The sequence below is a fragment of the Watersipora subatra genome, chromosome 11 (genome assembly GCF_963576615.1).
Source record: "Watersipora subatra chromosome 11, tzWatSuba1.1, whole genome shotgun sequence".
Lineage (NCBI taxonomy): Eukaryota > Metazoa > Bryozoa > Gymnolaemata > Cheilostomatida > Watersiporidae > Watersipora > Watersipora subatra.
The window spans coordinates 584872-729050 of NC_088718.1; the positions used below are offsets into that span (position 1 = coordinate 584872).

A 144179-nucleotide genomic window follows, 5' to 3' on the forward strand; every position below is an offset into this window, starting at 1 on the left:
GATACCAAATTTCTATGTGAATCTGTTAATTATATAGTGAGAGTGGAACTGACTCTAGCAGCTACTGCCAATATTACTCTAGCACGAAGACATAAGCAAACAATCTAGTAAAAGCTAACGGCCAGAAAAAGCTGAAATTAGCTAAGTACGTTACAATAATAGCTGAAAACAAAATAAAAGCTGTAGAGTCAATGTGAGAAGCATAGAGTTATCTCATATGGAAAGCATAGGGAAAGATAACTCTATTGTGACAAGAATCTATACACAATTCTTCAGCGCTCTCTGTCTTTTACTTTTCTGAACTATAGGCTATGTGTAAAAAGGTTGAGCTGTACTTTTATGTGTTTAGAAAGAAGGTGCTCCACTATCGTTCTTATGTGGCTTCAGGTAAAAAACAATTTAATTTTTTTTTGTTGGGTCATATTGTGTCACACCTTTTATTAGCCTGCTGTACAAGTTTGGCTCATCACTTGTGATATTCCACTCAAACAGAGAAGTACACTGTATATAAAAGGTAGACACCTTTTAGATTTGATTTGATCTCAACTTTATATTACCAGACAATGCCAATAAAAGCAAATGAAGTATTTTTTTATTTTTTTGCTAAATAAGGTTTTTCTCCAAATTATTTAGAAAAATAAAATAATAGCATAGAAATTCGATTTGAAGAGGAAATTCTTATGATATATGGCTACTCTAGATATAGATTATGCTTTACTGCTGTATTTTGACAGTATTTAAAAATATAGCACGGGCAAAGTGTTTGTCTGGTGTATCAGTGGTTTTTGTATTTAGATTGTAGCTATGAAGTGGGTGGCTGGGTATACAGGACAGTACGTTTGAATACTTTAGACAGTAGAGATTTAAAAATACCCAAAGTTCATCGAGCCCAAATACATCCAAATGTTGGTCATAATTCTCCTTATGAGGCATCAGCACTAGCGTTTAGGATCAATGATTTTTTTTATAACTTTATTTGGTATAATATGATCTCCACAACAAAATTCTGTTCATAATGTGCCATTAAAAGCGTAATTTAAACAAAAGAAACGTGACAATAAGTTTGACATCAGCGATGTATGAGCTACACTCTTTTACTCAGTAGGATGTCCTCATTATGCTGACAAAATCAAAATGAATGCTTTATGAGGCTATCTCTGACAGTGCCTGCTAATCTAATAGCGGGTTATCTCTATTAGCAGCAGTAGGGAGTTGTCTCACCGATCTTTGACTCAGTAAGTTATTCCATTGATGAGTTGCAGTTTACTTGTTGGCTTTTTGAGTCTCAGGTTACAGTTCACAGCTGGTATATCCTGCCTATTTACAAGCGTATAATGACTGTCAAATTGTAACATATTTATTTATGTTAAAATGTTATTTAGGTTTATTTATTAATAAACATGAATCTCTCTCTAAATACCATGTCTTGTGAAGATGGGCGATCATGGTTTTTCACCACTTCCTAGCCCTGGTTCTTATCAACAATGCTTGCTTTAACACCTCGGCTCTCTTTTTATATCTAGTAGCTGATCTGTCATCTATTTGCTTAGGCTCCCCAAGTGGATCAGCTGTCGTCTGCCCCTGCTCGGTTTCTTCCTGTTACCATCAAGTTCTCCAGGCCCTCGTTCTACATTCTGCACCCTAAAAACTTCAGCTGTCTTCTCCTGTTTGTTCTTATTGAATTCCTTTCCTTCTCTGCTCTTCTTAATGCTTCCATGTTTTTGATGTGATTATTAATAATGTGTTCACATCAGTGTCACATCAGTGTCACATCTGTGTCACATCTGTGTCACATGTGTCACATCACAAATGACAAGTATAGACTAACCTAACTAAACATACACCTGCATGGACTAGAATAAAATTGAGCCATGAACAAACGATTATGAATATTCATTTACCAGAAAGATATCAAAGTAGCGGCTAAAGAATAAGCAAAAAGAATAAGACAAATGCTTGGTTGGTATCTGGCGCTTTTTTACTTTTCAGGCTTTCTAATTGGTTGTTGGCTACAGTTGCTAAAACACGTTTTACTCAAAGTTCCATCCTAGTTTTTTATAGTGACAAAACCTGACAGCTATTTAAGTTATCTGATGCCATACACATTGTACTGGTAAAAAGTGAAATGATTTTCACTAGAAAATAACAAGCTTTTTGTCATGATGTCTCACTTAATAAAATGTTGCTAAAGCTTTGGAACATATCTTGAAAAGAAACTACTAATGTAAACGGAGAAATTTATAAACAGGTTTCCCTTTGGCTATAAGATTTTAAAATGGTGTTCATTAGACACATGTAAAATTTTGTTTTCTATTGATTGAAATCATATATAATCTCATGTTGTCTTTTCTTTATAAACATGACATCCTAAGAGAAACCTAGCATAGTAGCCTAACATATTTTTTTGTTAATTTTCAAAATAACAAAAGAGTTTTGTCAATAAAACAGTTTATAGCCTACATTTTATGTGAACTTCCAAACATCCAGATCAGCTGCTGTGTCAGTAAATTCAAACCTGGAATTGCCAACTAGAATATTATAACTCTCCTGATATTTATTTAACAGAATGAAGTTTTATACATCAGAGACTGTATGGGTGAGTAAAATTAATCAATTTTTTATCAAGTTAGACTTAAGCACTACCTTTGATAAAAATAAAAACAAGACCAAAATACATTGCATCATATTTGTTACGAAGCTAATGGGCAACAATTACTAAATCAATGTCTCATTTCCTGTTTAAGAATTTCAGCTAATTAGCTTTTAATATTAGCATTCTTTGAAACGTCGCACTAATATGAGGGTGTGGAACTCTACTACAAAATTGATAAAAGGAGCATTCTTCCTTCATCTTATTTGTACTCACAGGATTTTGAACTTGCTGCTTTACCGTCTATGAGCTGCTGCCGCAACAAAAGTCAGCAAAATATTTTAGACTGAGTAGTCAGCAACAGCCATGATTTTTTGAACAATGTTTAAATATTTACATAAGGCTGAAAAAAATATATCAAATTTATTAAGTCAAAGGAACACAACAATTGGAAATAAAAGGTAAAATGCTTAAATCTCTTAGACAGGTTTTATATAGCAGTCCAGTGAGCCTCTTTCAAGAGGAATTGCTTGTCTGCATTCAGATGTAGAGTGTGTGTAGGTGAAGGCAAGGCACTCATCATCCAGTCTACACTGCATTGCACACTCTATTTGCTCTCTTGAGTCGCTTAGATGTACTCCAAGATGGCAGCCCTTTTTCACATGAGCAAAATATGCAATACTGTCATCTGCAAAACAGAATGAAACTGGTGATGGCATTGATAAGCCTCCAAATTTTTAGAGTGGTAAACAAAGCTGTTGGTTTTCTCGTTTTGTGAATGTTTTGAAACAGATAAAGGCAGAAGTAAGACTACAAAGTGTAATAGTCTCTTTCTCTTGTTCTGGCAGCAACTGAGCTTATTCTAACAAACTATCATCTAAATGTCATCTAATGCTATTTTGGCTTGCTAAATTACAGCATGCCAAATTACAGCATGCCAAATTACCGCATGCCAAATTACAGCATGCCAAATTACAGCATGCCAAATTACCGCATGCCAAATTACAGCATGCCAAATTACAGCATGCCAAATTACAGCATGCTAAACTACAGCATGCCAAATTACAGCATGCCAAATTACAGCATGTCAAACTGCAGCATGCCAAACTACAGTATGCCAAATTACCGCATGCCAAATTACAGCATGCCAAAATGCAGCATACCAAAATGCAGCATGCCAAATTACAGCAAGCCAAATTACAGCATGTCAAAATGCAGCATGCCAAATTACAGCATGCCAAATTACAGCATGCCAAATTACAGCATGCTAAAATACAGCATGCCAAAATGCAGAATGCCAAAATGCAGCATGCCAAAATGCAGCATGCCGAATTACAGCATGCCAAAATGCAGCATGCCAAATTACAGCATGCCAAAATGCAGCATGCCAAATTACAGCATGTCAAAATGCAGCATGCCAAATTATAGCATGCCAAAATGCAGCATGCCAAAATACAGCATGTCAAAATACAGCATGTCAAAATGCCATGCCGCAGCAACTTCTCAATAATCTTGTTCTTTTCATCCTGAAAATGCTTAATCTTGAAAATTCCTTTTGTCTAAGACTTGTACAAAATACTAAAATGTTGAAAGCATTTGAATGGATAGCAGAATTATGCTGATTAATTGTTGCCTTTGAGACTTATCAAAATAGGTATCAGCTACAATACTTCAATTTGTAAACATTATTTATTATTTATCTAAAGAAATAAATTTTGTAACTAACATGCAGAAAGTGTCAGTTCAAATATTGAGTCACCATGACAATGAGTTCATTGGGACACACTTCATTGGGACACACTTCATTGGGACACACTTCATTGGGACACACTTCATTGGGACACACTTCATTGGGACACACTTCATTGGGACACACTTCATTGGGACACACTTCATTGGGACACACTTCATTGGGACACACTTCATTGGGACACACTTCATTGGGACACACTTCATTGGGACACACTTCATTGGGACACACTTCATTGGGACACACTTCATAGGGACACACTCACTGTATAGCTGCGTTAATTACAGCTTATGCAATTGGCAAACTGCCCTGGCCGAAAAAGTTTGAAATGGAACTATTACAATTGTAATATTAACAATATTGTAATAATAATATTAATCAAATACACAGTCAGCAAACTTTTGGACTTATTAAACTCATCATATGGGGTTGACTGACTGGCGAGCGAAGAGTTATTGCTGAATCTGACAGTGTCTTTTCTATATAAAGAAAGCAGCCCTCTATGACGAGCGCAGGAGCATCCACTTTGGGAAAGATTATTTGGAAAGCAAATTCACCGAGATGTCTGCTAGCAAATTTGCTATTGTGAGTGGTAATACAGGTTCAAAAGTATACAGGTTTTTATGTGATGAAACTGATACTCTATGACAGCAATGGCCAAATGGCGGACCTAGATCCGGATTCGGATCTTTGTAGTATTTTTGTGGATCTTTCAAGTTAGCTGTCAGAAAATTTTTTTAAAGTATTTCTTCTAATTTGTTTTAAAAAGACTTTTGTAAACTTTTCTCAGAATTTTTGGAAATTCATTGTTTTCAGCAATGAATTTTGTAAAAAGTAATCATAGAACACAACTCACAAATACTCATCTTCGTGAACTTTAAGAGTCGCTGTAAATAGCAGAAAACTGTGTTTTGATAGTATTGTGAAGTCAAAGCCCACTCCTCATTTTTCTCACTGATATCAGACATATTTATTGCAGCACATTCATTCACTGATTTTTATTCAAATTATGTATACAAGCAAAATTTTGTAAAATCATGTTTGACGCCTTGTTTAAGATGTACATAGCTAATTGCATGTTTATGTATGATAAAAAAGAAAAATACACATCTTCAGCTTGTTGTGGATCTTTCATTCATCAGATTTGTCTGTAACGGATCATGGCCAAAATCATTTGGCCATCCCTGCTCTATGACAAAGAGTCTATGTCATCCGGGTGTTTGTGTGTAAGGAATGCACTCATTGCTCTAGAGCAGTGGTTCTTAAAGGTTGACTTGCAACAAAATTCACATTACAGTTATTTGATATGAAAAGATTCACCATGTCTTACTCTGTTGTGTTGTAGGTGCCAAATATGTGGAAATGTGATTACAAGCTCTTAAAAGCTCAAAAACGAACAGTTAATCGCAGCCACACGAGACCGCCATAGTTTGGATTCCCTTTCCAAAACGGCTCAAATGTGATGTAGTTGTGAGAGATGGTTTCTGTTTACACTTTCATGCAATCTTATTCGTCGAAATATTTTCACAAATATACTTCACACATTCAATAAAACTATGCCTATTGTTCTTACGCGTCAGTTTTATCATCATCGTAATGCTGTCACTTTTAGTAGTGATATCTTATAACTTACCGTAAAAATTTATTAAACATTTTAACCTTACCTCAAAGGAGTACACATCATTGTCTGATAATCATGATGAGCCTGTTGGTCACCTGTGATAATCGAAAAGTGTTGCAAAAATTATTTGCGAAGTATTGGGTCACATGATCAGATTACGACTTGCCAATTAGACCAGGCCGAAACAAAACTGTAAAGTAGCGAGCATCTATATTTGATACGGGGTTTTCGGTAAAACCTGAAGTGTTTGTCATAAACTAGTACTACGATAAGTTTTATATTGAGCTTTGTATTGGCCTTTCAATTCACGTGAGAACATACCTGACAAGACGATAACCAAATATTGTGGTTACGTCATTGAAATAAAGAGATTCTAATCTACGGCGGCTTTTCGTTTTTGAGCTTTTAAGAGCTTGTAATCACATTTCCACATATTTGGCACTTACAACACAACAGAGTAAGACATGGTAAATCTTTTGATATCAAATAACTGTAATGTGAATTTTGTTGCAAGTCAACCTTTAACCTTTTTTCATGTATTTCTTACATTGACAAACCAAACTTCGAGATTCCCCTCTCTAGCAGCCGAAAATTGTGGTATTTTTGCCACTCTCCGATTACAGGAAGCTTTTCAGATAGCATTTTGCCATACAGTCAAAATGAATCAATTATTAATTGAACTGTGATAGAAATCATATTTTATGGATAGTTTGTCATGATATACTTTTTATTTATGGAAAAATAAAGTTCGAGATAAACACAACAATAGAGTAATTTAATTATAATAAATACAGCACAGTACAAAGTTAGCAGTCCACTGATTTGGTGTATGCTTGTGTGATGCCTCAGTAGTATGGTAGTGATGCATAGCTGATGCAATGCAGACTAATTATCCAATAAGCTGCTTGATACATCAAGGCTTGGTTTCCGTATTAATACAGTTCTACCCACAATAAAAGCATGTATCTGCACCATGTATGTGGTCAAAATACAGTACAACAGCAATATCCTTGAAATGCGCGTAATCATTATCTGAAGCTTGAGAATTTCCCACCTCAAATCCTCAAATTTCCCACTGGTGGGAAATTTCCCACTGGTTAAGAACCTCTGTTCTAGCGAAATATTGTTTAGGAAGTATACGCATCAAGCCTAACAATTCATTAGCAGGCTTGTGCAATTTGTACAAATGTTTTTTACAGATTACGAGGGATGAACTCCAAATCTAAAGAGTCAACCATAAGAGATGGAGTTAGATTCAATATGTACAATCTAAAAAGCATTCAAGCATTTCAACTCTGCCTTTTTGTACCGTTCGGTCAGTTGGTCAGGAAATTTTCATATCTTGTGAATCGTGTATGGTATAATTAAAATTATTTCATTTACAGTATTTGATCTCTCTCTTTAGCCTTTTCAAGTTTACAATGGTAAACCTCTTTGGTACTATAGGGTCGGCATAATTCACTGCACTAAAGCTTTATATCAGTGAATGTAGAATTATGGAGCAGCTACGACTGCAAGCCATAAACAAATATAAATAATTTATATATGAAGATATATGAAGATATATATATATATATATATATATAAAGTATGTATCCTGAAAAACCCTCCCTTTTTCCAAATTTGTATTCGGTTAAAAAGTTAAAGCAAAATTTTGTTATCTCCTGATCACCAACTTGCTTATATTTGCTTGAAACTTGCTTGCTTTGCCATTGCAAAAATTTTTATAGAATGATTTTTAGAACTTGAACACATTAGCATGCTAACATGTTAACGTATTAATATGTTAACATGTTGGCATGGCAACATGTGACTATGTTAATACATCAACATGTTAACACATTGGCATAGTTACATGCCAATGTGCTAACGCATTAATATGTCATTATGTTATAAATTGCGTAACACTCTAACCCGATCGTTTTCTCTTTAAACATGAAAAAAGAGCATTCATGTTTAAAGCACATCCATGTAGTGATCCACTATACTACAGTCTTGTATCTATGCTAACCTATGTTTAAATTGTCTATCACTTTACTAGACAATTTAAACATAAGTTGGCACTGAAATCCTTTACCTGTACGACTCTTACTCCCAGACTGACTTGTCCAACAAGGTCTATAATGTCCAGTGTAGCTACATGTCTCAAATGCATGGCTTGCAATTCTTGTTTGAGTGCCAATTGATTGTGAGGTGTTACACGTGTTCCAACTGTCCCACTCTAATGCTGAACACTCGACTACAATAGCATGATAGTTTATATAGACAATAGTAAGATAACAAAGTGATTTTTACACACTATAATGTGATTACAATCGACCATTTCACCATTCATAGAGTATGTAGAAGAAATATTCTCTAATGCCAGGTTTAGATAGACATGTTGAATCCAAGCTGAACAAATTGTTCCAGGCGCTACCAGTTGGAGGGGAGACAATCAGCTGTTTGAAACCGTCTAATTAACAAATAAATATATTTTGATAAATAATCTGCTATATAATTTGCTATATTTGTTATAGCTAGAGAAATCTACAGAAAATGTTTTTGGTGGTTTTAGTATTATGCGGTTCAAAGTCAATCCAATTTTAAGTTTAAATTCTTACATAATTTTACAGAAATTTGCTTTTTTAATGATTATTGATAAAAACTCATGAGTATTAGGTTTTTAAAGATAGTTTTCTCTTAAATTTCATTTATGAAAGATAAAAAGCGTTGCTGCGCAGTAGCTAATGATGTCTTGGTAAAATACTACATAGTCATGACATAACACACTCATGCTGAAAGACAGGCGCAATATTGCATTGCCACACCATATCGGTATATAAACTAACCCAAACTAACAGCGTGATGTAGCTATGGTGATTCACTCTTGTTGAAAGTATATAGTATTGTTTTTTTAACAATTGACATGCCCACACCTAGTCAGCTTCCAATACACTGACTTAAAATGCTCTCATTTCTACAATAAAGCATTGAATGTGCTGACTCACACTGCAATTTCATCTTTCCAGTGTCATGTTTGGGTTAACCAATAAGTAAAAGATTAGCTGAGCTACTTTTTGCATACCTTTGAGAGTTTTCACTACAATTTGATTCTCCTTGACAACAGGAATATAAATACTGCCGTTAGACATCATGATACTAAACGGAGTTGATATCAAAGAGCAGTTTGCTATGTGTCTGCCTCTCGAATAAAACATGTTCTGCTCACAAAGAGAAACCGTCAATCCGCTACGGCTGTCTAGCAGCTGCACACCACTCAAAGAACTATTTGTCATCAGATGTATACTTGGGGACATGCTGACTATTCGTCTTAATTTCGTCTCACCAGATGCATTTCCTGAAATATTTCTAATGCCTCTTTCAGTGTTCTCATATATGACGCTGTCTAGCAAAATAAGGACATGTTCTGGTCCAGCAGGTGGAAAACTGATCCCCGTAGCCCTAGTACCGCTGGGCAATGACAACCAGGTCGAAACTTCTTCAGTTCTTAGAGAAAGAGTTTTGATTTTCAAAAGATATTTCTCCAGGATATAAAGTACCTGTTCAGCATTGTCGACAAGAATGGCAATTGGTTCAGAAAACTGAGCCGATAGCCGATAGTCATCAATATCCCCTTTTGTTTGACATTGACCAGCATAACTAGATACAACCATCTCCTGGTGATGAAGCTGTCGGAGACATTCGTTTCCTGTGTCGGCAATTATGATGGAGCCAAAATATCTAACGTATGTTATATCACCCAGATAAGAAAACTTTGCTGATGATCCTGGTCCATCTATGTAGCTGGAACATTGAAAACCAAAAACTAAATCATCCGCTCTAGGTTTCCAATAGACACAAAAACCATCTACAAGTAGTTAGGTGTCACGCTATCAGATAGACGTGACACCTATCTACAGGTAGTTGGGCGTTACGCTATCAGATAGACGTGACACCTATCTACAAGTAGTTGGGTGTCACGCTATCAGATAGACGTAACACCTATCTACAAGTAGTTGGGTGTCACGCTATCAGATAGACGTGACACCTATCTACAAGTAGCTGGGTGTCACGCTATCAGATGGACGTTTAGAGAATATGAACAGGCCATATAACTGAGTAGGGATCCAATAAGCTGACATATATAGAACTGTTTAAGGTTAGCGAACTTTTGTTAACATTAAAGAAATGTGAATAATGGATTGGCTATGAAAAGCTTATTAAAACCTTTAAAGGTTGTTAGAATAGAAAAAAGGTGTATAATTATTTCTATTTTAATTGTTTTAGTATTAAATTTTAGATACTCTCGTATGTTAGTCTATTGAAGAAGAGCTTGTCGTAACTAACACATTTTGTTAGTAACTATTGGTGAACCTTACTCTCTACCATAAATCTGTTTTTTTTTCATTAGTTATTAGTTAGGTAATAAAACATTAGGTAATATCTTAGCCAGTTTGCAGTTTGCTTCTAAAAGATTAGCATGATTTGCTTTGGGTGCGGAGCAAGTATCATCATGTCATTTTTAGAGGTGCACATAATTAAATCTTAATCAGGATGTTCTGGGGAAACTTGTCAATTACATTGTATATATTAACTATTAATAGTAATTTTACTGCATTTACTGACACATTTGTTGTAAGATTTTGCAGAATAGTTTTAATACTATTTTTATGCATTAGTTTGAGAGTGCACGGTTTTGCATCAAATGATGATTATTTTATTAAAAAGCTAACTTGAAACATAAATCTATTTCAGATTCAAGATGAGGTAGACATTTTTCTAATGCAAATATTCTGACAGTATAAAGAGCTTGTGACATAGAATTCAATTGCTGCCTTATACATCAATATTATTATATATTTTATTACTAAAAGTCTTTCAAAATGCTATAAAAAAACTTCAAAATTTTAAAACCTGCAGTTGTTGACATCTCATCATTTGCACTGGGTTTCTGTTTTCTTTTTTCGTTAATTTTTCCCTGACGTTTTTCTCCCTTATTTTGCAACAATAAACATATTGTTGATTACCAATTGCCAATTAAAAGTTATACATGCATCAGCTGTGCAACAGCACTAAGACTCTGACAAGCGTATAGAATTATAAGTAAACACACCCAGTCTGGCCGAAGGTGCCTGCTACAATCCTTGCTGTTAAATTTGCTGTAATAAGATGAACTATTACTTGGTCTCTTGTAGCAATTATGAAATTTACTGGGTCTTCTGGATCTTCTATAATAGCATTGATTTCAGAGAAGTCTCGATCTACTGTCCATGTGATCTCACTCACTCCTTCCTCTGGAAACAAACTACAAACACAAGCAGAAAATGAGAGTTAACAAAATAAGTTGACAAAAACCCATGAAACACCATAAATAGTAATTGAGAGAGTCTGCTGCAAGGCAAGTTCGCCTGTCTAGCTCTGTCATAATGATAATGTTATCCAATGCTCTGCTGAAGCTTCTGTTTGCTTAGTAAAATTACAAATTCACTTTTATGTTCTAGACCGGTGCAAGTGCCAAATCTTGTGATGTCAGCATTCTTACTTTCTATCTGAGGGATGTACAGCAAATGCTGTTAAACAAAACTATAAAAATTGACTCAATCTGGAAGAATATTTTTGCTCATATAAAGTTTCTTTAGAAAGTAAATCATAAACACATAACAATACGACTGCATCCTTTTCTAAACTCACACTGATGATTATTTGTCTTGCAGTAATTTAATGAGAGTTGAATTTTTTAATGCTATTATTACTTCTGTTATAACCTTTGTTAACCTTATTATAACCTTTATTAGTAAGCTGATAGCTTTTTAACAAAGGTTATAATCCTTAGAATATTAAGACAGTCAAAGGATTTGCATGACACACACTGTTACTTGATTGATTTACTAGTTGAATGCTTTGCGTTGCTTGGTTAATAAAAGAGTTTATATATTGAAAATTTATTTAAAATCAACATATACAAAATTTAATATTTCAACTTTTAAATGAAAGTGTTCTTTGTTTTTGTTTATGCCTGACCAATATATATTTCAAATATTCAAGCGCTCAACAAATTGCTAAAAAAAAACATTTCTTACTTTTCATATTACACATTTGCTCAAGATTTAAAACAGCTTATAAACAGGGGCAGATAATCTAGTTGCTATTGTTTAAGTCTCTTTACCCCATGAGTTTAAGTCTCTTTACCCCATGAGTTTAAGTCTCTTTACTCCATGAGTTTAAGTCTCTTCACCCCATGAGTTTAAGTCTCTTTACCCCATGAGTTTAAGTCTCTTTACCCCATGAGTTTAAGTCTCTTTACCCCATGAGTTTAAGTAACTTTAGCTAGTAACTTTAGCTAGTATTTTAATATTTACCATAGGTTAGGTAAGAGCGATAGGAAAAATATTTCACATCACAAGAATCAAACATGTACATGCACAAATGTAAAGCTAAGCTCACTACCACTTAACCATGCAGCCACCTTGCCACCTTTCGAAATAATTCTGCGTATAATCATTATAAATCATAAACCATGAAGTACATGCTATTATTACTATGTGTAAGTTGATAGCTTTCTAGCAAAGGTTATAATCATCAGAATAGTAAGACAAATAAAACATTTGTATAGTACAAACTGTTACTTTATAGATATACTACTGAATATCCTGCTTTGCTCCAGTAATAAAAAAAGTTTTGCACAGAAAATTAAGTTAGTCAAAACCTTTAACATAGTAAGTGCCAAATCCATCCATACATCTGGGTATTAAGAAAAAAGATTGCACTTCACGGAAGTCGAACTCATACATTCCACTGGGCAGATATTTTAGAATCAGCCATCTTGCCACACTTCGAAATAATTGCTCATATAGTCATTACAGATCATGGTATTTCATGGAGCGCTGGACTGCAAGCGTGCACATTTTAATCAATCTCTGTTAACTGGACATACCAGCGACGACAGACAAACGCCTGATTTTGTATGTATAGATATTGTATGTACATTGTACATACAATACATACAATACATAGTACATTGTACATGTACATTTTGATATTGTATGTATAGATTAGGAAGCATATGATTAACTATGGTAGTTCCAATACTATATTAAATATACTTGCTGCCACAGCTGATGTATCAAGCAATAAATAACAATAAATTATGTTTATAATAAAATAATATAGTATTTTAGATACTTTTTGTAGTGCTCAGAAGGTGCTGTCAGTGCAGACTCCTCAATCCAGACAGCCAACATAAAGAGAAAGCTTACAGTTTGTCTATACATGGTCAAACACAATCCGTAGGTCAACTGTGTGGCTGGATGCAGGTGAGTAGATGTGACTGTTTCACGCAGGCGATCAATATATTGATCAAAATATTGATTTGAATGTATTTCTAGAGGAAATGGCCTTCCTCCTTATTATTTGTACATAAGTTTGTTATGAGAAGGAAGTAGTTCATTAAACTGTTTTCCGAAATGCAGATGCCGTCAAAAGAAGCATGTGATTCATTCTTCGTTTGAGTAGGTGGTACTTTGTTGGCTAAGCAGATGCTTGACCTTTGCATATGGCACATTGTCAATATCCTAAGCACACTTTAGACAGCATGGCGCCTGCTTTACCATAGAAACAACTTGGTTCGGTGATCTTGGCCGACCATGTCTGAGCCCTGTGACAGCTGACAACTGAAGACAATCCAGTAGCGAAAAACTGTTTTAGCTTGAATGCCATTCCTTTCACTACCAGTGGCCTTATTGACAATTGAACTCCCATCTCTAAGGCAGAAGGCAAGAGTTTTAGCCTACTAGGCCATAACAAATCTGCTATAGATTTATATGAAAAAAAAGAAGTTTAACAAACAAAATATATGTCTCCATGCTGGTTTATGCGTCTTGCGTTGAGCATGGAAGAGCCTCTCTTTGATGCCACAACAAGTGCATCAAAGAGAGGCAGAAGGTTGAATGAGGTTGAATGCAAATGATTAATTGTTCATTGTAATGATTAGTTGCTACCCTTGGGTACGCTAGATGCTAGATATTACATTATATTATTTCTCCATCATAGTATTTACAGAAAAATAGAAATACACATTTTTAGACAGGTTTTATATAGCAGTCCAGTGAGCCTCCTTCAAGAGGAATTGCTTGTCTGCATTCAGATGTAGAGTGTGTGTAGGTGAAGGCAAGGCACTCATCATCCAGTCTACACTGCATTGCACACTCTATATGTACTCTTGAGTCGCTTAGATGTCCTCCAGGATGGCAGCCCTTTTTCACATGAGCAAAATATGCAATGCTGTCATCTGCAAGGAAAAAAATTATGTGGGGCATTTTGCTAACAAACAAAAAACTCACTTTAACGATTATGAACAAAATTAATAATTGTCCAAGCGTAAAGGTACGGCCACACATGCCAATTTTTTCGTTGGCTCTGACCGAAATTACGAAATGCACGAAAAACACAAAATTATTCAGCTGAAATTTACAGAATTGTCATAGCTGTGTATGCATATCGAAATTGTCAACAAAACGCTTTTAATTGGCTAAACCAATTATTAGCGGAGCATGATTTGAGAAGCTTTCGCAATTGGTATAGTCCAAGACACGTATTACGACACACAATAAAAGTATCAATGCAATTCAACATAGTACATACAATGCAACTGCCTAGATTACGCTATTGTTGGTTCTTTATCGTTTGGACATTATGGCTACGAATCGTTTATTTTTTAATAATGAAAGTTTATTTTTTAGCAGCAAAAGTTCCGTTGTAAAAAGGGTTGCAATCTTTAGCAAAACCAAGGCAGTTGCATCGTATTTACTTTGCCAAATTGCATTGGTATTTTTCTTGCGTGTCGTGTTATTTCCATCGGACTATATAAAACTCGAAAGCTGCTAAAATCATGCTCGCTAATAATTTGTTTAGCCAATTAAAAGCGTTTCGGTGATGATTTCAGTATACATGCACAGCTCTGTCAAGTCTGTGAATTTTGGTCGAATAATTCAGTGTTTTTTGTTCATTTCGTGATTTCAGTCAGATCCAAAGAAACAATCGGCAAGTGTGGCCGTACCTTAAGGCTTACAATCACTGAGTACTGTGCAACCCATTTACCAGTTTTTGTTGAAATGTCTGGACAACGAAGTATTATCAGGCTAATTGGAGAAGAGAAGCGGAGAAAGGAGATAACAGAGAGGGGAAAAACAGAGTAGGGTACCAGATAGTAGGGTACCAGAGAGTAGGGTACCAGAGAGTTGGGTACAAGAGAGTAGGGTAACAGAGAGTAAGGTACCAGAGAGTAGGGTACCAGAAAGTAGGGTACCAGAGAGTAGGGTACCAGAGAGTAGGGTACAAGAGAGTAGGGTAACAGAGAGTAGGGTACCAGAGAGTAGGGTACCAGAGAGTAGGGTACCAGAGAGTAGGGTACCAGAGAGTCGGGTACAAGAGAGTAGGGTACAAGAGAGTAGGGTAACAGAGAGTAGGGTACAAGAGAGTAGGGTACCAGAGAGTAGGGTAACAGAGAGTAGGGTACCAGAGAGTAGGGTAACAAAGAGTAGGGTACCAGAGAGTAGGGTACAAGAGAGTAGGGTAACATAGAGTAGGTTACCAGAGAGTAGGGTACCAGAGAGTAGGGTACAAGAGAGTAGGGTAACAGAGAGTAGGGTACCAGAGAGTAGGGTACCAGAGAGTAGGGTACCAGAGAGTAGGGTAACAGAGAGTAGGGTACCAGAGAGTAGGGTAACATAGAGTAGGGTACCAGAGAGTAGGGTACCAGAGAGTAGGGTAACAGAAAATACCTTGGCCTCTGAGCAGGCAGCTGTGGCCTAGTGGTCGAGCACACCTGCCCTGCAAACAGGCTGTGGTTCCAACCCCAACAAAGGCTGGTGGTAAAGGAATGGCATCCAACCTCATATTGCTATCAGTACATAGGCACTTCTCCAGTTGTTGAAGTTTGTGTACGGCAGAAAGTAGAGGATTCATGAAGACTAAGAGTCCGAAAGCAGGGTCAGACAATGTAGGCTAACGTAGATCAAAAGACTCGGGTCACTGGAACTAGCTGAGAGATAGGCAGAGGATGATACGAGTGTAGAGAGTAGGGTAAAGGAGAAAAGGGTAACGATGACAAGGGTAGCCAAAAATATGTTAATGAAAAAGATAGCGAAGAGAAGGGTAGCGGGCATAGAGTAGCCCAGCAAATGCTGTGATTAGGGTAGGACAGGATATGGAAAATAGAGAGTAGGATAGCTGAAGACAGAGAAAATAGAGATAAGGTAGTTTAGCCTAATGTGGCAGGCACAAATTGTATACAGTGGTCTAACCTGAAAACTGTCTTGTCCAACAAGGCCTATAACGTTCAGTGAAGCTGCAGTTCTTGAATGCATGGCTTGTTATTCTTTCTTGAGTACCAATTGATTGTGAAGTGTTACACTTGTTCCAGCTGTCCCACTCTAATGCTAAACACTCGACTACAATTATTATAGTAAGGTAACAAAGTGATTTGTACAGACTAAATCGCAATTTGGTCGATTATTTTACTGTGAAACCGTATGTAGGAGAAGTATTTCCACTATTACCTTTAAGAATTGTTACCATTAGTAGGTTGTCCTTGACACTCGGGATGTAAATGTTTCCTTTAGACATCATGAGAGAGGTCGGAGCTGATATCAAAGAGCAGTTTGCAATGTGACTGTCTTTCGAATAAGACATGTTGCGCTCACAAAGAGAAACTGTCAATCCGCTACGGCTGTCAAACAGCTGCACACCACTCAAAGAACTGTTTGTCATCAGATGTATACTTGGGGACATGCTGACTATTCTTCTTAATTTCACCGCAGCAGATGCATGTCCTGAGATATTTCTGATACCACTTGGAGTATTCTCATATACAACACCATCTTGAAGTATAAGTACATTCTCTCTGTCTGGCGGGAAGGTGAACCCCAAAGTCTTGTCACCATTAGGTAACTCTAACCAAGTAGTAACTTCGTCCGTCATAAGGGAAAGCGATTTTATTTTGAAAGTGCTTCTATCTAATATATAGAGTACCTGTTTATCGTTGTCTACGAGTAGAGCATTTGGAAAAGAAAACTGAGCAGTTAGTCGATTACCATTCACATCACCTGTTGTTTCACACTGACCAGCGTAATGAGAAATATTAAGGTTCTCGGGATGAAATTTTCTTAGACAAGCATTTCCTGCGTCGGCAACTATGATGGCATCCATTGTATTTATATACAATAAGTCTGACGTGTAGCTAAACTCAGCTGATAATGCAGGTCCATCCTTATATCTGTAACAAAACAAAAACGGCTCTTATTACATGTCACTTCTTGTCATTACCTGTCACGGCCTGTCATACTATTGTCTTTAAATGTTTGTCGTTTCCTAAAATAGTGTTCGCAATGTGAACTTCACATCGAATTCTAGTAGATTTTATCAGCAAGTATAGACATTATTTTATTATTTGAAATTTGGTTTGTTGTTTTAGGTGATCTGACTGCCAAGATGTTTTAAAATTAAAATTGACAAAACCTGAGACATTAAAAACACTCAAAAGAAAATGATGCCAACAGTCATACGTCCTGTTTTTCTCTCTGATTATTGACTCGGATTTTACATTCTAGTTTTAGGTGTTACACATCTTTATTGACATGTTTTATATTGTATTTGCTCATGATTGTTCAAATAAAACTTCAAGTGTAACCACAAGTACACTGCTATAGATATTTCAACTGAGTTAATGACAGGCTGGTTAGCACTTTTCCCATTGTTTCTTCTAAATGCTTTCTCAACATATCATGACCCGATTAAGACTCTGGCTGCCTAATCTAATTAAGTCGCCCACGTGCCGATTATTTATGTCATAGTTTGTAATTTTGCTTGAGTCTGAAAAGTTCCAAAAAAAATCTCATTCAAAATTTTATATATATGGGCTGGGTAGGTTTAGAAAAGCAAAATCTTCTTGTACAAATTTGTAAAAAATTACAGCTTTGTGAATACAAAGCTTCATGTCTTGGTTTTATGTAGATGTTATTATCATTTGCATCACTTCAATGCTGTAACTTTACTTTTATTTGGTCCTTCATGAAGTGAACATATTAAAACAGCTGATAACACAAATCAGCAGCAGTAGTAGCCTAACCGTGCAGTTGCCATAGCTAGTTGATCGACTGCTTCTAAAGATGAATATATTAAGAGTCGTGTCCTTCCACAACAAGTGAAGACAACTTCTTGCTGAAGTCTTTTACATACGTTTACAGAAAACCTGCATAAAATTTTAGTAGATTTTATCAGGAAGTATCAGTATTTTTTATCATGTGCGATTGTTTTTGATGTTTGAGATGAGCCAAGATGTATTTACCGGTAGATTGAAAATGACACAACTTGATCAAAATGACACAACATGCCCAGAAGAAAAGTATGCATCGAGATGACATCCCTAAATGGTATCGTTACTATAGTTGATATCGGCTATCATGTTCAAGTTAGAACGGTATGCATTAATCAGATATTTAGGTCATCAGATCAATTTAATGGCTTGGTGCATACAAGCCACAGTGGCTGTAATCATGTGATGGTTTGGTGACTTTGAATATCCACACTATAATAGTCAGTCACATGACTATTTAACAATATTATCAGTCACTATACGTTGTATTATCTTGCCTCTTCTTCTCAATTAGCAAGTTGAAATATTTCAGAATAATCTGCTCCCAGACCAGTTGTAAATATTAAAGATGCAGCCAAATCTCATTTACTTTTCATCCCTTTAAAAATAAAATTTTCAGTATTTCAAAAATGCATACAAAGCAGTAATATTTGTGCTTTTGCTTCTGTCAGAAAAATAAATCAATAATAATAAATTCCACTATATCAATGTGTGTAAAATGTATGTAGTGTGTGTGTGGTGTGCGTGTGGTGTGTGTGTGGTGTGTGTGTGTGGTGTGTGTTTGGTGTGTGTGTGTGGTGTGTGTGTGTGGTGTGTGTGTTTGGTGTGTGTGTTTGGTGTGTGTGTTTGGTGTGTGTGTGTGTGGTGTGCGTGTAGTGCGTGCGTGCGTGCGTGCGTGCGTGTGTGTGTGTGTGTGTGTGTGTGTGCGTCTGTGTGGTGCATGTGGTGTGTGTGATGTGCCCCTGTGTGTGTGGTGTGTGTGTGGTGTGCATGTGTAGTGTGTGGTGTGTGTGCAAATATGTGTGTTCGTTTTGGTTGTGTGAACGCTATGCGTTTCTACTTTTTTGCCCGATTTTGTCCAAACTCCGAGCACATGTGCTTTGTGGCTTTTGTCAGTTCACCAAAAATATTTCCGTCAATGAATGTCATGAATCATAAATCATTGTCGTTAAAGCAGTGTAACAACTTGCGTTGGAAATTTTTACGCATGCTGCGGCCTATCTGATTGAAAATAAAAGACAACCCTACACTTACTACTAATAAAACAATGAAAGACAAACATACCCACGCACATCCATCTTGCCAGCTAGAATCGTTACTGTAAGCGTTGTTGTACATAGACGAGCGACTACATAGTTAGATGTGGTGATTAAGAAGTTTGCTGGGTTTCTTGGATCTTCTATTATAGCATTTATAAATGAGAATACTTGGTCTGTTGTCCACCTAATTTCTTCAACTCCTTCCTCGGCAAACAGCCTAAAAATAAAATTAGGGTACCAAAGCTTAAAAAATTCTTACATAAGATAATTATTCAGAAACCTATATAATTTATCAATCTGGAGCTGATACCCCAGAACTGATGCATTAAAGTTGGTAAAATAAAACAGAGGTCATTTTCTCCAAGTACATGATTCTTAGTTACACCCAACCTTCTTTTTTTGTAGTTGGTATTTTATTATGTGATCTCTATGTGACCTCTGCAGTTGCAGCAGCAATCATTCAAATCATGGTCAGCTTATAACATACACGATGTCAATATATATACACAAATGTCTTTTAAGCAAAAGACAAGACTAGAGATTTGTGACAAGAGATTTATGACAAAACAAGAGATTTTGTGACAAGACTAGAGAACTTGTACAGCTGACGGTCACTATTCTAAGATGCCTCCTTTACGCTAGTAAAGTAATTGTTATCTAAAGTCCATAAAAAACTGTTATAACTTATCAACTGCGACTGCTCGGCTCTAAGTCTGTCATTAAATGTTGAGATGAAAGAATTTAGGCTTTAAAATGTCGCTTACTTAGCCATTTGTTATGGAAGGGCTATTTCAGCTGATTCTACGATACATGCTTGGGCAGCTCTATTTGCATAGATTGAACTAGTTATAAAATTGAGTCAATTGACTAATCTGCACCAGTGTTGCTAAGCAACCAGTTTCAAAATAATGTGCATCAGTAGATGTGTGATAGATATGTAGATATATGTGTCATATGACACACAACAAGGGGCATGTAATATGACACACAACAAAGGACATGTAATAGGACACACGACAAGGGACATGTAATATGACACACAACAAGGGACATGTAATATGACACACAACAAAGGACATGTAATATGACACACAACAAAGGACATGTAATAGGACACACAACAAGGGGCATGTAATATGACACACAACAAAGGACATGTAATAGGACACACGACAAGGGACATGTAATATGACACACAACAAGGGACATGTAATATGACACACAACAAAGGACATGTAATAGGACACACAACAAGGACATGTAATATTTGACTCTTATTTGATTTATAGCTCACGGATTGTTACATGTTGTGCGGTCAACTTTTAATTCGTTGAATTAGATTTTAATTGGTAAATTCGATGACTAACCTTGAAAGGTATGAGTTGGATTTATTGATGCTTGTTTGAAAGAGATATTTAAGTCAATTGAAATACTAATAAAAGATTACACAGAAAATAATATTTAATTTTTACTAGTTTTATTAAAGTTTGGGAAATGTCAAGTTATATTTAAAATTTATAGCATATATTATACAATGAAAATGTATGTTGTTTTTAATAAAATTTTAAGTTATTTTTTTTAGCAAAGGTAAGCGCTGGGATTTATAAGTAACATAAATGATAAAACAGTTTTATTCACCGTTTAACATATTCTGGTAACAATTGAAGTTTTGATAGCATAAGTTTGCTATCTCAGATAGACTATCGGTTGACTATAAGCTTCAAAGAGTAGGGAAGTTTTGGCTCCTATAACCTAGTCATCATGGTAGGTACAGCTACTTATTCACGTATTAAATTCAGATGGATCAATCAAAAGAGATAATTAAACTTCCTTAAAGAGGAATTTATCTTGTGAAAAGTATAAACATTTAACAGCACTGCGTGTTTGACTGTTACGGTGAACATATTGTAGTATATAGTGACACGTAGTGGCAAGTAGTGGCATGTATTGACACGTGATGGCATGTAGCCAAATTTAGTAAACTGTGGTGGCGAGTAGTCACAGATGGTGACATATAGTGACATGTATTCACACACATAATCTACTAGTTATCAGCAATTATATAAAAGAACTAAAAATTGGCATATAGAATGTGAATATGTATACATGCATATAATACAATGCAGAGTGTGTGATCTTGTGACAATTACAGAGCGCAAGAATAAATATGAAATCTTGTACATTCCTTCGAAGATAAATAATTATAAGAAATTTCTTCTCTATTGACAGCCCAATTTTATAGAACTGAAGCTAAGTTTGCATCTTTGTGGCCAATTTGAGAATGCAAGCAACTGAGCAGATGTGATGATTAGATTGCAATCTTACCTTTGATATCTCTCAATAGAGGCAGCAGAAGTTGTCTTCCTAACCAAAACACTAACAAAGAAAGCTAATGCGATGAATTTGAAGGCAAAGTAAAACTTCATCATAAGCGCTGTGTCAGCGAATATCACCTCTCTTGGTAATCTCCCTACAAGTTAGTGTTACCTCTCTCGGTATCTCCCTACACTTTAGTGTTACCTCTTAAGTATCTCCCTACAAGTTAATGTTACCTCTCTCGGTATCTCCCTACACGTAAAACTGCTAGAGGTGTATTCATGTAGACTGCTAAGTGTTCAGATCTTAAGTGAGAAATCAATAAATTGATTGGAATGTAAAATTTTGTCCTTGACTGCTGCAAATTGTTCATTGGCAGCATTAGCAACACCTGACTGACCCCAACGAAAATGGCTGCCAACCAGAATTTCATTTGAAGCTTGTCCATTTACTACAGAAACCAGGCCAATCAAATCACTGAACTCAATAAAAAGTAAATAAGTATTTTCCGATTGTAAAACAAAACAGGAATTGCCTATTTTACATGTCTGCTGTTAGCTAACCAAATAAATACGCAAAAGGAGAGCTTTTTTTATTTGAATAGATAATGGATTAGGAAAAAAACGTTTACTTTGTTTTCTAAAGATATTTAAAATGGAAATGGGATATTTGCAAGTAAACTTTCACCTATGTATATTTGCATTGCAAAATTGTAAAAGATTGACAAGTGTCTTGGAGTATGGATTTTCGTTTGTCAGCTAATAAAAGGCTAGCCAATTACCATGCACAGTTGACTCTGAAAAAGTCTTTAATATTTGTATACAGAAATTTTGAAGATAGAAATACAAACATACTAATATAAGTTTCTAGTTAAAAATATACATATTTGATGCGCGCATCAAATAGGGAAGACGAAAACTCCCTCTCACTTAAACTTTCAAGTTTTCTGCAGTTTTGGCAGTTAGCATATATTTCACTCTGACCCAGGTTTGATATCTTGTCAACAATGCAATAAAACATTTTAGCTGCACTTTTACGGATTGCAGATAATTTTTTACATCTGCATCATTTAAAATAAGCAAAATGCAATCCCAATGACTGGTATGTTTAGTGAATTAATTTTTATTTATTTTCAATTCTGTATCTACAGATAGTTCAATGATTGTGCCCCTTCATGCTAGCCATTTTAGCATACCCATTTTTTAGTCTGTGTCAGCGCAGTCGGGCAACTATTCTGCCTGATCTTTGTCTCTGCAGAAGTGTAGTTCCCTTTGTTGCAGCTGCATTTGACACGCTGCCTACAGTTACATTTCTAACCACAAGTCTTCAACAGGATGCTGATGATGAATGTATTAATTTGGTCTCAAAATTTCCTGATAAGTTATTCTAGCTCCTATAAAACATTTTTAGCCATTTGTTATTTCCTTAAAGTTGAATTCCGCAATCTAATGCCAGCACGCTGACTCCCGATGTGATTTGCCTAATCAAAATCAGAGCATGCCCTGAGTTGCACTACTCACCATTCCGGATCACAGCCACAAACTTGCATTTTCATAAAAAATGCTTTTCTCTTAGCCTTGTGTCTTCCTAGATATAGTAAGCATTCACTGTTAATTAAACCCAAATGCCTAAGCTATATAAAAGAGTGGCTAGATGCCCAGTACTGCACGGGTAATGATGGGTAGATGCCCAGTACTGCACGGGTAATGATGGGTAGATGCTCAGTACTGCACGGGTAATGATGGGTAGATGCCCAGTACTGCACGGGTAATGATGGGTAGATGCTCAGTACTGCACGGGTAATGATGGGTAGATGCTCAGTACTGCACGGGTAATGATGGGTAGATGCTCAGTACTGCACGGGTAATGATGGGTAGATGCTCAGTACTGCACGGGTAATGATGGGTAGATGCTCAGTACTGCACGGGTAATGAAAACAATTTTTTCACAAAAAATTTATTTTAAATAAACATATATATCGTTTACCAGTCAAACTTTTAAATGGAAGCGTTTGTTTATTTCTGCATGTGCTATAAACTTCCTTAAGTTTATGCTACACATACATGTAGATATATTTACAGCATTTTTGGAAAATCTGGGTGCGTTCTTTTCTTCTAATGGCGCCCAGGGCTGTCAGTCCTGTGCCAGTGTAATAAGTATGTCCACAAAATTTTCGTAATATGGCGCTAGTCTGCAAAACTGGTGTAGTCGAGTTCAATTACAGCGCGAAGCAGATTTTTGTGCGCATTTTGTCACTATAACTTGACATATGACGGACCAAAAAACCAACAAACGATCAGACTTAGACTTATAGATCAGACTTAGACTTATAGATCAGCTTACATATGAATGGGTATGTAGGTGTTAAGAGAAGCTACTTAGGAATTACAAAGTAAATTTGGGTCTGTAAAGCGAAACAGCCCGGTATATTGTTACAATGCTGTTGATATACTGCCATTCAAGGACCTCTTGATACAATTTCCAAAATATTCAATAATGTTGCTTCTATGCAAGAAGTCGCAATATCTAAGTCGGTTTATCTAAAGCGTGCAACAATCTTTTGATGGCTCAAAAATACTTTTGGAAATTAGAAGGAAAGACAGATCGTTTAAATACCATAAAACATACCCATTCAGTCCCAATCTAAAATAGATTACACCAAAGCAAGGAATAAAACATCTATATTGAGAAAACAAGCTGAAGGTAATTATTATTAAAAAAATTTTAAAGATTCTAGAAAGATATGGCTAGTTATCGTTAGTGTTTGTGGGTGAACCCAAAATAACGAACAAACTTTTTACATAATTTCAAGTCAAACATCGGAGGAAATTTAAAATGAAGCTATCATGATAAAATTAAACGATAGCCTCCGAATTGAATACATACTTTACTGATATAGTGACAAAGCTTGCTCAAGCTATTTTACATCTAGTTAATCCTGTAATCCGTGAGATTGGTTAATCCTGTAGTTGATGCTGTAATCCGTGAGATTGGTACAGCTATACTTTATAAATTTATATTTTAGAATTTAGACTGTTAGTGAGTCAGCTATTCATGATATAGTTACTAAATGATGCAAAAGCTGAAAGATCAGACAAGATATCTGCAAAATGTGCAAAAACTAGTTGAAATGACTTAATAAAGCCATAAACATATGTTTAACCTATAAATAACACAATGTGTCTTTTCTGCCTAATTGAAATTTTCGAAAGTATTACCAATTTACAAAAACAAAGGTAGCAAGCATCTATGTAATCATGGATCGACCAAGCTCTGCTTTGTCAGTTTTTAAGATGTTCAAGCGGGTTCTAAACAATCAAAGTCAACACCGCATAATGACTGAGCAAATTATTCACATCAACCACATGAGTTTTAAATAAATAAAGGAGCTTGAGAAGCCCTTATTGATTGCCCAAACATTTGCTGCTTTGAACAATCATGATTGTATGCATGGATTTTTTATCAAATTCTCTAAATCATTTGATACTATAGATCATGACATATTAATTACCAAACTCACTCAATTAAACTTTCTACTATTTTAATGAATTTAATCTGCAGTTATATAACTAACAGATCACAATGTGTCATAATAAATCAAACATCATCGGCACCTTTGAAAATTGAGTGATGAGTTTTCAAGGTCTCCGTTTCAGAATCTCTTCCTCTTATATATTAATGGTCTTGATAAAAGCACAAGTACCTTCCGGACTATATTCTTTGCGGGTGACACTAATATTTATTAAAAATAACAGAGAATCAATAAAAATGAAAAACAAAAATATGTAAATCTCTCTCCTACTCTGGAAGTAAGAACAGTCATTGTGTTAGTAATCAGAGCAAATCGCTGTTTTCCTGTTACATTTTCCGGTGTTATGGTGTTGCACTTGCAACACCTCAGAGTGTTGCAAGTGCTTTACACTTGCAACACCTCAGAGTGTTGCAAGTGCAAAGCACTTGCAACACCCTTCATCATGCCTCTTAAATGCCCTCGAGCCTCAAAATCCTCTAATGAACCCAAGAAAAGGGGGAAATTAATGAATAGGCATCTTTATTAGTTATGACTTTTTAGTTTCTATTTTTAGACTTCCATTTTCCAATTGCAATTAACCACGAAAACCGAGGGATTTCTATAATATGAATTGTAACGGCTGTAGCTCTATAATAGTCATATTTAACAGTTGGGAATTTTCTTCTCAACACTAACATTCAGGGCGTGCTGCAGCAGGTAACTGGGTGACAGCGGATGTCTAACCTGAAGTTTGTTAAATGTGCCCGTAAGTGATTTTCAGAAGATGAATTTCTAGAAAGGAAAGACACAAGTAGACTAGTCCAACTTTATAGTCATGCTACAAAAGCTGATAATACAAGTCAAATGGTTTAAGGCTGAAAATGTCGCAAATAGGGTAGCTAGCAGGAATTAATTGTATAGTAATGACTGATAATTAGTAGTAACTACGTGTACTGCAGCTTATTATTGACTCGCGGCTGCTGTAACCAGTGCTATAAGTTCTCGCTGGCTGATAGCTGCCTCTGTTCTAAACTCCCATTAGCTCATCAATATTAACTTAACCTCTTGCGTTGTGTTGTAACACTGATGAGTGGTTTAGTGCCAAATCAGAAATGCTAACATAACACAGAGAATGTTGCTAGACCAAGTTTCCAGAAAGAGGACTTCACTGGAATTGCGCAAATTGAAAGAGAATGAAATTTTGGTCTTTTAGTAAGTCCTGGTTTCAAATCTTTTGCATGGTTTAAATAAAAACATGCAAGTCTTTATTAGCAGCTGAGCAGTCGTGGTGCAGTGGTCTAGAAATTCTGACCACTGCGCCATGACAAGTTGGGGTTCAATTCCTAATAATGGTCACTTGTGGTGAAAGGAGTAATGTCGAACCTTAAATTGCTCTCTGCAACTGGGCGTGTCTCAAGTCTTCAGGTCCCTTTGCCACTGGACTCAGACATGTTCAGACAAGATCATAGAGCCATTAGTTTGTGAAACGATGCACTTAAAAACAGCACAGCCTCTGCATGCAGTAAACTAATCAGACACCATAACTGATCATTGAGGGATTGCTAGAGAAACTCCCTTACAAAGGGGACTTCCCTTACAAAGGGAACTTCCTGTACAAAATACCCAGTATATCCAGGGGTGAGGAATAAAGAAATGCTATTGGCCAATTTCTCAATCAGCTGAGAATCTAGTAACCAAAGCTCTTCATGGGAGCTGTTGCCTCCCACCTAGGATACAATTATGAATACCTCTATAAAGACAGTGAGTTAAGATCTGGCTGGGTGATTACAATGCCCTCCCATATGTGCTGTAAGCAGTGTCAGATTCAGGGCAAGGAAAAGGTTGACCGTCTCATCAACACTGTACTGAGTAAACTAGCACACGTATAAGCTGTCAGGTCAGCGCTGATGTTGCTACCAGCTGCCAGACACACAATCGGATGCTGGTGTACTGGATTGTTTAGTCAAAAGAGCATCAAACAAAAACAATAGATGGAGCATTTGCTTTTGTAATGACATGGGAAACTTTCTTACAAAGGGGACTTCCCGAACAAAATACCCTCCAACATATCCAGGGATGAGGAATAAAGAAATGCTATTGGCCAATTTATCGATCAGCTGGGAACCTAGTAACCAAGCACTTTGCCGTTGGCTCTGTAGCTAGCGCACTTTTATTTTTCATGCCACTAGCCTACCTTTGATAACCGGAGAGTGATCCATACCATCACCAGTGTCTGGTTGACTCTGCGGAGACAGTTAGCCACTGGATAGCACATAAAGCGGCATGGCACAAGCGCCAGATCTAGAACCAGGTTAGTTAAAATATTTGTAGGACAGTAACTGGTTTGCTCATTCATCTGTCAGCATCTGTCAGATCTGGATATGTTGTTACAGATACTGCATGCAGGTTCAAGCCAAAGAGCCTGATGTATGCTAGGTACCTTTTTCATGGCTGGCTAAAGTAACACTAAAAGCCTAGTGACAAACACGCTGCGAATGCGAACAAGCGTATGTGAGATCTGATATTTGATGTTAGCCTTTTGCAAAAGTTCTAAGAGTTTGGTAAGACATAGAGAATCCTCAAAGAAAGGCTTAGCACAGCAATGATATAAAGTAAGAAAGCATCCTTCACGGTGTCACATTGCTGTTTGCATACGGAGTAACTGGTTTTTTAATTTACATGTGTATAATCTGTAACTTAGATTAGCCTTTAAACCTTCAATACAACACCCGACCTGCAATACATACTGGTGCAAGAATTTGAACGATGAATCTAACGCTATCAGCAAATTTATTGTAGGTTTGCAGCATTTTTATTTTTTGTCGATGATTTTTAATGGTGATGGTATAACCATGCACAGAGTACTGTCTCTTGTTCTCTGTATACATAGAATTGACGAGAATCGAGTATCATTAATTTTATTGATTCTAGTTGCTAACTGTTGGCTTTTTTTTATTTTTTTTTAGGATTCTTGTATGGCATAATTTGGGAGACATTTCTGTTTGATAGGAAACTATTGCCAATCAAGTAATATAAATAAATAGTAAATAATATATACATGTATAAATAAATAGTAAATAATATATATTAATAGATAATATATATATATATAAATAGTAAATAACATATATATGAATAGTAAACAATATATGTAAATAAATAGTAAATAATATATATAAATAGTAAATAATATATATAAATAAATAGCAAATAATATATATTAATAAATTATATATATAACTAAATAGTAAATAATACATGTAAGTAAATAATAAATAATTTATATAAATAGTAAATAATATATATAAATAAATAGTAAATGATATATAAATAGTAAATATATATATATATGCCTATATATATCCTACATAAATAGACTTTACAGCCTATTGGCATATATACGCTGCCTATATTTATATATTACACATATATATAGGCTAACTAGCGGAATGTCTGTCGTTGCAAGGGTATTAAAATCAGCTTATAAACCATAGACCTATTAACAGGTGTATTTAATAGGATTAGTTAATAGGTCTATTATTTAATAGGTATAGTTAATTAAGTATAGTTAATAGGTTATGTTATAAACAATGTGAAGTAATGTAGTTACCTGCCACTTGCCATGAGTCTGGCACATTGCCAATGGCTAATTTGAGTAAGCTTACTAATAAGAGCTAACTGCTTGCTTTGGTGGTTGAACACGCATAAAATTATGCTACAGTTCTTTGTGATGGTGCATTGTAGCTGAGAGCAAGTAGCGGTAGCGTATTTACACCCACATAACGACATATATTGCCTAATGAATCCAAAAAGCTTGTGTGGCTTAATTGGTAAGGGATTGGACTGGTAAATGGGAGGGTCTGAGATCAACTCTTCTATGATACGGATTCTTTATTCCAAGATTTTAATATCTATAGCTAGACATATGCAGACACAAACTGTAGAAATATGTAGGCTAATAATATATATATAGGCTAATTACATATAATAATATATACACGTAATAGTATGTATGACATATATATGCTGCCTATATATTACATATCTATAGGCAGCGTATACATTATTAAAGTGTATTACATATATATAATGTATATATGTAATATATATGTATATTATTAAGAGTTGATGAGCAGATGAAAAGGGGCTGGTGCTGGCAACGTTCTTGAAAAAAAAAACATTAAAGTTACCTTCTCATAATATTTCGCAGTTGGTATCTTTCGCAAAGTTTAAATACTAATGAAAAGGAGAAATTGTGCCAATTTTGTACATAAAAAAATTAGATAAAGCAGCAATATGCAACTTTTGTGCATGTTTGAATACTTTGAACAAAAATGTTGATTCTCTAACAAAACCTGGCAAAATGTGCTAACAACAAAAGGAGATGGTGATTTCAGATAAAAAGAGTAGAACTCACAAACAGTTGCAAATTATCAATATACCAATGTCTATTATACTTCCAGCTGCTTGGTGCTGAATAATTGTATCACATCCATTTATCTGAATTGAAGGTTTGTCACCAGACATACCGGCCTACAGAGAAATACCAACACTTCAAATTGCAGAGGGAAATGCACGACAGCTGAGAGCCGAAATTGAGAATGCTGATTCAATGAGATTGGCCAGGGACGAAAACGGACATACTACACTGCATCTTGCTGCCGCGCGTATGCTTGATTCTGTTACAGATATCGTGGAGAGGTATACGGCATCGGAGGCAGTTGTTCTACTGAGTGAAAAGACACGCGTTGAAGGATGGACGTCGTTACACATCAGCACAATTAAAAATAATTCTGCCATCGTTGAGTACATTTTGAGTAAAGTGCATGATGGAGAGCAGAGGCAAGCATTCATTGACGAAGTCGATCAACAGTTAGAATGGACTTCTTTGCAATGGGGTGCAGCTCTCGATAATGTAGAAGCAGTAGAAACTATGATGAGCCACATGTCTGTCAGCCATCAACAAAAGGTCATGACCTCTGGCTGGACTCTAATCCATGCTACAGCTCAAACGGATGCAGTAAGTACGATGAAGCGCCTGATGAATCGAGTTGAAATGAACGACAATGAAAAGTGGAAAATACTAACATGTCCAACACCCAGTGGTAAAACAGCTTTGCACATAGCGGTTGCAGAAGGAAATGCTCGAGCAGCCATCATGCTTCTAGACCTAGCCGGCCCAAATAAGATTAAACTCGATGCCCGGGAAGATCTCTCCGGAAGACGTGCAGCCGACTACACCGATAAATTTTCAATGCTTGGGAAATACATGTCTTTAGCTGTAGAGTTTGAGGAGCCAGTTATTCACATGGCAGCCAAGAGAAATGACCAGTTTTTGGTGTCGTGGATACTCGACCAGTATTCTTGCCCAAAACAACAAGTCATAAACCTGAAAAATGCCGACGAGTCCACAGTGCTACACGCCGCTGTTGAAGGAAATAGCCCAGAAGTTATTAAGGAGATCGCTCGGGTACTTGACCAAGACGAGTTCTTGAACAGCCTCGGCGAGCTAAATAAAGATGATGAATCAGTGTTTCATTATTCTGTTATAAAAAACCACCCATCAACTACTCACGCCATTCTGGCTTCAGTCTCTAACAAACAGAAACGGAGGCAACTGCTGGCACTTGAAAATAATGCTGGGGAAGATGCAGCTGACTTGGCAAGGAAACTGAAGCTCAAGAGAATGAAAGAGATCATCAAGTGTAAGTATTTTTTTTTTAGTTAATTGAACCGAGTTAAAGTAAAACCTCTAATTGAACGCCACGACGCTCTATTTTTCAACCGTTCCTGTATGGAAAGGTATTGTTATTGTTAGCAAAGTGAACCGTGCTATATCTGAGGCAGCATTTTAGTGAGCGAATATGATTGATGCTCAAATCATCTCATGGTTATCCATGTTCTTCAGAATGTTATAGATGTATAGAAAGATCGCATAGCAAGACATGCAACTTTAATTTGCAAAAGGGACTGTTTAGTCTAGGCTGATAGCGATAGCTTCTCATTCTGCATAATAATAGTTTCTAACCAAAGAGGGTCAGCCTCTTTCAACAATCTGTTCATATTTAGCTTGAAGGTTACAGTAGCATATTATAATCAAATTGAAGAGCCTATTCATGCCAACAAGTGACCCATGCAAATATAGATGAGTGATAACCTAGCTATAAGCTGTACCCCCTCTGCGTAATGCATTATTACTGCGTTGATTTCTGTTGCTGGATGTTTTTGATGAACAACTAAGATAACCTAACATTTGCAACATAAAATTTTTTATCACTAGTATAATAACGAGTGAGTTTTCATCACACCTAATTCTATGGATAATCATTACTAAGGAGTTTGAGTTTAAATGTGGCTGCCATGATACATCCATTATCCAAAATCATGACATCATGAATGGTGTCACAAGATACTGAAGGGTGCCTCGAAAGACTGAAGGGATGCCTTGAGAGGCTTGTCTACAAAATCTTTATTTAGATGTTTTGCTATTTGAATAGCTTAAAATTCACCAACGTTTAGTCTGCTTTTAACAGCGTCTTTTTTAGGGCTGATCTCTTGTAACCTAAAAAGCTGACCAGACTAGTTTCGAACTTTCTTTTGTAGATCACCTACTGATTTTGAACAGTGGACTAGAAGCATTCTTTTATCGTTTCGAATACAGTCTGTTCTCCATCGACATCCCTGCTGACTGTCTGAAGGCAAGATACAAACGCCTTGAACCGCGAGAAGCTGTTGGCGATATAGGTATTGTTAGAAACGCAAACTTTGATGCGACAACTTGCATTCTCTATGGGGATACCAACAATGTGGACAAACTCATTGCTGCTGCAGTACATGTTGATGACCTCAACATCCACACCTGGTGCAACAGAGGAGTTCTTTATCTCAAACAAGACAGAATAGAAGAAGCAGAGTTGGCAGCATTCCGAGTGCTAGAACTGATGTCATCAGACTCAGTTTTCAACCAGCTGCTGCCCAGGATTAACTTTGCATATTATTCAGCCGAGGTGATCCGTACAGAGCAGGCTTGGGATGATTGCTGTGAGATCATGGAAGGATGTGAAGAGCACGCGGGTAGAGACCCTGTGTTGCAGCAGTTCCTTAGCTACTGCTTTCTCAAGATCCTTGTTCGCCATCTTAAGGAATTTCGTAATATAGATAATATCGATTCCACCTGGTATCATGAGAAGCTAGATAAAGCTGTCGAACAAATGATTGTACTTTACAAATCTGGCAATGATGAATATCTTGCAGACATGTGGGTTTGGCTTCTGGAGTTGCAATGCGTAAAAAATAGCCAACCTTTTCTGTATAATCATTTGGAAAGTTTTAGACGCGAGACAGGCATTATCGAAGTTGATATCAAATATTGTCACCAAAAAGCAAAAGAACATGATGAAAAGCAGAAAAAAGACAAGAAGAGACAAGCTAGAATGGCCAAAAACTGCTTGAGCATAGCACAGGATTGCACAGAGAAAGCAGAAGCACGCAAATGGTATGAAGAGGCTGTCAACCTGAGTGAGAAGTGGATCACAGAAAACTACTGGACCCTCTTGTGCGCCAGCACCAGTTCTCAAGGACGTCTCGCTATTTGGGCTATGGAGTTTTATGACAAACAGAGTGCCCTAGTGAAAGGACAACATAAGCAAACTTTTGGGAGAGAGTTAAGTAAGTTGTCTTCCAGCATTTTATCTCATGGACAATAGCTGACTAACATGGGCTGACGTTCTCCATTTTGCATATAGAACAAGCTGTGAGTCAATGTGCTGATTTGATCATGATGATGGCAGCTAACTTAACATACCATAGTATTATTGTGCCTTACTGCTGTTCTAGGCATACTTTAACATGTGGCTAAGCAGCATGCTGACTAGCATTTTAAAATTAGAAAAACGCTGCCTATTGCATTTTAGTAACACAAATGTATGTTGGGGTGTAGGAAGTTTCCTCACCCATGGACCAGTGATTGATATAAAACTAAAAGCCTTAAGGTGCTATATAGGAATCTTAGCCACCAAAAATATATTCATAATATAGCGATGATGGAAATGTTTGACTTACTTGGAGTAACAGTGACTCCACTCTAAACTATTGCAAGTCAGTCAGTTTTGATCACTAAGCTGCTGAAAATCAGAAAGTGCTGTAAAAGAAAAAATGTCAATTTCAGTCAAATATAGATTATTTGTTTCGGTTTGCTAGTTTCTGTTTGCTTGTTTCGGTTTGCTAGTTTCTGTTTGCTTGTTTCGGTTTGCTTGTTTCGGTTTGCTTGTTCCGGATTGCTTGTTTCAGTTTTCTTGTTCCGGATTGCTTGTTCCGGATTGCTTGTTTCAGTTTGCTAGTTTCTGTTTGCTTGTTTCGGTTTGCTAGTTTCTGTTTGCTTGTTTCGGTTTGCTTGTTTCGGTTTGCTTGTTTCGGTTTGCTTGTTTCGGTTTGCTTGTTCCGGATTGCTTGTTTCGGTTTGCTTGTTCAGGATTGCTTGTTTCGGATTGCTTGTGTCGGTTTGCTAGTTTCTGTCTGCTTGTTTCGGTTTGCTTGTTTTGGTTTGCTTGTTCCGGATTGCTTGTTCCAGTTCGCTATTTTTTAATAGTTCATTTCAAATCTGCTCATTTGATTAGTTTGTTTTAAATGTGCTTTAAATAAAAGTAGCAACAATGAATATAAGCCTATTCTATATTATTTGCTTTAGATAAAACCCATGTTGACTTTCATGTCTGGCTATCATTGAAATACTTGTTGAGAGTATCCATGACACCTTGTTGCAGTGTCAGAAAAAGATGGGTGGTACTTTCTTACCGAAAACTTCCATGGTACAAATGTCCCAAATTCTGATAACCTTCAAAAAGTAAAGGCGCATTTAGAACGCATCACAGACCGTGAGGATGGATGGATAACACACGGTGTCAAATATGCCAGAGTGAAGTGCCTCTTGGGAGAGAGCCAAGCTTCTATCGAGGATACATTTAAAAAAGCCATAGACGCGTGCGAAGTTGAAATTAGAAAGGCAAGAGCTCTCGAGCATTTTGGCTGCTACTATATGATGATAGGAGACACGCTGCAAGCGCGGTATTACTTACAACTATCACAAGTTGTTGCAGGAAGTAGCCCAAAAAAGTATACTGCTTGGAAAGCGAAAAATCTTCTCAGAATAATTGACGGAGGAAACGTGAGAAGAAGGCAAAGGTTTTAACACTGCCAATTGTAATTGCACAATTCCCTTTGTTGTTTGACCAGTTGCATAATTATGACAGAAATTAGTTTCTGCTAACACCTTTGCATGGGTACAGTGCACCTAAACATTGCAGCATGCCAACCTTTACATTTTTTACACTCATTATAAGGTGTTGACTGGAGCGTTAAAAAAGCGGTGGCTAGCAGATAGAATGGTACATGTTAGATTAGATGAAAAGTAAGACCCAAAAAAGCTTTTTTTATTTATTGTAATTATAGTAAATATATTTATTGGTTGTGAACCGCATTTAATCATGTTTTTCACATAAGTGATCGATGCCTGGTATTGATTTTATATTAAGAAATATACTAAAGGGTAACACCAACATTCAGCTGGTTCTAGCAACCTGCTAAAGACTGTCAAATATGATGTTCAGATGGTTCTAGCAACCTGCCAAAGATTGTCAAACATGCTGTTCAGTTGGTTCTAGCAACCTGCTAAACATTGTCAAACATGGTAATGCGTATTGTCATGCAGTGAATTTGTACGTCAAACTAAATAGTCTGAAGAAACTATCATATTATTTGCTTGTTCGATAAAACAGGCAAATGATAAGGTAAGTCTCATAAATAAAACAAGTAATTTGAAGTAGGGAACCACAACTCCTACTAAAGGGATAATTAGATGACAGGCGCACTAATTACTACTAAACTATTACTTGTCAAAACATGCATCCATCTAGAAAGATTCAATTACTAAGTAAAGAGAAGTGTACTTCAACTACATGTACTTCTATCTGGCAATGAATGCCTTCACGTTCTATGCTGCCTTAGGTTTTAACAAAAACAGTAATATTCTGGAATTTTCAAAAGCTATACAGGGTAGACAAGCCATACATACTGTACAGGGTACACAAGATATACATACTAGACTGACTACACAAGCTATACATACTGAACAGGGTACACAAGCTATACATACTGGACAGGGTACACAAGCTATACATACTGGACAGGGTACACAAGCTATACATACTGGACAGGGTACACAAGCTATACATACTGGACAGGGTACACAAGCTTCACATACATGTACTATACAATACTGTAGAGAGTACTCAAGCTATGCATATTGTAGAAGGTACACAAACTATGAGCTTCATACTGTACATGATACACAAGTTATTAATACTGCACAGGGTACACATGCTATGCATACTGTACAGAGTGCACAAACTATACATACTGTGCAAGGTACATAAGCTACATGTATACATACTGATTAGGGTGCACGAGTTATACATACTGTACAGGCTATACAAGCCTAAAAAGGGGTCTCTGAACATGGCTAAATAGTCAACAGACCAGAGTGGCCATGCGGGTGAAGTCTCACCACCCTCACATTGAGGACGAGGCAAGAGTCAATTCGCTTTATACAAAAGTTGAAAGGACAGGCTTCAGTAGTATGTGATATACATGTATATTGCTTCGTATCGGACTAATTTCTCTTTTATTTTGTGCTGAAGTGAGGTTGAGTGTTAGTACTCAAATAAACATTACATGTATATTGAAGCCTGAGATAAGCCAATCTGTTGTTGATTACATAGTTTCTGTGCATTCGCGAAATATGACATGATTTCATAAAGATTTATAATTGATTTCCATCAGAGGATGCACAATTGTAATTGAAAAGAAATTTGTATTTAAAATACTGACACATAAGAGAGGCTGTTTGAATAACCGAATCATCGAGGAGCTGATGAGTGCTTGATAGAGACAAGACAACTATTCAATTTAGAGCTGTGTATGCATTCAGAAGAGGACAAATCAAATATTGCAGATTATACGCAAGTTTGCTGGATTAATATAGTCAGTCGATGATGGTACAAAAATGGTTCTAATTGGCAAAGAAATTCACTTTTTTCATTGAAAACCTTTTTACTTGTCACATGAAGACCTCAGCCAGGAATGCTGCTATTACACAGAACTATAGAGAACCTCAGTCAGGAATGCTACTATTATACAGAACTATAGAGAACCTCAGTCAGGAGGACTACTATTACACAGAACTATAGAGGACCTCAGTCAGGAGTGCTGCTATTATACAGAACTATAGAGAACCTCAGTCAGGAGGACTACTATTACACAGAACTATAGAGGACCTCAGTCAGGAGTGCTGCTATTACACAGAACTATAGAGGACCTCAGCCAGGAATGCTGCTATTATTCAGAACTATAGAGAACCTCAGTCAGGAGGACTACTATTACACAGAACTATAGAGGACCTCAGTCAGGAGTGCTGCTATTATACAGAACTATAGAGAACCTCAGTCAGGAGGACTACTATTACACAGAACTATAGAGGACCTCAGTCAGGAGTGCTGCTATTACACAGAACTATAGAGGACCTCAGTCAGGAATGCTGCTATTACACAGAATTATAGAGAACCTCAGTCAGGAGTGCTACTATTACACAGAAGTATAGAGAACCTCAGTCAGGAATGCTGCTATTACACAGAACTATAGAGGACCTCAGTCAGGAGGACTACTATTACACAGAACTATAGAGGACCTCAGTCAGGAGGACTACTATTACACAGAACTATAGAGGACCTCAGTCAGGAGTGCTGCTATTACACAGAACTATAGAGGACCTAAGTCAGGAATGCTGCTATTACACAGAAATATAGAGAACCTCAGTCGGGAGTGCTACTATTACACAGAAGTATAGATAACCTCAGTCAGAAATGCTGCTATTACACAGAACTATAGAGGACCTCAGTCAGGAGGACTACTATTACACAGAACTATAGAGGACCTCAGTCAGGAGTGCTGCTATTACACAGAATTATAGAGAACCTCAGTCAGGAGTGCTACTATTACACAGAAGTATAAAGAACCGCAGTCAGGAATGCTGCTATTACACAGAACTATAGAGGACCTCAGTCAGGAGGACTACTATTACACAGAACTATAGGGGGCCTCATTCAGGAGGACTACTATTACACAGAACTATAGAGGACCTCAGTCAGGAATGCTGCTATTACACAGAATTATAGAGAACCTCAGTCAGGAGTGCTACTATTACACAGAAGTATAGAGAACCTCAGTCAGGAATGCTGCTATTACACAGAACTATAGAGGACCTCAGTCAGGAGGACTACTATTACACTGAACTATAGAGGACCTCAGTCAGGAGGACTACTATTACACAGAACTATAGAGGACCTCAGTCAGGAGTGCTGCTATTACACAGAACTACAGAGGACCTCAGTCAGGAATGCTGCTATTACACAGAATTATAGAGAACCTCAGTCAGGAGTGCTACTATTACACAGAAGTATAGAGAACCTCAGTCAGGAATGCTGTTATTACACAGAACTATAGAGGACCTCAGTCAGGAGGACTACTATTACACAGAACTATAGAGGACCTCAGTCAGGAATGCTGCTATTACACAGAATTATAGAGAACCTCAGTCAGGAGTGCTACTATTACACAGAAGTATAGAGAACCTCAGTCAGGAATGCTACTATTACACAGAACTATAGAGGACCTCAGTTAGGAGGACTACTATTACACAGAACTATAGAGGACCTCAGTCAGGAGTGCTACTATTACACAGGACTATGAAAACAAAAGTAGTGGTAATTTATTTAGGTAAAGAATTTAGGAGAGGATTTTACAATTTGACAAAAGCTACTCTGTAATAATTTTAGCAGAAAACTTTACTTGTATATTGTTTAGTTTAACTTGTATTATTAGTTTTATACTTATTATCATGAAACTGACTTTTAAACTTTGGATCTACCATGACTTTCGAAATTGTTAGGAATATAGATACATAAGAATTTGCGCATGATATTATACAGACTCAAGAGGTCAATGCTCCATCAGAACTTTGCTTTCACCCAAACTTGAAGTTTCTAGAAGGAATGATGAATTTTGCTAATCTTTTGCATCACTTGATAAAATTCATTATTTTTATTTTCTCTATTGTTGCTGCATACTGGCTAATTAAACATTTTTTCACGGTTCTTTTCAACACCTTACTTTTTTGTAGTGTCTAAAATAGTTGTCTCTCATAACTAAAACACAGAAAGTGCAAATGCTGCAAGCCTAGTAGGCCAATAAAACTCGACTAGTACAAAATTTCGCAAAATTTGCATTAAAATGGATGACGTTAAATCAATACATGCATCAGCATCAGCGTTGTTATGGGACATTAGCCTACATATCTGTTCTTGGTTTGCGCTAGTGTGCTGTTTTAATAACATAACAAGTAACGCAATACATCTGATGCGAGGGCAACAACCTTATTCTCATTAATATAGCAGTAATCACATTGACTCTGATATCTAATTATCTCTGCATGAAGGTTATCATGCTCAAATGAGTAAGTTATGATTACCGTTACAGTGTCTAGTGCATAGTCTGCAACCCTGTGTCCATTGCATCACCTGCTGTACGGTGACTAGTGCATAGCCTGTTCCACTGCGTTTAATGCCTAACCTGTGACATGGAGTCTATTTAATAACCAGTTATACAATATCTAGTTCATCACCTGCCACACATTGTCATCAGCATCACCTGCCACACAGTATCCAATGCAACCACCCATTACTCTTTTGTAAGTATTGCTTGGTTATCTGTAACTATCTTAGATTAATGGCCAGTAGATTAGTTCTTCATTTTTATTTTTGTTAGATAATATGAAATCATGTTAAAACAGAATGGGAATAAAAAGAATGTTAATTTATTTAAACATCATCGCTTTACGATGAGGTTGATGGTTATGTTATCGCAAAAGATTTTCATTCAATTACTAGGCATGCGCTATTTATTCAAACTCTTGTAAGCCCGTATTATAAACTTCAATTTCTCAGATTGAAATGTGTGTTCTTCATTTCTGTTTAGTTGTGGTATGACCACACACAGGGGGTTCGATCAATTGAGTGCTGACTTCTATCACTTCAGTTGTTCACAAGTGTTGAAAAACTCTGACCTTTTGCCACACTGATTGAAATGTAATTGTAGCAATAAACTTTCTTCTACTTGCTATGTATGTTTACTAGCAATAGTTTTGCAATTCACAAGTGCCCAAAAAAATGGATAACTGGGACAAAAATCCCTATATCTTTACAATTGATTATATCTCAGTTGAAAAGAAGGCACAAACAGTTTCCTGGTTTGATAGTACTTTTCATAGTTTCATAGTTTGACCACTGACTCGCGTAAAACTCACAAGTAAAAAGACAATAGCAACAGTATTAGCCACAAACTGGCTGCAGATTATTAAACTATGACTTTATAATAGCAAAGGAAACAGTAGAGGAAATTTCACTCAGTTTTAGCTAAACTGATGAGCTGGACTGGTAATGCAGTAGGTCAACTAGGTACTGTATAGCAACTAGGTACTGTATAACATGTCAGCAAAGCACTTTTAGTGTTGAGTCTTAGCTTACTTCTGCTATAGAAATAGTTAGAAATCTGTCAAAGTTACATGATTCTGCAACTTGAAACTCAGAATTCTGTCCTTAACTGTTTGCTAAACTCTTTAAACATGTCCTAACAAAATATTATATATGAATTGGCAAAAGCTATTGTGCAAGATAATACTTTTGGCTTACAAACAAAAATGCTCTTCTGGAAGCGCTAGTGTAAAAGCGCTAATCTAACCTACTAACACGTTTAGTCCAACTAACACATCTAGCTCTACTAACACATCTAGCCTAAGCAATACGTATAGCCCAACTAGCATGACTAGAACAGCTATCATGAATAGCACAACTAACATGACTAACGTGACTAATTTGACTAGAATGACAAATAGGCCACTAAACGAATAACATGATTAGCGCAGTTAACATGACTAGCACGCCTAACATCGCCAACATGACTAACATATCTAGCATGACTAACACGACTAACATGACTAACACGACTAACATGACTAACACAATTATTATGACTCATAGACTCTGATTAGAATGACTAACATAGTTAGCATGACTAACACAAGTATCATGACTAAAACATTCCTAACTTCCGAACAAGCAGTTTTATGTTAGACATCTTAAACGTGTTAGTTGACCTTTTTTAAATTACTTCTTTAGACATTTCTCAGTCAAATCATGAGTAGCAGATTACAAGGCGATTTGACAACTCCATGTAGCAAAATAATTAGCCATTGCAAAGATCACCTAAGAATAATCTCATCAATTTTCATAGAAATGTTTTAGTTTAGGATTTAAGAGCTTAAGTTTCGTATCAGAGAGTTGAATTTGTATGATGATTTAAAAGCTATTTGCCTTCACATTAGGCAGCTATGAGATACAAGTTTTTATCCAAGCTACTATGTACCATGCTGGTTTGAGGTCAGAAAAAACTTTTGAACAGCAGTGAAAAGTTGTATCTCTTCATTTTCAACATTGGTAACAAATGTACATGTATGAGTGATTTTTTTAAGGCCAAACTGATTTGACACACTGTTGAAATAAACAGTGCCAAGTTTGGGAGTCAATTAGGAATTTATACATGGATATCAGGCTTAAATGATTTTCATTGATTTCTATTACCTTTAGCAATAATACAGAAGCTGCAGAGCGACTCAAATGTAACTCTAGTTTAATGGCAGTAAAAACCCTATAGAAATTGTGTTACTAAAAATAGCATCATTATCTTTACAGTTTTCCATGTTGCAGGTACCTAGAGGTAGGTAGGTAAGTACTAGGAGGTAGGTACCTTCTCAGCGTCATACATACACTTGTTGTCATGGAAGGGCAAAGTTATTTAGACTGTACATCTGCAACTGAATGTGTTAGAAAAACTTGTGACTCGCTCAGCAAACAAGGTTTTGACCTCATTTGACCTCATCAAATGCTTTGACCTCATTTGACCTCATCAAACTTGTGACTCGCTCACCAAACACTCGTCAAATGCTTTTTATACAGTTTTAGTACCCTGGCAGTTTAGGGCGCAGTGAGATATTGCCAGATGTGATAACAAAGCACAAAGAATATTATACGATTGTTTACAAACCCTATTTACCTAATTATTCTGAAATGTCAGATGGTATTTGGTTGACGAAGGTGTTACAATGTCTGTCTATTAAGCTAAATATCATAGTTGAATTCTCATAGCGATATTTGATCTCAGCCTCTAGCAGCGGTCTCAAATGCATAAACAGACAAATAGACACAGCTCCTGTTATAGTTAAGCTTTGACAAAAAAATTAAAAAACAAATGAAACTATATGTATATCACATTCATTCGTTGCTAGCAGAGAATCATAAATTTGTGATTTGTTTGTCTATTTCAACAAACATTTGGGTAGTAGTAGACAACTCTGCAAGGCATATTTTATCATTGTTGGCTGAACTTGAATGAATTAATTAATATTTTAAAACTTCCTTGGAGCTAAAAAATAAAGGCAGACAAGAAGGTGATATTTTTAAAAACGATAACAGTAAGGCTCAAAGCAAATATAGACATACATGTAGTTGAAATGTTAGCTAAACTAGCCAACTAACTCTGCCATATTCAAATAGTCTGACTGTATCCGAGACCTGCAGCTGCTAGATAAGACTATTTTAAGCTGCCTTTAATAACACAAAGTAACCTTATATAGTAAATCATAGCCTTTAATAATGACCAGATGTGTCACTTGAGTTTGAGTAATTTTCTTCTAAATGAGAAAATTGCTCTTTCGGTTATAAAGTTGGTAGCTGGTTAGATTGATATTTTACCATGTTAGAATGGACCACTCCCTGAGACATTTGCACACTGCACATTTTAATGTTAATTTTAATATCCATTGAAAGACAAATCAATATTATACAGGGACTGCATAGACTGGCAGCATTGTGAAATGAAAGAAGCAACGAGTGATTATCAACCAGCCTTGAGTTATCTCTTTTCTACTAAAACAAGATGGACAGCTTTGGTAGGTTTTCATCGAGTAAAATCCCAGTCACAATATCCTGGGCATCTTTTATTATAGTTGAAGCTGTAAACAGTCAGTACAATGATTCATATACATATACATGTATACTGATTGTTCACTGTTTCATATAGTCAACTTGTGAAGTTTTCTTTTGGAACTTAATTATTTATTTTGATACATACATACTTACATACATACATATGCAAGTACATACATATGTACGTACATATGTACGTACATATGTATGTACATATGTATGTATATACATATGCACATACATATGCACATATGTACATATATACGTATGTACATATGTACATACATAGTACATACATACGTACATACATACGTACATACATACACACAAACATACATACATATATATATATATATATATATATATATATATATATATACAGTCAAACATGGATAACTCGTCCACGGATAGCTCGAACACATGGTTAATTCGAACATTTCCTTTGGTCCGTTCCCACGTAATGATAAATTGCTATAGATAACTCGAACTCAACACTGTTAATTCGAACTGTTTTTTTGCCCAACAGCTACCGAAACGGTTGTTTTCGCTTTAGAAAATCACTTTATTCAAAGCCATAGAGGTAAACTTCATCTTTTCGTAATTCATAAGCGTCGTTATTACCACCATCGGCAAAATATTTTTGTCAACGACTTTTCTAAAAGTTTGGTGTTATTTGATTTATACTGCGATACGATGAATAGCACGGGCTAGCCGGGTCACGCGCGCAAGAATTTTCGCCACGCACATACAAAACAAAAATCGCATGTTGTTTTGTATGTGCGTGGCGAAAATCCTTGAGTGCGTGACTCGGCTAGCCCGTGATGAATAGTTTTCCGACGTTGATTCCGTGTTGAATCAACGTCGGAATGTTGAATGTTTAAAACGTCTTAAAAAATGTTGTAATTAAAAGTATACGTTGTCTGAGCTACAAAAAACTATTCATCGTTTGACCTAAACACAGAATACGTGTGTACATTCAATAAGTATCTATTAAAAAAGCGTGAGTGATATAGAATGTACCGTGAAACCTCGTAAGACTTCTAATTGAACTGCCTCGGAGTGTTGCTCTTAACGAATCCCAGGTAAAGTAAGGTAATCTGCATAAACTTCAAGAAAAACGGCAAAATTGATCGTGGGTAAAACCCCAAAAGAAAAAAATGTCTTTTCTTTTGAGCATTTCAACAACGATCAAGTTTTGCCAATGTCAATCTGAAAAACGTCCTGGCAATAACATCACCTCAAACAACAAACCAATCTCAAGTGATAGAAATATCTCTATACTTTTTCATGAAAACGTTTTAAACTTTACATTAGAAGCATTTAATTTGAAACAAGCCATTTGTGCTTTTGATTTATATTATAGTTTGTATATGTACATGTATCTACTAATAAATAAGTAAATATATGGACTTGTGACAGTGCTCTGATAACTTGAATGCTCTGATAATTCGAACAGTTTTGCTCGGTCCCTTGAAGTTCGAGTTATCCATGTTTGACTGTATATATATATATATATATATATATATACGTGCATACGTGTATGAACATATGTATATACATACATACGTGCATACATATATGTACATACGTATGTACATATGTACGTACATATATGTATATATGTACATATACATATGTACCTATGGACATACATCTATTTACATATATACGTACATACGTACATACATACGTACATACGCATGTACATACATACATATGCACATACATATGTACGTACATGCGTACATATGTACGTACATTCATACATACGTGCGTACATACGTACATATGTATGTACGTACATACATATGCAATACCTGAAAGTAGAGTGCGTCTTTTTAGTAGAGATTAGTCACTTGCCCAAACATAGCCTCAGATCTTGACTCACACATTAAAAAGTTAAAACTTAATTATTTGAGGCTTGCCTCTTTATCAAAGATTAAAATGTAACTCTTAATTGCAAATGTATGATATCTGCGACAACAAAATTTCTAAAAACATTCAAAGTTGCCTACACTTGACAAATTATTGGAATAATCTTTTCAAGTGTAGACAACTTTGAGGGTCTTTGAAAAGCTTTGTTGTAGAAGAGATGATAATTTGATAAAAAAAATTGTGCATTGTTTGCTGAGATACGAACTCTTAAGCTTTATAATTGAATATCTATTTTCTCTAGTGTTTCTCACTCAATCTTATCGATTAATCAACTGTATCACAAACAACAAACTTCATTTTTAAAGCCAATTATGTGTTTTAGTTATAAAATGAACCCAATCTGTAACATATATAAAGTAAAACATTATAGATTGTATATTTGTAGATTACAGCCACAATTGTATTTGGGTTTGCAAAATATTGGCGAACATCAACAAAGTATAGAAATGACAACTTTTCTTTTTCTCAGAGATTGATTGAATGGCTGAAAAAGACATCAGGTAGGAGAAGGAAAAGTTGCAGCACTGTTCAGGTCAAAGAGCTAAATTTTTTAAAGGTTTCTGGCATTCCAAAAGTTAAAAACATGACTATAAACAAGGTTTCTTTATCTTCTACTGCACTGTTCCATAGCATGCATATCTAGTTTATATTTTTCAGCTTTTTTGTAAAAGTACTCGATTACACCAAAATAATTGACCCTATTGCCTCACAGACAGTAACGCTGATCTAGTAGTGTAACTACACTACTATTGCAACACTGCTACAATAAGTATAAGACTACTATGACAGCAACACTAGTCTACTAGTCTGGTGCCTGAGAGTTTTTATGTAAGCCCACAGGCTACGATTATCAGCATGTAGGTTGTGGCGTAGGACTATGCTGAGGGAAGTTGAACAGTGAAAGAAAAAATAAATAGCTCACTAAATGGAACTACAAGCGAAAGGTTGACTTTTTTGTGAGAGCAGCAAGAACAGACGACAATATTGTCATCCGTTTTTACAATAATATTTTATAGTGTATATTATTATAATTTTATCATATTATTTTATATTGGCTGTGTGCCATCAAATTTTATTTTATTTTCACTTTTAAAAATGGTGATCATCTTCAAGCACCATTGAGACAAAGAAAATACTGTAAGACATAGTTAATAGTATTAATAGTATCAAAGGCTCATTTCTAGAGCAAATCAAATTGCCCTGGTACTCCCTATACCAAATAGCCTCACCTCTTTACAAGCGTTGTATTTCAGTGAAGTGCTTTTACTCGTGTGCGCAGAATTAGTAGCCCACACTGGTTCGACCGCTGAGAAAGTAGGCTGTGTACATATAACCTAGTCAAAATCTGTGAGCCAACTAGATCAGAATTATAAGGAAAATGTTTAGTCACCTACAAGAAGATAAACAAATAGATGAGCTCATAGGAAACTAAGGGTGTATATTCCTCGGCCTTGGCTAGTTTATGGATTCTCCATTCTCGTGTTGCGTATAGAATAAAGAATTTGGGCTATTTAAATGTTCACTATTATAAGAGCCATATCAGCTTATCTGTCTAAAGCCATTGTGAGAGTTTGGAAAAAATATTGCTTAGTACGGGATTAAAACCAACCATTATAGATTTGGCTATGACACAAATGTGTAGATAACTCCTACTTGCAAGTCTTGTTCAGCTTTTGGTTCGAAGGCCACGCTAGACATAGTTTTTAGTAAGTCATAATCAGTAAATTCTTGTTTAGCCTACTAACAGTACTTGCAGCTGCTATTAAATCTTTCAGTAACCCTACTAGTTAGACAAAACCAATACAGTGATGCTGACTTTAAAATTCTTGGCCTTGAACTAACCGCCGATGGTTCTGACTTTCTTTTGTGCAATATCTGTTAGATGTTTGTGAGATTAATTTGTTCGCCGCTGGTTAGCTATATTGCTTTAGTGTACGCTTTGCAAGGCTACATTAATGAGCTATGCAGTTTATTAAAAGCTTGGAGAACAAACAGCAGATAGCGATTGTTTGTTGCAGAAAATGATTAGTGGCTTAGAGCTTTCTATTGATTGAGAAGTCAGAAATAGATTTGAGGTATTAACATGTGACGACTTTCATTTTTGATGGCAGCTATGCTATTGAACTCTGGAATAAAAACTTCGCATTGAATCTCAAAGGTCATATAAATTTCACTAACTATAAAACTGCGCGATATGCACAGGCAACTCATATATGCTAAGTTACAAACACTTTGGGTAGAAACAGAACTCTCTCTCCCGCCATAAGTACCATGTCCTGTGAGGACGTAGGTGATCTTGGTTCTCTTCTACTTCCTATAACCATGAATGTTCTTGGCAAATTTCAACAACAGTTTGATATTGGTTTTTGTTGGGTGTTTTATTGAGGCATCATCTCTAGCGAGCTGGTCATTGGCTCACAGAGGAGCTCCTCCGCCCTTTATTAGGCTTTGTATTTAGTTCTGCAGAGGTGCTAGCAACCCTCCTCATCCAAGCTAGAGCGCAGATGGGTAGACTGTTTAGTCGCCGGCAACTTGATTAAGAAACAGAACACTGATCAATATTCCTATTTGAACGAAGATATTGATTATAATTAGCTAATATATAATTTATCAATTATAACTTCATACTGCTGACTAATATAAACACTCAACTGTTTCAATTCAGTTTAAATTTATTGTTTAAATTCATCTATTAAAGATGAACTTGAACAAATTTTTAGCCAATCCTATCAGAGAGAATCGATATTTTTTACTGTTTTCGATCGTTTTGGTGTTTGAGGTGATCTGACCGTCAGGATGTTCCACAACTAAAATCGACAAAACTTGATTGCAGTTAAAATGCTCAGATCAAACAAAAGTGTGATTATGATACTTAGAGTTGCAAAAAGACCGACATAATTGAGATGTGTACCACTGCAACTTGAACGCAATAATAGCCGATATCAACTATAGTAACCATAGCAACTGATGACATCATTTTTCTTCTGGGTGTTTCAACCGCGATTAAGTTTTGTTGATTTTAATCTTGAAACATCCTGACAGCCAGATCTCTTCAAACATCAAAAACAGTCGTAAATGTTAGAAAAATACCGATACTTTCTGAAAAACTTACTCAACCTTTGTGCAAGTTTATCTTTAAGGCCTCTCTTAAAAAAGAGGTAAAGATTTGAATACTTTTTAACCATTATCACCATTTGTTAATATCAGTTTAATTTGGTGCATAGTGGCTTCCGATAGGTCATTTCTTGCTACCAACAAATGTGGGATACCAAGTATATTGGTCTTTCACAGCGTTTACACTTAGACTACAGCTAATAAGTCATTTACTACAGACACTTGTCTAGTAGTTTAGCAGTCAACTTTGACCTTTATTGCCGTCTGGGTGATTAGATGTGAATACATGTGTTTCAGTACTAGTACTTCTAGTACTATCTAATGCTACTACTGTGATTGTCTAGTGGACCAGTGCAATTTCTCCAGACAACCCTTATAGCCAGGCCTTTCAAGCTAGGGCAACCTTCTGGTCTCAACCTAATAAATTCTCACCAACATCATTATTACTGGCAATGTTGGGTTATGAAGAAATTCAGGGAAATAATTCTACTAGTTCAGTTATCTTAAAATGGCATAAATAAGTTTAGTGTGGTGTGAATTGTGAATAACTTTTATAGATAGGACACAAAACTATTATAGAGACATCATAGATCGGTTATAAGTCCAGCATAGAAGTTTCCCAGGCAACATCAACTACAATGGACCGAAGATAAAGTGGGGATAATTCTACTCGATCTGTTACAGTATCTTAAAATGGCATAAATAAATTGTTTAGCGTAGTTGGCATGTGTCATGGCTGGTAGGACAGCAGCTATGACTCATACCTCTTCTTTATAATTACACCGAGTGCAGTCAGCTGACTCGCTGCTGGTAGCGATCCACTTTTAAGCATTTACAGAAATCTGTTTTATGATAGCAAACCAGAGCATGAACTGAAAATATGTGACAGGACTAGCTGCAATGCTATAAGCTTTTTTAAAATTACTAGAACCAAATTATTTATATTTAGTTTTAAAAACATATTTAATTATGAACCAATGAGACCCGCCAATGGCAGAGACCAATAAAAAGCTTGTTTGCCTTTTTCTTATTGTTATTTATTGTTTATGTATTTATCACTTATTTATTCTCTCTGCTAACCGAAGTGTTAGTAAGATTGTCACAACATCTAAAAAACTTACTCCTAGGATGTACTTACTTCTTGCCTCACTTGATGATAGATTAACTGAGGAGCCAACAAGTAAATATTACTCAGACTGTTTGAATTTATTATCAAAACTTCAAATAAGAAATAAAATTAGCAAACTTTTCCAATTGCCAAGAATTGAAATTGCAAATTCAACATCTCATGTTGAAATAAAAGTTATTTTTAGGAGCTTCTGATATTTACTAATTTGTTCGGCTACATTTCACTCACTCCAAATAAGTGACCATAAAATTTATTATTTATTTATAAATGAACCGCTCAGAACCGCTTTTAATATGGGAACACTTTGAGAAAATCTTACGAATTGGTGAAAAGCAGTCATACATAATCGCTATATTATATTTATGTTAAACCTGTAGTAACTCTGGTAAAAAAATACATTATCTCTTTTACTGCTATTTGCTGCTGCGTGTCCTACAGACATCTCAAATCAATATTCAATCATTCTATCTCAACTACATAATGCGCTGAAAGCATCAGCTAAGCACGCCTTCTGTTAGTATATAATACTGACGCCTGCTGTAATTGGCTGATATGCTGAAAAGCATTGGAGTTAACATAATATTCTATTTTACACGCGGATCACTAATACCAAAACTAGATTGTAGAGAACCGACATCGCGTTCAATTTTGTCTTACGGTTTGCTAAGCTAGCAGCAGAAACAAGAAGTAGCGTGCTGATCATGCAGGCCGCGCTACAGGAAATGGAAAGGAGAGTTCAGAAGGCCATGCGCACTATTGCTGCTAATATAGTTCAAGGTACTTAAAGAGGCTTTTCATTGTATGATATAAGTTAGGTGTTCAAGCACCAAATATACAGCTCTAGTTCATGACTGACAATGTACCAAAATATGCAGAGAAGTGCAGGGTTTAAACTAAACATACCACTGCATTTAGTAACTAGGCAACACAAACTACCGCAAAGTCTAAGATTGCTTGGCTCAATGCTGAATCATTTTACTAAATTGCACTATTTTCAGTGAGAGCAGATTTTTCGGTTTCAAATTAAAATGCTTTTGAAACTTGGCATATAATGAGTGCGAAAGGATGTTTAGAAGAATGTCAATACTAAAAACTCTTCTATAGATATTCGTCAGGAAACTTTTAGTTGAACTTGCATGATGAAAGACAGAAACGAGGTTAAGCTCTTATTACTAAATGGGCATAAGATTTAAACAAAGTTCATCCATAATTGGTCGACTATGGTGCATTTTAATAATAAAAGTCAGGTGATTTCTTTACCATGAAGTGTAAGGTATTTACAAATGTAACAAAAAACGTAATACAAAAATAGTGTTGATCTTTAAGACGAGCCATTTAATTGGTAACAATGGTGACGAGAGGAATCATATACAATCATGAAGAAAAACAGAAGAAGATCTAGCGTTGGAAACACCAGCTGGAAATAACAAAAACCTAGTATTTACTAGTTTCATCTATATATTTATATTTCTCAAAGTATGTCCGTGTGTATGTCGTATGTCTGTCTGCATTCCGGCTATAGCTATTATTAGAATAACTTCAGCTGGAGAACAATGCTGACGTAATGTCATGGAGTACCTTCATTAGAAGCCTAGCAGCTTACTGCAAATTTCCATTGGCGATGTGCCAGGCTAATAGCTTGAAAGTTACAGTTGTTTGACAAAGTTTTAAAACCTTTACAGTTGTTTTCATCTTTCTCATAACTTATTTAAACTAGACAAAACACTTCTTTCATCATATGTAGTTTGAAAGTTAGAATGGTAAATGTTGTTATATGTTAAATACAAATCAATTTTCTGTCCAGACTTTTTTATTACCCGAGACACGCCGGTAGCGCAGCTAGTATTATTATATAAACTGAGTGCCAAAACAGACATATTAAATCTTTAGAAGTTCATTATACACCTCATGATACTACTAGTTAGTATTCTATATCACACCTTATGGTACTACTAGTTAGTATTCTATAGTACACCTCATGACTCTACTAGTTAGTATTCTATATTACACCTCATGGTACTACTAGTTAGTATTCTATAGTACACCTCATGGTACTACTAGTTAGTATTCTATATTACACCTCATGATACTACTAGTTAGTATTCTATATTACACCTCATGATACTACTAGTTAATATTCTATATTACACCTCATGGTACTACTAGTTAGTATTCTATATTACACCTCATGGTACTACTAGTTAGTATTCTATATTACTCCTCATGGGACTACTAGTTAGTATTCTATATCACACCTCATGGTACTACTAGTTAGTATTCTATATTACACCTCATGATGCTACTAGTTAGTATTCTATATCACACCTCATGATACTATTAGTTAGTATTCCATATTACACCTCATGCTACTACTAGTTAGTATTCTATATTACACCTCATGGTACTACTAGTTAGTATTCTATATTACACCTCATGGTACTACTAGTTAGTATTCTATATTACACCTCATGATACTACTAGTTAGTATTCTATAGTACACCTCATGACTCTACTAGTTAGTATTCTATATTACACCTCATGGTACTACTAGTTAGTATTCTATAGTACACCTCATGGTACTACTAGTTAGTATTCTATATTACACCTCATGATACTACTAGTTAGTATTCTATATTACACCTCATGATACTACTAGTTAGTATTCTATATTACACCTCATGGTACTACTAGTTAGTATTCTATATTACACCTCATGGTACTACTAGTTAGTATTCTATATTACTCCTCATGGTACTACTAGTTAGTATTCTATATCACACCTCATGGTACTACTAGTTAGTATTCTATATTACACCTCATGATACTACTAGTTAGTATTCTATATCACACCTTATGGTACTACTAGTTAGTATTCTATAGTACACCTCATGACTCTACTAGTTAGTATTCTATATTACACCTCATGGTACTACTAGTTAGTATTCTATAGTACACCTCATGGTACTACTAGTTAGTATTCTATATTACACCTCATGATACTACTAGTTAGTATTCTATATTACACCTCATGATACTACTAGTTAGTATTCTATATTACACCTCATGGTACTACTAGTTAGTATTCTATATTACACCTCATGGTACTACTAGTTAGTATTCTATATTACTCCTCATGGGACTACTAGTTAGTATTCTATATCACACCTCATGGTACTACTAGTTAGTATTCTATATTACACCTCATGATGCTACTAGTTAGTATTCTATATCACACCTCATGATACTATTAGTTAGTATTCCATATTACACCTCATGCTACTACTAGTTAGTATTCTATATTACACCTCATGGTACTACTAGTTAGTATTCTATATAACACCTCATGGTACTACTAGTTAGTATTCTATATTACACCTCATGATACTACTAGTTAGTATTCTATAGTACACCTCATGACTCTACTAGTTAGTATTCTATATTACACCTCATGGTACTACTAGTTAGTATTCTATATTACACCTCATGGTACTACTAGTTAGTATTCTATATTACACCTCATGATACTACTAGTTAGTATTCTATATTACACCTCATGATACTACTAGTTAGTATTCTATATTACACCTCATGGTACTACTAGTTAGTATTCTATATTACACCTCATGGTACTACTAGTTAGTATTCTATATTACTCCTCATGGTACTACTAGTTAGTATTCTATATCACACCTCATGGTACTACTAGTTAGTATTCTATATTACACCTCATGATGCTACTAGTTAGTATTCTATATCACACCTCATGATACTATTAGTTAGTATTCCATATTACACCTCATGCTACTACTAGTTAGTATTCTATATTACACCTCATGGTACTACTAGTTAGTATTCTATATTACACCTCATGGTACTACTAGTTAGTATTCTATATTACACCTCATGGTACTACTAGTTAGTAATCTATAGTACACCTCATGATACTACTAGTTAGTATTCTATATTACACCTCATGGTACTACTAATTAGTATTCTATATTACACCTCATGGTACTACTAGTTAGTATTCTATATTACACCTCATGATGCTACTAGTTAGTATTCTATATCAAACCTCATGATACTACTAGTTAGTATTCTATATTACACCTCATGATGCTACTAGTTAATATTCTATATCAAACCTCATGATACTACTAGTTAGTATTCTATATTACACCTCATGGTACTACTAGTTAGTAATCTATATTACACCTCATGATACTACTAGTCAGTATTCTATATCACACCTCATGGTACTACTAGTTAGTATTCTATATTACACCTCATGGTACTATTAGTTAGTATTCTATATTACACCTCATGATACTACTAGTTAGTATTCTATATTACACCTTATGGTACTACTAGTTAATATTCTATATTACACCTCATGGTACTACTAGTTAGTATTATATATTACACTTTATGATACTACTAGTTAGTATTCTATATTACACCTCATGGTACTACTAATTAGTATTCTACATTACACCTCATGGTACTACTAGTTAGTATTCTATACTACACCTCATGATGCTACTAGTTAGTATTCTATATCAAACCTCATGATACTACCAGTTAGTATTCTATATTACACCTCATGGTACTACTAGTTAGTATTCTATATTACACCTCATGGTACTACTAGTTAGTAATCTATTTTACACCTCATGATACTACTAGTTAGTATTCTATATTACACCTTATGGTACTACTAGTTAGTAATCTATAGTACACCTCATGATACTACTAGTTAGTATTTTATATTACACCCCATGGTGCTACTAGTTAGTATTCTATATTACACCTCATGGTACTACTAGTTAGTATTCTATATTACACCTCATGGTACTACTAATTAGTATTCTATATTACACCTCATGACACTACTGGTTAGTAATCTATAGTACACCTCATGATACTACTATTTAGTATTTTATATTACACCTCATGGTACTACTAGTTAGTATTGTATATTACACCTCATAGCGCTACTTGTTAGTATTCTATATTACACCTCATGGTACTACTAGTTAGTATTCTATATTACACCTCATGATGCTACTAGTTAGTATTCTATATCACACCTCATGATACTATTAGTTAGTATTCCATATTACACCTCATGCTACTACTAGTTAGTATTCTATATTACACCTCATGGTACTACCAGTTAGTAATCTATATTACATCTCATGATACTACTAGTTAGTATTCTATATTACACCTCATGATGCTACTAGTTAGTATTCTATATCACACCTCATGATACTACCAGTTAGTATTCTATATTACACCTCATGGTACTACTAGTTAGTATTCTATATTACACCTCATGGTACTACTAGTTAGTATTCTATATTACACCTCATGGTACTACTAGTTAGTATTCTATATTACACCTCATGGTACTACTAATTAGTATTCTATATTACACCTCATGACACTACTGGTTAGTAATCTATAGTACACCTCATGATACTACTATTTAGTATTTTATATTACACCTCATGGTACTACTAGTTAGTATGGTATATTACACCTCATAGCGCTACTAGTTAGTATTCTATATTACACCTCATGGTACTACTAGTTAGTATTCTATATTACACCTCATGATGCTACTAGTTAGTATTCTATATCACACCTCATGATACTATTAGTTAGTATTCCATATTACACCTCATGCTACTACTAGTTAGTATTCTATATTACACCTCATGGTACTACCAGTTAGTAATCTATATTACATCTCATGATACTACTAGTTAGTATTCTATATTACACTTTATGATACTACTAGTTAGTATTCTATATCACACCTCATGATGCTACTAGTTAGTATTTTATATTACACCCCATGGTGCTACTAGCTAGTATTCTACATTACTCCTATGGTACTACTAGTTAGTATTCTATATTACACCTCATGGTACTACTAGTTAGTATTCTATATTACACCTCATGGCTGTACTAGTTAGTATTCTATATTACATCTCATGATACTACTAGTTAGTATTCTATATTACACCTTATGGTACTACTAGTTAGTATTTTATATCACACCTCATGATACTACTAGTTAGTATTTTATATTACACCCCATGGTGCTACTAGCTAGTATTCTACATTACTCCTCATGGTACTACTAGTTAGTATTCTATATTACACCTCATGGTACTGCTAGTTAGTATTCTATATTACATCTCATGATACTACTAGTTAGTATTCTATATTACACCTTATGGTACTACTAGTTAGTATTCTATATTACACCTCATAGTGCTACTAGTTAGTATTCTATATTACACCTCATGATACTACTAGTTAGTATTCTATATTACACCTTATGGTACTACTAGTTAGTATTCTATATTACACCTCATGATGCTACTAGTTAGTATTCTATATCAAACCTCATGATACTACTAGTTAGTTTTCTATATTACACCTCATGATGCTACTATTTAGTATTCTATATCAAACCTCATGATACTACTAGTTAGTATTCTATATTACACCTCATGGTACTACTAGTTAGTGTTCTATATTACACCTCATGGTACTACTAATTAGTATTCTATATTACACCTCATGGTACTACTAATTAGTATTCTATATTACACCTCATGATGCTACTAGTTAGTATTCTATATCAAACCTCATGGTACTACTAGTTAGTATTCTATATTACACCTCATGATGCTACTAGTTAGTATTCTATATCAAACCTCATGATACTACTAGTTAGTAATCTATATTACACCTCATGATACTACTAGTTAGTATTCTATATTACACCTCATGACACTACTAGTTAGTATTCTATATCACACCTCATGATACTACTAGTTAGTATTTTATATTACACCCCATGGTGCTACTAGCTAGTATTCTACATTACTCCTCATGGTACTACAAGTTAGTATTCCATATCACACCTTATGATACTACTAGTTAGTATTCTATATTACACCTTACGATACTACTAGTTAGTAATCTATATTACACCTCATGATACTACTAGTTAGTATTTTATATTACACCCCATGGTGCTACTAGCTAGTATTCTACATTACTCGTCATGGTACTACTAGTTAGTATTCTATATTACACCTCATGGTACTACTAGTTAGTATTCTATATTACACCTCATGGTTCTACTAGTTAGTATTCTATATTACATCTCATGATACTACTAGTTAGTATTCTATATTACACCTTATGGTACTACTAGTTAGTATTCTATATCACACCTCATGATACTACTAGTTAGTATTTTATATTACACCCCATGGTGCTACTAGTTAGTATTCTATATTACACCTCATGGTACTACTAGTTAGTATTCTATATTACACCTCATGGTACTACTAGTTAGTATTCTATAGTACACCTCATGGTTCTACTAGTTAGTATTCTATATTACATCTCATGATACTACTAGTTAGTATTCTATATTACACCTTATGGTACTACTAGTTAGTATTCTATATCACACCTCATGATACTACTAGTTAGTATTTTATATTACACCCCATGGTGCTACTAGTTAGTATTCTATATTACACCTCATGGTACTACTAGTTAGTATTCTATATTACACCTCATGGTACTACTAGTTAGTATTCTATATCACACCTCATGGTACTACTAGTTAGTATTCTATATTACACCTTATGATACTACTAGTTAGTATTCTATATTACACCTCATGGTACTACTAGTTAGTATTCTATATTACACCTCATGGTACTACTAGTTAGTATTCTATATTACACCTCATGGTACTACTAGTTAGTATTCTATATTACATCTCATGATACTACTAGTTAGTATTCTATATTACACCTTATGGTACTACTAGTTAGTATTCTATATTACACCTCATAGTGCTACTAGTTAGTATTCTATATTACACCTTATGATACTACTAGTTAGTATTCTATATTACACCTCATGGTACTACTAGTTAGTATTCTATATTACACCTCATGATGCTACTAGTTAGTATTCTATATCAAACCTCATGATACTACTAGTTAGTATTCTATATTACACCTCATGGTACTACTAGTTAGTATTCTATATTACACCTCATGGTACTACTAATTAGTATTCTATATTACACCTCATGGTACTACTAGTTAGTATTCTATATTACACCTCATGATGCTACTAGTTGGTATTTTATATCAAACCTCATGATACTACTAGTTAGTATTCTATATTACACCTCATGATGCTACTAGTTAGTATTCTATATCACACCTCATCATACTACTAGTTAGTATTTTATATTACACCCCATGGTGCTACTAGCTAGTATTCTACATTACTCCTCGTGGTACTACTAGTTAGTATTCCATATCACACCTTATGATACTACTAGTTAGTATTCTATAGTGACAATTACATCTAGAAAGCAATTGCTAATGTCTTTCGTAAACTATCTCTATCAATACATTACAATTACAAACTAGAAGAGTTCGGCAATTGTACAAGACTGTCACGCATTTAAAACAACAGGCCAGACTTCAGAACTAATCTGTAGCACAAGTATTTGCCTTAATCAGATTTATGACGGCTTGGCTAAATCGCATTGTACTAAAGTATTGATGATGGAGTTCACTGGGGTTCTGATAGCTGTTAGTTATTGTATTCATAGGTACATTACAGGTTGAAGAGCAAACCCTTTTTACCACATCATTCAACATGGAAGTTAGTCTAAAATTATATGTAAACTGGTTAAAACAGTTTTTCTTATGAACACGAAATATCAGCTGTCCAATCAAGCATGTGCATAGCTTGATACCTATTGCTACTAGTAGGCATCTATAGCTTGAGAAAATTTAGGGCTGCCATAGCCACAGCGTGGAATTTTTACAGATACAGCATAGAACTCCCGTAAACATGGTGTAGAGCTCCCGTAGGCATGATGTAGAACTCCCATAGACATGGAGTAGAACTGTCATAGATGCAGCATAGAACTGCCATAGATACAACATTGAACTACCATAGATACGACATAGAACTATCATAGAAACAGCATAGAACTGCCATAGATACAGCATAGATTTACTATAGATACAACATAGAACTACCATAGATACAGCATAGAACTACCATAGATACAACATAGAACTACCATAGATACAACATAGAACTACCATAGAAACAACATAGAGCTACCATAGATACAGCATAGAACTACCATAGACACAGCACAGAACTACCATAGACACAGCATAGAACTGTCCCCATTACAGTAGGCCTATAGAACTGTCACAGATACAACATAGAAACACCATAAACACAGCATAGAACTGTTACAGATGCATTTCTGAATTATTATAGACACAGCAAAGTAGAAGGGTTAATTTATTTTCTGAATGCTGACTCCCTTGAGAGCGCATCAAGTCTGAACATGACACAAACCAGATAAATTATTCATCTCATTACCAATCCTCACTTGCAATTATTCTGTCAAATGCTATAGTTGTCATCTACAGGTTGCTCCTGCCTTATAGTGACCTATATACATTGTACATTCATCTGTATTATAGTGCAGCACCCATTCACTGACTCGCTTCTTCATATTGATGCCAAATTTTTACTCACTACCCACAGTCGCAAGAGGTCATGGTGCAAGATTAAGGTTCAAAAATCACCAAGGCCATGTATGGTAGACTTTTCTAACTATCCCCCTCCCTTTTTCCTTCTCTTGGTTTCTCCAACCCTTTTTTGTTTCTCTTGCCCCTTTTCCGCTGTCATTCTCATTTAGATGCAAGTACAGGGAATTAGTAACAGACAGAAAAGACATAGTGTAGTACCATTTTTAAGTGAATTTGTAAAAGATAACGTACATAAAAAAACTCCAATGATCTTTAAAACATGTTTTCCAGCTGGTATAGAAATTCAGTTTTGATATAGCTTGTTATATGTAGCCTGAGTTTTACTTTCTTCGCATTTCTGAGGTTAGGGATTTGTAAGCCCTGCAACGGTTTAAATGATTTCTAAAGTTACTCTAATTTTTATATAAATGTAAAGCACTAGTAACAGTATTTAAAAATGGCCATGCTTTTCTGCATTAAAAAATGTTTTTTTATAACAAGCAAAACAAGTAGATAACTCTTCCACTATGATGTTAAGTTTGAGAAGTATAAAATTAGAGACTGCTTTGGTGGCCAGCAAGTCAACAATAAAAACACATAAAAGTTGCTGTGGCATAAATTGATAGCGTGGAAGGCAGCCATTTGCAGAACCATGTAGACCCAAAATTTTGATTTTAATAGAGAGTATTATCAGCATTGTTAAGTAGATCAGCAACCTAAAGCCAGCAAACAAATGGATCATCAACCTTTGACAGTTTTAATATGACTTGTCTACAGAAAAAGACAATACGACCCTTTTGATTCGGTGTGAGCAAACTCTTCTTACTGTAAGATAGAAAGGGAACTTTCTGAATGTGTTAGATGTAGATGTAGCTCCTTGTTAAGCTGTTATACCTGACTTAGTAAATTACTCAAAAGTGTCTCCTAACTCATATGTGTTCTAAAGAACTGCTCTCAAGTAAACGTCACAAGTGTTAAAAAGCTCACTGAGGTCAGATATTAATAAAAGTATACATTTACATCATGCAGCTCACGGTGAGTTGCTACAAGAAAGTTGAGATTAGTAGATTTCAACACAATTTTTATCATTTGCCATCGTTTTTGATGTTTGAGGATATCTTAATGTCAGGATGTTTCAAGATTAAAATTGACAAAACTTGATTGCAGTTAAAACGCTCACAAGAGATGTACGTGCGAATTGACATTCACTAGTTGTTATCATTAGTATAGTTGATATCAGCTATTGTGTTCAAGCTACAGCGTTGCATGTCTCTATTCTGTCAGTCTCTTTGCAACTATAGGCGTCATAATCGCATCTTCACTTGATCCGAGGGTTTCAACCGCGTTCAAGTTTTGTTGATGTCAATCTTGAAACACCCTGGCAGTCAGATCATTTCAAACATCAAAATCAATCTCAAATGATAAAAATACCGATAATTTCTGACAAAATCTACTAAAATTGGTGCAAGTTTATTCTTAATGCTCATACACTATGACTAGCCAAAGAGGAGTTAGACAATGCGAGAGTTTTTCGTGTTAAGCCTTGATATCGCGTCATTAAAAGAACCTGTTGAATCTTCCATGGGCATTCGCAAAACATCAATCCATATTGCAAAAACATTACTCTAGGGTACGCGTCACGCCTTCAACAAAATTTATCTGAATGTGTTGATTAAATAGACACGCATTTAACGCATGCAACTATTGTGTAGGCTGCTGGGACCGGCGTTAAAGGACTAATCAGGCCCAAGGGAGAAAAGATTATGAACACAAGTACACCGAATGTGAAGTTTTATTAGTTTACATTGTGATAGAGATGCAAGATCAATAGAGAGAGCACCGAAGGGAGATATGGGGGCAGAGTGTCACATGAGCCCTTCTTATCTGGTCTATTGTGTATCTGCTTGTTAATATCTCACTTCATACAAGCTGTTAAAGATATATCATACCTTACTGAAAGAAAATTAATGAACTAATGTGTCATTTGAAAAATATCTTTGTTAATACATGAATGTTTATTTTGAAGTATATAGGTGCAAGAAGGGCTGAGCAGTTGTAATTTTGTAAAATAGCAAAACATTAGGAACGCTAGTGAAAATGATAGCAAATTTAGGAAAAGTATTTTTGTTACTCTCAAATGTTTGGGAATATTTTAGCACATTCCCCAACGTGCGTGCAAGTTAGAAAGTAGGGATATTACCAATATACTGAGATCTGACCAAGTACAACACAAGTGGGAAAAGCTCATGCAACTCTGAGGTCTGTGAATGACAAAACCTAGCCTTAGGCCTTTATAGATTAACGATATTCGTGTCAGAGTTCAGATTCAAAAGCATTCCAGCCATTTTGCTAATGGAGGGACCATGAATAATGAATGATGCATATGAATAAGGCGTCATTACATGGTTGCTATGGAAGCATGTACATTAAATACAATCTGAACATATAACTTGTGTTTTTAGGCCTTGCACTTTAAGTCTGGTAAGCCATAACGCCCGCAAATACAATGCTTTACGAAGGAACACAGACAATGTTTGACAAAAAGAAAAATAGTTGATAACCATTCTGTGAGATATCTACAAGGATGAAATTAAGTGTTTTCAACCTGAAACTGCTTTGTAAAAAGACCAATTAGAGAAGAGAATCAAACAGTTTAATGTTTTAGCTGATATCATTTGACGAGTAAATAATGCTTAATCAAACCAACTAATATTAAGCCAGGGGATATTAATTGTTTAAGAATCAACTAATAATAACATAAAGGTACTGACTAATCATGATATTTACAGCTAACCAGACTGCAGCATAACAAGTGTGGCTCAAGGTTTTACCTAAAAGGAACATTTCAAGTCAGAGTATATACTTTCTCAAGCTCTCTCTACTTTCATTGACCTCTTTTGAACTAACGTTATTTTGTTACCATTTTTTCCGAATAAAAATTGACGAAAAAGCTAGCTATGAACCGGATTCTGCCTTCAATTTTTTCTGTAGTTAAACCGTGTAGATAATCGGGTTGTACATCAAAAAGAGCCATCGACCTAGTTGAGTTTGAATAGGATCATTTCATGAAAAACAAACAGCATTAATATTCTATCTCCATATATATGTAAATACACTAAGCATGCATCTGGGTTCAAAACCTTTCAGATGCATACTCGGAGGGCACAGCATAGGTATTACTCGCAGTAGTAAAAAGCTCACAAGTTTTCCTCTAGTAGGACAGTTAATAAATTTATGACATGAAAATGCAACATTGACTTTAGGATTGTAAGTATGTGATAGTATTTATGTGTGATGTAATGAAGAGGGTTGAATCAGGTTTGACTTTCATGTCTTTAAAGTATATTTAAGTATACGCATCCATAGACATGGAAGACTTAGAAGATGAGGTGCAGACAGAAACAGGTAGGAACACTTCCTGTTATATACATGGCAAACTGTATAAATGTGAGATTGGTTTGCGATTGCTCAGCATTCTATAATGGCTTTTAATAAACATAGTTTCAGTCACCATAGCAACAAGCAGGTGCATTACTGCAATTACCTATTACTATTAAATACATTTGTAGCCTTTGTACCAGCCACAGTGACATCTATGGTTTATTATTGTTTTGTTTCTTCGTGTCTGTTGTACAGTTCCACAAAACGAGTAGCTTCTTGAAATACCAAGTGTATATATTTTTCACACGTTGAACTGCTTCAGAACTATGTAACTGGAGAATTCCTTAAGGCGACTTTTTACGGTTAGTCTCTATTTTTATTATTTAAAAAGTTGAATAATCTTAACCATTTTCATCATGATTCTGAAATGGAAAATTTGTTGACGGTTAGTGGGACATGTGATCTAGCCCTGTTGTCATCATAAGTGAATCAGTGGTGTTTGCAGTGGGACAAGTCATTCGTCTGTTTAGTGATTGCATGGCATTGGTTTCACCTTGTAAAACTTTTTATTACACTATTGTTGTCAGTGGAGTATTAGTAGTAGTGTTAGTAGTAGTTTTAGCAGTAGAAAACACTGTAATCCCTGTCGGTCCTCAATTGTTCGGACTAATTCTGACTCGGCCATGCTCGGACATTGAAAATTGAGTACTTTACTGTATCCCAAACTTACTATACTGCAGTAGCGTAAACCTTAAGTCGAATCTTCCACACCATAGCCTATAATCCTATCTCATGCATTTGTCCATAAAAACATACTTTCTCTTATTGTGGATGTCCATATATTTGGCATATCTTCCGCTCACATATTTCACACGGTAAAGAAGGCCAGTGAGTTCAAATTGTTCTCCGGATAGTTTGGTGTCATAACTAAGTTTATAAAAGCCTTACTCAAAAGCCTGCCTTTTTATGATGCAATCTGCAGACGATGTTCTAGAAATTTGTGCAGACACGACTTAAGTTGTTTTTCTTAAATCAAAAATGGCTAACATTCGTCAAGTAATACAAAAACTGGAAATATAAACAATAGCTTACATGGAAATATAAACAATAGCTTACATGGAAATATAAACAATAGCTTACATGGAAAAAGTTCCAAAGAAAGCTTCCTAAAGCTCATTCAATATCTCAGCAGTATTTTGTTCTTTAAGGGTCAGGGTTAAAGGTCATTGAATGCTGAGGGTTTGTAGGGCTTATTTTGTGAACAACTACAAAACAATGACTCTCGCACCTTCCATAAAAGAATGTTAGGTCTACGAGTACTTCATTATGAAGCAGCTGGCGGAATGCCTTTCAAACAGCATTTATTGTATCTATCAGGACTACTGCAATTAAGGAAGGGTTCTTGAGGAAGATATTTTGTTTGGTGATGCGATTTGCTTCACGTCTTCTGCGTGAAATGCATCTCAAAATACCAGATAGTTGTTTCCTGGTGTGACGTGGGAACAATCATATTGATTGATGAAAGATGACATTATAGAAAATTTTTGTAGATTTTACCAGAAAGTGTCGGTATTTTTCTATTATTTACGATTGTTTTTAATGTTTGTTTTTATTGTTTTAATGTTTGTCATATTATATATTCACTAAAAACATAAAGTAACAGAATAATATAGAAAAATAAGGAAATGTTTTAGATAAGATGTTTTTAATGTTAGAGGTTATCTGACTGCCAGGATGTTTCAAGTTTAAATTCAACAAAACTTGATCACAGTTAAATGCTTAGAAAAAAATATGTACCCAGACTTTACCAAAAATGACGTCAACAGTCTGTGCTCCATGGTTTCAGTGACGGCACTGCTATTCTATGCCCGCATACCGCTTGTCATTTATGCGGTATTCGCGATGTCTAGCGCTGCTGCTGCTGGGAATGCATAAGGAAATACCAGCCAGTTGATTCCTAGTATACCAAGTGAGCAACCGTACTGACTAATTGCAGCAAACCACAACAAAATAACTTTCAGTACGACTAGTAACATAGCAGAGCCAAATCTGTAAAAAGGAAAGAAAAGGGCAGGTTTAAAGATGCAAAATGAAACCATTTTGTTTCATAGGAGTAAAGAGAGCCAAGCACGAAACGACTGATCCAGATCCAGAGATAAGCTGCCTCCGCCCCTGTCTCCTGCAAATCATTAAGGAACTGGACGATGAGGAAATTTTGATAAGAAATGCAAGAAACATTGTAATTACAGCTCTTCAGCAAGGGTATATATGATATACATAGTTACCACTAGTTACATAGTAAGGGTATATATTATATATATAGTTAATACTAGTTACATAGTAAGAGTATATATGTATATATATAAATATATATATATAATTATTATATATTATATTATATATATATATATATATATATATATATATATATATTCCAATGTAGTGTGTTAAAGCTGCCAGATAGTGCTCAATGAGTGGTCAGAGCTTAAATATAAAATTTATTCATGTAAAACCTTAGATAAAAAACAACTTCATGAAGTTGTTTTTTATCTAAGGTTTTACATGAATAAATTATATATATATATATATATATAGTTACTACTAGTTACATAGTAAGGGTATATATTATCCCACGACCAAACACGAGCGAAGCGAATGTTAGGGAGCTTTATGATAAATGCATATGTGCACACAACTCACGAAAATTATTCATCAACGGCCGTCGCAAACCCTTGTACCGAAGTCTCATCAACAAATTTAACCATTTTTCAATGGATAATAATTTTTCAAGTATAATAATGATACAAAACACATATGAACATATTTAAATACTTTACCAAGCCTTTGAAAAGTTTCCGCAATATCCTAAAACTAACCCATCTGATTGGATTATACATAAATAGACAGATTAATTTGGCCAAAAATCGCGATAAAATCTTGACAAGCTTTTTCTAATCAAAATTAAGACTGGCCAACGAAACGCCAATAAAGCCGTGCGACAGAGAGTAGAACTATTAAGTCGTGCTTATTTCACGAGAAAAAACATGCACATTTCACCAGCCTATGGCATTGTTTAATTGCCTAAGGTTTCTGTAACTAACGTAGAAGTACTGAAAAGTAATCGTTTCTTTTTTGCCGATTTCAAAGTAACTGAAATTTTAGACACCTATAATGAGTACTTTGGTATTCCAACTGATGTCCAAAGCAGTGAAAGTAAAGGAAATGACGATGATATTTTTCTAACGATTCTTATAAGATTATTACGATGTTTATTTATAAGAATAATTATTCGATTTTATAAGATTTAATTATAAGAATAGTCATTCGAATTTACAGGATAAAAGTATATAGTGACCGATGTTGGGCAATATGGTACTGTTATTATTTTTTCTAAATAATTTTGTTAAATAGATTTTATAAAAATCTAGATAAATATCCCAACTTCTTGATATTGGTTGCTATGACCAATGATATACAGCCCCCAGGGGGCTGTCCCAGGGGGCACCCTGAGGCAGCCCCAGAGGGCTGTATATCATTGCAATGACGTTTTGAAATGTAAACAACATTGTCCATTGGTTTTCTATTATTACTGTATTACTATATTAACAATATCGGTTATTCTAATAATATCAGTGCATTTTACTTCTAATATTGCATTTCTCCTATTGCAGGGGGAAGATATAAACATATAATTTTTTCCTTTCATTATTGCTGTTTGTTGTACATAATAACACCCAGTACATTACAGCTACCATTGCAGTTATCCTATTGCACTGCAGTGCCATTTGACTGCTAATATTGCATTTCTCAACCATCAGTACCCTTTCTTTTTTCCAATATCACTTTGGTCGTGGGCTGTATGACAGGGGAATTTCTAGTATATATAGTTACTACTACATGTAGTATCCTCCATACCTATGTCATATGTAGAGAGGAAACTAGTAGTTTGTACTAGTAAATACTAAGAAACTAGTGTAGATAAGGAGGAAGCTGAGCCAATGAGGAAGTGGAGCCAGCCGATAAAGTGTATTGTTCTTGGTTGAACGGAGCTTTCTGTATTGGAACTACAACTTTCTGCAACTGACACCTTATATTATAAAAGTCAGCAGCTGAAAGAAAGCAGTCCTGTTAGCTTTGCTATCACAATATAAGGATGACCAATGATTGTAGAAATGAATGAATAAAATTGTTTATTTCGGGAAAAAAATAGTTGAACACCTTTGATTCTTTTTGACCAATTAGCATTAATTATCCGTTTTCAAATGATGTGATAGAAACATCTTTACTTTCGAGCCCCTCTTAAACAATAGCTTTCATTTTCATGCAATACTTCAAGGTGTCATACACTTCTGCTGCTTTTAACAAAGGAAGCTTTTGGCAAAGTTTTTTTTAGAGAAGTGTTTAAAAAAAATTGCCATAAACCTGAAGTAGTATATCATTGAAGCCCGTATATCATAATTTGAAACGCTGTTATGCTTATTGTTATCTATATGTAGTAATTGAGGTTTTTTTTAAAGTAATAATGAAACGCTTGCAAACAGAAATGATTATACTGAACTAATAATGAAGAAGATGCAATTGCTCAATCCACACGCTAACAGACTCTAACTGTTCTTTGCTGTTTGTGTTAGAGAAATCATTTCAACCCTACCAGGAAGCTCTGTAGGCAATTATTGCAAAAGCCGTTAGCATGACTTATGATTTGCTACTGCGTATTGGAGTCGGGTGAAATACGATTAAGATAGAATATTGCTCACACAATTTTGTCTTTTTTTATTTAAATCATTGGCAATTGCATTTACTGTGAGAAATTGTCTGCTCATGCATTTGAAAATTTGACGACATTCACCTCATATGTAATGGAAATACGTTCAAGTATAAAGTTCTAAATAGATTATTTCTGTTAATCAGGCGCTGGGAATACCCCAGTATTTAAGGGTCGCCATCCCACACTATCCGGAGGTTAGCTACTATTAGCTGTGAATACATAACTAGTTCCATATATAAATGGCTGCCAAGGAAATGCGCGCTTAATATTGCAAAACAAAAAATTGACTTCCGTGCTAGATTTTCTAATTATATTGAATGCTTATCTGAGACAGGTAGTTCTACATGAAGTTCTTGGAGTTGTGCTTTGTTTTCACAGTAGCCTTTTCTTAGGTCTGCAAAACTTCTCTATTGTCTAAACTTCTAAGTTCAATAAATCCATAATAATATCGCAATTTTAGAGCGATTGTGCCATATTGTAAGGAGTTGTCCTTTCACATGCTGCTTAATGTAAGAAAGAACAACTCTTTATCTTATGATCCTTTGGTCACTTCTATAAATTGTGGTATATAATTGTAAGAAAAATTTGATAGGTTGATAAAAAAAAATTGCAAGCAATAATTTATTGCATGAAATCTTATGCCAGTTGCACCGCTGTTATTTTCGCTGTAACATATAATCTACAGTCTCACAGCAACTTAAATAAACTTTGCACTTCAACTCTGCATTTATTAGGTCGCAAGACCCCTTTGAGATGCCTGGACACATCTCTGCAATGTCTACCTAGTGAGACAACCAGACATACGCTCTTTTTCCTTTCATGTTTTTTTCTAGAATGTTATGAATGAGGGCCATTCAAATTCTTATCAGACACAAAATGCGAAAGGTGTTGGTTTATGGTTTGAAGCCATGCTCTGATCTGTATTTGCAGAATGGCAGAAAATAAAGGAGAGCAAGAAAATGACTCGCTGCAAATATTATTAAAAAGGACACTATATCAAACAGAGTCAAGGCCGTCAGTCGATTTTCAAGCAACTATGATTTTAAAAGATGCTCTAAGCGCTCTAGTTGCTGAGCCACCAACACCTGCTGGAAACCATTTCTCATCTGCCACTCTTACAAAATGTGCGAAATTTAAATGTGCCTTTGGATTTATCTAAGGAAAGTTTCTTTGTATATGTGTGTGTTTGTTTGTTTCATTTTCATTTCTTATGTGATCTAATAATCTCAAATATACTTGAGTATGTAAAATGAGTAAAAAGAATTAATTTAATGAGAATCACCAAACTGTAATAGAACATAACTTTCAAGTTATTGTGTGTTGGAAGTAATAAAGCATCTGGAAGCATTGCTTCTGAAGAATGTTCATTATGTACATGCTGGGTAATCACAAGGTCAAATCATCAATTTGGATTGCTATTGAAAGCCATGTCCACCATTTGATTGGCTTAAAACGTTGTTGAAAGTCACTACCACCACATGATTGGTTTAATATATTGTTGATTGCCTGTACCACCACATGGTTGGCTTAGAACATTATTGATAGCCAAAAGTGGGCCAGTCGGTAACTCCCTATGTATGCCATCCAAAGACAAGAAAACACTACATACATGTACATACCGGTATATATACATACACGTAGCTCCAATCAACAAGGTTCTAAGAATGATACGACTTCTATTAATGTATTACCTTGTTGAGTTGAATAGCAGCCCTTTGAGAGCGGATGGCTGTCTCTGCACCCTCATTGGAGAGTGATGTAGGGAGATGAAGAAAACTAGAAGACATATGAAGTGACTACTGAATTCTCGACATTGCAGGGTAACAAAATAATTTTTATTTTTCCCATTGAATTTGAGTAACTTACCTGTTAAGATTGTAGTCTAAATCTTTACTATAACAATAGTCATGTTTGAAGCCAGTTAATAATCGTTGCGCGTAATGATCCACCGTGCTAGTAATAACCAATAGAAATTTTTCAAGCGTTTTAACCACGAGTATTTTAGCCTATTATGACCACGATTAATCAGCTGGACCAGAAGTAGCTCGTGTGGCTTAATGGGTAAGTTCATCACCTCCAGAACTGGAGGTGGTGAGTTGAAATATAGTATGAAGTGCATTTTTCATTCCTGAAACTTTATCGCTATAACTGGATAAAAGGATGACAGAGACTGAGATTTATAAATACATGTATATAGACTAGGCCAGTTGAGGTGGTGTAAATTCTAGACACCGAATACATTATGGAGACAGAATAGCAAATGTTTATCTTGCTGGCACTGAGCAAATTAGTTGGGGTAAAGACTGACTTCGGTGAACTCATTGCTTACAGTCCAAAAGCCTGGTTTCGTGTGCTGAACCTAGTGCTATTATAAAACGAGGAGATAAATCCAAATCATGCACTTATCAAACCATTGAAAATTACATTGTCTGTAACTGTAATGTAGACACACCTACAACGTAAATATTCTATTTGGAGAAGGTTCAAGTGATAGGGATTTGAGTTATGTAAACCATAAATTACACGACAATTGCTTAATCAAAGATGTTCAATTACTGTATAACTATACGAATTTGTGTTACTATACATATATTGTAATATGATTATTGGAATGTTCTAGAGAAGAATTTTGTTTTGGTCTAATGGTGATACTGTATACCATGAAGTTTTGACTCATCAATCGATTACATTCATCTGCTGCCTGATTGTTTGCTTGCCACACATACATGCAGCACAACACATACATGTACATACCAATCATAGATCTCTACATTTAGGTATAAATTTCAATATAAGAGGGTTTTATTGAAATTCTAGAAAATTTTTCTTTTGACCACGGCTATATTTTAACAGGTTATTCGTAAGCCATTGTTTATTTTGCCTCAAATACAGGCAAAGTCTTTTAGTTATGGAAAGAACCCCGTGCCACCGGTTTGCTTCTATAAGACGTGTTTCACCACTCTCTGTTACTTCTCTACACCATTCATTGGAGACCCTTGCATTCAGATCCTTGAAATGTTCGACCTACAATAGGTGCCACAAATGAGAGATAGCATGAGATGATGATGCACAAATAACCACTTACTGACCTAATGCTATCATAAATCATAGTGCATAAAGCTTTATTTAATGTGTAATATTTGAGGGGTGCATCTTTACATGTAATATTTGAGGGGTGCATCTTTACATGTAATATTTGAGGGGTGCATCTTTACATGTAATATTTGAGATGTGCATCTTTACATGTAATATTTGAGGGGTGCATCTTTACATGTAATATTTGAGGGGTGCATCTTTACATGTAATATTTGAGATGTGCATCTTTACATGTAATATTTGAGATGTGCATCTTTACATGTAATATTTGAGGGGTGCATCTTTACATGTAATATTTGAGGGGTGCATCTTTACATGTAATATTTGAGATGTGCATCTTTACATGTAATATTTGAGGGGTGCATCTTTACATGTAATATTTGAGGGGTGCATCTTTACATGTAATATTTGAGAGGTGCATCTTTACATGTAATATTTGAGATGTGCATCTTTACATGTAATATTTGAGGAGTGCATCTTTACATGTAATATTTGAGATGTGCATATTTACATGTAATATTTGAGGGGTGCATCTTCACATGTAATATTTGAGATGTGCATCTTCACATGTAATATTTGAGGGGTGCATCTTTACATGTAATATTTGAGGGGTGCATCTTTACATGTAATATTTGAGGAGTGCATCTTTACATGTAATATTTGAGATGTGCATCTTCACGTGTAATATTTGAGGGGTGAATCTTTACATGTAATATTTGAGGGGTTCATCTTTACATGTAATATTTGAGATGTGCATCTTTACATGTAATATTTGAGGAGTGCATCTTTACATGTAATATTTGAGGGGTGCACCTTTACATGTAATATTTGAGGGGTGCATCTTTACATGTAATATTTGAGAGGTGCATCTTTACATGTAATATTTGAGGGGTGCATCTTTACATGTAATATTTGAGATGTGCATATTTACATGTAATATTTGAGGGGTGCATCTTCACATGTAATATTTGAGATGTGCATCTTCACACGTAATATTTGAGGGGTGCATCTTTACATGTAATATTTTAGGGGTGCATCTTTACATGTAATATTTGAGGGGTGCATCTTTACATGTAAAGATTCATGTTTCTTTACATGTTTTCTTTCCACATTCTTTACATGTTTCTGGTTTAGAACCTAATAACCAGCTTAATAGAATCAAAAGTTGAAGGAGCGGTGTATCTTTTCAAACTGTGATAACTAAGGGTAATTAACTAATAAATGGAGTATGCAAAAGCAGAGTTAACGATGGTGAATAGAGACACATAGAGATATGTTTGAAATAGCTAACAGTGCTCATGTGTTGAAGCAATAATAAACCATCCTTGCTACAACACACTCTCTGGTGGTGTATTTGCTAGCGTATTAATAAGGCATAATTATGGCGACTTTGATCTTTTCAGCATATAATCAAGCTATTATGGAGAGGCATATTTTACTACTGAACCCCTAATGAAGCATTAGTAGACCTCCAATCTGATGCTAAAAGGAACAGTAACTTTTAGATTTGCGTCAAAATAATAAAATTCTAAAACCGCTGTAATGCTTTTAAAACTGCCAAAATTATTCTCCATATTAAAGTTTGCAAATTTACTTGCTTTAACGAGTTTATCTGAGCAATATTAAGGACCGTCTCAAACACATTTTATTTCACCTCTTCCCAGAATCCTTCCGTTTTCACTTCTCTTTGGTTCCACCAGGTTTCATTGATCCTCTCATATAATAACTGCTCTCCAAGATTGGCTTCTGGGGAAAACAGGATATGTCTGGCTTCTGGTGAGATAGTCGGTCTTGCGGCACTCTGTACCATGTAGCTCTTATAGAACATGTCGGTGTACTCCCAGCAGAACCTCTTCATCAAGATGAGCAAGGATGCATCATATTGTTCATTGAGGATAAGAATATCTATTCTAAAATCCAATACTTTTAGTTGTCAAAAGATGAATAACAACAGTCCAACTATCACAAAATTCTGAGCCCCAGCATGTCAATCAATCTGGCCAAATTAACAGTAGATTTGATAAGGTGAATGTTCACTCACGGCCATGAAAGATGTTCACATGGTTTCTCTCTTTTTTCATTTTAATGTTTGTGTTAGCATATTTACGCTTGTTGGGGTTTGGTAATGGCTCATATGCTTGCGTCAGATTTAATTCTTACCAGGGTTACCTGGGTATATACATTGACAATTAGCTTCATCTAGAACCATATTAATAGCCCTGCTGACTTCTGCTGAAGAGCAGCACACCCTTGATGCTCATAGGGTACACATCTCGAGTCTGTATGCATACACAATGTGCTGCTTAGACTACTGTATGCATACACAACGTGTTGCTTAGACTACTGTATGCATACACAATGTGTTGCTTAGACTACTGTATGCATACACAACGTGCTGCTTGGACTACTGTATGCATACACAACGTGTTGCTTAGACTACTGTATGCATACACAACGTGCTGCTTAGACTACTGTATGCATACACAACGTGCTGCTTAGACTACTGTATGCATACACAATGTGCTGCTTAGACTACTGTATGCATACACAACGTGCTGCTTAGAATACTGTATGCATACACAACGTGCTGCTTAGACTACTGTATGCATACACAACGTGCTGCTTAGACTACTGTATGCATACACAACGTGCTGCTTAGACTACTGTATGCATACACAATGTGCTGCTTAGACTACTGTATGCATACACAATGTGCTGCTTAGACTACTGTATGCGTACACTACTGTTGCTTATGTTAATAGAAATTCACTAAGCGGGAATGCAGACAGACGCATTGTACCACCAGTTGCTGCTATGACGTTACCCTGCATGTCATTGGAATAGTTGTCCTCTCTTGACTACCACGGGTTTCTCAAACTATCACATAGCCACATGACGGCAATGTCACAGTCTAGCTACACACGCATGCACACACAAAAATGCATTGCTTACATACCGAAACACCGGCAATGTGTTGTCAGTGCGTTGCATCGAAATGAACATGTCGGTACCGATTAAACTAAAGCTGCCAGGAATGGTTGCAATAGTTATTCAATAAGCATAACCTCGATTCTATTGTACATAATTACAGTGCAACCAGCGGTTCATTTAAGATTGACTTTCAAACAACAACAACTACAGGACTTCATACAAATGATGATTCATAGATGGACAAAGATTGTACTAGTACTACTTGCACTAGATATCTAAAAACTGTGAACTGGAATTGTCGTGAAATCATTGAAAGAATTCTTGTTATCCAAAGTAATCCCTAGTCTGAGCTGCATTGATAACAAGCTAAGGTTTCCTTACACGTCATGTGACCCATAACTATGATCACATGATGGCCCAAATAGGTAGCTATCAAAGCCTAGAGCTGATGCCTCAGGTACCATATGTGAGCATATATTTAAAGTGGAGTAGAATGCTTCTTGTAAGTTGCTTAGGTACGCACTGATCAGGCCCCTCTGAAGTGGACATAAAAAAATTTATATTGATGACAGTGGCATGGAATGACCAACCAGAGCGGCCTACAGGTGTCTATAGGTGCGGTGTTATCCTGTACATATAATTTATAGCAAGTGACTGCGACAGCAATTACCAGTACTAATTAGAGGACAACTCCAATATAAACATTTTAGCGTTTCTCAATGAGGCTTTGCATATATGATGATAAATTGGTTATCATATCCAACAAACACAAAATACTAGTGGAGATCTCCGAGCATGCATTTAAATCATCTCTTGTAGAGATGCCTGATTCAATTATTTTGTATCAAGTACTTTTAATTCTAAAACCACCGTAAGTCTTTGAAAACTGCCACAAATAGTTTAAAATATTGAGGAGTGCAGATTGGAATGTGCACGCCGTATGCGCGCCATATGCACGCTGTATGCGCGTCGTATGTACGCCATATGCAGGTCGTATGCACGCCATATGCACGCCCCCATGTATAGAGAATCTAAAAAAGCATCAATAAAAATACTTTATTTAAGATTGAGCGAAGAGCAACTTATACAAACCTCCCGAACCTCTCTCTATCAATAATCAAAGTTTTACATTCTTCCTTTTATCTTGCAGCAAACATTCTGAATTTACCATGTAAATAGTTGAGCCTGTAAAATACACTCGTTAGAGCCATAACAAGTGACATAACTCCTGACATCCTTTCTCCTCAAGCATTTTAGCCAAAACTGGAGACAGTTGAGTGACTAAAAGACTCAAAAGCTAGCTAGTAGGCACTTACTTTGGCACTATATAATCTATATAGCTCTTGATAGCGTCCAGATCGTCCCTCTGATTGTAATCAAAGCCAAGCCACTGCAGCTGTGTCAGATGAAACCATGATCCAAATCCCATCGGGTTCAGGTTCCTCCTCGGCATGTAGAATGCTGCTTTGTTCTTTATTATTTTATCTGCTGACTGTAAAATTTGAGAACTCATGTAATGTTTACTGAAGTACTAAATTAAGTTGTGGTGGTTGAAGTGTTTGTCAGGAAGTTTGGACAGATTGTGGTGAAAAAAACCATAAAGATTAAGGGCTAAAATTAAAGTGAAGATCAAATGGTTTACAGAAAAAGTAAATGTGCAATATCAAAATTTAAAAAATTGAGCTTTTAATAAAAAGTAATATAATAATTTGTATATTTATTTGTGTTAAGAACCAGTAAATACCGCTTGAACTGTCTTGTAGAGCAGTGCAAGCAATTGTGTTTAACAATATGGGATGGAGAAAGGGCTATTCTACATAATTGCATGATCTCTTTAACAATCAACTCTTAACTCAAGTAAACAAACATGGATAGATTGTGAGGAAATCATTGTCACGATTGTTAGTCACTATGGCAAATTTCTGAAACTAATTGAATAGGAATCTTTGAGTTATAACAAGGTTACTCAGCGTTCAGGGCTACTTTAGCATGAGGTATACCAAATTAGCATGAGATCCACCTCCCATTGACCTATTAGCGTGAGTTCTACGGTTGTAATCTTCCTCCCTTGCCAGCAGCACATATTTTCATGAGTTATTTTATTTATATATAATAAAAATATATTATGTATTGTTTATATATTAAATATAAAACTATATAAAATATATACTATATAACAATATAACATTATATATAATATATATTGTACAATGTCATATATTATATAACTTATCATACAAAATATAACATTATATATAACATATATTGCACAATGTCATATATTATATAACATATAATACACTAGAAATTTCCCTGTCATACAGCCCACGACCAAAGTGATAATAGAAAAAAGAAAGGGTACTGCTGGTTGTTGAAAAAGTAGTTCTCAGCAGGAATTGACAGAGTATAGTGTAAATGAGGCTTGTTTGAGATGATATAAAATAAATTTGAGGGAGCATGACTCCAAAAAAGTGTAACTAACAATTTATTTTGGAGGTAAAGTTGGGTTGAAACCAGGTACAGTGCACCCCCGAGATACGATGTTAATTCGTTCCAGGGTTGGCATCGTATGGTGAAAAATTCGTATATCGGGGTATAGAGACCATTGTAATTAAACAATGCAAACACTCCCTGGTGAAAATCGTCAATTTTTTTCATAAAAATGTGTACATATTGACAATTAGCAGCAAAATAGTATGTTAACTTTAGTAATTATAGTTACCTACAGTAACTGTATTGTATTTAGTGTATTTTAATGGTTATGATCTGCAATAAAACGCAAAATTATAATGTGTGTACCAAATGCATAACGTACGGTAAGGAGTTCTTGCCTTCAAAAGGTACGCATAACATAAACTTTGAATTCACTTCAAGTAAGTTTAGCTTGCTAAACCTACACTTGAAACTAAGTTTTAGTATGTATCAACTTTTTATCACGAAATTTTATCCTTCAGCAGTTCATATCTTCACTTTCACTATAAACTTTAGCCTATCTGTTTGAAACCTTTTTCAACCTAAATCAATAAGGCCGAGCGATGCAGTTATAGAAAGCGGCCCCTCGCACACTTGACCATTTAATGGCTACCGAAAAGAAAAATAAAATTTTATTTTCTATACAGGACGTACATACCTTTGGAGTAACGTGGCTTTAGCTGGTACATGTAGCGAGTAAAGCAGAGATGAGGCAAAAGCGTATCAATGCTAATTATGGTGCTGTGCACTTGACAATAAATTTAAAACGTAATGAATTGGAATTTTTTAGTAGGCTAAAGGAAGTTGTCCATTCCTGTCCAATTCTACCTTTTCTACGAAAAAAAATTGATGGTGCAATGCAGAAAATTGCTAGCTAGCGCTTGTAAAAGGATCCAGAGAATGTGGTACAGTAGTTTGTCTTGTATGAAATGTGCAAAAGAATCAATGTAACTATACATACAAAGTTTGTACGTATTTATACCCTAGGGGGGGACAGGGCTTTAGCAAGTTTCAGAAAGTAATGTGGATGCTTCAACTATCCTGAGTAGCTAGTTATATGAGTTACATACATACATACGATGAATTGTATTCACGTAGAAGATAACAAGCCCATATGCAAAGACATGGTTAAACAAGAGAATAAAACATAAAACCAAAAGGAAACAAATAAAATGACTAAAATATGAAAAACATGCCACACAAGAGATAAATAATATATATTATACATGCATTGTTTTAATATACCAGTCCACATCAGTAAATTAAACACTTAAAATATTTCTGCGAATGTGGGGTTTTCCGTATCTTCTACATCCTTGCCTTTACTAAATGGTTGCTCCTTTTGAATGCTGATCGCGTGCATGACCTAGCTCATTCAAATCTTCTGTCGGAAGCTCTTTCTTGTGCTTGCTTTAATGGAGTTCTTGTTTTAATAATAATTGCAAATGCTGATTGGTTGCGATCATATTCCTTGACAATGTTAATAATACGGGTCCCTTCTTATTTACGACATCCAACTTCGTTGACATAGAAATCAATTTTCCTTCGTTTTGTAACGTTTGGATCGGTCTCAGATTCCATAGATAACGAATTAAATGTAGATACTTGTAGTTATATACGTATGCTGACTTGAAAGTTTATAGCAAAAGCTATAATAACGCTATGAATATTATCTCTCGCTTGTGCATTTTACACGAAATTTTCCACGCGGATATGAGAGAAGTCGATCATCGTGTCTCTTCTAAACGTTCTAAGAATGTTTTCGGCAAACTATATTTCGGTGTCTTTTTTATTTCGACGTGTGTTATGAGCACACCGACGGCCAAATTTTAACTCGGGCGAAACTTTTCTCAAATTCGTATGGTGAAATAAAATTCGTATAGCGAGGTGAAGATATCACGATGTTTGACTTCGTAAGGTGAAAAAATCGTATATCAGGGTAATCGTATCTCGAGGGTGCACTGTATATGAGTAATTGGTTAATTGTCGATATTGCAATATCTGTTATAAGTATACAGTGTATGTTAAAGGTCGCGCAGTCTGATCTCTTCTCTTGTAAAACTTATGTTTTACAAGAGAAGAGACTAGACTGTTTTGTAAATTTATTTTATTGTTTTATTTACAATAAAACTAGACTGTTTTATTGTTGCTTTATTTTATTGTTGTAAAACTAGCGTTTTACAACAATAAAATAAATATTAATTCAAGCTGTAGACCTAACCTACTGTACGTAATTTAACTAACAACAGCAATAAGGAAATATGTTTATTATATCTCTGAAATGCAATATTAAAAGTAAAACGGCAAGCTGCCGTGTAATATACAGTTTGAAAGTTGGTTGTGTTGTGAATGTAGAATGGTTTTGACAGCGATATGTAACAGAAAGCAAGTATTAGCATTCACGCGTCTGGAAGTTTTCCGCAAACTGGAGTGAAATAAAGAAATGTTCTTGTCATAAAGGGACATTGTAGTTCGGCCCTAGCTTGTAGACAAGATGTAAAAAAACCTGGCTAATGTTCTAGATAGCTTAAAAAACCTTCGGTAATTGGACAAAAAGCCTAGGCTGATAAACTGTTCAAACATACAGCGATATGTAACAAAAAGCAATCATTAGCATTCACGCGTCTGGAAGTTTTCTGCAAACTGGAGTGAAATAAAAATATATTATTGTCACAAAGGGGCATTGTAGTTCGGCACTAGTTTTTAGATAAGATGTAAAGAAATCTGGTTAATGTTCTAGATAATTTAAAAAACCTTCGGTAATTGGACAAAAAACGTAGGCTGATAAACTGTGTACCACATTATTGTACCTGTAAATCGGTCTACGCCTCAAACAGTCTACGTTAATTACATAAACCTTCGGCAATTAAACAATGCTATAGACTGGTGAAATGTCCACATTTTTCTCGTAAAATGCAGGCGACTTAATATTTCTACTCTCTGTCACACGGCTTTATCGGCGTTTCATGTGCCGGTCTTAATTTTCAGTACAGTAGACTGGTAAATTTTTTATTTCGATTTCAGGCCAAATTAATCTCTCTATTTATGTATAATCCGATCAGACAGGTTAGTTTTAGGGTCTTGCGGCAACCTTTCAAAGACATGGTAACATATTTAAATAGGTTTATATGTGTTTTGTATCGTTATTATATTTATATGACTCTACACAAAAATGGTTAAATTTGTTGATGAGATTTCGTTAAAAGGGTTTGCGATGGCCGTTAATGAATAATTCTCGGAAGTTGTGTGCACATGTGCATTTATCATAAATCTCCCAACCAATCGCTTCGCTCGTGTTTGGTCGTTGGGTCATATTACATTATATATAATATATATTGTACAATGTCATTTATTATAAAACATTATACATAATATACATTATATATAATATATATTGTGCAATGTCATATATTATATAACATATCATACATAATATACATTATATATAATATATATTGTGCAATGTCATATATTATATAACATATCATACATAATATAAATTATGTACATTTTGAAACACCCTCAAGTCGATGTAACCATTTCAAGAAGAATCTGATTTAGGAGATCCATTGGCTTCTTTCCAAAAGGGCAGGTCAACTGTTTGATGGGCAGGTGTGAACATTGGGTCATGATTTAGGTGATCTATGCATGATCTAGTTGCATGGTCATGCAATGGAGTCACGCATTAGACTCATTGGTTGGATCTAAGTGACCCAACCAATTGAGCTGGGTCACTTATTAGGTTAGGAACATGCATGTACCAAACCTAATACAAGAGACTGAATTGATGCTGTTGGGAGGTTGAGCCGTGAATTAGACCTCAGGTTGTACTTGGATAGGCTACCTATGCGACGTACCTCACGCTAACATAGCAACGAGTGTTCTTACTACATTTCTTTATAATGATGCAAGTCAATTTTAGAAAACGTCTCAAGTGTAGCATGTAGAATAAAATTTGTATGTTTTGTTACATATCACCTGACAAACATGACATAGAAATTGTCTCTGCCAGCTCATATGATTACCAAAAACTAATAAACACCCTACACACACACACACACGCACACACACCAATAGACTCCCTACATACACCAATAGACCCCCTACATACACCAATAGACTCCCTATATACACTAATAGACTCCCTACATACACCAATAGACTCCCTACATACACCAATAGACCCCCCTACATACACCAATAGACTCCCTACATACACCAATTATTATAGACTCCCTACATACACCAATAGACTCCCTACATACACCAATAGACTCCCTACATACACCAATAGACTCCCTACATTGACTCCCTGCAAGACTGAGTTCAACATAAAAAATTAGCAACTGAATGATTTCGGCCTCAAAGGTTAATCATGTGAAGATTTTGCATGGAGCCATCATGAAGAAAACCAGCTGATGATGCTGCCGGCAGCACAACAGAGTGACAGCGAACTTTTAGTAACTGTCCATAAACTCCAGCTTCTAGTTACAATGCAACTTAGTCTCTGCATGTCAGTGGAACTGAATTAGGTGAAACCTAAGTGGAATTTAAACATCCTACTTTCAGACCCAAATCTTCAGACGTGGTTGAAAGGTTTACCACAGAGCAGGAAGTTTAGAAATGTCAAGGACGAAGTTTCCAAGGGATATTTTACTTCTATGGTGCTGCGTAGTCCGACACTCACCTTATGAATTCTTGTCCATGTGGAGTAGTAACTAGCAGCGGAGCTTATCCAGGACTCGGGCTCTCTTACAGGGACAATATATTTGGCATCTTTTGCAATGTGCTTGCTAAACATTTTCTCATTATATTTGGCATGATCTATAAGTACATCAGCTTTTCGTCTATGCCGCGGCCCAACACTCCAACCTAAAAGGTTTCATGCAGTCTTACAGATGAACCTACACAAACTTTAGTAAACTTTATCAGAAATTATGGATAACCTTTTATCATTTGTGATTATTTGTTTTAAGATTAAAATTAACAAAAATTGAGCGGTTAAAACGCTGAAAAGAAAAAATGTGCAAAATGGCGTTGCTAGTGGATATCGTAGACATAGTGGATATCGGCTCTTGTGTTCAAGTTGCAACGTTACGCGTTTCTCTTTTGTCAGTCTCTTTGCAACTATAGACATAATTGCACTTTCGCTTGATTTGAGCGTTTTAACCACAATCAAGTTTTATCAACTTTCCTAATCTTGAAACATCCTGGCAGGCAGATCACCTCAAACATCGAAAACAATCGTGAATATTATACTGAATAATAAAAAAAATGCAAATACTTATAAAATCTACTAAAATTTTGTGCAAGTCATCTTTAAATCATTCATAAAAACCTAAAAACATATTTTACTGAAAATGAACACCATAGTTAGTATGTGAACATGATTATATAACAATTATTTTTACGGATTAATATATAATCCTAATTATATATAATTATATTATAATTATCCATCAATATATTGTAACTATATAATAATAATTATGTAATTATTGTATAATTATCATTATATAATAATTATTATTTATTATTAATAACTATAATAATAAGAACTGTAATTGTATAATCTACTATATAAACGGCAATCGTTGTCTGTCTGTCTGATTGATTGTCCGCCTTATAGAGTACCGTACTTTTCCGACTATTAGCCGCTACTAGGTATCTAGGGCGCGTTAACGAGATTCTCCGGTTAGCACACGCCTCTACTATACATAACCTATGCATACACCTGTTTTACACAGAGCACGTCATATCTGGTTAGCGCGCCTCTTTACGGCGCCCAACGACATTGGTGCGTTCGGAACAGCTAAATTGCGGCCGCGTGAAAAAGCACCGTTCTGAGTTCGGCAGCCTATACAAATGTACTAATCATTAAATAAAATAAATTAATGAATAGTAATTTACATGCGATTAATATTTACTGCCAACGTGTACCGAGAAGGTCACACGAACGTTGATTTCTTGCGGTCACGGGAAAACGCAGTTCTCACCCACTACATTTCTACATAAAAAAGGTAGGTATTTCTTAATCAATGTTGTATTGTCTATGAATTGCCACACTTCCACTACATAAACCTTTCACTTGCGTCCGTGTACAAATTTAGCTATCGGCCTACTGCCAGCCATTTTGCCGATATTGCTTAATATGTATACGATATTTTTTCAATTTCAAACTCCATCTATACTGTTTGTTTTGGTTATATATTTCATTTTGCCAACATGTTAACAAGCACTGCTATACAAAAAATCGTTGTATCTATATTTTGTGCATTTTAATTATCTGTCATGTGTCATCAACATAAGTAGTTATTTGTTTTTTAACTCGGACGCATTTAATGAACTCGCACAAAAAATCTTCGTTTTTAAGTTAGAAATTCTCGAACGAAGATTTTCTAATTAAATTTTAGGCTAATTTTATAGAGAAATCTTTGGACAACGTTGTCACTACTATAAAAGTCTTAAAGACCGTTGGTTATGTTATCAACGAATAATAAAATTCAGTTACTTGTGAAAATAATAAGCAAAGCTAATAGAACATTACATATGCTAAGGAGAGTTTTAAAGCATGCTGACACAAAAACTCGGCAGATTGCTTATTTTTCTTTGGTGAGGCCACTTTTAGAGTACGGTTGCACGGTATGGGACCCGTTTATGAAAAAAGATATCAAAAGATTTGAGAAAATACAGAACACCGCTTTAAGGTTCATTTTTAAACTAAAGGGGCAAGTCAGTTTTACAGAAATAAGAGCAAATACAGGGATCGAGAGTTTAGCTAAACGGAGAAAAGATATTAAGTGTGCATTTTATTTAAAAGCAGTGGAAGGGAACTTTACGGTCCCTGATTTTAAAAATACTATCAAGCAACACAACACTCGACAGAAAGCAGGTCTGTTTGTGCCAACAATCCGGACAAATGCATTTTTTAATTCTTTTTGGCCGAGAACAACTCGAGACCTGAGAGGTTTTTAGTAAAGAATTTTTGTAATAAAAGAGTTCCCACACCTTTCCTTCTTTCTAGAAGGGTGTAGTGGGAAAATTTTAGATTAGATTAGTTACTAGCAATTGCTGGTAAAATTGCAAAATGTGTCTACGGCGGTCGACCATAGAAAACGCATAAATGAGTCTACTTCAGTGAAAGAGTTGGAAACGTTGGATTTGCCACTGTTTGTGATAGTAAACATGTTCATTTCGTTCAGAGTTACTTTTATTTTTTTTCAGCTACGAGTACTACAGCTACTACAGAACTTGCACGGGTACTGCTACTGCGTTTTACCTACTAAATTTCTACATCGAAAAGGTTAGTATTGTTGTATGTTATTGCTATTTACTATCGGATCGGATCGGGTTTTTCCCACTGAAAGCCTCACGCAGGAGGCAAAATACGTGGGAACTCTTTATTTTAAACAGTATACCAGCAAAAATTTTCCCTTCCCTTCCTCCTTTCTTTCCTCTCTCTTCCCCTTCTTCCCTTCTTCCCTTTTTAAAAAGGGTGTGCCGAAATTATCAAATTCCATCTCTGATTTCTCGAGTGGTTCTAGGCCAGAAAGAATTAAAATAAGCTTTGGTTTTTATTGATGGTACATACAACCCTCCCTCTTGACGAGTATTATAGATTTGTTCAGGCTCTTGCTTATATGTATCTTTAATCACCCCACTGGCTGTAGCTTTGCAAAACAAATTCACTCTTAATTCCTTTCGTCTATCTTTTAGCAATTGTATATTACTACTCTCCTTTATATCAGTGTAGCTAACTTGCCCTCGTAAATCAAAGATGAATTTCACAGCCTTATTTTGTAACTTTTCTAGTTGTTTGATGTCTTTATCAAAATAAGGGTCCCATGCTACGCAACCATATTCTAAAATTGGTCTTATGAGAGTGTAATATGCCAACTGCCTGGTTCTTGTATCGGCCGATTTTAACACTCGCCACAGCATACCCAAAAGACTGGTTGATTTTGGGTATGCTGTGGCATACCCAAAATCAACCAAAATAACGTAGCAATAGCAATACTATGTTATTGCTATTGCTACGTTATTGCTATTGCTATTTTAATTATATGTGTAATCACAAAAATCTGAATCAGCTATGTCATCAACATAAGTAATTGTTTTCTAACTCGATGGCATTTTCAAAACTTACACAAAAATGGTTGTTTTTAACCACTTCGGCTACAATTGCATAATCCAATTTCGCGTTCAGGTACAATTAAATCATGATGCTCTACAGATTATGACATGGGTCAACAAAAGTCATTTTAACCGTAGAAACACTCACATTTTTACATAGAACACCTATACTTTTGGAAAGCAAAGAAAATTCTGTATCTGATCGTATTATCTTTATTTCAAAAATTAAAAATAATAAATATTGAAAGTAGCGTGAAATAGCGGTTTTATTAAAATTCGTGTTCTACGAACATTTTTGACTAATAAGGGTAGCATGAAAATGTATAAAACTATATATAATAACAAACGATTAAAACATACTGTGTATACAATGCAATCTACAGTCTCTTCCATAGCTGTTAACTTATCTTCGTCACCGCTCTACTGGAAGTCTGCCATTTCTATCGCTGAATTGAAGCCTATAACATCAACTACCAACTACTACGCGTTGTTACTAACTGATCTAGATGTTGAACTTTGAACCCAAATTACTCGAAATTCTTTCATTTGACCATAGCTGTTTGACCAGTCCGATGTCTGCAAACATGTCTGAAGGTCATGCTTAGCTTTGTAGATAGAGTGTAACTGTAAGCAGGCTCTAAATATAGATGGATGAGTAATGCAACTACGCAAAGCCTAAAAACTGGCTAATGAACTTGAGAAGAATATACTCGAAGCCGCTATAGCGGTGCATGCACCCGAAGTGGTTAAGTTGGAAATTCTCAAACAAAGATTTAAAATTAAATTTTAGGCTAATTTTATAGAGAAATCTTTGGACAACACTGTCACTTCATACAAGTTTTAAAAATCGTTGGTTATGTTATCAACGAATAATAAAATTCAGTTACTAGCAATTGCTGGGAAAGTCGCAAAAATGTGTCTATGGCGGTCGACCATAGAAAACGCATGAGGGAGTCTACTTCAGTGAAAGGGTTGAAAACGTTGGATTTGCCACTGTTTGTGATAATAAACATGTTCATTTCCTTCCTCAGCTGAGTTACTTTTACTTTTTTTTCCAGCTACGAGAACTACAGAAACTACAGAATTTGCACGGGCACTCCGAGCCTGGCGATAGGCAGCGGTGAGAAGAAAGCGAGCAGCGTATATTACAAAAAGCACACCATCTCATTCAATGTTAGAAATGCTTGAAGCAGTACAATGCCTTCCAAAAAGCCTATTGCCCAAACGCAAAAACAGATTGATTCCCGTAGAGAGAGATCGAATTTGCGAAGCAGCAGCAAGACGAGCAGAAACTGCAGAGCAAACGCAGCTACGCCCACAACGAAATGGAACTGCTGCTGCAGCTGCTAGAAGAGCAGAAACCGCCGAACAAACACGGGTACATCGAGAGCAGGCCGGAATAGATGCTGCAGCCGCTAGAAGCGCAGAGACTACTAGACCGACCCCAGCAGTAACTCAAACGGCTCAGAGCAGCCGCTACATCGGCCAGACGTGCAGAAACCTCCGAGCGGATGCAGCGGCGACAAGAACATGATGCACTAGCTACAACAGCTGCTCACCGAGCTGAATTTTTGGAGCGGATGAAACTGCGACAACAGCGAGATGCACTAACTACAGCAGCTGCTACCAGGCGCCGTGTATGGACAGAAAACTTCGCGCTTGACTACAGTCATGCAACACAGTATAGGGTTGAATTTTTTTATGGGACGAATGTCCAAAAATGCTCCAGATGTAACGCCTTACGTTGAAAAGGCGAGAGGCCATATATGTAGTTTATATAGTAGATTTTATTGATAATGAATTTTATCAACAACCGCATTACTGCTGCACAGTTTGTATATACCATGTCAAAACACAGGCTATAGACGAAGAACTGGTGAGTCATGATTAGTGTTTCAAGCATGCAGAAGTCTCAATTCAATAAAAGCTGGCGATAGCTAAGCAGTGCAACAGCAAAATCTTTTCTAGAATTTCTTAAAATATGTAAAACTTTTCCATACTGCCAGTTTGAAGAGCGTCAATTTGCCTAGCAATGTCAATTTCATTATCAGTTCTGTGTACAAAATTAGGACAATGCCGATTTGAGTAGTTCGAGACTGATGCATTGTAGACTAGCTGTAAAACACATTGCATATCTCCAATGGGCTCTCCAACATTATTGACATGTACAACTGCATATGTGTATGCAGTCAGATCAGCACAAAAATTTCAGTAGATTGCATATTTGGAGTTGTTTTACGGTATGAAAGACAAATCTCAATAAAACTATTGCTTTACGTAAATCTGTTCCCAAACACAGGTAATGCAGCTAGTAGATTCTAAAACATTACAACGGCTCGATAGATCTGCTGCAGTGATACTGAATCACCGGACAGTATATAAAAATACCCGTCCGACCTTGACCTACTAATTAAAATACAAGTCTAGCTTCAAAATCATGTTTGCTCGTGATGATGAATAATGAAGGGTGTAAAGAGCATTGCTTAGACTGTTGGCCAGAGTGAGCGCATACATTGCAGTATTTGGTACAGAGGTCTAGGAACAGATAGTGTACATGCATCTTTTAAATTAGTTACAATATAAGTAACTTACGTTCAGCGTCAATGAAAGCTACAGTCTGAGTTGTACTGCCAAAAAGCTAACCAGCCGTAATGTTGTCAACCAATGAGCTGACACATGCACAAAAACAACAGTTCCATCTATAGCCTTGCGTGGTGCAAAGGATGAAACACTTAACACACAAATGATGAAAACATAAAAAGGATTCCATAAAACAGCTATGGTATGTAGCAATTTAGATATTACATACCGGAAACCCTGGTGCGCAAGCTGAAAATTTGATTCCAATTGTCAAGTTTTAAAATCTATCCTCGACTTATATGGCAATGACGTTTTTCAAGACATGAATTTTAGTGAACTTAGATTCGAAAAAACCATCGATAATGAAAATTAGATAACATGATATTCAGGGATTTATTTATAAAATAGTAAAATACATACTAGTAATCCTACTTAAAGCGAGATTGATCAAACACAAACTCTCATTCTTCACCATTCAAAAGGTCATTGTAAGGGTCCTCTTCTGAAATAATGCCATGCACTGTGATGAGGAGTTATCACCATCGTCTTCCCGTAATATTTTATTCTTTTTAGTCTATACCATCAATTGCATTGATAATTGAGCAGATTTTGAATGAGTTGACAACAATTTTTGGATCAATAAAGTCCCAAAAACCCTTCACCAACTGACAGACTGTAGACGAAGATGCAGCACGCATATTTCCGTCAGCAGTGTAGACTAAGTGTTTTGACCTGATGCCATATATGATATATATACTCATTCCACTTGGTATGCGTAGAATCCTTAAATGGTTTATTTAGCAGAACATCAAATGGTAGCAGTACAAATTTTAATCCACCTGGAATCACCGCTATATCTGTTTTTTCTCGATTTTAATGCTTTTTTCCTAGCATTAGTTAAATGTGACTTGGAAATGTCCTGCACTCATAGCGATTTAGGTTTAAGGACCGTGCCTGGCTGACAAGCCTACATTTCGTTAATCCATTTGACATCTCGCCTCTGATGCCGAATCAAATATTCCAAATAAGCGTGATCAAGGGGGCCGACTTATACGGAGGGTACACATCAAAACTAGAATTTTAAACAAAATTTATGAACTGTGACTTATACGCCACGTCGACTTGACCGTCCAAATTTACCGTATCTACCGGTGTGCGATACGTATCAAATGTGGCAGCATATGTAAGTTTCAATGTTCACCAAAGTTATAGACAAGTGTTTATACTCACTTTTTCCTCTCGGATGGTTCCAGTTGATGTGGTACATGCTGTGTTGTTGCAATATATTATTCACCTGATTTTCTAGTATAAATCTTGCAAGTATCGCAAAAAGAGTGGATGATCCAGTTTTTTCTACTTTAGTCATGATGAAATGTGTGATCCGGTCTGCTGGGAGACACGTGTTAACATAACTGTTAACGTAACTGTTTGAGCTGTTCAAAATATTTCCTGTTGTCAGTATCGATGCATCGTGATTTTGTGACAAACCGATTAACCTGAAAACAATAGAAGGGTTTTTACATATGCTTTCATATACAGAAGAAAGTGTAATTATAGAGTGTATACAAACAGCTATACAGCAGAAAAAGACAAGGTTAAAAGAAACAACAGAACTCTTTTAGATTAGCTGTAACGCCAGAGAGAGTAAGAAACTAGTTAGCACTTGAATATTATAAATGCTTTTATTTGTAAATACATTGGTTCCCTAAAAATACAGCTAGCTCATTAGCATATAACACATTAAATATATATTTGGACACTTTGCAATAAATGAAGTAATATATAAATACATGTACTTATATATAACATATATTATATATACTGTATATGTATTATATATAACATCTATATACATATATATATGTTATATATATATTTACTATTGCTTTATTATTCTTAATAAAATGCTAGTTTCATAAAGAATAATAATGAAAAAGCACTCAATACACTATATGAATTAGTGCAGAGTCAATTATAGTATAATGTATAATATGGAGAGTACTTGACTGTTCATTAATCATGACAGATCTCTTTTGAGCAGACATATGTAGGTCTGTTCTCATCAGGTGATGAAACGAAAACATGGAAAAATCAGTTTTAAACATGTCATGCAGCAAGAGGAAAAAACCCTATGATAAAAGCTCCGGCAATCATACAACTGAAACAATATCATACGTTTTGATGAAGCTCTGAATTCTGTTTTGAATTAAAAAATTATAGTATATGAATAAAGGGATTAAAATAACAAGTGGCAAAAAAATTATATCGACTCAGGTAATGCAAAATTAATAAAAAAAAACAATTAAGACTATAAAAAGACTATAACAAAGACTATAAAAACAAATTAAGAAAAATTACTCAGTAAACCTACACTCCAGCTTGTAAGCAATCATAAACCACAAAATATAACTGTGCTGGAAGGCTTCATCTACAAATGCGTCAAAGGGAACTGGTGAGCGACAACTCATCACCAAAAGCCTATTGAGTGCTAAAAAGTCACTGAATAAATAAATGACCATTTTTACAGCAAATATCAAGCCGAGGCAATCGTCCTAAATCATGTCAGGCATGAATGAGGTTAAGGATAGTAAGGTAATACTGGTTGTGTTGCCAGATTGCCTCTTGTTTCATTTGAAATACAATTCTAATACTGCTAATCTTAGACATCCATCTATTTGCATGAATTTGGTTTTCATTGACGGTAGCAAAATACCTTTAAAATTTGGAATCATTTTCTCTAAATCAATGATGCGTGTAATTTTAGCTGCTAATCTCAGACATCCATTAATTGGCATAAATTTAGTTTCGTTGGATGGCAGTAGAAATATTACTATATTAGCCTGATTTGGAATTATCTTCTCCGATTCAATGATGAAAGTAATTTTAAAATTGCTCATCTAAGACACCTGCCTAATGTGAAGAATGTCAGGTTATTCAGAATAGGCTGAGGATATTATGCTACAACTTCTCTTGAAACATGTTGACACAGCTTTAACAAAATTTAATAATTGCTGTAAAAATAAGCAATTAGCTTTTGTTAAAAGTTTTTCCAACATCCGGTCTACCTCATCACAGCTCACAAGCCAGCAGAACTAAGACCTGCTCAGGTTATCAACATGATCTTGTACTAACTCAACTAAAAAACTGCTTTACAATTTTACTAGCATATAGTGTCATGTAGAGAATATAGCACAAAAGTGCATGTGATAGAAAATATCACTATTCCCATCTCCCCCATCAATTTGTGCGCATGTTTCTTTAAATTCATCCACTTTGTAATCATGGCAGGATAAATCCGCTTGTTATCCATGTACATTACTTTATTTACATGCATGTTTAGTTACATATAACTCTATTTATGGTATAGACATTTACTATAATCTAACTCCAAGATGAGTATCTAATTATTTATTTTCGTTGCTAAAAGATCATTCTGACTAATTGCAAATCTAAATCATAATCCAACATATATTATTCCAACAAATGATCTTTCCAAATCTTTGCATATTCTTACTCTGCCTATGCCAAATTCATGCTAAATGTTTATTTCACATCAATTAAAGTTTCAAGATCTTTTATAGTTTGTATCCTTGTTTTGTTACGTAACAGTTACATGTTTTCAAGTCATTTTAATTTACGTGATATGAACAAATTGCATACAAACTCTAACCATTGTTTGAAAACATCAATATTTTGAAACAATCTTAAACCTAACATCCATACTCTTAAAAGAGAAAGATATTTTAGTAGCTTTATGTCAAATTATTTATTTGATTTTAATGGCTAGCTGTTCCTTTTTTTGTTTTATGATTCCTGAATGACATAACTTGGAAAACATTTCTGTTTGAAATGAAATTATCGTCATCAGCTAATAATAATCATAGTAATAATCAACAACCAATATAATAATAATAATACAGGTTCGGTCAGAAGCAGTACTAAAATATGCTAAGGCTAAAGCTAGTGGTACAGGGGTTTCAGAAGCAGCGGCCATTGTTTCTAGGCAATCTAAAAATCAAACTAGAAGCACTAGTCTTTACTATAGTGAAGGTGCAGAAGTTCATAGAATCTCTCGGAAGGAGTGTGAGGACTATTATGATAATAGGTCTAAGAACAGGTACTCCAAGTCTGGGGTGGAACTTCAGGTCATGAGTCTACTAGACATGAATGTAGAAGCCGAAATAAAAACTCTATTCAATCTTTAAGGTATTCTAGTGCTGATAGAATAATTGGGGCACTAGGTCTAAGGATGCCCTTTTACCTAAAAGTGATAAATGTTACAACGGTGGTAGTCGGCAGCACTGGCTTTGCAGTTGTCCTGCTGCTAGGTGCTTCACTTGCAATAAGAAAAGCCACACTAGTATTGACTGTGTTATGAATGGTTCTGAAGATTCAGAAACAAGGTCTTAACAGGTACCGCTATGACAGGAGTAGCAGTAGCAAATGTGACAGGGATATGGACAGAGGTTCAGGTAGAAGAGACGGGGACTACACATGTTCTCGTCATCTTAGTAAGAGTGTAAGGTTTTCTTCCTCTAGTCCTAAATGGCTAGATGATAAGATAGTCAGAACTTTAGAGGTAAATGATATGGAGGATGATTTTGTGTTCGATACAGGGGCTGAGGTTTCAACAGTAACCGAAAAAACAGCCAACAGGTTAGGTTTATAGTTAACAGTGCCGTCAACTTTTTTGACTGCAGTAGATGGTTCCGAGTTGAAGGTAGTAGGTAAAGCTGAGGTTCAGTTGAGAAGTAAACACAAATCTATGGTCAATCAAGTTCATGTTATAAAAGGATTGAGCAAAAACTTTTTAGGCATAAATGAGTTGAGGCAGCTGAAGTTATTAGCTGCTTTAAATACATTATGTACACAAGGTTTTGAGTCAGTTACCTTGTTGCCTCCTAAACCTATTACTGCTGGTCTATGTTAGCATCTTTCAGATGAGGGCAAGTTGCAAAAATTGACAAATCAATCTGATAGAAAAAGGTTCGGGAGATAAAGAAGGACAAGAAGAAAGGTCCACCTTGAAAGTTATCAATGAGGGGTGGTACCAGCTCAGAAGAAGCTGTTCCACAAACAAAGGTGCATGGTCGTAGTACCAGGTACGCAGAGGCAGCTCAGGGTAAGCCGCAACCTCTCGTGAATCAGGTAAGCAGTTTCTTTTATGAGGTTCAGACTGGTTTCATGTCACGTGAGGTTATCCTACAGCGTTAACATGCCCTTGCTGAATGCAGGTCTAGGATAGAAAAGTACAGGAGGGCTATTGCGGCCATAGAGGTTGACGAGCGCCAGCTCATCAACCTCTATGGAGAAGGAGCAGGAGATCAAGGCTGCCTTGACGAACTTGTCTACCCTGAAGGACAAGGTCCTGAAGGATGCTAGACTGCCTGCTACTCAGGCTGAGGTAAAATCACAGACAACCAGCTGTCTATGGGCGAGGAGGCCCACTTGGCTCCCTACACCTCACACCAGGGAGACGCAGAAGGGACTGCTTTGTCAGTAACCAGTTCTAGCCAAGATGCTAGTAAGGCTTAGTCACAACCTCCTACAGACAACCAGCTATCTGTCGGCGGGGAGACCCATTCGACTCCCCACACCTCAAAACAGGGAGGCGCAGAGGATGCTGTTTTGAGAGCAACCTGTACTAGCCGCGATGCTAGCCATGCCGAAATAGGTGGCATGGTAGCCCAGGGAAATACTTCATGAGCTAAAGTTATGGAGGACCAGGAGGCCCTGTTAGAAGATGAGCCAGGCTCTGAGGAGTGTATGATCCACCCTCTCTATGATTCAGATGATCCAATAACGTTGGTAAAAGAGATTGACTCCGATGCCTAATCAAAGCACGAGAGCAGGTAAAGACAGGAACAGGTATGTACTCGGGACTTGCAGGTTAGCGCTGAAGATGACAGGTTAGGCTTGTGGAAGCTATTATGACATGGAAAGTAAGTATGGGAGAGGATGACTCAACCTATACAGGTAAAGCCACTTTTGATTTTAGTATGGGTTTACACCAGATTCACAGGCTACTCTAGTGCTTATGTACAATTGCTAAGCTCCCGTTTAACACATTAGCGAGCTTATGATGATGCAGGCTCTATTAGTGTACCAGAGGATAGTATACAATAAACACGGTGTCTGACATGCATGTATAGTGTTATATCTGATATCAGCCATGTACAGATAGACATAGGGAAATTGGCTAGTTACACCACCATACGGCTTACATAACAAACTCCCAGAGTTACGACATCCACAAATCTCATCTTTGGGATTAGTGCCATCACATGGCAACCCACTCATTCCACTGTCTGAACATTAAGAACGTTACATTGAAAGACTCAAGATTATTGCAAAAAACAGTAATGGAAACCCAGATTAAAATCCTAAAAACGGCATCACACCCCCAGTCAACGACAACACCCAGACGATAACAACTTTCGTCATGCGGTACGAAGATCCGCGTCTGGTGCCAAGCTACACCAGACAGGGATTAAAGCTGGAAGATTAAATGTTATGAAACCCCGCTGACGTAAATACAACAGGACGTAGCCAGGAACCCCAAAAACTACAATACCCAAAATTAGAGATCTGGAAGATATAGTTTCACTCTTGGACACCCAGGCTAACTCCTAATCGATATATAAGGACGTATATTCACCTTTATACTTCACTCTTCAATACAAGCTTCTTCACAGCGGTCAGACGTGTCAGCAGAAGAAATGGAAGAGTCAACTTTAGGAGAACAAAAGGGGTGACTATATTCTAAGTCTCTAGAAATTACTTTTATACTTTTATATGTTTAGTCTAGGGTGCAACTTATTATATATCTTTCTTGTTCTTAAATAAACATAAGGTATTGCGAAACCCTCTTCGCATAACTCAGTGATTCCCATCTCAGAGCATAGTCTTAGATTCTCACATCTAGGAAGGTCTTTTATACGATCCTGAATACTTAATCAACAAAACATTGGTTAACAGTCATTAGTCAGGATTAGGCCTATCTGAGTTTATTATAACGATTTAGCAGTGCATCTGCTCGTGACAATAAACCTGAGCTTACTCCCTAACCGTTGTAAGATTACTTGGTAGGATAATCCAATACTATCAATAATCAACACAACAATAGTATACATGCATGTCAGACACCGTGTCTGAAATGCATGTATAGTATACATGCATGTCAGACACCGTGTCTGAAATGCATGTATAGTATACATGCATGTCAGACACCGTGTCTGAAATGCATGTATAGTATACATGCATGTCAGACACCGTGTCTGAAATGCATGTATAGTATACATGCATGTCAGACACCGTGTCTGAAGCTTGTTGCCTCCCAACATGATTAGTGGTTAAACCTATGTTTGAACCCCAATAGTTACAGGTCCTATGTTCAGGCTTCAAAGAAAAAAAGGGCATGTTGTATATGTAGGCGTTTTTTGTGCGCCTGACTATGTTACAGGAACTTGGGCTAGGAAAGCCAGATAGGCTTTGGAAGGCAAAGCCTCTCACACAGGCTGGCAGGATTATGTAGCTTTCTCAGCTTATTGATAAAGCCAATGATATACAGCTGTATATCATTGATAAAGCTAAGGAAAAGCTAAATAGATATGGAGAAGTGTGTATATGAGAGCATTCTTCTTCCTGCTTCTGGAGTGAAGTCGTGGTGAGTGAATATACAACACCCATGTGACGAAGCAAAATTACACAAACTGAACATAGTTGAAATAGAATGAAATTACAAAGCAAATTCAACACTTGATGTTGTGTGTGGATTCGGATTAGTTACGCATAGCATAATTTCTCACCTCACTCCCGTTATCCCCACTCATTAATCCATCAGTTAATTTGAAGTAATAAGTACTTACCGATTTGGATGATATGTTATAATGATAACAACCGGTAATACAGGCAAAAAGCAGAATTTTGCCAGCCACTTGCCTCTCATTACTATTCGACTCAAGTAAAAATGTCGATATATTCTCTAGTGCACTAAGCTACTAGACTGTCTACTAGCAGAGCTTCATGTAATCCATCTTAGATCCTGCAGAAAGAAAACTTCTACTGAGGTTATTATTTTATTTTAAAAAATATCCTGAGTTTAGACTCAGGAAGCACAAAATATATATCATGTTTTAAAACAATATATAACATGTTCAGAATCTATTATTTATAACTCAGTTCTGCATTTATGATTAATGACCATTAATTATTTCTTGTCATATTTGTTTTCAGAGTGTTGTAAGCCAACGTCGCCGTCAGGCTTAACAAAAGGTGCAGCGAATATGTACAAAAGAACAATCGAATGCTCACAGAAGTAGCTGGATGCAGCCAATATTTAGTGAATCTCAAGCATCAAATGTGCATAGAAAGTAGAAACCGTGTAGTTATTGAAACCATAAGAGCTCGACTATTGACTTAATTTTGGAAAGTCTGGCACGTCTTTTCGTTGTAACCGTGATCAAGTTATGTCGATTTTATGCCGATCTTGACAGTTGGATGACCTAAAACAACATACAAAATCTCAAATGATGAACAATATCTATACTTTCCGAGAAAATCTACTAAAATTTAATTTGATCACACCTTTCACATGCTATGAAATGTTACTGTACTCATCAAAAAAGAGTAAAACGTTTGAGATAATGAGGCCCCAAGAACATCTGGCCACATCTGGTAGTGCAATATGCATAAGGTAATAAAAATATAAGATATTAGAAGGTTACCTTGCAGTGCTGTAACTTAATAATGACTTGCAATAGCCAAAAGCAGATGACCTTAAAAGATACAAATAAGTTAAATAATGAACAATGCATAAAATAAATTCATAATTTTAAATAAACTGAATACGGGACGTGCTTGTATTTGTTTTTTCAAAGGCATACAAATACATTTGTACTCTTTTGAAAAAAAACGCACTTGCTCAATTTGCAAAACTGTAATCACGAGCTTTAATTTTGCATTGCTATAGTTTGTTCCGAGTCGTCATGATTTTGCATTAAACTTTTCATTTTTGTCAAAATGTTAAGGCAATTTAAGATTTTGTTTAGAATTGGTTACAGCTGATCAAGTATGCAAAACTTAGACCCTGTCTGTTGCAAATATTGATTACTCGCTCGGAATTTCTAGCAGTCTTTTTTGAAACGAAAACCAAAATATCAACCAGATGAGGCATTAATCGACTCCAGTTATGCCTCTCAGAATGCAGACTTAGCTGCATTGCTGGTTGAAAGAGAGAGAGAAACTTGAGTTAGATTTCTTTCCTTGACACCTCTAGATCAAGCATTTCAGAGTAGTAGCTCATGTAGTGAGTGTCACAACTCTTCCTTGGTGCTAATAAGGTGGAGAATGTAACATACCGCAAGTTGATACCAACTATGCAGGCCGCACAAAATGGTGGACATCTGTTTATTTGTTTTGTTACACAATTGATTATATAATGAATAGTAAGAGACACAGACTAAAAAGTAAGTATAAGTAAGTCTATTGGATAGTAAGAAATATCGAAAACAGCTTTCATACCGATATTTATTCTGAGCTACTAGAAGGCTATTCATAGCAGAATGTACCAGTTGAACAGCACTACATACGAAGAACCAAACCTTAACATTAGCATAATAAACTGTTATTGACTTTATATATAGCCACAGATATGTGATGGTTATTAAGACTTTGTAGGGGGCGAGTGGAGAAGGTAGAGTGGTTTGTATAGGGAACAACAGTAGTAAAAGATGCATGGTAAACTCTGTTTGCACTAGTCACTCAGTAGGACTTGTTTCAATAGATAGACGAACAATCAGTTTATTAAAATGTATAACTTTTTGTACGACCTCCTTATTACAACTGATATAATCTTTAGAGATTGTTCAAGCTACAAGAAATAAGAATTAAAGTTATTTATTCTACATTGTATAACCTTAAAGGTTGACTTGCAACAAAATTCACATTAAAGTTATTTGATATGAAAAGATTCACTGTCTTACTCTGTTGTGTTGTAGGTGCCAAATATGTGGAAAGGTGATTACAAGCTCTTAAAAGCTCAAAAACGAACAGAAAATCGCAGCCACACGAGACCGCCGTAGTTTAAATTCTCTTTCCAAAACGGCTCAAATGTGACGCAGTTGTGAGAGATGGTTTCTGTTTACACTTTCATGCAACCTTATTCGTCAAAGTATTTTCACAAATATACTTCACGCATTCAATAAAACCATGTCTATTGTTCTTACGCATCTGTTTTATCGTCATCGTAATGTTGTCACTTTTAGCAGTGATATCCTATAACTTACCGTAAAAATTCATTTAATTTTTTAGCCTTATCTTGAAGGAGTACATATCATTGTCTGATAATCATGACAAGCCTGTTGGTCACTTGTGATAATCGAAAAGTGCTGCAAAAATTATTTGCGAAGTATTGGGTCACATGATAAGGATACGACTTGCCGATTAGACCAAACCGAAACAAACTGTAAAGTAGCGAGGATCTATATTTGATACGGGGTCTTTGGTAAAACCCGAAGTGTTTGTCATAAACTAGTGCTACGACAAGTTTTATATTGAGCTTTTTATTGGCCTTTCAATTCACGTGAGAACATCACGTGACAAGACAATAGCCAAATTTCATGGCTACGTCATCGAAATAAAGAGATTTCAATCTACTGCGGCTTTTCGTTTTTGAGCTTTTAAAAGCTTGTAATCACATTTCCACATATTTGGCACTTACAACACAACAGAGTAAGACATGGTGAATCTTTTGATACCAAATAACTGTAATGTGAATTTTATTGCAAGTCAACCTTTAAAGATGAAATTTTTTTAAGTAGATTGTATCAGAAAGTATCGGTATTTGTTTATCATTGGAGAATGCTTTTGATGTTTGAGAAGTGATCTGATTGTCAGGACATTTCAAGATTAAATCAAAAAAACTTGATCTTGGTTAAAACGCCCAGATTCAGGTGAAAATGCAATTATGACGTCTACAGTTGTAAAGAATCCAACAGAATAAAAATGCGTAACACAACCACTTGATCACAATAGTTGATATCAATAACAAGAGAGACAGGCAGCTGAGCAACTAGTGACATCATTTGGGCAAATATCTTTGTGTCGATTATTTTAATCATAAACAAATTTAGTCTATTTTAACCTTGAAATATTCTGGCAATCAGATGACCTCAAACATTAAAAACAATCATAACTGATAGTAAATTACCGGTACCTTCTGATAAAATCTACTAAAATTTTTAGTAACTTTAAAAGGCTTATAGTTTCATCTTACTTGTCCTCAGCTGGTCGAAGATTCAAGAACCAGAAGTTAACAGCGACAACTATCGCATTAAAAGCAAAACAGAATATGCTATCATACATCGTCGCGATGTTCTGCCATTGTTTGACGATCACCTCACATCGGCTTTCAAAACGCTTAAGGCTGCAGATTTCTTCTAGAATTTCTCTGATTGCTTTATCTAACGCTTCATCTGATTGGTCAGCAGACTGTGTAAATGAGCTCTCCTCTTCTTCGATAGAGTGAAAAGACATGGTGGACAGTTCTTGACATGCTGCAGGCTCCTAAATACAGGAGCGCTCATATTTATGGAGCGGTTTAAAATAAACACGCCATTTGTTATGAATTCAAACTTTGTTAAGAATTTATTAAATAAATTATGGCAATATGCTCATCAACAGAAAGCTAAGGATGTTCTACACACGAGTATTATTAAACATCAACTTATATTTAATAATACTCACTCAATAATACTGATATTTGTCTTTTTAGCCTCGTTTTGGTGTAACATAGATATAAAAATTTGCATATTGTGAAAAAATCCAATAAAAACTAAGCTTACATTCACTAAAAACTAGCCAAATTTAACATAGTTTTTAAACGTATGTTTACATGTAATTACATGGAAGTAGATTGATGACCTTTTGTATTAGTAGTGTCTTTGTATTTAGTTGGTCAGCGCTTATTGTTAATCACAGAATAGAAATAAATGGGTACCCAATAAGTATACTATTGTTTTTGAGAATACATATGGTGGCAGACAGAGTGTTTATAAAACTTGCATCTCAAATATGTGTAGCATGTAACGTCTGAGACAATAAATGTAGTGCATTTATGTGTAGTATGTAACGTCTGAGACAATAAATATAGTGCATTTATGTGTAGTATGTAACGTCTGAGACAATAAATATAGTACATTTATGTGTAGTATGTAACGTCTGAGACAATAAATATAGTGCATTTATGTGTAGTATGTAACGTCTGAGACAATAAATATAGTGTATTTATGTGTAGTATGTAACGTCTGAGACAATAAATATAGTGCATTTATGTGTAGTATGTAACGTCTGAGACAATAAATATAGTGCATTTATGCGATAAATGACAAAATGGATTATTAGAAATCTTTATTGTTTTTATTATTATTATTATTAAAACACAAAATAATTATTAGGTAGTCCCATGGTTATGATCATAGTTATATTTTGGATAAATGATATATTTTATTAAAACAAACTGCTATAATAACTTTTGTTCTCAAACAATGACTTACATTGCTATCACTTACACCAGTCTCTCGGGTCTACTTGTACTGGGGGACAACCCTTACAGAAAACCTGAGGTAACCTTCCCATCTCAACTTTCACAAAGGCCACAGTATCTTAGAATGTGCTCTTATTGATTAGTAAGAAAATGAACACTTACTTTATCAAGTAAATCAGTCCGTTGAGTTTCCTTGTTGGTGTCTGGTTCTATACTCAAGGGCTGGTAGTCGATATGCCACAGACAGAGAGGATACTTAAGGTAGTTCATAACAGTGAGCATCCTCTTCCCAGGAGCAGCAGTTTTATGTACGGCATCCTCATACATCCTCTTTACAAATACTACGAGGATCACAGCAGCTGATTGGATAACAAGTAGTATGGTCAGGCACTGACCTGTTGAATATAAACATAAATCATGCCTTGCACTGATGTATTTTGATGCAAATTTTAATCTAAAAAAAATATTTATTAAAATGCAATAAAGTTATCCTTCACTTGTTGTAGTTATGGAAGATGCGCACTGGCTGCAAAAAGTGAACACTGCGAATAGCGTCACTCGCCCCATTTTACATATATTAAAACCGATAATTAAAAAATAAAACTTATATTAAAAAGATTAATATATCATATTATCCTATGATTAAAACATTCAATTCATCATATTGTTTTACCTGAAAGCAAAAGCCTGCACAAACAGATAATCTCTTTCATTGTTGGTAAAAAGAATGCTATGAGGATATCATGCAGTGAAAAACAGTTCTTGTCAGCCAATGACCTTTGACCTTAGACCTTTTGAGAAACTACCTGCTAGTTCAATAAAATTTGACTAATAACTCTATCTTGGAATTCAAGACTAGTAGGAAACTAGTATGAGTCATTACTGAGGCTTCTTCCTTGCTTTTCCATCTTATGTGTCATTCACGAAGACAGAAACCTGACTATTTAAAAATCTGTAATCCTGTGTGCACATGTGTGAGTCTAGTGGCAAGGAATCTCTATGATTGAAGACATGGTGAACTGCAGAGAGTAATTTAAGGTTGGATGCTACTCCTATCACTAACGATGGTCTTAGTCAGGAATTGAACCCCAACCTGTTGTTTGCAGGCGCTCCAGACCACTAGGTCACAGCTGCTCTCACAGAATGTAACAGTCTATAGAAATGATGATGCAGTGATTGGACCGATGAGTTCAAAGGTCAAGGTCATTGTATAAAATTACTAGCTCGCTAACTGACTAGTAAAATAACAATAAAGACCAAAATAAAGATGGAAATAATTTACATTGAACATTAAAGCTTGAAAAAGTGTAATAGTCTAGATTTTCAGAGATTTCAGAGATTCAAAGTTTGAACCAGTGTTTGGCTAACGTCAAATCTTCATCGGAGGCGTTCACTTGTCCCAGATTTTAAAACATACCAGAGAGAGTCATCTGCACAACTGTATTGACTACTCGCTATACTAAGGTCTTTGATGTAGATAATGCAAAAATGCTTGTCGACTGAACTGCCATAAAAGCAGACAGTCAACCAATGAGAAATTATTTGACAATAAAGCATTTTAACAGTTGAAAAATTAATGCCGAAGAGGAACCTCCCGCTCGTAAAATAAGTTTTCCATGTGTGAAAAGGCTTACTCTTTACGTAAATCTAAGGCCGGAACAAATGCAAACAGACAAAAGAGCCTGGAATGGTTGGTAGTATTCAGCCATTTGGATCGAAGCTAAAAACCATGTAGACAACCCTTAGTACAACATATACAGACTGCATGGTGACACCGGACCTAGCAGAGAGATACAGACTGCATGGTGACACTGACCTAGCAAAAAGATACAGGCTGCATGGTGACACTGACCTAGCAGAGATATACAGGCTCTATGGTGACACTGACCTAGCAGAGAGGAATTTTCAGAATCTGGTGGCAGCAGCTCATTGATGATGAGGAGAAACACTGTCTGTGACAGTAAGCCAATCACAGCCAAGTTGACTTTAGCCTCTGATCCGGTTGGAAGGTAGAACGCAGCAAGAGATGAGAATATGATAATTATTGGTGGAATATAGATGTACGTAATGTAAAATCCAGGCAATCTGTTAAACTTCAGAAGCATGTGAACCTCTACAAAACATATCATTGATACATATTCCTCAAATAGTGGTGGGCGTCACGTTGGTACACAGTTTACAGCTTTGGGTTCCAGGACAGCATGAAGTCTCATCCTAATTCTGTTGTCAATGTCTTTGGTGTCACCTCTAAGTACATCTACTGTTATTGTTTGTGCATCTCTATAGCAACAAACGCTGCAGACCAACTACAATTCAGTGTCTGTGATCAACACTTTATTAACTTGTCAATTCTGCCCAATCCCAACTTACAAGCATTGAATAGGAAATATTGGTCTACATTCCTTAAAAAGAGCTTTCTTAAAACCATGGCTTGTGGTAACTGCATGGAAATATCATTGAGTTTAAAACTAATAATATTTTGAAAAACTATCTTGATGGTCAACTATAGAAAGTATGAGAGAGATACGCAGGTTAACAGTAAAATTAACAATGAAAAAGTTATGTTCTACCTGTCAAGATTGAAAATCTGCTGCGTAAAACATCATAATGCAAATAATTACATAACATTATATCATTGTAATATTTCTATGCAAAAGAAAGTTATCTTAAAATAAATTTTAAGAAAATGGAAACACTAAACTACTTGGTGACTAGCTGAATGCCTGGTGTTGCATGGGTAATTAAAAGAGTTTTTGAATAAAAAATTTATTTTTACTCAGGTAATTTTTTACCTAATGAATTTGAGTAACATAATCTAGTAACTTTACCATAATAAGAGCTGGCATTGTAAGTTAAGCCACTGTTAGGAAAAAATATTGTGTCATGATCTCTCACGCAACAATTATATTTTAATGTGCTAGGTGAAGCATGAAGCCATCAAAGACTGGCTGGTGCATAAGTATGTTCATAATTATTCTTCACTACGGCCAGTTAAACATGTAGTCTGTTGGTCTAGTATAAGTCTTGCTGCAGTCCTAGAAGTTCTGAGTTCAAATCCAGTACAAACTGAATTTTTCATTCCAAAAACTTTATCGCTATACCTGGACAAACGAATGACAAATGACAAACACTGAGGTTTATTTATATACAGTGAATACTCCTATAATAAATACCTCCTATGGCGTAAAAAATTTGTGTGAGGTTTTTGCTTCATACTACATAAAAAATTCTATGTAACGCAAAGTGTCAAGTCAATTCGGGTGAGTTTTCAAAGTTTGATTTGAATGTTAAAGGTTGACTTGCAACAAAATTCATATTACAGTTATTTGATATCAAAAGATTTACTATGTCTTACTCTGTTGTGCTGTAGGTGCAAAATATGTGGGAATGTGATTACAAGCTATTAAAAGCTCAAAAACGAACAGTTAATTGCAGCCACACGAGACCGCCGTAGTTTGGATTCGCTTTCCAAAACGGCTCAAATGTGACGTAGCTGTGGGAGATGGTTTCTGTTTACACTTTCATGCAACCTTATTCGTCGAAATATTTTCATAAATATACTTCACGCATTCAATAAAACCATGTCTATTGTTCTTACGCATCTGTTTTATCGTCATGGTAATGCTGTCACTTTTAGCAGTGATATCTTATAACTTACCGTAAAAACTCATTTAATTTTTTAACCTTACCTCGAAGGAGTACATATCAGTGCCTGATAATCAAGACGAGTCTGTTGGTCACCTGTGATAATCGAAAAGTGCTGCAAAATTATTTGTGAAGTATTGGGTCACATGATCAGATTACGACCAGACGATTCGATCAAGCCGAAACAAAACTGTAAAGGTAGCGAACATCTATATTTGATACGGGGTCTTTGGTGAAACCCGAAATGTTTGTTATAAACTAGTGCTACGATAAGTTTTATATTGAGCTTTTTATTGGCCTTTCAATTCACATGAGAACATCACGTGACAAGGCAATAACCAAACTGTCATGACTACGTCAGAGAAATAAACAGATTCCAATCTACGACGGATTTTCGTTTTTTAGCTTTTAAGAGCTTGTAATCACATTTCCACATATTTGGCACCTACAACACAGCAGAGTAAGACATGGTGAATCTTTTGATACCAAATAACTGTAATGTGAATTTTAATAACATTACTACATTATAGCATCCCTATAATAACATAAACGTTCCTGGAATGAATTATTTTTGTTGTAAGAGCGCTTACCGTATATAGATTTAGACTCAGGTCCTACAATAGTTCAATCATTTAGAGTTCCTTTATATGAAGATGTAAACAGTCTATGGTGCATATACAACTAAACCACTACTTACAAATACACTGTAAGTTATTTAATTCATTCCATAGCTCAGTGACTTATCACGCCTCCTTAATAAATACTGCAGATCGTTATGCATACCAATGAAAAAAATTCATTATAGATATATCAGTGAGTTAAGGGAGTCCGCAAGAGAGTTCGCAGTATGAGCCAATTAGAGAAGAGTTAACTCCAAAAAAGCAAAACTTCGATATCAAATATAGTCGAAATTAAGGAGTGAGACAGAACGGTGAAAAAAATGTCTTGAGTTAGTGGCAGAAGATGAAGTGTAAAAAAATCCTGTCAGAAAACGTATGGTATGACAGGTTGGAGGTAAATTCATCTATAGAAAACTATAGGTCTGTAGGTGTTCTCTATATTTCTCTATATACCTATAAAGTTAATGCCGGTACGTACCAGCATAGGGAACATTTCTGTAAATGTTCACATATCTCCTGGCTGAATAACTTATTAGTTTCCACTCAACATTTTTATGCAAGTCTCTAGCATCACCTACAGAGAAAAAACGCAATTGTAATGCTACAAAAATACTATCAAGTCTATTAATAAATACGCGTGAAATGAAGTCACTAGTTAGTAATTATTGTCGTTGCTATAGTTCATATAGACTATTGCGTTTATGTTACAGCACTGCGAATCTCTATTCTGTCAGTCTCTTTGCAACTATAGACATCATGTCATAATCACACTTTCGCATAAAGCTGAGAGTTTTAACCACAATCAAGTTTTCTCAATTTTAATCTTGGAACATACCATAGCAGTCGGATCACTTCAAACATCAAAAACAATCGCAAATGATAAAAAATACCAAATACTTTCTGATAAAACTTACTGAAACGTTGTGGAAGTTCATTTTTTGAAAGTAGATTTTTTTAAATCCAAAAATGGTAGAAATGGACTCAGCTCAAAATAACTAAGCAGAAACCTCAGTAAACCGGTAAACATACCAGAAAGCAAACATATTCGCAGGCAGGTAAGTTATCATCTAGGTGTTAGAGTAAGAAAATTTGATTATCGAACAAGCCAGTAAGTTTAGAGTACTACACTAAAAAAGGTTAACTGGGTTAATATGATCTGGATGAGAGATTAGCTCTAATTTTAAACAGATGTATCAGATAATGAAGCCACCATAATGACACCTGCCTAAAGGGGTTAGCAATGACAAGCCGTACCAATGAAAGCATTGCAGCAGTTAAAACTCATTTAAAGAGCCCTTAGCACTAACAGTAGAACGAAGTCTTGTCAAATGTCATCTACTTAATCTGACTAAGCTGTGCAGCAGAAATGACAAGCCTATTCCAGAAGGTACTTTCCTGCTCTTGCGCTACTTTCAATGCGTTTCTATGCTTAAAATGCTGCCCGCTGCCGACGAACTCAGTTCCTAGCATTTCAACAATTTGAAGTTGCACTGTATAAATTTTTTCAAGATTAGCGATGTATCTCTCAAAACTTGGTAAAGTAGACTATCTTTTGGGTCAAGGTCACTTTTCGATTCATGCATAGTCAACTAGTTGCACCAACTAAGCAAAGATACCTGATCGCAATGCTGAATTTTTTTACCTCCACTGAAAAGAGCTTGACCCTCTATCATCAATTCAGATCCATCAGCAGTGAGCATTTCTATCATGTCAAATAGTACTTTTGCAATGCATGCCTCGGCACAAATTTAGCAAAGCAAAATGGTGACAAAATGGTAATGCATCGTTAGAGCTACCATTTGATGCGGGGCATTGAATGGTAACGCTACCATTTGATGAGATAGTCGGATGCCATACGTTACCATTTTGATGATTCGGAGTGGAAGTAACTCCGAACTGAAACATGGAAAACAGTATTTCTATTCTCAACACCTTTTTAGTCACCATTCAGAATTGCGACCAACATAAAGCTTTGTTTCATTTCTCTACGAGTAACACTAAACACCTCCTCCTCCCCAAATGATAACAAATAGACTGTAAACCATATTGAAAAACACCTAAAATATCGTTCTTACTGAGTTCCAGACTGAACAATTGTTTATGTAGTGATAGCTGTGCTAGTGCGGTGAACGATTGCCAAGGCCAGAGCCAGATGACAGAGAGAAGCCGACCCCAAGGCGACCAATACCACGACTGGATCGAGCCCTGAGTCAGCAGACGATACGGCTGGTAATACTTCCAGCTGGCCGAAGGTCAGCCGCTGAGTTGACTATGCTACTGAGGGGCGGAGCCAAACTAAGATTAAAAGTATTAAAGACATCACAGAAGTGACAAAGATCAGAGCACCTGAAAGTCTCATTCTATGTAGTCAATGTATACACACTTTTGACTGTATTATTATATATTTAAAAATATATATTTATTGCCTTGCACTTGAGTAATTTGTTTCTTTGTGGACGAGTAGAGAAACTCAGCCAGTTCCTTTACACTAGTACAACTAATAGATACAATGTAAAGATTAGCTAAAACTCATATCTCTGATAAAACTAGTTAATGGATGAATTTTCTGTTTGTGTTTTGTGCAGTCTCACAAAATACATCTTTGCAGTGGAAGACTAGCATATCTAAGTAATCACGTTTCTCTATGTTTTCATGTCACGGTTAATTCACTCATTTGCATCAATTGGCGTTAATATGCAAGGCACGAAAGCTCATTGAAAAACTTATCACATGGCATCTCCACGAGCACACAATTCCAAACCCGCATCATCCGCACGTTGGAAACTTAAGGAAGGTAAAATGCTTGCGGTAGATTGAATGACTAGTTCACCAAAACGGTAAACAGTTTTTGAACTCCTACTCTTAGTTGTTACAAAAACATAGAAGCTTATCTATATAAGGTTATGAAGGCAAGATAAATTTTTCATTTTCTCATCCACACATATACTAGAACATCTATATTATTATATGGTTGACAGTATTGAAATGTCAACTATATTGGAGTTGTTCCTCCTTTTTAAAATTTTACCTTGTCTCAAGAATCCAGTACATCTTAACTGGTCAGACTCACCTTCCTCTCGAAGGTAATCAACATCAATATCATCCAGTTGATCCACCCAACTGCCAAAAATTATGCGACACTCTTGTGTATCATACGGAAATTTCCTGACATTAAATTTACAAGATGTGTCGACAACGACAGGAGCGAGCCAGGTGATGAACCCAGAGGAATTCACGTTCATGTAGAAGTCTTCAGCCCCTTTATGAGACACTGCTGGGTACAGTCTAAAATCATAAGAAGCTTTTGCAAGACTGAGACCAGCCTAAAAAAGCTCACAGTTTATTAAGAGTTGTCTGACACTGTGACTGGTCTGAAGTAGCTTTCAAATAGTGTAGTAGACAAGCTACCACAGTCAAAGAGACCAAAGAAACCTACAAGGGTTGATAACTCTCGATCAACACTCAAGTTAAATCGCATCATTTATTATTATTATTAATTTTATTTTCCTTTTTTCTTTAACATGTTTAGTCATATTATATATTCACTAAAAACATAAAGTAACAGAATAATATAGAAAGATGAGGAAATGTTTTAGATAAGATGTTTTTAATGTTAGAGGTTATCTGACTGCCAGGATGTTTCAAGATTAAAATTGACAAAACTTGATCACAGTTAAAATGCTCAGAAGAAAAAGAACTCTCCGAAGATGATGTCAGTAGTCACACTTTTTGTTTTTCCTTCTCGTTATGACATTGGCTATAGCAGTCAAATCGCAGTGTTACGGGCCTCTATTGACATATATTATATTTTGTATTTGCTCATGATTGTTAAAATAAAGCTGCAAATATAGCCTCAAATACATTGCTGTAGATGTTTTACATAATTTAATGATAGGTTGGTTAGAAAGCATTTCCTCTTTTCCCTCTAAATGCTGTATTAACATATAAGTACTCGATGCCGATGAGACCATATACTTATGACTTATAAAGACTATGCCCGACTATTGATGTCATTTTCGGAAAAAGTCTAGGCATGTCTTTATCTTCTGAGCATTTTAACAGCGATCTGGTTATTTTAATTTTAATCTTGAAACATCCTGGCAGTCAGATCACCTAAAACAACAAACAAAATTTCAAATGATAGAAAAATATTTAAACCTTTTAATAACATTTTTGTAAAATGCTATGATAATAACCCTTTGAATATAAATTTTTTTAGGCCATGATGCTAATTCGTAAGATCATCAGATGGAAAAACAGTTACTCTGACACAATGTTGAAGATGATATCAAAGTCTAGTACTGTAACTTAATAACTTTAAAAAAGGTAATTCACGTAAATTTTAGAGTTGTCAGACCTTGCGTGATGTTAACTATCTACTGTACTATGTTTGCAGTCCTGAGATGGTATACCGTAAATCCTCATATATAAGCCACACTTGTGAACTTAAAGATTTTTTTAAAAGTTTGATGTGTTTATGTGGTTTATACTTGGTGGTGGCTTATACACAAGGATGTACTGTATTTTAAAGATATAAATTATGCTGCCGGCCAATGGGACGCTGAGAATGTGTGACTACACAGTTCAAGGTGAAGTGATATCTAGCCGAGTAAACTCTATCCTCATGAGATGCGTTCAACAGAGAAGATATGTCAGTCTGTGCCCAACCAGAAAGTTATGACTAGTTAATGACACGCACAGATAAATCAATGTTATAAAATAGCTAGATGCTCTGTGTCTTCAATTTTGGCTTCAACTGAAACTTCAACCTTTCACTTAAGTTGGAGTTGCCTACTCACGAGTTGTAAATGCAAAGGTCAGGTGTCCAAAGATCATCAGCTCTCATCTTTACATCCTCAATACCTCCCCAGTTCTCTTTGTTCCAGATTATAAATTCATCTCTCCAGTACTAAGTCATAGAAAAAAACAAATACTTCTCAATTAACTGTTCAAATTTTTCCTTTTTAATAATGGCTGCTCATGACTTTATTGCTATACAGAAAAACGTGACATCTTTATTTTTATAAGTCATGGAAACAGACCCGTTACAAACTAACCAACAAATTTTTCATGTTCGGAGTTCAACATTGCTCATTCACTATATTACTCTTACACCAAAAAAACATTCATTTATTACAAAGTTTTTTAATTTCTAATATTAGTAGCAGGTAAGCGGCTGGCCTTTTGTATTTGGAGCTGTCTACTTTAAATAGACAGGGGAGCATAACCCCCAAAGCAAGTTTGAGGCGAAGTAGTAGGTTTATCACTGCTAAGCTGAACTAGTTGTAACTTAGCAGCATGCAGCTGCATAGAAAGTCTTAAACGGAAATAAAGAAATTACAAAGCTGATTGTGTAATACAAGATACCGCCTTATAAAAAATTGCCTGGACTCGTTGTTTAGCTAGTTGTTTAGTAAGCAAGCCAGTTCTCCATTCATATTTATCTCTCACCATGCGCATCCAGAAGGTCGCTTTCAACAACTGCCTCTTTTCATCCTACAAAGGTTCATCAATGATGCTTTGACATCTACAGGTATAACGGAGTGAATCGGTGAGCATGCATCACCAATACTGTTTAGATATTTACAGATATAAGGGGTGGATACAGTAACTACGCATCCCCAATATTGTTTATATATTTTTAGGTATAAAGGGTGGAGGCAATGACCATGCCTCACCATTGATGCTCAGCTATTTACAGTATAAAATAAATGTAGTGGTACATAATAATACAGTATATATAAATAATAATATAGATATAATGAATAATAATAATATAGATATAATGAATGTAAACGACAGAGATAAACTAAATTTTATTTAAAGGTTTTTAAGAATTACATGTAGCTGATGTCATCAATGCTGATGTCATCAATGCTGATGTCATCAATGCTGATGTCATCAATGAAACCACCAAAAGGAGGCCTTGTCACTTTTTCTGAGTTGAGCTTTGACAGTGCGTTATACCACTGGCTACTTGTAAAACCTGAAAGTTTGTGTCATGTAGCATAATTTTTCGATTTTTCTTTAGTAGAATGTTTTTTCCTTACTAGTCTAAAGGTATTCATCTCTCAAGGATCAAGAAAAGACATTTATGTTCATGAAGAAACACGCTACAGCTTTCAAAATATTTAAACATGATAGAATTGCATGACAGCCCTCTCACAGTTCTCTCTCTTTTATATGAGATGTTGATAGAATATGACTTTTGTCTGTTGAAATCCCTTATCCATACTTTTCCAATTCATATTGTTTATTTAGCCTTGATGTGTTTTACTGTGTAGAACCTATTGATAAGGCCCTAGTTACTAGCGTGTGGAGATTAGGTAACAGTAACTAAACATACATTCATGTGACAACTATAGCTTGAGCTATATAGTAGCTCTATAGCTATGAAGCTCTACATGGCGGTCACTGTGAGATAAACTAAACACATTCATGTTGGATAGGAAATTTTAAAAACCATTTTAATGTGGCTCTTTATGAAGGTGCATTCACTTACCACATCAATAATGTGTCGCAAAGCAATGTCAAGATTTATTTTTGTATTTTTTGTCCTATTATGGACCGGCCGAACTCCACTGTTGTACAGCTCCAGTAGGGAATGTCTTAGCTCGTAGATGAGTGGCACTTCCGCTGCTGTGAGTTTTCCTCTCACTACAAATAATTAATCAAAAAGAGTGTTCAACATTTTAAATTGTGTACAATTGAAAGATGTTCAAACAATTTTGATATTTTCCGTGTATGGCTGATATATTTGGCATATATATTTTGTGTTTATTTCTTTCATTCCCTTCACATTTAGGATATCTGTTACTTTATCCGTCGAATTTGCTTGTGAATATTAAAAAGTTATACAACCATATCTACTCTAAGATATTTCAACTGGCATTTTATTCAATTAATGAAGGCACCTTCACCAAATGTCACAGCAGCATATGATAAGGCACTGAAGGCTTTCAAGAGCTTCATCTGTGTAAATGGTAATAATAACTACTATATACACACTTCTGTACCCTATAGGACAAGTCAAGGATGTCTGAAAACAGTCTACCATAATCTACCTTTCGTCGCTAACTAGTAGAAATAAATTTAGTTCTACTTAAATAAAAATAATACCTTATATATAGCGGAGGTTACAAAGAGGTTGAACAGTCGTGGCAACAACATATCTTGTTATTCTTTAAAATAGTGTATTAGTTCTTTTTGACTTTGGGTTAAATATGCATAGGCATCTTAATTGTGTTTCTTGTAAGGCTGGGTCGTTTTGGACACCAACACTATACTGAGACCGCACCTGTTTAAACCGATACCGTACCGCATACCGACATTGAGAGAACAACTCCCAAAATCATATGGTTCGGTTTACACACCAACAAATACCGCAAAATGAGACAAAAATCGCATGAATTTTTGGGAGATGTGTTCCACCTACCATTGCTCCGCATCACTCGCCAGCTTAGTCGGAGGAAGGCAACTCCAGCTCTACTTTACTGGAGTACAGGGTTCCGTGTGCTAAGCAAACCCTTGTACAAGGGATGACATTATCCACCTGTTGTTCCTTCCACTCAATTTTAAAGTTGGATATTGTGTATTCTTTATTTTAGACGAGCGTGTAGAAAGCAAGCATAGAATACAGAATCACAGATACACATAAAATCATGTACCATTTTGTTGGGAATAAACCCCGCTCTTCAGCAATGAACGACAATTTATTTTATTTATATGTAATTACAAATACCGGATATAATACAACATTAAATTTGACAGCGTTGACTGCAATCCTACATACATCTACAAGTAAATTGCGTGCTTATTAATAACTAACATGGAAGAGTAAGCAGCATGGTTTCTACATCTAATGCAGTGTATCAAAGCATTGCCAAACATCGGATTTCGATGATGTCGGTGTTAAAACTTCCAAGTCTGCATCTTCGATAGATTTCAATGATGATGATGTCGGTGATAAAAACTCCAAATCAGCATCCTCGGTGTCTTCACCTACCAATGATGACAAAAATCAATTGGAGTGCGAACTACAAACTAAACAGAAACATAAAATATAGAGCAGTCCGCGAACGTGAGGAGAGTGAACAGCGAAGAGTAAAATTTGGCAAGCAACAGTGTCTATATCAGTAATTGTCATTCTAAAAGCTTTGAACAATGTCTATATCATAAAATTTTGTTCTTAAGAGCTTCAAAGAAATAACTCACATTATTAAAATGATAGATTTTATTTAAGTTCAAGCGGTTAGTTAAAAGCAGACTGGAAACAAAACGCTTAATGACAAGGAACTAATTAATACAATTAAAAAGATAATGCAACTGACAAAGTGTATGGTTTGGAAATTATCATTGACAGTCATAACAAACATGAATATTTTGAGTTCGAGTCTCGAATAAATAATGTTCTCATTAATTCTGCTGCCTAGCTAGTATTTGCTCTCCATTTGGATTTATAAAAAAATAGTACGGACACTAAAACTGCAATAACTGGCAAGTCAATGTTCAAGGCTGTCCATCTGATTAGCATCAATCTTTATTGAATCAAGAATAAAAAAATGATGATCCGCACCCATTCATACGATAGATTTAGACTTAGAGATTAGAATAAAAAATCAAATGCCTCCCAGCCATACCAACTAATGCACCAAGTCCCGACACAAACCTAAGGTGTGACCACTCATGGCCTGATATCGAGTATAATAAGAAACAATGTAGGCATTTACCTTCTGCGATACTCTCGCCGCCCATTCTAGAATGCCGACTCTTCTTCCCGCAAAGGATGGCCCCCCTGCGACGAAACATCATTTCCATCCACCAATCAACCTGCTCAATTTTGGCGCTCCCGTCTACCATGTGACAACGGTCGCTCAGTCTACCTGGGTGCGTACCGATACCGCATGAATGTTCACATAATTGTTTGGTATCCTCGGTACATGAACAACCGAACCGCGCGGTTCCATTGTGACGTTTTAAACGCTCGGTTTTAAAAGCAAGTACCGCGAAAAGGCGGTAATACCGACATACCGCCCAGATTTAGTTTCTTGATCGGTTTGATCACTTAGAATTATTTATGTTGATTACACATCTCTAGTTCATTAAAGCGTTTATATTACAGGAATATAAAGATATCAATAGAAAACTGCAAATTCATCTATAGGCTTGCTTTACATCTAAATAAAAGGTGAATCCATATTTATAAAAGGTGTAGCAACTCAAAAACTTCCTTATATTCTAGTACTTATGATACAAAAGCTATACTATTTAACTTGATACAAAACTGCCATATTCATCAGACAAGTGTTTGTCCAGCAGCAAGATAGACAGAGAACCTGCTGACACCATTGTTCATGTTAGCCTATCCTAAACATCTGTATACTAGAGTTGATTCTTCCCATGAGCTAATTAACAATGTAAATATATTTAAACTGGTCTGGTAAAGGAATGATAATCAATTCCTTCTATATGTAGAATATACTGGACACTTTTAATATCACCTTAATAGAGAGCTAGTTGAACATTGAGGTTAAGTGTGTAAACTATGAATGCATTTCCCTTAAACCAAAATGTATAGATATAAAGATGAGATTATTAAGACTAGACGTACAGGTAAAAGAGGATTCATAATGCAAAACACATAAAAACACTATTGCCGCAGTAATAATACTACTGCAGAATGGAAACACACTAATAGAGCACATTCTGTACCACAGCAGCTGCTGCTGTGGTACAGAATGTGCTCTATTAGTGTGTTTCCATTCTTTGAATGGAAGTCGCTTTGAAGTCGCTTCTTGAAGCCATTTTATTTTGCTACATTTGCGCAAAGACATTCGCTGTGAGAGTACTATTTGACATCACAGAAACACAAACTGCTGATGGTTCTGAATCAACAATACTCAGCTAAGCTCTCCCCAGTGGAAGTAAAAAATTCCAGCATAAAGCCACAATGATTTCTGCTACAAAAACGTTCTACTGCTACTCACTATTGTTTATGCTTGACTTTTTGCCTTTACAGTAACATTTACATGTCAGTGATGGGTTACATGTCAGTGATGGGTTACATGTCAGTGATGGGTTACATGTCAGTGATGGGGTACATGTCAGTGATGGGTTGCTCATATGAGGATAATGACAAAATAACTACTTCTTTAGATCTGGTATTTGACTACGCATGAATTGAAAAGTGAGCATGACCCGAAAGAGTCTACATTTTGCAAGTTGATTTGAAAGATACACACTAATTTTTAAAAAGACCTATATAGTGCAACTGCAAATCGTTGAAACAGTAGGGGCACAATTTCTCTGGCAACAGACAGCTCCAAACCTTTAAAGCATGAAAATACAGTGAATAACTTCACCATTCGGAAAGTTGAGTAAGCCTTATTTCTAGAATCAGTTTTTTCAAAGAGGGCTAGTATTTGACTTCTGTTAACTTTTTCTTCCTACATATCGCTACTTGGGTTATACTAAGGGCAATGGGCTACATGTATGTAAAAGACAACAGTACACTGACTTTGTGCGTAAAGGTAATTAGAAAGCATTATTATATGATCAAATGAGAGTTGTGTTAGCAAATCAAAAATGTCAGTTCTTTCCTAATAACCATTTGCCAGCATAATTTGAGCTCTAAACTCCTCCATTCAGTTCTGTAACTAGGAATAAGTTGAATTAAAAACAGCTTTTTCATTTCATGTTAGCTGGCTATACAGGGCTATATAGCTATGCTATACAGGGCAATGGAGTGACATGACAGTATAATCAATATATCTGCATTAATTAAGTCCACTTTGTCATTGTGTGTGTGTCTATCTGTTTGTCAAGATGAATTCCATGCCTTTTATCATCTTTTGGCTGATTTTATCCAAATTTCACAGTCATTTACTGCATGCCTCCTTACTGCATGCCTACCTACTGCGTGCCTACCTACTGCGTGCCTCCCTACTGCATGCTTCCCTATAAAGGTTTCAAAACCTCAGGTGGTTTTTGAGAATCAGCCTCTTGAGAGCTCATTGAACATTAAAGACATCATGGGGCACTGTCAGACTTTTAAACTTTTATTTTAAACTTACATAATGTTTAGAAATGTCTGCTATAACAGACAAATCTATGGCTCCTCTACTCACACCTCACCCCCATTTTCTGCAGCCCCTTTTCTGGAAGCACAGCTATCCCCCGACTCTACAGTCTACATACACATACAATCATAGATTTAGCGATTCAACAAAAATATTAGAAGTATAATCTCACCTTGTATACTGATGAAACACAGCAAAGCACCTGCAAACGCTGGCAGAGCAAAAGTCTTCATATTGACTGATTTAACAAACAGCAGATTAATGCTAATAGCCACCTTCACTCCAAGTCATCTAAGGATGACATTGACCTTTTATTGATTTGACACTCTTGACACACATAATAGGTGCTCCTTGCCTACTGGTGAGGCACCTGTACTTCGATGATATTGCGGGTAGCTTGAATGTTCAATAGCCATAATTAGAGGGTTAAGTAACATCTGGTATTTGTACATTGACCTCTGCAGACAACACTCAATTGTAAGACTTTGAATAAGAATAGAGATCTGTTGGAGTAGATAGAGTAGTAACAAGGCAATAGCATAATTGAAATATATAATTTCTAGGGAAACAATATGAACAATATAATAACAAGCAGTCTAGTATGTTAGAACCTTATTAATAAAAGTTAATAGTATGAATGGCAAAAAGTCATACATTCCATAAACTATTTGTAAAATCAGTATTCATTAGATGGAGGGTCTGAAGGCAAGCTATATGAATTAATAAAGGAAATAGGATTTGAGAATAGCAGTTTTCAACAGAAAATAGTCTGTTCCTTTACTGATTTGTGCTAAAACTAAAATTGGAGTCACCTTTCTTATGTAATATTTTTTACTGATGAGATCAGGAGAAGATGACTACATATTCTTACTACTCCTTACACAATAATAGCTTGATTTACGGAGTGTTTTAACATACAACGTAAAAGTGAAGCAAGTATCTTGATATATGAAGTAATTTTTAACATAAAAAGTATTTTATAATTAAAAGTGACGATACAAATTATAAAGAAAATAGAAATAATTTAAAATACAAATTAAGTTAATTTAAATTGTATCTAGTGTAAGTTAGAGTAGGTCACACTGAGTACTTCAAGCACCTACTTTCTTACCAAATTAAACTTCCATTAACAAGTCTCTAAAGTGAGGTACCAGTAAAAGCCTTTTTTACTTATTATTACGTATTAGTTTAGGCTTTTATATATAATCTCACGACCAAACGAGCGGATGCGAAGTTTGAGAGTTTTTATGATAAATGCATGTGCACACAACTTTTGAAAATTATTCATCAACAATGAGACGAACCCTTTGTCTCGAAATTTCATCAACAAATTTAACCATCGTTTTGTAGATTAGTTTAAGTATAATAACGATACAAAAACACATATAGGCCTGTTTAAATATATTACCAAGTCTTTGTAAATTATCGAAATTCTCTTAAAACTTACCCATCTGATCGGATTATACACAAATAGACAGATTAATTTGGCTGAAAATCGTTATTAAAACTTGCTAAGCCTTACTTTTATAAAAGTTAAGACCGGAAATTGAAACTCCGAGCGACAGAGAATAGAACGATTAAGTCGTGCGCATTTCACGAAAAAATAACGTGCACTTTTCACCAGTCTATAGCATTGTCGAATTGCCGAAGGTTTCGGTAATTAACGTAGGAGTACAGAAATCATTTCATTTTTGCCGATTTCAAATTAACTGACACATTTGAGTACTTTGGTATTCTAACTGATGTCCAACGCAGTGTAAGTAAAGGAAATGACGACGATATTTTTTTAACGATTCTTATGAGATTATTACAATAATTAATTATAAGTTTAGATGACTACAGAACAATGACTACGTAGTACAGATTTTCTAAAAATCTAATGCAGTGTAAGTAAAAGGAATGACGATGATATTTTTTCTAACGGTCCCATGAGATTATTACAATAATTAATTATAAGTTTGGATGACTACAGAACAATGACTACGTAGTTCAGATTTTCTAAAAATCTATATAAATATCACAACTTCGTGATATTGTTAGCTGTGACATTTTGAAATGTAAACCAAATTGTGCATTGGTTTTATATTATTACTATATTAATAATATTGGTTATTCTAATAATATCAGTGCATTTTACTTCTAATATTGGCCAATATTACATTTCTCCTTTTGCAGGGGGAGAGATATAAACATATAATCTTTTCCTTTCATTATTGCTATTTGTTGTATATAATAACACCTACACCCAGTACATTACAGCTACCATTGCAGTTATCCTATTTGACTGCTAATATTGCATTTCTCAACCATCAGTACCCTTTCTTTTTTCCAATATCACTTTGGTTGTGGGCTGTATGACAGTGGAATTTCTAGTTTAGGATTTATATTTAGTTTTGATGATGCGCTTGTTTTAATGCTATGAGTTATTACTAAAAGCATTTATACACTTTTTCGAGCTCTGAAATTAAATATGATTTTTATTAGAATATTTGTTCCAAATTTTGAGATATGAACCAAATATTGGAACCGATTAACTCAGCGCGTTGAGATGTGACTGTATGTCAGTACAGTTGTATTACTCTAAAATGTTGAACTATAAACATGGATTGACTGTTACCAACTGTAAATACATAGTTCTGTCAGATGTTTTCTGAATAATCAGTGATAATTGTTTGGAAAGGAATTTTCGGGCATTTATGAAGCGGTATTTCTGCTACCCCCAAGTTCAACGCTAATAAATATCACTTCAGCTGCTTCAAGCAGTGCATATTTATAATAAACCACCCACTTCATAGCTACACCCGTGTATACCCAACCGACCACCTCATAGCTACACCCCTGTATACCCCATCACCCATTTCATAGCTACACCCCTCAAACCTACTTAGCAGACCAGACATAAAAATCTTGCCCGGTCCTATATTTAAAACATCCGTATATCAATAAGAATTACTTTTTAAATACTATTAAATTCGCATGTAATAATTTTATTTCCCCATTTATGATTATTTTCTATGTGGCCTGATTTGCTTGTGTTGACATTGGCTGAATCAAATCAGATTAAAGATCAGAGTCCAAAATCAGAGTCAAAAAGTCAAATCAAATAACCAATAGGAAAAAAGGAAACAATAACAAGCATAAACCACATGTTTTGTATGGTTGGTTGATGGGACAGCCTAGCCAGCTACAGTTAGTAAACAGGATTTTAGATGGAAGCAAACTTTTCTGATGAGAATGCAGAAAGAGAAACTGGTACATGGAGTTGTCCACCACACTTGTTAAATCTTAAGAAATTAATAAAACCCATGCCTTATTGATTGGTTGAGAGACAAACCCGTGCCTTATTGATTGGTTGAGAGACAAACCCGTGCCTTATTGATTGGTTGAGAGACAAACCCGTGCCTTATTGATTGGTTGAGAGACAAACCCGTGCCTTATTGATTGGTTGAGAGACAAACCCGTGCCTTATTGATTGGTTGAGAGACAAACCCGTGCCTTATTGATTGGTTGAGAGACAAACCCGTGCCTTATTGATTGGTTCAGAGACAAACCCGTGCCTTATTGATTGGTTGAGAGACAAACCCGTGCCTTATTGATTGGTTGAGAGACAAACCCGTGCCTTATTGATTGGTTGAGAGACAAACCCGTGCCTTATTGATTGGTTGAGAGACAAACCCGTGCCTTATTGATTGGTTGAGAGACAAACCCGTGCCTTATTGATTGGTTGAGAGACAAACCCGTGCCTTATTGATTGGTTCAGAGACAAACCCGTGCCTTATTGATTGGTTGAGAGACAAACCCGTGCCTTATTGATTGGTTCAGAGACAAACCCGTGCCTTATTGATTGGTTGAGAGACAAACCCGTGCCTTATTGATTGGTTGAGAGACAAACCCGTGCCTTATTGATTGGTTGAGAGACAAACCCGTGCCTTATTGATTGGTTGAGAGACAAACCCGTGCCTTATTGATTGGTTGAGAGACAAACCCGTGCCTTATTGATTGGTTGAGAGACAAACCCGTGCCTTATTGATTGGTTCAGAGACAAACCCGTGCCTTATTGATTGGTTGAGAGACAAACCCGTGCCTTATTGATTGGTTGAGAGACAAACCCGTGCCTTATTGATTGGTTCAGAGACAAACCCGTGCCTTATTGATTGGTTGAGAGACAAACCCGTGCCTTATTGATTGGTTGAGAGACAAACCCGTGCCTTATTGATTGGTTGAGAGACAAACCCGTGCCTTATTGATTGGTTGAGAGACAAACCCGTGCCTTATTGATTGGTTCAGAGACAAACCCGTGCCTTATTGATTGGTTGAGAGACAAACCCGTGCCTTATTGATTGGTTCAGAGACAAACCCGTGCCTTATTGATTGGTTGAGAGACAAACCCGTGCCTTATTGATTGGTTGAGAGACAAACCCGTGCCTTATTGATTGGTTGAGAGACAAACCCGTGCCTTATTGATTGGTTGAGAGACAAACCCGTGCCTTATTGATTGGTTGAGAGACAAACCCGTGCCTTATTGATTGGTTGAGAGACAAACCCGTGCCTTATTGATTGGTTCAGAGACAAACCCGTGCCTTATTGATTGGTTGAGAGACAAACCCGTGCCTTATTGATTGGTTGAGAGACAAACCCGTGCCTTATTGATTGGTTCAGAGACAAACCCGTGCCTTATTGATTGGTTGAGAGACAAACCCGTGCCTTATTGATTGGTTCAGAGACAAACCCGTGCCTTATTGATTGGTTGAGAGACAAACCCGTGCCTTATTGATTGGTTCAGAGACAAACCCGTGCCTTATTGATTGGTTCAGAGACAAACCCGTGCCTTATTGATTGGTTGAGAGACAAACCCGTGCCTTATTGATTGGTTGAGAGACAAACCCGTGCCTTATTGATTGGTTGAGAGACAAACCCGTGCCTTATTGATTGGTTGAGAGACAAACCCTTGCCTTATTGATTGGTTGAGAGACAAACCCGTGCCTTATTGATTGGTTGAGAGACAAACCCGTGCCTTATTGATTGGTTGAGAGACAAACCCGTGCCTTATTGATTGGTTGAGAGACAAACCCGTGCCTTATTGATTGGTTCAGAGACAAACCCGTGCCTTATTGATTGGTTCAGAGACAAACCCGTGCCTTATTGATTGGTTGAGAGACAAACCCGTGCCTTATTGATTGGTTGAGAGACAAACCCGTGCCTTATTGATTGGTTGAGAGACAAACCCGTGCCTTATTGATTGGTTGAGAGACAAACCCTTGCCTTATTGATTGGTTGAGAGACAAACCCGTGCCTTATTGATTGGTTGAGAGACAAACCCGTGCCTTATTGATTGGTTGAGAGACAAACCCGTGCCTTATTGATTGGTTGAGAGACAAACCCGTGCCTTATTGATTGGTTGAGAGACAAACCCGTGCCTTATTGATTGGTTGAGAGACAAACCCGTGCCTTATTGATTGGTTGAGAGACAAACCCGTGCCTTATTGATTGGTTGAGAGACAAACCCGTGCCTTATTGATTGGTTGAGAGACAAACCCGTGCCTTATTGATTGGTTGAGAGACAAACCCGTGCCTTATTGATTGGTTGAGAGACAAACCCGTGCCTTATTGATTGGTTCAGAGACAAACCCGTGCCTTATTGATTGGTTGAGAGACAAACCCGTGCCTTATTGATTGGTTCAGAGACAAACCCGTGCCTTATTGATTGGTTGAGAGACAAACCCGTGCCTTATTGATTGGTTGAGAGACAAACCCGTGCCTTATTGATTGGTTGAGAGACAAACCCGTGCCTTATTGATTGGTTGAGAGACAAACCCGTGCCTTATTGATTGGTTGAGAGACAAACCCGTGCCTTATTGATTGGTTGAGAGACAAACCCGTGCCTTATTGATTGGTTCAGAGACAAACCCGTGCCTTATTGATTGGTTCAGAGACAAACCCGTGCCTTATTGATTGGTTGAGAGACAAACCCGTGCCTTATTGATTGGTTGAGAGACAAACCCGTGCCTTATTGATTGGTTGAGAGACAAACCCGTGCCTTATTGATTGGTTGAGAGACAAACCCGTGCCTTATTGATTGGTTGAGAGACAAACCCGTGCCTTATTGATTGGTTCAGAGACAAACCCGTGCCTTATTGATTGGTTCAGAGACAAACCCGTGCCTTATTGATTGGTTGAGAGACAAACCCGTGCCTTATTGATTGGTTCAGAGACAAACCCGTGCCTTATTGATTGGTTGAGAGACAAACCCGTGCCTTATTGATTGGTTGAGAGACAAACCCGTGCCTTATTGATTGGTTCAGAGACAAACCCGTGCCTTATTGATTGGTTGAGAGACAAACCCGTGCCTTATTGATTGGTTGAGAGACAAACCCGTGCCTTTTTGATTGGTTCAGAGACAAACCCGTGCCTTATTGATTGGTTCAGAGACTACGTAAACCAGACATTTGACATACACGACTGAAGTGGTCACTAAAACTAGTGAATTGTTGGAAAAAAGCAACCATTGGTGAAGTTGGTAGGAGCGAAATTCAGCTGAAAATATGCAGTATAACAACAGACACAATATTTCATATTTGTCTCTGCTTTTATTCAGTTATTTTATTTATTTGACATTTAATTATAGTTTCATTTTGAAATTTTAATTTTGAAACATTTTGGTAAATCACTTAGTCTCTATTTTTTTAAAGATCTGGTAGAACTAAACAAGACTGACAGACGATCGTCCATAGAACTGCAATGACCTCTTTTTATAAGCATGTAGTGTATATTCAGAGCTTTTGTAACTATCAGAAAATGTTACATTCCTGATTATTGTTTTCAAAAACGGCTACTCAACAGAAGCAATGTACAAAAAATAAAAAGTTGTACCATAACAAGCATTGTATACTTTACAGATAGTATTTTGGCCCTATTGAATCTATCAACATACTTAAACCGTCTTCAGTGAAAGAAAAATTAAAATAGCTTATTTTAACAGCAACAAATACTAAATAAATATGTTTACAATGGCTAATAACGGATAAAAACATTAAGAAGCAAAGTTAGCATATTAATATTATAATAATAATATTAGAGAGATTTTGAGAGCTCACTGAATAGTTTCAGGTAATCAAGAAGCAGTCTGATGACAAACAACAAAGAATATCACCAACAAATATTCATTGCTAGCACAAGGATGAAATCTATGTCAATAAATCATATTTTGTCATTGTGTGCATCTGTCTGTTAGTCCATGCGTTTCTACATTTTTTGGCTGACTTTTTCTAAACTTGACACAAATATACTCGTCGCCTTCCACAAGGTAGCCAAAAATAATGCACATAATATATATAAATAAACATATAATACACAAATTTATACTAATAAACCTACTTTGTTGTTGTCTGTCTGTTAGTCTGTGTTAACACTAAGCGTATCCACAGTTTTTGGCTTTCATCCAAATTTCACATACATATACTCTGTCATTTCTACCAGGTAGCTGAAATATTAGGTTTCAAAACCCGTTCTGGTTGCTGAGAACCAGTCTCTTAAACATCTCCTCTCAGACTATTCAGTTGAAAAGGAAAGACATCATTTCTAGTTAAAATTTCTAATTAAAATAATTTTATCCTTCACTCTAACCAACTGTAGATAAAGAAAGAGTGAATAGTGTTGTATACTATTGTTGTTCACCAAACTAGCAACCACATTTAAAGAGTCAAAACATTCTTTTCTGGCATTTGGCAAACTAGTCGCAGACTCATAAGTACATCTGCGAAGGCATACACTTAATAATCTCATGTATATCTGTCAGCAGCAGTTTTAAGATTCTGAAACCAAATATTAATACCAAGGACTACTGCGTTGAAGGTTAAGCAGCATACGTGATTACTCATCGTTGCAACACTCTGCCATTGCTTAAAGATCACCTCAAATTTGGTTTCATAGCGTTTAATGGCATTGAGCCCCCTTTGCAATTTCTGTGATTGCATTCTCTAATGTTTCGTCTGACAGGTCATTCTGTGTAAATGAACTTTTCGTTGCTTCTACAGGCTGGACAGAGAAGGATGTCGAAGGTTCCTAAAGAGACAAGATATTACAATAAATAAATAAAAGACAAACAGACGGTAATAAAATAAAAAATGGAATTAAACTGTTTTGTGATGATGAAAGTTGTGTCAGAAAAGATGGCAAAAACTCTCAAAAAAAAAAAGAAAAAAGATGAACCATATTTTTCAGTATTTGTAAATATTTTTTATTTAGAATAAAAGCAAAAGATTTTTAGGGTCTGAGCTTTGTTAAACCTTTCTACAATGGCTAAACAAGATACTAGGAGATGTATATAAAGTTAGTTCACTAACACCCACTATATCTTGATAGACTAGTTGGGTAGAAAATATTAGTTTTACTTGAGACCTTAAATTGAATATTGCTATAACTGCATGATTGTATTTATAGAAATACTCCAACTTATTCAAGCAGTACAATAAAAATAGAAGTCTCTAAATATCTTTTGAGTTTGAAATTATTAATAAATAATAAAATAATATAATTGTTAATTAATAAATAATAAATTGAATGATGGCTACTGATCCCTCCTTTCAGGAGCCTTAGTAACTGATAAATGAAAAATAATTTATGTATATAAATTGAAATGAGTGGTACTTGTACTCGTTACAATTTCCATTGTAAATCCTTCTATTTGAAAGCTTCAGTCGAGATTTGTTGTTAATAAAAAGTGACTTTTGAATCGTCAGTTAAAAGTCGTCTTTTGAATCAGTGTTAAATTGTCAGAAATGATAGAGTGCAGTATGGATGTCAACACCTGTCATTTTTACATTACAGTCGCCGTTGTTTTGATTGTGTCAACATTCATGAAATCATAAAATTTGTCGCATACAGTAAAAAAAACAATTAAAACGTTTACTAATATGGGGTCAAACCTATGACATTCAGCTTATTAGATTGACATCTGCCCAGCCGAACTCATCAACCACCTTTCCAAAGCTAAAAAATAATTGTGCCAATCAGAGAATACGGATTGCTATGTAACAGAAAAAGTGAACAGATGGAGAGACAGACAGATAAACGAACAGATGGATGAACAGACAGATGGTCAGACAGACAGACAAACAACAAGCAATAATAATACATGTATAGATAAATAAATGAGTGGAGTAAATTGGCGATTAGGCTAAAAAACAGAAAATACGTCTATAATGATGATAAGCCGTGTTGTAGCAGTTGGACTGCAAAGCAACAGGTCAGCGGTTGAAGTCCTGCTATTGGTTGTCAGGGCCTCTGGACTCCAATAGCTCCTGTGGCAAGGAGAATAATCCCGACAGAAAACCTGAGGTAACCGTCCCATCCCAACTTCACAAAGGCCACAGTATCATAAAATGTGCTCTTATTGATTTGTAAAAAATGAACACTTACTTTATCAAGTAAAACAGTCTGTTGAGTTTCCTTGTTGGTGTCTGATTCTATACTCAGAGGCTGGTAGTTGATATGCCACAGACAGAGAGGATACTTAAGGTAGTTTATAACAGTGAGCGGTCTCTTCTCTGGGGCAGCAGTTTTATGTACGGCATTTTCGTACATCCTCTTTACAAATACCATAAGGATAACAGCTGCTGATTGGATAACAAGCAGTATGGTCAGGCACTGACCTGTTGAATATAACATAACACAATGCATAAACTCAGTGTCTACATGATCTTTAAAAAAGTCTTTAGATACAAACAACAAAACTGTTAGTTAGCTATCAATTCACATTTAGCAAAGATTTACTAGGTGTTGGTGCTGTGAATTGAGTTTGCTTGATTTTCTCAGACATTTTTAAAAGTCGCATTTAGCTAGATCTTGAACACCTAAAGGATAGCTCATTATTGATCGTCTCTCAGAAGTTGCAAAGATTTGTCACAACTTCAATTGAAATTGCAACAGGCTCATCTTCAAACAAATAAGCTTGATTTACTGATAATAAGTCATTTACCCCAAACAGATATTCTCAAAAATAGCCAAACTGTGGTAAATGTAGGTCAGAAACTTAAAACAAATATGTATAATACCGATTTAAAATAATGCTACAGCGGTAAATGTAAAATATGGAACCAGAAAGAGCCTAGTACTACCAACCTAGTATTACTAACCTTCTATCATTAACCTAGTATTAATAACCTAGTAACACTAAAGTAATATCACTAGCCTAGTATCACTAACCTAACATAGTCCTGACCTAAACCCTTAGCACATAATTCTACATACACACATATGATAAGCATTTCAACACGGGCAACATTCACACATGATGCTAGCTTCAAGGCTTATAAGCGTCTTGCATGGACTGCAGCTAGACTGCTGCATGAACAAGATTTCAGTAGATGCGTATATAAAACAAACAAATCAAGTGCGACTTGCTGTAATCATTCATTTTAGTGAGTATACTAACCAGCAAAAGAAACATTGTTGTGTGGTAACTTGCCTATTTGACACATAGCTCGTAAGGTTCTACTCAACATTTTGCAATAAAATACCTGTATCCGCTACAACATAAAGCAAAACAAATAATATGTTTTGACAATAATATGACTTGCCCACCATACGTTTTAACTAAATGTGTTTAGAGCATCCGTGAAACATGAAAATATAAAACGAAGAGTTGTCTACTTTTTTGCTGGTAGCACTGAAGGAGAGGACAAGTCTAAATTTCAAAATTCTTGGCCAACAGACTATTATTGGCGATTTAATGATCTGTTCAATGTACTGCTACTTGATCATTAAATTTTTGTTACAGCAGGAAAAAAGTTGATTAAAAAAGCTAAGAGGTCGATCAATGGGTAAATAGTTGTGTGAGGGTGTAGATATGGGAGCATGTTACGGCAGAGACTGCGCCTAAATAAATGAAAACTGTAACAAGGTGAAAATAAAATTTAAAAATAAGAACATTAAAATACTTAAGTCGGAAAAAGATGAAGGAAAAAATAAAACCAAATAAACTAAAATCTTACCTTTATTCTGAAGAAAGGTGACATTTATCTCACCCAAATCATTAATTCAGCTTCAAAAGATTATGTGGCACTTCTGGGTATCATATGGAAAGTTCTTCACATTGAATTTACACGATGTTTCAACAACGACCGGAGTGAGCCAATAGATAAATCCATGTAGAAATCTTTAGCACTTTTATGAGTCACCGCTGGGCACAGACTAAAATTATGAGAAATGTTGGGTGCATCATCTCTGTCTATTGCCCTCGGGTTATTGTACAGCTTTTTGTACTGTATGTAAGCATTCCCTTGAAGATGGAGTATTATGTATGCTAACTGCAATCGGAAGCTGTGCATGTTTGTAAAAGCCATTGTTGGACAAAAAATGGCTCTGTGATCTTGATTGGACACGTCTGAGTCCAGTGAAAAGAGAATCTTGACAACTTGAGACATGTTATTATTCTATTGTTGTTATTCCAGTGTCACCGCTAATAGCCTCTTTTGGGAATTAAACCTAAACTTGTGGTTTGTAGGCCTTTTCTAGTCTCTTTACTTGCTAATAATGCTTTCTTCGCAGAAACATTATTTATTGCATGCACTTGGCCTTCATAAACCTATGTAAAGGTTTTGCCACACTACAAACATGACCTTGACCTTTGAGTCATAAACTAAAGAACAAAAAACACTTGCAAAGCATTAACAATATAACTCTGTCAACATGACCTCACCACCAAAAATGGAAAACTTATTTTGCAGCTAGATCATTTATAACTAAAATGAAGTCAGGCAACTGTTTTCCAGGCTTTAGCATACACAAATTATTGATCATTATTTCAGTACATTAAAATTTAGTTAAACTACTAGTACAATTATAGTAGTTGTACTGGTAGTGCAATTTAGTACAACTAAAAATTGAGTTAAAAGCTGTACAACCAGCTGAAAGCTTGGCATTGTACAATGTACACAATAGATCTACTGAAATACCCTCTGGACTCTTTTTAATAAAACTAAGTTTGGTAATCATGAATTAATCAATTACAATTCATCAATCAATAACATAGAGTGGAATAACAAGAAATCATAGTTCAACTAGTACATCTGGAAGAGATGATTTTGGAAGAGCCAGTACCTTATATTCTCTAAAAGCCATGAATCGACTTTTCCTATCGCAATGAACATTTTACTAACGTACTTGTTTAATATACCTAATATAACTAGCACTAAGTCTGGTAGTTTTTTACTTTTCAATGAGATAGCTTGCAGCTCAAGTGTAGATTTGCAGCACTACTTTCACGGCAACAATTCGTGAATGCTGTTGAAAGTTGTCGAAAACTGTCGAAGTTTATCGACAACAATCGTCCTTATTGCATATAAATTCTTGAGCTTCTAATCCATGCATAAAAAGCTGATTCTCAAAAACCAGTTTTTAAACCAAACAGTTTTGGCGACCTACCAGAGCGTATGAGTGTGGAGTTTGGACAAAATCGGCCCAAAATTGTGGGAACCCATAGTGTGTACACAGACTAACAGACAGACATGCAATGACAAGATGGGGTTATTAATGGAGGATTAGTAAGCATGTAAACATAGGTTAATTCCTAGCTGATTAAGCTTTCTATCCCAGAACTTAGATTAAGTGGTGTGGCATTAATCTTTCTCTATCAGCTTCCTGTTGAAAGTAGACAACAAACAATAATGTTTCTCTTTGCAGGTTACGATGCTGGTTTCTAGGCATTCTACCAGATAATAATTCTAAAAAAATTATTATTTTTCAGAACTGCTACTAGTTATTCTACTAAAATAATGATCATTGTAACCTTTGTAATCCTTTAACTTACACAACATTTTTCTAGGTACTCAAAAGTTAATAATTTTTATATATTAGAGATGTAGATAAAACCTCAAGCGCTATAGCCTGAAAAAATCATTACCTGTAGGCAGTTTTTAGGCCCATAAGCGGGTCAAGCAGCGTGTCTAAATGGCTGGTAGTTTCAGGTTTCCTGAGTGTGAGAACTTCAGGAAACTATTGAGATATTGATTGATATCATGTTACTCCATGGTTTGAATTTTTTGATCAATTTAAATAAATGAACTAAAACCTTGCTTAGATCTCTCACTAGTTTAAAAACAAAACGGCTCAGTTGAAGCTCAGAAATCTATCATACTTATATGTTGCAATGTTTTCTATAATGAGAGCCTTGTGCGTCCATTTATGCAAAGTAGGGTTAGACTTTAGGATAAAAGATTGGTTCGCCTGGGATTCAAACTCTTCACACATGAGTCTCCAACCAATCACTCGATTAACAGCGTTAATCACCCGCTTTTCAATGTTTCATTGATTGTGGATACAGTGGGCCCTCGCCATATGATTTTAATTTGTTTCAGTGTTGGCATTGCAAAGCAAAAATGTCGTATAGAGGGGTATAAAAGCTCATAGTAATTATCTAATGCATAAACCTCCTGGCAAAAAACATCAAAATTTTCTATACATACTTTACATATTAAAAACTAGTAACAAAATAATATGCTAATCTTAGTAACTATAATTCCTACAGTAACTTTATTTGGTGGTTATGATCTGCAATAAAATGTAACAGTACAATGTACTATGTGCAGTACATACGTACCATAGGGAGTTCTTACCTTCGAGACAGACGAATAACATATACATTGGATTTAACTTAAATGAATTTAGCTAACTTAACACATACATAAAGCTAAGTTTTAGTATGTATTTTACTAAGATAAACATCAACTTTGTCATCGTCTAAAATTTTATCAGCTATCTATTTCCAGTTTCATTTTTGCTATAACGAATAACGCTGAACTGAAAGAGAGCTACCATAGCATTTCTCTCAAACATTGTGAGAAGAATTTCGACAAATAGCATATCACCATTTTCGCTATTTCGACGTATTCAACACACCAACTGCCAAATTTTTTAGTTCGAGTGACATTTTTGTTGATACCGTATGATGAAAAAAATGTCATACAGCGAGGACAAAAAAAACATCGTGTTCCACATTGTCAGGTGTAAAAATCGGGTGCGCACTTATTGTTGGTTTTATATCAGTGCACCTGAGCACCGCTCACTGAGCACCTCTCACTGAACACGAGACTGCCAGGATATCAGCGACTGTAGAAATGAGGCTAGGATTATTCAGTTTAAAATTCTTTACAAGTCAATGGGGTTGTCAATTAAGTATTGCCCCTTCTTCGCCAGACAATTGACATCATTTTGAGTGTTTGCATAAACACGTAATTGATAACCAATAGATTAGAGCAAAACTGAAAATGGTAACTTATTTTTTAAAATGTAGTTCATCTCGTAAAACTCATTTTTTCAGCTATATGTTTCATAGGGTTTGAGCAAGAACAAGTTTTAGAGGGTAAGACCTGGCAACATCAGTATGATCGTATGTTACATTAATAGCAGCAGGTGTACCCACCATAGTGAGAGTAAACACTTACAGCAGTTTGAACAATAACCTTGAGCTTTCCAACTAGTTTAGAATTGCCTACTCACGAGTTGTATATGCAAATGTCAGGTTTCCAGAGATCCGCAAAGCGCATCTTTACATTATCAATATCCCCCCAGTTCTCTTTGTTCCATGTTAGGACATCATCTCTCCAGTACTAAAGTCATAAAAACAAACTAAATACATCCCAACCAACATATATTCTATTTGCTTTTATTTTAACATTGATTCAAAAGTCACCCTCTCTGAACGACAAATCTGTTCGTCCTCTTAAATAGATCTCAAATGAAGCAGACTTCAGATGAAAGGACTTCAGATGAAAGGACTTAGGATGGAAATTATAATCTGTCTACTGAGGGCCACTCATTTCAAATATAAGTAGCATAAAATATAAAATCAAATATAAGTAAATTGTTTCTCATTTGTCTATTATGAAAGCTTACGAACATAAAAAGCGGTAGCCATCTTTCAAAAGGATTGGCAATAAAGTAAAATACTTGTGATCACCCTTTTTGTTTTCACTTTAATCATAAATAAGCTGAATGATAATTTCAAGTTATAAAATAAAAATATGCCTTCAAATTTAGAATGAAATAAAAAATTGAAAGTTCCAACAAATTTTAAAATAAGGTCGGGCTATAATATCATCGCAGGCTAATAGCAGGCAGCAGGCAGCATGCTAATTGGAAGCAATAAATATCAACTGGTAGAAATATTTCTCAGCTTCCCAATGCATATTTGTTTAGATCTATGACTAGTTAGGTAAGTTAGCAGACGTATTGCATCTGAAATGGTTAATGTAGCTCCAACCAAAGGAGAGTGCAAAATATAGGTGACATTCGCTACCTGTAACAGGGCCAAGGCAACAAGGCAGCCATAATAAATCGAAAGCATTGTTGAGATAATGCTGATACTTTGAGATAGATTGCAGCTGTCAAACTTTCCTGATAGTTCGTTAAGCATCCACGACAGACTGTGCGATATAAACTACTTCAGCGATGATGATTGGCTGTTGCGGATTGCTTGATCCATATATTTTTATGACAGTTGCTGCGGGACTTGTATTTCACTGTTTCCGGGAGGCCATCGTATAATGAGAACAGTACACCACAGGTAAACATGGATGGGTAAGTGATAGTGTGAATATTGTTACTACAGATGATCACTGAAGTATGGTATTGTGGGATTAACATTGACATAAGGTGTTATAGTGTGAACCAGCCTTTAGCTCATCTCTGGCTACTAGCAAAGAACTTGCTCACCACGTCTATGATGAGTCGCAAAGCTATGTCGATAATGTTTCTCGTATTTTGTATTTTATCATGCACAGGTCAGACTCCACTCTGATAGAAACTGATCAATGATCGTTTTAACTCATAGATGAGAGGTTCCTCTGACGCTGTAAGCATTCCCTTCGCTAGAACTATACTAGTAACCTAGGGTAAACTAGTATATAGGGTATATAGTATATAAGTATACTAGTATATAGGGTATATAGTATATAAGTATACTAGTATATATATAGTATATAAGTATACTAGTATATAGGATATATAGTATATAAGTATACTAGTATATAGGGTATATAGTATATAGGTATACGAATATTTAATAGGGTATATAGTATATAGGGCATATAGTATATAGGGTATATAGTATATAGGGCATATAGTATATAGGGTATATAGTATATAAGCATACTAGTATATAGGGTATATAGTATATAAGTATACTAGTATATAGGGTATATAGTATATAAGTATACTAGTATATAGGGTATATAGTATATAAGTATACTAGCATATAGGGTATATAGTATATAAGTATACTAGTATATAGGGTATATAGTATATAAGTATACTAGTATATAGGGTATATAGTATATAAGTATACTAGTATATAGGGTATATAGTATATAAGTATACTAGCATATAGGGTATATAATATATAAGTATACTAGTATATAGGGTATATAGTATATAAGTATACTAGTATATAGGGTATATAGTATATAAGTATACTAGTATATAGGGTATATAGTATATAAGTATACTAGTATATAGGGTATATAGTATATAAGTATACTAGTATATAGGGTATATAGTATATAAGCATACTAGTATATAGGGTATATAGTATATAAGTATACTAGTATATAGGGTATATAGTATATAAGTATACTAGTATATAGGGTACATAGTATATAAGTATACTAGTATATAGGGTATATAGTATATAAGTATACTAGGGCACTCAGCTGTTGTAAGATCCTATTTCAACTGACACATGGAAAGAGTAAACACCCTAGGACACTTATATTTCGCTAGTATTTAGTTTCGTGAGTAGCACACAGAGTAAAATTTCGCTGCAACTTAATTTCGCAGCTCAGATGAGTGCGAAAATATAGTGATGTGAAAATAAATACAGTGGAACAAACAAATTATATTCCTCAGGTCCGGTCCTCTAGTAAAAAAAGTTTTTATAGTTGCGACTAGTTTGTATTTGTAACCCGCAGGTATAAATGTATGGCAGAAATCGATAATTCAACGTGATCGCTTGCTGCCATTTGTTTCTTGGACTATCAATGACGTCTCGGTCCTTTCCGTCGTGACCGATATGGTACCAATATTAGATCTCAAGTATTTATAGCAAGCGATGGCCATGGCACGTTTTGAGTTCACAATATTTCAAATTTAAAAAAAATCAAATACAGTACATGTCTCATAAAAAAGAAAATAGATAACAACCCACATCACAACCACAACTGTATAACATGGTTGGACCTGGTGAGGGTTGTTATCGTTTTTGGTTGGCAGTAAAATTCATCACTACAATAAGTATTATTTAATTGTATGACTTCACCTACCAGACTTTCATCCTCATCAGTTACAAATTCGGTGACTAAACTGATATCATCATCTTCTTCGTTTGTCTTGGCTTTTCCAAAAAAACTTGTTATCTTAATTTGCTTTGCCATGCTGCTCATTCGGTGTATTAACGAATTTACTAGAAAATTCCCAATGAGCTCAATCACACACAAAATTATCTGCATTTCTAATATCACGATTTTGTTGTGGATATCAATGAACTACAGGGCCGTATTCCCTTGGACAGCTGGCCGGCTAAGACGCCCCAACTTTTTAGGAATTTCATAGTCCAACGGCTATAGAAAGGTTTTTATCGCTGTAGAATATCACTTTATTCGAAGCCATAGATACAAACATCAACTTTTAGTAGTTCTTAGGCGTCATTATTATCTTCATCAGCGGCAAAATATTCTTGTTAACGACTTTTATAAAGGTTTGCAAAATATCAAGTTTTAGCAAACATCTGCTTGCCCATATCCTACTTAATGAACTTGAAATAAAATCGGCAAAAATGATCTTTGTTAAAACGCTTAAAAGAAAAAGATGTCTTCTTTCTGAGCTTTTTAACTGCATACAAGTTTTGCCTGTTTTAATTTTAAAACGTTTTGTCAGTCACATCAGCTAAAACAAAGCAAATCTCAAAAAATAGAAAAATGTTGATACTTGCCAATAAAATTTTTTAAAACTTCACGTGAGAGGCCCGGCTGAGGCCCTACATAAGAGAAACTTGTTGGGAGCTTACAGCACCCCCCTCCTTCTCCACACCCCAGATGTTCATAACTAGTCGTCTAACATTAGCCCCCCAACTTGCAACCAGTGAATACAGGCCTGTGTAGAACATAGCTATTTAATTTCGAATTTTCGCTAGTTCGTTATGATAGTTTAGTTTCGCGCATGAATTTTTCGCGTGATGATGACTCCGCGAAAACGCGAAAGTTAGATGCCGCGAATACTTAAGTGTCCTAGGGTAGTGCAAAAACATCCTCCTTTTTTTTGGCTCGATTCTCTTAGAGCAATGGTTGCCTTGCCAGTAGAGCTTCATGAATGCAACAAATCATCCGATTAATCGATATTGCAAATAGATTGTTCGCAATATATAGCGATACTATTATTATGCAAAAAAACTTGTAAATTTTTGTTAATGTTTGTATATTTTGACTTAAAAAGAAACTGTTTTGTGTTTATGATAAGTAGAAACATTTACTTCATAAATGCCCATGTGTGAGGAATGACATAGAATGAGTTTATTATAAGACTGGAAGGACGGTGCATTTTAGTTCCAGTATCACTCAGTCTGATTATTGTCAGGTGTGAGACAAATCGCCATTGCGTGATTACAGTGGACCCCGCCATACAAATTAAATCGTTCCGGTGTTGACATCGTAAAGTGAAAATGTTGTAGGGAAGTACAGAAACCCATAAAAATTATCTAATGCAAACCTCCTGGTAAAAACATCAAAATATTATATATGTACTGCGTGTATTAAAAACTAGTAGCAAAATGGTATACTAACCTTAGTATCTATAGTTACCTACAGTAACTTTATAGTATTTAGCGGTTACTAGCTGTGCTACCAGCTTTGCCGAGTATTAAAAATCAGATTATAAACAATGAGAAGTAATGAGAGTTGCGTGTCACTTGCTATTAGCCTGGCAGATTGCCAATGGAAAATTTTAGTAAGCTAACTAATGACAATCACTTACTCATGCAAGCACCCTGCGTGGTATGCAAAGCCATTGGACACGTGCTCCCATTTAGCGACTTATATCAAATCATTTTATGTGGCTTATTGGGTAGGGAGTCGGACTGGCAAACGGTAGGGTTGGAGATCAAATCTTCTTGGTATGGATTTTTTATTCCAAGATTTTAATAGCTATAGCCAGAATGCAGACACACGACACACAGACATAAAACATACTTTGAGAAATATATATATATATAAATATACATATTTATATATATGATCTGCTTATGATTATGATTCTTACTTCTTCCTTTAACATCGTCATCAATCTTAGGACCCATGACTAACAAATTAAAGTTATATTTGTAATTATATAGTTATATACGCATAATGAGTTAAAGTTTATAGTAAATACTCTATTAAACGCTGAAATGCATAATAAATTTTCTCTTTCGCTTACTTTTTACTAAATTTCGTTTCATTCATATCAAGCATTTACGAAGGGTAAAGAATGCTGAGCTGAGCGAGAGCACAGGTATAGTATATTTTAAAGTGTTGTATAATGGATTTCTGTAAATAGCATATCGGCATCTTTGTTATTCCAATGTACACAAACTGCCAAATTTAAATTTCAAGAGACATTTTGTTGATGTCGTATGTCGAAAAAAGGCCATAGAGATAGGACAAAAAACCATTGTGTTCCACGTCGTAAGGCAAAAAGACCGTGAAACAGACACGTATCAACCCGAGGATGCACTGTATATTGTTTACACGATTGGCGACATCTTTTTAAATGGTGGCGATTTTCTAATAGTCTACCAAACAATTAAATCACCATATCGTGAAGCTCTACTTGCAAATGAGAAAGGCGGCTACTGCAGCAGGTAAAGATACGCGTCTCATGGGATCATGTAAATACTTTGATTAGGGTTTCATAGCCTCTCATTGTTCTTAAAAAGCTGACAAATCAATGACAAAAGCATAAAAAGTTTGCTATTAATGTTTTGAATTGTGATAGCCTCTAAAAGCATATTTTAGCATTTAAAATTTTTATATCAGCCGCTTGTGGCAACCTAAAGATACCGTAAACCTTTATTTGAACACCACCTTTATTTGAATGCCACCTCTAATAGAATGTCACTATAGGAGGTTAAAAAATACAGCACTACGGCATTTAAATAGAAGTTTTCCGGTATGTTGATATTGGGGGCTTGTTGCTGTTATATTTTTGTATTTTCATTTATTTATTCATTTTGTTTAGTTATTTAACTTTTATTTTATTTCTTATTTTTAAGAGGATTTTTGTAATGTTGTATTACAACAAACAAGTGAGTCTGTTAAGCCACTGTTTGTGACACAAATTTGATTGCTATTTAATTACATAAAAAGATCAACAAACATATGGCACTGAACCAACAATGAGTTAGCAAAGAGCAACAGCAATTATGACAATACAATTTTAAAAATAGATCCTGCCAATAAAATACTGCTCATAGAAGAAATTTTGCCCTAGAAGGTTGACCATATTTTACTAAAACGTAGTAATAACATCAAAAAGTAATACTGTAAATATGGCAAATCATTTGCAGACACATGAAGCTGAGTTAGCCTGGGCATGGCTCTCTTGGGGGTGGGGGAGAGAGAGCCTGGGACACATAGCAACACCCGGGGAAGACAACTCTAAAAGTCGACTTCTGCAGTCGCTAATATCACAATCGTTATTTCCGAAGGAGTATCATGTGACGGTCTTATTTATGGTCTACGCGATTATTATGTATTATTTTTAATCTGATTTGGTAGCAAACAAACGCTGGTTGGTAAGTATGAAATGTTGGTTGCATAATAAATCAACCACGGGAGTTATATTATTTCATATGCTTAATTAATTATGTTTTGATTTAACTATAATACAAAATTAAATCAATTAAATAAAAAATGTTCACAATAACAATACAAACATAGCAAATGAATAGCAATAGAACAACAAAAAAGAAACGCACGCTGCTAGTAAAGAAATGTTTATCTAGTAAAAAGTAATCTCAGTTTTATTTTACTCGCGAGTATCATGATTACTCGTGACAGTTATTATGAACAACTCGGACCAACCACTGCAAAACGGTGCCATCTGAAAGCAAATACTCTTTCCGAAGCCAGTAGGAAGAACTATAAATTGGTCAAAACCTGCGATAATATGTTGTAAAGCTTGAGACTGTTCTGGTCCCAGTGTGACTATGCCCAGCTTGATAGATGATTTTTGAATCGCTCCATTTTTTTTATCAGTATATGAAATGAAACTGCAAACGTGAAAAATTATATATAGGGCCTTTTACTAGATCAAGTCACGTGACCGTGACAATGGACTTTCAAACGCTCCACATCTAATACACAGTGAGATCTGCATCTAATGACACGCGTCCATTAGTAACAGTCTGAGCGTCATATGTAACATGTCACTCGTTTGGCAGAAGTTATCTTACCTTTTTTTCGCTACGTGTCCCAGGCTTTCTCTCCCCCCCCCCCAAGAGAGCCATGCCCAGGCTAAAGCTGAGTCATTTAATGCTGCCATGGACCTTAGAACAATGTTTGTGAGGTTAGCTAATAGATACAAATTAGAGACATGCACAAGCCTTATGCAGGTAAATTCTGCTCATCACTTTATGCCTTAGCGTATGTATCAAAGAACTGGGATTCTGCGTCATTCTATGTATTGCTCCATGCATCCCTCTCGTTCAAACACTCATTTGACTCTAATACCATTGATTAATACAGCTATAATTTAAGTTATATTAGACACAGTGGGACCATTTAAATATTATAGGGACTACTCCAATGTAATGATCTCATGATAATTAAGGACAAAAGAGCACCTGCAAAGGCTGACAGAGAAGAAGTCTTCATGTTGACGTATCCTACCATTAATAGACTAATAATGTAAGGCTGGCACTGACCTATTGATCCACAGTTCTTGGCACACAGGACAGGTGCTCTTGGCATGTTAGTAATACACTTGTGATCAGAGCACATTAAGTACAGTTCAAATGTGAGTAAACTATTGAGGAACTCATAGTATTTGCACAGCAACCTTGCTACAGTGTAAAATATTCGTATTTCTAAGTTTTTGTATCCATATAAAGACACTTGTTGAAGAAGATCAAAGGCACTGAACTAAAAATATTTGAAGGTATTTTATGATGAATAATAAAATACTGCTGAAATGATAAAAGTATGTATAACCTTTTATTGGCACTAATAGGCATTTCTGCACACTGAGAGAGATTGTCATGAGGAATCAGTATATAAGGAGAATTACCCTGATATGGTGCTCAAGTAGTGTAGTGGTAACATGCTTGCCCATAAATCTGGCTCCCCGGGTTTGATTCCCGTATAAGGTAATCTTTTTTCTAACGCTCTTAGTTTGGCTCCAGACAGATAAATAGATGGAACCTGTTATGTTTACAGTTAAAGATGTAGTTGCGTCAAAAAAGTCAATTTAATGAAATAAAAGGCTAAAACATCAGCTACAATTTGATGCCATTTTTGTCTTTGTAGACCAACCCTGTCCAGAGATATATGCGTTTGAATGAGGCCCTCTTTTAAAAAGCTCACGTTCCAGCGGGTGCCTATTTCGTGACGTCACAAGCAAGGTATCTGAAACGAAACCACGAGCAATAAATATGAGGTCGATTCGTTAGCCAATCATGCGTGCGAAATTTTTATATAGGCCGTAATAAATGTTATCACTCGTAAAACGCGTTGTCTGTGATCTCGAAGAATCTCATCGTTAGAGAATTCTCAACGTTACTGATTCAACGCGTTTCAACAATTACTAAGTTATACATAGTTTCAAAATGGCTTCAAGTTCGAGCGACCGCTACTCAGAGTTATCTGAGCAACTTTTAGTAAAAGATTAGAGTAGACAGCCTATGGCCAGAGCTGACAGGCGTCAGCAGCGTTTTGCTGCAGAAGAAGACAGAATGGAGGTAAATTAACTTAGAGTCTTCTATACTTAAGTAAATGTAATATTTTTTATAGTCATAAATACATATACTAATTAATAAAATGATAATTCTTTGCTATCTCCAATCATCGTTTCATAGCTTATCTGCCGTTTTACCTAACTATAATATTTTTTTCGAATTTTCTTTGGTAAATTAGAGTCATGATTACAAATTATTTTCACTCGTAGGAAGTGGGTAAAATCGATTGATCATTGCAAATCTTTAATTTCCAGAACCAAAGCTTTGAATCGTTGGCTTGGCGTACTTGTGCCTTTATTAAATGTTTATTCGTTTTTAAAATTACACTCGCAATCTATTTAACTCCCAATTTGGAAGCTGTCAATAGATACGCTTTAGAATGACATATCTATGAATGACATATTTATTGCATCTACTTTGTTTACATTTACTTGTTTTACTGATTACAGAATGTTTATGTCGTCCCACCAGCCGAAGAAGCTTTGTCAGTGTAGAAACTGCCATAAAGTGGAAAGAGAGAATTGAATGCGTGCTGGATAAGCCATGATGTTTTGTTTGAGTTTGTTGCAGTAGATGAATTTGTCTTATTGTATCAGCTAATACTATGTGAGTGGCCACGACTTGATGAATATTTTTGATAAAAGCTTTATGCCGAGATGAAAATATTTTTGCTTGTAAAAATTATATAATAAAATAATATTGTTAAAGATAATGCAAAACATGATTTGCAGAATATTGTAGTGAATCGGATATGGTATATGGGTGTCCGCAGAACTGGAGAATGTGAGTTCAAATCCAGTTTGCAGCAGACTTCTCATCCTTAAAACTCTATCCCTGTCTATATTCTTTTCAAAGAGGTGGCTTGCTTATTTCACTTATTTAGTATTCGGTAAGAATACTACTAGTAAGAAACTAGTACGTAGGCAATAGGTAATAGGCGACATAATGTGGGCGGGGCTTATGGGAGGCTGTATATCGTTTGTATGGGTAGCTGCAGAACTGTGCTGATATAAAGACCGCGTTCTACAAAAGTGACTTGACAGAATTACCGTAGATCGGTAGAATTAGTAGTCGGTACCCAAATGTTTACACAACATTTGGAGAAAGTGAGTAGAACAAATTTTCAATTTTCGTTATTTGAGGCCTTTGAAACATTCATAATAATGCATCTGTAGCAGGATTTAAAATTTTATTCTAGCCAACATGAGCAAATACAAAATAAGATATATGCCAATAGAGCCGCGTAAGACTAGACTTTTATCGCCAATAGCCGATGTGAATACGAGAGATAGAGACAGGTTGCCAAACGCGTGACATCATTTTGGGCAAGTCTGGGCACGTTTTGGTGGCCTGAGCGTTTTTACGGCGATCAGATTTTTTCGGTTTTAATCTTCAAATATCTTGGCAATGCGATCGCGTAACACAACAAACAACATATCAACTGATAGAGAAAAAAAAATGCTTTCTTTTAAGATCAACTTAAATTTGACGCAACTACATCTTTAAGATTAGTAATCAACAAAATTATGTTTTTCACTGAAAACCAAAAAAAATTATTAATAACCAAGATCAATAATGAAAGGCCAATGGCTCCCTATAAGTACAGAATTATTCAGTGGTCACTCAATCTAAAGTATGATAAAGTTAAAAAATTTGAGTAAACGCATTTTAGTATCATTCCATATTATTATGTTGTTACTCAGCCATGACATAGTGGATAGTTGAAAGATTACAAACAATTGTTCATAATTGAAAACAAAATTAAAATTAGGAGTTGTTTCCTTTTTTTGTATTATAATGTTGAAAAGAGAAGAGACAACTCTTGGAATTGCCCAGCTGTATTTTTGTTACTGTTGACTAAATTTCTGTGAATTCTTGTAAGATTTCTATAGTTAAAATGCTAGGTGAGCGTCTTCTGTAATAAAGTCATGCATGAGCGCTTCTTCAGATTTACCATCATGATAGTCCTTCCAAACTAAAATCAATATTGCTTATATACCTTAGGACACTTATGTATTCACCTCATCTAACATTCGCATTTTTGCGGAGTCATCCTCTCACGAAAATTTCAGGTGCGAAACTAAACCATCATAACGAACGAGCGAAAACGCAAAATTAAATAGCTTTGTTCTTTGATAGTGCAAGAAAAAAATGGCAGCAAGCGATCAAATTGCATTATCGACCTCACCCACACAATTCTACCTGCGATTCACAATTACAAACTCGTCCCAAATCAAATTTTTTTTTTTATCGGTGAACTGAACCAGAGGAATCTAATTATGTTTGTTCCACTGCATTTATTTTCACACCACCATACTTTCGCACTCATCAGAGCTGCGAAATTTTACTCTGTATGCTACTCACGAAACTAAATGCTAGCGAAATATAAGTGTCCGAGGGTATTATCAGTTCTCAAAAGCAATACTTTTTGGCTTAACTATAAGAATGAAGGCTTTGTGCAAATATCGTATCACAGGCCCAAATGACTTTGCACTCATTTGCTGCTTGGAAATACAACTAAAAATATAATGTGCGTAATTTCTTTAATTTGCAGCCAATGTTAAATTTATTGCTCTTTGTGGCTTTAAAGAAAGCAGCACTGACAGCTTTGAAAGCCTATTTGGTTTTGCTATCCAGAAATAGCCTTGAGTATGGGCATGTTTGATCTGATACCCTGAAGAACGTCAATGGTAATCTGATGCCCTCAGTCCATCCTTAATGAAGACAATAGCAAATGTCTTAATGCCATTTTTGTCATTTTATTTTTGTTATTTTCTCTGCCACAAGTTATGTAAACAAATGTATCAGTCAATTTAATCTTAAATAAATTATTAAAACAACTTTGATATTCTTTCTCAGCTGATTTAAAATTTAAAATCAGTCAATTTCTTCAAGTTTTGCTATGTAACCTTTGTATATAATAATGCTATTATATATATATATATATAGTAGCATATATATATATATATATATATATATATATATATATATATATATATATATATTATATATATATATATATATGCTACTGTATAAATGCATATTCAGTAGCATTTTCACAAAGGGCAGAGTAGAGGAAACAAATTGGAAATCCATTACAACATAAATAATATAGAATTTAATCCCACCACCAAACACGAGCGGGGCGAATGTTTGAAAGTTTTATAATAAATGCATGTGCACACAACTCACGAAAATTATTCATCAACAACGTCGCAAACCCTTGTACTGAAATCTCATCAACAAATTTAACCATTTTGCAGTGGAGTCATTTAAGTATATTAACGATACAAAACACATATAAACCTATTTAAATATGTTAATAAGTCTTTGTAAATTGTCGACAATATCTTGAAACTTACCCATCTGATCGGATGATACACAAATAAACAGATTAATTTGGTCAAAAATCGTTATTAAAACTTGTCAAGCCTTATTTTTATCAAAATTAAAACCGGCTAACGAAACGCCGACCGAAAGAGAATAGAACCTTCAAGTCGTGTGCATTTCACGAAAAAAAAACGTGCACATTTCACCAGTCTATAGCATTGTCGAATTGCCGAAGGTTTCTGTAATTAACGTAGAAGTACTGAAATATAATCGTTTCTTTTTTGCCGATTTCAAAGTAACTGGCATTTTGGACACTTTTGAATACTTTGGTATTCTAACTGATGTCCAAAGCAGTGAAAGTAAAGGAAATGACGATGATATTTTTTTCTAACGACTCTTATGAGATTATTACAAGATTTAATTATAAGTTTGGATGACTATTGAAGTGTTATAGTCACACTAACAACATCGATGAAGGGCAATATGTTACTGTTATTATTTTTTCTGAATAGTTTTGTTAAATAAATTTTCTAAAAATCTATATAAATATCACAACTTCTTGATATTGTTAGCTATGAAATTTTGAAATGTAAACAAAATTGTGCATTGGTATTCTATTATTACTGCATTACTATATTAATAATATTGGTTATTCTGATAATATCAGTGCATTTTACTACTAATACTGCATTTCTCCTATTGCAGGGAAAAGATATAAACATATAATCTTTTCCTTCCATTATTGTTGTTTGTTGTACATAATAACACCCATACCCAGTACATTACAGCTATCATTGCAATTATCTTATTGCACTGCAGTGTCATTTGACTGCTAATATTACGTTTCTCAACCATCAGTCCCCTTTCTTTTTTCCAAAATCACTTTGGTAGTGGGCTGTATGACAGGGGAATTTCTAGTTAATAGAATAACGCATTTAATAAATATAATGTTATACAAAAACTAAATACTAGGTAAAAATGTTAAAATTCTGCCAGACCTCAAGTTTTGCCTCCAGACTATGCATTGAAAAACACTTGTAAACCCTAGCTGTGCGTCACATGAATTGATTAGATGTATTATGTTTGCTGACTGCTTGAAGCTAGTTTTATAGTTAAAGACTGTTATAAGATGTCTTATATATTCCTTGTATGTTTGTGTATTGGCATGCGTACTCATCTCTGCGCTTAATCAATTGAAGAAAGTTAACAGCAAACATCTACATTGTATGAGTGACAAAACAAGACCTTTAGCTATGAATGTTGCAAGAATAATTCATTTAAAACAAATATGCAGCTCCGTATTTCATTTCTCAACTTCAACCTGTGACTAATGTGAAATATTATGTGAATATTACAGGCTCTCCTGTGACTAGCAGATAATGCAGGGGCAGGCTTTCATGGCTTTCATGGAAAGCCAGGGCTTTCAAAAGGCTGATTGTTTGTAACAAGCCAGCTTTTGATAAAAAAGCTAACTTGTCACAAAAAAGCCAGCTTTTCACAAAAAAGCCAGCTTTTTACAAAAAAGCCAGCTTAAAGCCAGGAAAAGCTGAAAAACTATCTTACAAGTCTCACTATATAACCAGGCATGAACCAGATGCTGGGGAGAGCTGCCTCAGTGAGGCGAGCAAGTGAGCTAGTCTCTCAATTGAGCGGCCGTGCACTCCATGCTCTCAATAACAGGCAATCTGCGTGTGGTGATTGACTTGATAGTCCATCGGATAGCAGCAAAGCTACTTACTTGATTTGCCTACAAGTTTGCAGTAGGGACTGCCGGGAGACTCGTGACGGTAGTCTGGGTCTCCAGACTACCGTCACGAGTCTCGATGTGGAGGCTGGCGATGTGGAGGCTGGCGATGTGGAGGCTGGCGATGTGGAGGCTGGCGATGTGGAGGCTGGCGATGTGGAGGCTGGCGATGTGGAGGCTGGCGATGTGGAGGCTGGCGATGTGGAGGCTGGCGATGTGGAGGCTGGCGATGTGGAGGCTGGCGATGTGGAGGCTGGCGATGTGGAGGCTGGCGATGTGGAGGCTGGCGATGTGGAGGCTGGCGATGTGGAGGCTGGCGATGTGGAGGCTGGCGATGTGGAGGCTGGCGATGTGGAGGCTGGCGATGTGGAGGCTGGCGATGTGGAGGCTGGCGATGTGGAGGCTGGCGATGTGGAGGCTGGCGATGTGGAGGCTGGCGATGTGGAGGCTGGCGATGTGGAGGCTGGCGATGTGGAGGCTGGCGATGTGGAGGCTGGCGATGTGGAGGCTGGCGATGTGGAGGCTGGCGATGTGGAGGCTGGCGATGTGGAGGCTGGCGATGTGGAGGCTGGCGATGTGGAGGCTGGCGATGTGGAGGCTGGCGATGTGGAGGCTGGCGATGTGGAGGCTGGCGATGTGGAGGCTGGCGATGTGGAGGCTGGCGATGTGGAGGCTGGCGATGTGGAGGCTGGCGATGTGGAGGCTGGCGATGTGGAGGCTGGCGATGTGGAGGCTGGCGATGTGGAGGCTGGCGATGTGGAGGCTGGCGATGTGGAGGCTGGCGATGTGGAGGCTGGCGATGTGGAGGCTGGCGATGTGGAGGCTGGCGATGTGGAGGCTGGCGATGTGGAGGCTGGCGATGTGGAGGCTGGCGATGTGGAGGCTGGCGATGTGGAGGCTGGCGATGTGGAGGCTGGCGATGTGGAGGCTGGCGATGTGGAGGCTGGCGATGTGGAGGCTGGCGATGTGGAGGCTGGCGATGTGGAGGCTGGCGATGTGGAGGCTGGCGATGTGGAGGCTGGCGATGTGGAGGCTGGCGATGTGGAGGCTGGCGATGTGGAGGCTGGCGATGTGGAGGCTGGCGATGTGGAGGCTGGCGATGTGGAGGCTGGCGATGTGGAGGCTGGCGATGTGGAGGCTGGCGATGTGGAGGCTGGCGATGTGGAGGCTGGCGATGTGGAGGCTGGCGATGTGGAGGCTGGCGATGTGGAGGCTGGCGATGTGGAGGCTGGCGATGTGGAGGCTGGCGATGTGGAGGCTGGCGATGTGGAGGCTGGCGATGTGGAGGCTGGCGATGTGGAGGCTGGCGATGTGGAGGCTGGCGATGTGGAGGCTGGCGATGTGGAGGCTGGCGATGTGGAGGCTGGCGATGTGGAGGCTGGCGATGTGGAGGCTGGCGATGTGGAGGCTGGCGATGTGGAGGCTGGCGATGTGGAGGCTGGCGATGTGGAGGCTGGCGATGTGGAGGCTGGCGATGTGGAGGCTGGCGATGTGGAGGCTGGCGATGTGGAGGCTGGCGATGTGGAGGCTGGCGATGTGGAGGCTGGCGATGTGGAGGCTGGCGATGTGGAGGCTGGCGATGTGGAGGCTGGCGATGTGGAGGCTGGCGATGTGGAGGCTGGCGATGTGGAGGCTGGCGATGTGGAGGCTGGCGATGTGGAGGCTGGCGATGTGGAGGCTGGCGATGTGGAGGCTGGCGATGTGGAGGCTGGCGATGTGGAGGCTGGCGATGTGGAGGCTGGCGATGTGGAGGCTGGCGATGTGGAGGCTGGCGATGTGGAGGCTGGCGATGTGGAGGCTGGCGATGTGGAGGCTGGCGATGTGGAGGCTGGCGATGTGGAGGCTGGCGATGTGGAGGCTGGCGATGTGGAGGCTGGCGATGTGGAGGCTGGCGATGTGGAGGCTGGCGATGTGGAGGCTGGCGATGTGGAGGCTGGCGATGTGGAGGCTGGCGATGTGGAGGCTGGCGATGTGGAGGCTGGCGATGTGGAGGCTGGCGATGTGGAGGCTGGCGATGTGGAGGCTGGCGATGTGGAGGCTGGCGATGTGGAGGCTGGCGATGTGGAGGCTGGCGATGTGGAGGCTGGCGATGTGGAGGCTGGCGATGTGGAGGCTGGCGATGTGGAGGCTGGCGATGTGGAGGCTGGCGATGTGGAGGCTGGCGATGTGGAGGCTGGCGATGTGGAGGCTGGCGATGTGGAGGCTGGCGATGTGGAGGCTGGCGATGTGGAGGCTGGCGATGTGGAGGCTGGCGATGTGGAGGCTGGCGATGTGGAGGCTGGCGATGTGGAGGCTGGCGATGTGGAGGCTGGCGATGTGGAGGCTGGCGATGTGGAGGCTGGCGATGTGGAGGCTGAGTAACTAGAAACTGAGTAACTAGAAACTGAGTAACTAGAAACTGAGTAACTAGAAACTGAGTAACTAGAAACTGAGTAACTAGAAACTGAGTAACTAGAAACTGAGTAACTAGAAACTGAGTAACTAGAAACTGAGTAACTAGAAACTGAGTAACTAGAAACTGAGTAACTAGAAACTGAGTAACTAGAAACTGAGTAACTAGAAACTGAGTAACTAGAAACTGAGTAACTAGAAACTGAGTAACTAGAAACTGAGTAACTAGAAACTGAGTAACTAGAAACTGAGTAACTAGAAACTGAGTAACTAGAAACTGAGTAACTAGAAACTGAGTAACTAGAAACTGAGTAACTAGAAACTGAGTAACTAGAAACTGAGTAACTAGAAACTGAGTAACTA

The 144179-nt window shown here is 36.0% G+C and overlaps 4 protein-coding genes across 5 annotated transcripts; 2 read left to right on the forward strand and 2 right to left on the reverse strand.

Moving 5' to 3' along the window:
* The first annotated feature begins 29831 nt into the window (after window positions 1-29831).
* Window positions 29832-34683, forward strand: LOC137408441 (uncharacterized). The gene is made up of 3 exons (XM_068094971.1): window positions 29832-30885; window positions 31784-32848; window positions 33943-34683. The coding sequence occupies exons 1-3, from the start codon at window positions 29850-29852 to the stop codon at window positions 34365-34367; spliced, it is 2526 nt and encodes an 841-aa protein (XP_067951072.1). The 5' UTR covers window positions 29832-29849; the 3' UTR covers window positions 34368-34683.
* A 4169-nt stretch (window positions 34684-38852) lies between these two features.
* LOC137408804 (uncharacterized) lies at window positions 38853-67521 on the forward strand. 2 transcript variants are annotated; one of them, XM_068095390.1, is made up of 5 exons: window positions 38853-38978; window positions 42191-42293; window positions 44651-44765; window positions 63618-63768; window positions 67205-67521. In XM_068095390.1, exons 1-5 carry the CDS (start codon window positions 38956-38958, stop codon window positions 67431-67433), a joined length of 621 nt encoding a protein of 206 aa, XP_067951491.1. In that variant the 5' UTR covers window positions 38853-38955; the 3' UTR covers window positions 67434-67521. The 2 variants fall into 2 exon arrangements, with proteins under 2 accessions (XP_067951491.1, XP_067951492.1); XM_068095391.1 differs by lacking the exons at window positions 38853-38978; window positions 42191-42293; window positions 44651-44765 and adding an exon at window positions 61422-61530.
* Window positions 67522-69076: 1555 nt separating this feature from the next.
* On the reverse strand, window positions 69077-93455 carry LOC137408665 (galactose-3-O-sulfotransferase 2-like). Its single transcript, XM_068095246.1, has 6 exons — window positions 93355-93455; window positions 86717-86982; window positions 79461-79645; window positions 73618-73793; window positions 71025-71280; window positions 69077-69298 (listed from the first exon to the last, which is right to left on the reverse strand). The coding sequence occupies exons 1-6, from the start codon at window positions 93432-93434 to the stop codon at window positions 69077-69079; spliced, it is 1185 nt and encodes a 394-aa protein (XP_067951347.1). The 5' UTR covers window positions 93435-93455.
* A 3302-nt stretch (window positions 93456-96757) lies between these two features.
* LOC137408666 (neuronal acetylcholine receptor subunit alpha-10-like) lies at window positions 96758-111154 on the reverse strand. Its single transcript, XM_068095248.1, has 8 exons — window positions 111025-111154; window positions 108798-108952; window positions 107681-107791; window positions 107095-107204; window positions 105366-105580; window positions 99919-100143; window positions 98193-98425; window positions 96758-97051 (listed from the first exon to the last, which is right to left on the reverse strand). Exons 1-8 carry the CDS (start codon window positions 111152-111154, stop codon window positions 96758-96760), a joined length of 1473 nt encoding a protein of 490 aa, XP_067951349.1.
* Window positions 111155-144179: the final 33025 nt, after the last annotated feature.

Bases quoted from the DNA above. Each gene is read 5' to 3' on its own strand.
- LOC137408441 (XM_068094971.1), top strand. From the start codon at position 29,850: ATGCTTGATTCTGTTACAGATATCGTGGAGAGGTATACGGCATCGGAG. The intron at 30,886-31,783 runs GTAAGTATTTTT...TTTCTTTTGTAG, and splicing joins AATGAAAGAGATCATCAAGT to ATCACCTACTGATTTTGAAC. The intron at 32,849-33,942 runs GTAAGTTGTCTT...ACCTTGTTGCAG, and splicing joins AACTTTTGGGAGAGAGTTAA to TGTCAGAAAAAGATGGGTGG.
- LOC137408804 (XM_068095390.1), top strand. From the start codon at position 38,956: ATGCAACCACCCATTACTCTTTT. The intron at 44,766-63,617 runs GTAGGAGAAGGA...TTTGTTTCATAG, and splicing joins ATGGCTGAAAAAGACATCAG to GAGTAAAGAGAGCCAAGCAC. The intron at 63,769-67,204 runs GTATATATGATA...CTGTATTTGCAG, and splicing joins ATTACAGCTCTTCAGCAAGG to AATGGCAGAAAATAAAGGAG.
- LOC137408665 (XM_068095246.1), bottom strand. From the start codon at position 93,434: ATGAGAGGCAAGTGGCTGGCAAAATTCTGCTTTTTGCCTGTATTACCG. The intron at 79,646-86,716 runs GTGAGTATAAAC...GAAACCTTTTAG, and splicing joins GAACCATCCGAGAGGAAAAA to GTTGGAGTGTTGGGCCGCGG. The intron at 69,299-71,024 runs GTGAAATAAAAT...CACCTATTGTAG, and splicing joins CGGAAGGATTCTGGGAAGAG to GTCGAACATTTCAAGGATCT.
- LOC137408666 (XM_068095248.1), bottom strand. From the start codon at position 111,154: ATGGTAGACGGGAGCGCCAAAATTGAGCAGGTTGATTGGTGGATGGAA. The intron at 105,581-107,094 runs GTGAGTAGGCAA...TTATGATTTTAG, and splicing joins GACCTTTGCATTTACAACTC to ACTGTACCCAGCAGTGTCTC. The intron at 97,052-98,192 runs GTAAGTGTTCAT...TCCTGTATTTAG, and splicing joins GGACTGATTTACTTGATAAA to GAGCCTGCAGCATGTCAAGA.